The following is a 144,179-nucleotide window of genomic DNA, read 5'->3' as shown; positions in this document are numbered from 1 at the left end:
GCTGATGTGTCAGGAGGAGGAACAGTTTACGGAAAGTTCACATACTTCCTTGAACGACTCAGAGGTGCAAGAACGATATTGATTTGAACCATTCTAATGAATTCAGTTCACTTTTATATTCATATAAGACATGTTTCAGAGTAAACTCATGTATCTGAGTTCATCATGTCTTTTTAAAAATGTTTTTGCTTTAATAACACAGAAGATGGAAGTGCGTTACACTCAGCATGAACATGCAACGCTGCTATTAAATCTGCACGGATAATTCAAAAATCTAAAGTGTGCCTGTGCGCTCTCACACCCACCTCATAAAAAGGATGAGGAAGTCAATGGGGTACTTCATTCATAATGGGACTATAACGTAATTAAAATTGAAAAGGGAGGGGGGGGGGTTGGAGAGGAAGGTGGAGGGGGGGGGGGGGGGTTTGGATACACCTTTCCACTTGTAATGAGAGCATGCTCTGTGGAAGAGCTAAAACGCATATTATGGAACCATGAGATCTCTGCAGAGATAAAGATAGGAGCGGTGAGGGAGGGGGGAGGGAAAAAAGGGAAAAAAAAAACATCTGACAGTGAGTCTACACAATTAAATGCTTTAATTATAGTCCCCCTCCATTTCCTTTAGTCCTGATGGGTTTTATCTAATGAGATCTGGTCCCTGGCTTGTATCCGCTCCCAATGACGTGTCCGAAATGAATGAGAGCCACACTGCAAACAAAACATTTAATTAAGCAAATTGGCTTTTGAGAGAGAGCAAGAGAGAAAGACAGATAGAGAAGAGGGATTATTGCGAAGGCCATTTGCTGCTGTTTTTTGTTTTTTTTCCCTCCCCCCTTCATCTTAAAGGGCCAGACTTCTTTTTTTTTTTTTTTTAAATAGATTACTAACCTGCTCATATCACATACATTTTAATCTGTGGCTCCTAACTTACATTAATACAGCAAATGCTCATGAGATTGATTCGGAGCGCGTCACATTACGCCTATAATGGGATGTACGCCTGGTCCGGGATGATATCCATCTCCCATCAATCAAACTGGAATATTTACATGTCACAGACATCACAGGACAAGCACGCCGCTCCTCCGTGTTTTTCATGCAGCGCAGCCACCAAAAAGCTTTAATGTCAAACTTAATGCCAAAGTTGGGTTTGCAGTTGGGCGGTGTGTGTGTATGGGGGTGGGGGTGGATGGGTGTTGTTTTAAGCCGGAGGTGATATTATTTCTGCGGGCTGCTACTGTAGTAGAGGGAGAATTAATTTACTTGTGGCTGCCGGATTCAGGGAGAATGCTGTCCCCTTAATTGAATAAGCCTAGGTAATTAAATGGCACTTTTCCAATAGAACGTGTGAGGTAAATCTAATAGTTGGTTATTTAATATCACTTTGAAGTCTGCCCACTCGAGCACTATGACAGCGCAAGAGAATGTGAACTATTAGGCCAGGAAAGGAAAAAAAAGCCTGGGATCTCAGAAATTAATTAAATCGCATGCAATTTAGGGGAAACGTTTATCTTGATTTGTCATAACAGAATTAATTCAAGGCCTTCAATTCACTTGGGGCCAGATCTGTTACTCTGAATTAACCAAGTGTAATTTGGCTGATCCCCCCCCCCCCCACCCTAACCCAATCCTCCCTCCTCCTCCTGCTCCTCACCCCACTGCCATCACCATCACCACCACCCATCCCACACACACACCTCCCCATCCCCCTCCTCCCAAAACACATGCACGTACACAAACACAGATTCCACGCGCACCCCTCCCTCATCTCGGCAATCTACCCCCACTACACTCCTCTCTCTCTCTCTCTCTCTCTCTCTCTCTCTCTCTCTCTCTCTCTCTCTCTCTCTCTCTAATGCAGCTCTTGCCATTATGCAAAGCCCCGCTTCAGTATCAATATGGCCTAGTGCTTTTAAGGTGCTTTGGCTGCTGATGTAGAGAGGCATTTTTAATGGACTGTGTTGCAGAAATCATTGTTGTGGGGTAATTTTACCCTACTCAAAGGCCTCGCTGAACGAGGTCTGCATTTACCCAGACAGCCTAGCGGCGAGCCTCGCTATATTTCACCTGGCAGTCAACGCCGAAATGAAATCCAAGTCGATGCCTTTATAGACGACGGACAGCTCCGAATGTGTTATTTTAATCAGAGACGTCGGATTCACAAAGGGGAAGAAAACAGCCATCCTCCACTGCCAGTGTCTGGAAAGCATGAGAACTGATATTTTTTTGGTGTGGGGGGGGGAGCTGAAACCAGATGTGTCATCGCAATTAAAGAGTCCCTTGGCCTTAATTATACTGACCCGCAGTGTCTACTTCACCTCAGCGCTGTAGTTCACTGGCAGAAGAGGCCATTAGAGCCCAAGTTCAAACCGATATAGCAACTTAATTGAGCACCTAAAGGCTTTGGCTTCTTAAATCAAACACTATCAAGAGCCATGCCAGAGTTAAATAATTAACCTGGTATTAAACAGAAAAGGGCCATGACAAAAAAATATCCCATAGTCTCAACAGTGTTTCACGTAGAGGAAAACTCCTTTAAGAATAAACTCGACACGAAATTACGAGGCATTTTTAGAATTTGCGACAAAGTTCGAAGGCGGCTTTGAAATCAGGAGGAACGTCTTTGCAGGTGAAGCGCCCGGTTCGCTTTTTTTTTTTTGTCTTCACGAACACAGGAAGCCAAGGCCTATATGTTCATTTCCGCTATCATGTGTGTCCCAGTGAGAGCGGAGAATTGGCAGCGTCGTGACGACAGTCTCCAGTTAATTAGTTTCTGAAATTGAGTTTTGATGGAGCCTTTCCAAATGATGCCAAGACAAAATTTGCTTCTGCCTAGGCTGTCTTATTGAAAGCCATTTCTGTGTCCCTTTGCAAAGAGCTCTTCTCTCTCTCTCGCCTGTTTGTTTGTCAATATATCCCAACAACTGCTCGGGTTTACGGTCGGGATGGTGGAAGCATTTATTCCCTCACTGTCTCAGGATGAATTTGTTAAATACTTTACATAAAATTGTCCTCGAGAATTCTTACACTTTGTTTCTTTTTCTTATAATTAATTCTTCTTTTTAGCCCAAATAACTTCATCTGATCCACACACACCACTCTTAACAACTCCTCCCTTCCTTCCTCCCTCTCTATCCCTTTCTTTTTTCCACCCCTCTCTACCTCCCTCTCTCTCTCTCTCTCTCTCCCCCCCCCCTCCTTCTCTCCGGAGCATGTCAGATGCCGTGGTCTTATTTGATTGCTTAGGAAAAGTGCAGTGATAGAGCAAACACCCGGTGAGATATGATGACAAATGGGTCCAGATCCCAGTAAATTACTTTCTGCTCAAATCGAAATTTCATTCAGTTTGCTGCTCACCGAGATGAAGTAATCTAAATTGTGAACTCAGAAGGAAGATAGAAGGGAAGCTGGAGCAAGCATTTCATTATCAAGAGGCAGAGAGGGGAGAGAGAGAGAGAGAGAGAGAGAAGGTTAGGGACGAAAGAGATGAGCAGAAGCAAATCTAAAGTGTTGACACCATGATTGAAAAGGTTAACCCATGCACATTATATATCAACCCGAGTAGCTACGGGTTTCTAATGGAAACACGGCACTGACAGAGCATTCACAGGAGTCCTAATGGCAAAAGCACTACGTCTCCGCCTGGATGTACAATCAAATCCTCTTAGGTCGTGATTGCTTATGTTCCAGGTTATTATTAGGCTGCAAAAAATGGGCGGCAAAAAAAAGTAATATGCAGTTTCAGTGCTAGATGCCGACGGAGAGCAGAGGACTGGAGGATTAATTTTTTGGAGTTGATATTGTGATGATGTTCGATTTCTTCATGAAGTTGGATTTTTTTATTTTATTTCTTCGCCCATATGTTTAAAGTTAGAAATGGAGCTGAGGGACGAGTGAAGTTGGCGCTGAATATAGTTTTCATTCATTCAACATACTCAGCAGCCCTAAAGTGTGGATGCCACACTCCATTTCACAAGGTTAAATCTATGCAGACACATACAGTGGCTCCATAGTAACACTTTGCCCTCTTTTTTTTTCATTTTCTTTTTCAGATTATTTGGAAACAGCGGAGCTTGCAGTGCTTGCGGTCAGTCCATTCCAGCCAGTGAACTGGTGATGAGGGCACAGGGCAACGTGTACCATCTCAAGGTAAACTTTCAAGCTTGATGAGTTCAATAATGCAAGACAACACAATCAGTTATACCAAATTATGATTATGATGATTTATGAGGTCATTCAAAGCTGAAAAATGAGCTGCAACTAATATTATTTTTTGCATTGTCCGTCCATTTGTTGTTTGGTTTCTCCATTCATCTATTGTTTTGTCTAAATAATGTCAGAAAATAGTGAAAAATGCTCATCACAGTTTTCCATACTTGTTTTTGTCCAATCAACAGACCGAAATCTAAATATAGATCCACAAATCTTCACAATTTAAACACTGGAAGCAGCAAATGTTTGACATTTTTGTTCAAATGAACCAATTTTCAAAGTTTTTCCAGATTTATTTTCTGTCAGTGGACTTATTATTTCAGCTCTAGTTAAAGATGAACTAAATGTTTATAAGTAGCACAATAATTAAACTGGAGAGTGTGCAGAAACTTGGAGTAAAACAATGACCAAATAAATGAAACAATCATGTAGTTTTTGCAGTTCTTGAAATGATTCTAATCAGCAGCTGAAATGAAGTTGGAAAATAGTTTACTTGTTGTCAACTTTGTTGTACCACCTTTACCAAACACCTACACAGAGTGGTGAGGTTTTTTATGTGACATTATAGAATTTAGCGCTGCCTCGTGGTCTGCAGGCCTGGTTGTGATGGGTTCTCTCTTTGCCCCCCCTACAGTGTTTCACATGTTCCACCTGCCGGAACCGGCTCGTCCCCGGGGATCGGTTCCACTACATCAACGGCAGCCTGTTCTGCGAACACGACAGACCCACAGCACTCATCAACGGCCATTTGAGTTCACTGCAGACGAACCCACTACTGCCCGATCAGAAGGTAAGACCCCACAACCCTCCACCCTCCCTCCCCTGTGCACCAGTGAAATATGTGGCGGGCCTCTCTGGTGCTGGAGACCGCTCCACAGTTCTTTGTTGGTGTCATTTCAAAGTATTATTAAAAGGGGCGTCTGATAACTTCAAAGTAAAGGACAGACAGTAAAAGCCTGTCATCAGTCAGCGGGAGTCATTAGCAGGAGGAGAAAAACATCTGTAATTTTCACGCCAACATTTTTCACTCTGTTTATATTGATGTAGTTGATTCAACTTTACTGCAAGGCATGCAGCAGATATTAAATCTTTCAGAGCAGAGATGAATTTTATTTTCAGGCAGCCAATGGATTTTTCCATCATTCTTGTTGGAGGACATGCACTCAGAAAATCTGTATTAAACGTCAGCACAAAACATGTGAAAATGATTTTTTTCTCCTTTTTTGTGCGTGTGTACCACTGTCCTCACACTCGCTTCGTTACGAGCAGATACATATTTGACTCGTCTTGAATTTATTCGCCGTCCCGAGCGACTTGAAAAATGAAACGTGTCACCATTAATACAAAGTGTTTAAAACAGCATTTGACTACTCTATCAACAGGAGCGCGATCACCTGGGCTAAAGTTATTACTCCAAGGCCAAAAAAATATGTATCCGAGACCCGAGGTTGAACACAGACAGCGAGCTGCAGCAGCTAGTATATCATGAAAGCTGTCATCATGGCTTTCCCTGATTTGATCTTGATGCCTCCAGTGAAAGCAAAACAGAAGGCCTAATCATATAGGAAGGATAACTTCATTCTGCCCGCAGGAGATGTAATCATTTTTGCCTCACAACAAGGAGCTTTATTGATACCTTGTCTGCACACACAGTACTGAGAGATATGGGAGGTGTTTGGGAGTGTGTCAGAGTCTGACTGAAAGAGGAATTATATTGTTGGGAGCATGCATTTCACCTTGAGTGGTTTTGTGAGTAGAGGAGAGGTAGAACTCCATTAAGGCCCCCCTTCCTCCCTCCTCCTCTCCCTGCCTCCACGTCACAGGCCTTTTAAGGGCTTGTCACTTTTACAAATCAGCTCTTAGAGCTCTTAGAGCTCCTCACATTTAAATTGAAAGCCGTTGCATTATCTAGCTTAATTTTAAATGTCTGTTTAAGTCCTCGCTCCCAACACCCCTCCCACCCCTCCCCATGTCTCTTGTACCATGGCTGGCGTAGTAAATATGAGGCCTCATTGTTTATTTATGCGCTAACATCAATTGTAGTGAAAACTGCTGAATTATTGATGCTAAAATGCAATCTGAATATTGGCCCTGGTGCTTTAATTATAGCAGAGAGAGAATTATTAAATAAACAAGAGACACGTCGCTGAGTGGGAACAGTCTCAGGATGCTTTTGTTATCTCCCCGAGTGAAATAAGGAAGAATTATCCCGCCGCCGGAGCACTTTATCACACAGACGGTCACATTTCTTCTCACTAAAAGAGAATTCGGACGGCCTGAAAATAACACAGACTTACAGGAGGATAACAGCTCGTGGTGAGAAGTTCTCAAAATCAATATACCTCATGCGTCCTCAGCAGCACACAGAGTAAATCGAGGCACGCAGGCTGGTTAAGCAAAAAGGAGAAAATGAAGCAGTCACCGCTCACACAGAAACACGGGGGTTATCTGCTGACCATTGTTTTTGATGATGTGCGATTTGGCCGTGACATAATTGGCGTCGCCTGCGTTTTTTTTTCCTCGTAGGCGCAGGACATTTGATGCTCATTTATTAAGCTTTTCTTCCCCCAGCTTCTTCCTTAATCTCTTTGTTCAGAACAGACAAATTACCTCTCTCATACAGAGCTGCTTTGACCCGGGGGAGTGAGACCCTCCCAGCGTCAGTCACTTTAATTAGCCCCCAAGTAGGAGTTTGCAATTACTAATAGACTGAAGCCCTCCTAGTGATTTGAGGGATGAAGGGAAAAGTAAATCGGCCCTTTAGAATCACGAAGGAAAAAAAACAACAAGAAAAGATGAAAAAGTTGAATGCTGGTGGAACCCAGACAGATAATTGTCTTTACCCCCCCCCCCCCCCCCCCCTCCCTCCCTCCCACACCCCCCTTGCATTTTTCTGTTTCACAGGACTGAGCACCTCCTGCAGTTATGTCGGAGCACGGTTATAATTATACCAAAGAGAATCGCTTCATGAATGCACTTTTAAGTTAATGCAAAGTAAATGGGACACCAGATGGTTTTCAAAGCCTGGCTGATCAATAAATTAAAACGAGGGGCTTCACGACTGGAGCAGGCGGGGAGGGAAGGTTGATTTATCAGGATGGAAGATTTTGTGAACTCTCAATGACAGTTTTTTAATTCTTTTGTTTGTTTTTATCTGTCGCTGTTTTCCAGGTGTGTTAGACGGACGCCGTGCAGGAAAGCAGCAGGATGTGTGCCTTCATTTTAGCCCTTACCCATCGTCACCCGAGACAGTGTGGATCAGCAGCACCCCCGGCCTTTTTTAGCTGTGCTCCTAAGGCCCTTTTTTTCGCCCTACCGAAAGGAATCCTCCACCCATCTAACCAGTAACCTGACATTTATTTCTGCAAACACCCCTCCCCCCCACCCACAACCCCCCCGCCCCACGCTCAGCCTTCAAACCGTGGCTTTTTTTCCCCAAATACGGGCGGATACTTTTTTGCACTTAACGCACCTGAATCGGGAAGCTGAGGACTCCTTGACCTTGGAATAACTTTAAAAAAGAAAAAAAAAGAAGAAAAAAAAGGAGACCGAATCAGAATCCAAGGGGGACTCTTCAGGAAGAGAAAAATGAAATAACACACAGAGGATGTTGTGACTGAAGTGAGGGAAAGAGAAGAAGAAGAAGAAGAAAAAAGACTAATGAGGTTTAAGAGATGCAGGTTTTTCAACGCTTGCATATTTGTTTAAAGACATTTTGGGGAAAAACAAGGACCTTTTTTCATTTTTTTCCTCTCTTCCTTTTCTATCCTCATTTCCCAACAACATGGTGTTTCAACTTTATATATTTTAGGTGTTGTCAAAAGGGGAATGTGTTTTTTTTTCTTTCTTTCTTTCTTTGGTGGTATATAAATATATATATAAAAAAATGGGGTTTTAAAAAAAAAAATCTGTGGCTTTTTGTGAAAAACAAATCATGAACACACTCTTGGTGTTATTTGTAAAACTTACCATGTATGTACAGTATGCATGTAAATGTCGTTGTCCAGGCGTGGCTACAGTACATTCAACCCTCCGCACTCAGCTCCAGTCCCTCCTCCTCCTCTTCCTTGCCCCCTTTTTCAAACCTTGAACCCACGGCAAACTGAAGAAATCTGCTCATAGTCCGTAATGTAGAGATCATCACCAACATATAAATGCTGAATGAAAGAGAAATTTATTTGTGATATTTTCCGAGACATTTGCTCCAGTATGGTGTATTTAATTAATAAAAATATTGAAGATTTAAAAGCCTCTTTAGATTCATTATAAGCTTCTCCAATCTTCACTTAAAAGTTTGCTGAACTTGCTTTACTACTTGATTCAGTAATGAGCCTAATGAGAATCCACAACACTCAGAAATGCTTCTTCACAGCAAAGCGCTGTGATAACACTCCTTGTTTTTACCAGTGAAGCATTTCAGGGTGGTCTTTATGTCTGAATTACATAATTACTTCAAGATCCAATTAGCCAAGTGCCCACAAATTTATCTTTTTAATGCAAAGGCCCAGATATCAGCACATGACTTGTCTGCCTCACCATTGAAAATACTCCCATTGAAGATACTGCGAGCGCCGCCATTCAATTTCCAGCCCCAGCAATCATCAAGGCGCATGATGAGCCTCTAACAGAAAATGGATAAACATGTATCCTCTCTTTCTGTTCAAATGACCGTTTGCTATTCATCACTCTAATACCTGACAGAAATAGAGGAAAATGTCCCTTTGAAGATTCAATTACTGCAGAGAGAGGAGAGAGGTGTCTCTCTTTGGCAGGCACAAATTGAATGGGCTATTTGCAGAACAAATTGGTGTTTGAAGTCCTTGCAAGACCTAATAGGTCTGAAGGAGGAACCCAGTAATGGCTGATGCGTTTATCTATGGAGTCTGGGCCCCTCGTGAGCCCACCGCCAATGCCACTGAAACAATGCCGCTGTGCAGGAAGACCTCGAAAATCTGCTCCAGCGTAATATTTTTTAGATTATCTTTTGGCCATTATATGATTTTATTTGACAGTGATAGTGGAGAGAGAGAGGGAGAAAATGTGAGGAAAAAGTAGAGGAATGACATTCAGCAAATTGTCCGGCCAGCTGGGAATTGAACTGGTGACTTAAAGCTCAGAGCATCTGTGCCTGAGTGGTACTGTATGCACCCTGACCACTCTGCTGTCAACTCGCCCCTTTCTAAACTAAAATGGACTTTAAATGCTTTAAAAGTCTTGCATAGCTGTAGAAACTGAGCTTTTGTCAATGCATTCAATCCATCCCACAGTCAGGAAATACAACACATAGGCCTGTCAGGATAAATACTTCTGTTGGACGATATATTGTCTCAGAAATAATCGCGATAAACGATATTATTGTCATATGAAGATCATTTTATACCACTGAGATAATGATAATATAACAGCATAATAATGCAAGAGGACTGCCATTATGGTTGGGGACAGAGTTATTTACCTTCAATTCTTCTACAGTCTCCACTCAGGACGTACACAGTTAGGAATGGAGGACACTACTCACTTAGCCAATGGGACATGAATAGCCTCTTAGCTGCTAATGTGAAGTGTGGCAATACTGAGGTCAATAAAAATGATCAAGGTCATGTCCATGTATCATACGATAAGTCCATATATAGACATGATGATGTACGTAATTATGTTAGTGTACGATAAGTCGATAACGTAATTATTGTGACAGGCTTGTTAAATGTTTAAAGGAGCATTCCACCAATTTTACACATGAAGCTCAGTTGAGTCATTACAAAGAGTACTTCTCAGTCGGTAAAATGGTTGAATGATGTCATTTGTGGCTCTGAAGGGGGCTTTCTGAAGTGTGAGAAGATAATCCAGATGATGAGGCTCATCACACTTTGGACTTGAAGTTTTATTATGAATAAAAAAAGTGTGTTGCATATTAAATGTATTATTATTATTGCATTATTGGAAATGTAGGAGTTTGATCTAAACACCTTGATGATTCTATTTATTCTATCTCTTGTGTAACCTCCAACGTAATGAGAGTCCAGTGCTAAATCACACAATATGTCGACGATGGTGCGTTGTGAGCCTGTGGTTTCTACTGCTGCGGGTCTACAGCTCATGAAATCTAAATATATCCCGTCAAAAGATCATTTTTAAGCTTCCATCTACATATGATCCTTTGTACAGTAGATCATGGTTTATCTACTATAAGTGTAAAGCAGATCAATGATAAAATGCATCTATGAATGTAGCGAACACCCATACCAACATAAAGAAAAACAACACTTTTTCACATTTAACATAGAAGGTTGGAGGATAAATGCATATTTTTAAGCTAAATAAATATGAGCTGTATTAGTTATTTTCCTAATTAATCTTTTTTTCTTTTAAATGTCAGAAAATAGGGTAAAACTAAGTCCCAGCTGCTTCTTCAGATGTCCTGTGTTGTGCTAACAGTTCAAACCTTAAACATATTTAGTTGAATAGGATATGAATCAAAGAAAAGCAGCAAATCCTTTCATTTGAGAAGAGTTCTTGCTTACAAAATGACTAAAATGATGAATAGATATTTTCTCACACTCTCACACACATCTTCACATGTGGTGAGGAAACATCAGAAGTATCAAAGTGAACTTATAAACCTGCTCCTAGAGTGGAGTTTCACTGCAAAAGCAATAAAGTCAGACTGACAAAAAATAACACAATCTCGAGGGATAATTCACGTGACATTTAAATGGAGTTTTGGCTGGAGGTTCTATGAACCACTTAAAACTGGAATTTTGGGGGAACAGCTATGTAAACATCAACAAAATAGAGTCATGCATTAATACTTGGATGACTGCGAAATGTTTCAAACCCATCATCCTCATTTAGCTTAACCGTTGCATTCGATTTAAGGTCTTTTAGGATGATTTGAATTACGAAACGTGCTACAGTTGTCGTGTGAGTGATGTTTCTGAGGTGATAACCGCAGAGCCTGAGCCGTGCATCCCACTTTCACCTGCTTATTAAACGACTCTCAGGCCAAAGAAGCCTCTGAGTATCAGATTTAAAAAAAAAAAAAAAAAAGAATTATCCTTTAAGTTGATTTTGGGTTTGATTTTGCTTTAAAGTGACCCTCAGTAATCCACATCATAACAACACTATTTCGTGCTACACACCACGTTGGCCTTTTCCATTATGAAATCCGCTTGGTTCCATTAAGCTGTTTACTCACATACACACACACACACATTCTGACATAAACACACACACACACACACACACACACACACACACACACACACACACACACACACACACACACACACACACACACACACACACACACACACACACACACACACACACACACACACACACACACACACACACACACACACACACACACACACACACACACACACACACACACACACACACACACACGTCTTCCTTTTACAAATCAATTCATCAAATAAGTCAAATTGCTCAGTTCCAAACTGGCAGAAATGATACTTTTTTAAAAACCACTATTTACACATAATCCATATGTGAGAATTTGCTTTGATGTGGCGAACCAGAGCGAGGGCCTAATGGATCTCACCCACAACAATGGAGCACACTTAAATGGCATGTGTGCCTGAGGGAAATCACTTTGCTTCAACTCCAGCTCCTTCCTGCTCTCACTGGGGAGTCTGCTGATGCACCACAACTGGATTACTTATGATTAGTCACCTTGTATTTATTTATGATTAGTTTATGTCCTCATTCTGCTGCATGTTTTTGATTATCATCTATCGCAGTGTGATCGGGAGATTTTTTATGGCAGTTGGAGTGCTTGTTGTGTTCTGCATGACAGGCTGTGCAAAGCAAGGAATCTTATTTAGAAATGTTAGTTTCTGCCAAACTGGTTTTGCTGTTTAGAAATAGAAAAAGTCTGGAATTGTTTGTTGTGTTATGTAAAGAGTTTTTTTGTTTTGTCTAAAATGCTTCTTTCTTTAGTTATGATACACAGGCTTTAGTGCTTCTAAATTCATAAATTAAACCTTAAAGACCTCTATTTAAAAGTAATATTCACCCAGCCTTGTATCATGAGCTCAAGCTATTTGAAAAGCTGTTTACAGCCAGAAGCAAACCTCAAAGTCAAACAAAGTGGCACCACAGGTGCCCAGATTCTCTTATTTTTTATACTTGTAATATTGATTTCAATCACTAAAATTGAAATGAGTCGTGTGCTCATCGTTGTGGCTGTTGGAAGGTTTTTGTCTATTATTATTTTTGAGCATTTTTGCCTTTATTTGACAGAGGATGGCATAGAGGCCGACAGGAAACAGAGAGAGAGAGAGAGAGGAATACTGGTCGTATGTAGCATGCATGGTAACCACTCGACTACCAAGGTGCTCCTTATCTGCTGGAGGGTTAATAAGAAATCGGTGTAAGTCTACAATAGAACATACATGTCATGTTATACCATCTGTTGGTTGCATTATTCATTCATTTCCAAACAAGGCTGCATTAGTCCCCCCCAGGGGCCCCTGGGCACTGAAGACACATTTGGGAAGGTTACTTTGGAGAAGTAATAGGTTACATATTACAAGTTACCCTATTTAAAATCTAATAAGCAATGCAACTACTTCAGTTACTTAATCAAAGTAATGTAACTTATTACATTTGATTATTTTTTTATTTTCTACCAAATGTTCTCAACTATTAGGGTAAGTGTACAATTTTAAAAGAGTGGGGGTTCTAGTGGTGGGACATGACAATTCATAAAGAAAATACCAGTTATATAGTTGGTTTTTTCCTAGTTCTACAGTCTGTCCATGCCTCTCATCTGTTATTTCCTGAGCTGTTATGACAGCCAGTTGTAAGTGACAGAAGCACTGTGTCTGAATGCACTCAGAAACTTTACGGTACATTACTTCAACTGTTGACTCTTCCCTGACCTGGTGGGTTGGTCAAATGGTTTTGATTGGATGGATCGTGGTTCAATTAATCTAACTTGACCAATGGGTCTTTATGTAGGGGGAACTCTGTTTGATTTTATCAATAACCACCTCAGGAAAAAAGTGTGGGGGATGAAATCATGTTTCTGTGAAAGTGCTGTGATGTGCCTGGCCTTAGCTTTTTACAGAACATATTCAGATGTAACCTCCTTTGTAATCACCAACATTTTCCTCAGTAACTGTAATTTAATGACATATTTTTTCTCAGTAACTGTAATAGATTACAAGTAACTAGTTACTCCCCAACACTGACTGAGGCTCACGTAACTCAATACTTTGTTTCTGACATACTAGCTTTCCGACAATGACCATAATTATCAACACTGAATGAGTCAAGCCTTGTTTCACACATTTTTTTTCTCCCATCATTGAGGGGCCCTTCCTGCTCAAGGGCCCCTGGGCACTTGCCCAGATTGCCCCTATGGTAGATCCAGCCGTGTTTCCAAATAACTGATTGCAGATTAGTAATGTCAGATATTTTATAACATTGCTACACATCTGCTACAAATAAGATAAAACATCAAGGTAAAGCTAAAAGAGTTTATATTGTACACTTTTATAAAAGTACTAAAACTGCTGCTTTACAACATTAGTGAAGCAGTGACCGTCATCTCAACACAGCCTGTCATTTACTTCATTGCCAAATTGACGGAACTATTTAGTAAGAATGATTATTGCACACAATTTGTTTGTTCATTGCAAACAACAGGATACATTCTGACAGTTTTAATAGCATTTTTAAGGAATGTCTCCATGGTTGAGGGTTTGAGGTGTGAATACATACATTTTGATGAAAGTTTGAGTTATTTCTTTACTATTCATAAAAGTTTTGACAAGACAAAAACAGGCGGATGTAAAAGAAAAAAAGGGTCTGACTTTCAGTGATATGAATGTGAGTTCGGTTGCCATGGTAGCCAATTTGATAAACATGGTTTCAAGTTTTTTTTTTTTTTAAAATGTTATGTATAATGTTATGTCATTCCAACCTTAAAAAATAAAATATTTTCCGACAAAACATTCAAACTGCTCTGCTATAACTAACTATAAGTAACTTAGCTGTCTTCCTCTTCCTCTTGTACTGAAATACTAAAAACATAAATAATTACCACGCTGCAGCTTTATTTCATGTTATTTCATGTTTCCTACAATTAATCTAAAATAAATGCGTAGCCTATTTATACGAGCCGTTCCCTGTTGTTTTCAATGCATCTTCCCCCATACCATCATTCAACTTTCACTTCTTTATTTGTTCCTTCATTAGCTCAGCCATCCATCTGTTTTCTTGGCCGGTCTCGATCCGATTTTGCCAAAACCTATGAAAATTATGCATCTCACCATGGCGTTCCAGCATTGCTGTAATTACACTGATTAGGTCCAATGGGGCTTTGTCTGTTCCTTTGTTCATTTGTAGCTCATAAAGCATTTATCAGGTCTTGACAAAAACTTGGGCAAGTGATGTGTCTCATTACTACAGTTTGTTTTGTACTTACAGGTAAAAATCACAGTAATACAAATGAGTCAGATCAGTCAGATCAGTCAGATCCAGGAGAGAATTTGGCAAATGAGCAACCTTCTCTTTAATAATCCTTCACATATTACAATAAATGAGGTATCATCAGGCAGGTCTAAGTGTTGGTGCATGAGCTTAGTATTCAGTAGCCAGAATTCAAGCTTCTAGTGAAACCTGAAGCCCTTTAAATCACCATAACGGTGTGAAGTGTGGTTCATAATTGTCTTGTTTCAGCCCACCATGGAATCAGCAAACAACTTAAAATAGTGCCTGAGCCCTGGTGCTCAGTTACTTAGCAGGGTGTTCAATAACAGAGAGGGGGGGGGGACATGCAAATAATGTTAACGCCATTATTGGCAGTCATGTTTGGCCTAAAGTAGCAGTGCGCAGTAACTCTATCCTCTCCATTATGTATGCTGTGAACTGCGGTGCAAGGAGAATGGTTAAAGCTGTGCTTTTTTACTGTTAAAAGGCTTACCTTCTGAAGACAAGAGGCTCACTTTACACTCAGACGTCCTTCACAGTGGAAATGCACTCATAATGCAACTAGAGAAACAAAGCTCCTCCTGCCCCAGGACTCTTTATCTTCTTAAGGCCACATTTACTGAAAGTAGAAGTTGTTTACAAGCAGCGCTGTTATTTGAGAAAAGGAAGAAGAAAAAAAAAATCAATTTCACATAGACAACCTTATTTCAAATTTTTAAAAAGTCCAATTTCTGTAGCTTTTAAACAGAACTCCTCAATGATAATGACAAAGGAACAACTATTATAAGATTAGGATATTTGATCGGTTTACAAAACCTAAAAAGTAACCTCATCATCTTTTCTTCACAGAATAAATAAATACAATAAAGGAATGGGAGCCACTCGTTTCTCCATTGACATAAATGTTTATTTCATGAGAGATTATTACAAACATGACATCTGGGCCCAGACGGCTTTTATGGGACGTTATTGGGGGAAAAAAGAGGATAAATACAAAAGGAATGAGATAGTCAACATTCATGTTATGCTTACCCCTCTGCACACACACACACACACACACACTCAGAGACACACACACACACACACACTCCTCTCCTTTTACTGGTTTGACTTTTGAAAAGCATTCCTTGTTCCATTTTCCCCCATTCTCCTCAAGAATGTAGTAACAATAATAATGCATTAAGTGGGCTGAGTACTCTAAACACTCAGAGCTTCCTCTCACAGTAAGTGCAGAACCAGTTTGCCTGCTGTTGAAAGCATCTTACAGAGTCCTACAGAGAGTGGAGAGTTTACCCCTACACCCCCACTCCCCCACCCTCTCTTTCGCTCTCATACACACACACACACACACACACACAAGACTCCTACACACTGTCTGAGACTCTGAATGATGAAACGAATGAACACCATCGCTGTCAGACTCGTGGTCTCGTACTGTCCGGTGAATCAGAAGACCTCGACGTGTAGTATCAGGAGTTATTGCGCAGGCGTCCTGTGATTCCCCTCTGAGTTCCAGAGCACATCATGCTCCTGTCTGCTGGAGCCACCAGCGTGGTGCAGCTCTGAGCAGGGGGTTAAATCCCCCGTAAGAACACCAAAAGGTCACCAAATGCTGTTGTTTATCAGCCATCCTAAAATGAAGCGCTGAGCAGGTATCCTGTGGATTGATTTCAGCTCCTCTGTGCCTGCAGCTTTCCAAACACACCACAATCATTATCCTTGTATGCCTTTGTACACTAATACTGTGGAATGAATAAAGGTGCAAATTTTAAGGAAATTCCGTAATTGATTATTGGATGTTGCAACAGTCAATCTGAAACATAAAGTACACAATTTCTATTATAACAGCCTTATTAAACTACTGGCGTCGGCCATAATTGTCTCACAAAATCTAAGTAAAGTTGGTATTAGAGCAATAAATGAAATAAACATGATTTAAATTATAATGGCAACACAATAACTTAACTTATTCTGTACTTTGTTTTATTTTAATATAATTTGTTTTTTTAACGGTATGTTTTAATGTTTCTAATTTTTACTATAATTGGATTTTACATTTTATTTTTTTATTTGTATGTTTTTATGCTTCCAATTCTTACTGTTAAATGTTTTTCTATGTAAAGCACATTGAGTTGCCCCTGGGTATGACATGCTCTATATAAATAAAGCTACCTTGCCTTGTCTAAATGGCCCAAAGAGTCAAAAATATTAATAAATATAATATATAATGTGGCACAACTTCCAGGCTTCATTGGAGGGGCATGCTGGGCAGATTTAAAACTTAATATAGAGGTAGAACAATCAATTTGATATTTGATGAATTATTTAAGTCATTTTGAGGCAAATAGTTCTCTGGTTCCCGCTCCTCCAAAGTGAGGATTTACTACTTTTTTTTGAGTTTTACATCAATGTGAACATGAACATCTTTGGGTTTTGGATCGTTGGTCAGACAAAAAGAAAAGAAAAAAAATGATGACATCACCTACAACACAGCAGAAAAGTGAAAGTTTTCAATATTTTATGACATTTTATAGAATTTTAAAGCAGAAATACCAAATATTTGATAGTTCCAGCTTCTCAAATTTGAGAATTGTAGCTTTCTTTCCTTCTTGACTATAGTCAAAATGAGATGATGTCACTTTAGGCTCTCAGGTTTTGGGATGAGCATTTTTCACAGCTTTCTGATGTTTTAGAGACCAAACCATTATTTGATTAATCAAGAAGATAATCTGTTAATTAATTGATAACGAAAATAATCATTCAACAATTATTACAGCTGTAATAGATAGTCTAGATAGTCTGAGCCAACTTTTCTTGGATCAGCAAAAAGGGGCTGTAACCTTCAAATGCAAATAAGTGTTAACAAGTAAACATCATATAAGAAAACTTACATGACTATTGTTTGTTCACTGTAGCTATAGTCAAGCTGATCTCTGCTCAGGTGGAACACATGTCCCACAGATGCAACGTCACCAGTCCAGGGAACTATTCATTTCATCCATTCATTCATTTTTTAACAATTCACTTTGACCAGTAAATTGGATTTGCAACCACAAAAAAGGGGGAATGTTACTTAGAAAGTTTATGGGCTTTGTTGTAATTTACCACAATTGCAGTAGTGCTCTCCAGTGTTGGACACACTGAAGCCTGAGGTGATTGGTCCTGTTGAAGTTGGTGGTCTGGCATTAGCATGAACATCCTCTGACAGCCACCAGATAGCGACTCAGTAGGATTCACAGTGTTGCTTCTTTGTCGCACGAGTCACGCATCAATCACCGGCATCCATAAAACCAAGTGATGGGAAAATCTGCTCTCATCTAAATCTTTTCTAAATGAAAACATAAAACACATTATTTTTCAGTTATGGTTTCCGGTCCAGACGAGCTGCTCGACACCGCGAGCGGGAACGGGGAATTTCTCAGAGTCGTCAAAGTTGGAGCCATTAAAGAGCACTAAATCAAGTTGCCAGTTGTCTCAGTAAAGGTCTGTGTGATTTGGCATTATCTTTGCAATTACAAGGAAGGGAGTAGGATCTGAGTAAGATCTCTCTGTCTATGCCCTTTACACACACACACACACACACACACACACACACACACACACACACACACACACACACACACACACACACACACACACACACACACACACACACACACACACACACACACACACACACACACACACACACACACACACACACATATTAAGTGAGTGAGTGAGTGTGAAAGACAAGCACTCTTGGGAGGGAAAAGACACCTGGGGGATATCCTCTGTCTTTGATTTCATAGCTCTACACTGCCTAAGTCCTAAATTAACTTAAAATACCACAGTAATATGAAAATGACAGTGGGGGTGGTGGGGTGGGTTTGAGGATGGGGGCATTTTGTGTTCATTTAACTTGAGCTATATCCATTAATCACTGCTTTTTTTTTTTTTTGGCCTAAAGTGTTATTTCATTTTGCTGCAGTTGTCATCGCGTATTAAAGGAAGTACCTCACCGATATAAAGAACAACAGATTTCACACACACCCGAAGACAAACATGCAAAGCGCAAAAGAGCTGAGAGTGAAATTTCTATTCGTCCCCCAGACAATGACCTATACATGTAATTATGGGACCAGTTCAAGCAGCTTCAAATACACCCTGAAGAGTGTCCTGCACCGTCATTTCATCGCCTCAGAACTGATGTTTCTTTTTTTCAGGCATTACAACTCTCTGTTTCTTCATATGTCACAAAGATTCAGAATCTGTGACCTGAAACAGCCTGAGGAGAGCGACTTCACAGGCAGTTTCCTCGGGGACTAATGTGTTTTCAGAGCGGCGACCATCTTTTTCCCTGTTTAATGAGCTCAGTCATAAATAAATGCATGGCCTTAATTAGCCTGCGTGTGGCGGGAGCACTGGAATTAGCATGGAGCTGTGGAGATGGAGGCTTCATGCCCGAGTTCTTCTGGAGATGGTGATCCGGGCGTGGGGAGGTGGCCTTTGAGCAGATGCTCTCCTCACTCTCTGCTGGTTGAGGCTTCCATGACTCCCTTCTTTCATCTAAATCTATTAAGCCGCTTCTCACCGAGCTCTGCTTGGCCGGTGCAGAGGCTTATATCGGACATAAGGCCAAACTGCAATCTGTTTTCCAAGATGATTAGGTGAGAACAAAGAAATTAAGCTATTAAAAAGGGGGGAAATGGCACTTTTATGAAATTGGTAATATATGTTTGTAGTTGTAAAAAGTGAAAAAAAGTTGAAAAAATAATATAATTACCTAATCTGTATGTTAAAAGAAGTCTTAGGTTCAGTTTTGATCGACCGTGTTGAATGAGCAGGTAGCATCCAGAGTGGATGGTACAGATGGGATAGATTCCCATGTTTACGACTTCGGAACACTTACGTCATTATATATTATAGCACAGTATGGTTGAGTAGGTCATGTGGGGATTAAAAATATTGTGCATTAGCAATATAGCATCACATCTATTAAATTTGGGTTTAATTACCTAGAATAACCGAATTTGGTTGTCCATCCATTTGTTTTGTTTTCAAGCATTTAAACATTTTTGTCATTAGTATTAAGTACCAAGTCTGATATATTGCAGCACTCAGTGTCTTAGTCATAATTACAACTTGGATGTTGATGTGAATGTTATTTACAAGTCAGAATCTGTAGTAACTCTGATATGACATAAATGCACAGAACTCACAGACCACTGCGCATAGAGAATCTTCTCACGTGACTCTAATCAGCCAATCAAATCTGTGCATTTGGACATGAGGCGAGACTCAACAGTGAGAAAAGAGTTAATATGTGTTGAAATGTTTTGTTATAAAGTTATTAGATGTGAGATTAAGTTTATGGTTTAAGTTTAAATCGAGTTTAAAATAAAAAGGGATTTTATTTTTCAAAAACTGAGCACATAAGCACAATCAAATGCTTTCTGTAAATCACTTTATTTTAAAATGCCATCTTTATTTGATATAAGAAAATGTATTTATCTCATTCTTTTTTTATTCTTATTTTATTTATTTCATGATTTATTTCAGTCCCACATTTCAGTGTAAATACTAATACATGTTGTTTCCATATTCTAGAATTCTACTTTATTTATTTGACAGTCTACAATCTAGCCACTAGACACAGATGCTACTTCAAGCTACTGAATAATAACACTTGGACCTCAGTGAATATTTATTCATACTCAGTGAGTATGAATAAATATGGCGACTTCCGAGTAGTCAAATGGGAAAAAACAACATTTTTTTTGTTAGTCTGAAGTATAATAGGAATCTCTGACAACTGCTGTTCCTCCTACTTGACAAAAAAGTTGTCATCCAACCAGAAGCAAAGTAGCCACAAAGCTGCTATCAACAGCAGTTACACTAAAAATAACCATTAGTCATTCTGCTAATTAAAAATGAGCTACACACCATTTCTTTATTTCTAGCTTCACTTGTTAACACAATAAACTGCAAAAGTACACTCTTTATATAATATGGATAAGGTTAGCTGGGGTAAACTTAAAATAATGTGTGACTCAATAACAAGCAAAGCCTGATACAACCCATAATAACAATGGCAAAATTTATATGAGAATTAATTAGCTAAAAACTTTTTCTGGAGGATAGATTCAAGTTAGCTACACACTTGTTTAAGTATAGTTTACAAAAGCAAAGTTATACATGCTAACAGTTATACATGCTAACAGTGAAAGTAAAATCATAGCGCAAGAGGGACATATTCTACATTGACATGTCAACTGACAAAAAGACTCATATTTGTGTATCCACAAGCTAGCATGTTAGCTTCCCGGCTACTAGCCTTGAATGCTAATGATGCTAACCTTGCTGGTTGCTGCTTCTATGCTTTTATATTCATGATGTTTTCTGTTAGTTTTTTTAAAAATCTGTCTTTTTTGATGCTTTTTCCTTGTAGCACTTTGAGATTTGTTTCAATGTAGAGTGCCTTACAAATAAAATGCACTATTATTAGTAGTATTTTTATCATTATTGTGCCGTCATTTAAGCCTAACTGACAGACAAAACTAGCAAACATTTCTTCTTAAAGTGACAAGTATCTACTTGAGAGTGAGAGGCTAGTATAATTGATAATAATCATTGGGTTTCAGCTTACAATTACTATTCATTTACTTCAGTGTGAAAGTACTATAAATGATCAGGGTCGTCAGTTTTCTATTCAAAAGTCTTGAACCAAATAATTTAACATTCTGCTTTAAAAAGTTAATCACGTGGGACTTACAGCATAGAACGATTCTTGACTATAAAATATTGATTGAGGGATTGATTGATTTTCATCAACCAAAGTTCCAGAAGTGAGGTGAGTATCTGAGTTTGAGCAGATCAGGTGGGCAGCTGCAGTGAGAGACAGGGCCATTTACACTACGCAGGTGGTGACAGAAACATTACTAAAGTGGGCGAATGCCTGGTGGCGACATGGTGACTAATTCCCTTCTCAGATTGCATTCTAGGTTACAGTGCAGCTATGAGAAGGCTGGGGGCTCCTGTGGTCTGGCACTGGCCAAAACTTGAGCCCACACACACACACACACACACACACACACACACACACACACACACACACACACACACACACACACACACACACACACACACACACACACACACACACACACACACACACACACACACACACACACACACACACACACACACTGATGACTAACCAGCCTCACACTGATGAGAGCGTCCGTTGTCCAGAACGTTCTTGCTCTCGACCACTGAAACCAGCTTCACTTTGCCATCTCACCACACATCAACATTTGTCCAAAACAATTTTTGGAGAGTGGTCCTGGATCAGGATTGTTAAAATACATTAGGCACGGACATTAGTAATATTGCTGGGCCATATGTGTGGCAGACCACTGAGGTCACCTGGCACTGAAGGTCACCTTTTTCTGTTCAAATTATTAAGTGCTTCCCCTCTAATCAGATGAGATGTCCCACATACTGCCCATGCACATAGCAACCAGTTTATTTATAGGCTCCAAACTGAAATGACCAGTTGGTTTAATTTAATAGTGAGCAATAGGATTATACATGGAAACAAATTACCTAAGTGGGGGTACTCAGTACCAAAATCTTTTAACAATGATGGAAACCACGGACATGATGTCTCCCAGTATTATTTCATTATTGGGTTTAGCCTCTGCATCTGTCAGCTAGGCCTGGCTTCTGGATGGGCCCAGTTTGTGTCCAGACTGACGCACAGCTGCTAGCAGCTCACATAGACCCACACCCCGGCCATCCCACACAGCGGGGTCACGGAGGGGAAGGGCAGCATCCTATCCCACCAGCAACCCACACACATGTGCACACACACATGTACACACATTTACACACACACACACACACACACACACACACACACACACACACACACAGGCCTATTACTCAATTACAATTCAATTTCATACCCTACTGTGGTCAAAAGAAACAAGCCAGACATGAAGGTTTCACATGTTCTCTGCCCTGTGCATCAGGAGAGACCAACAATGACTTTATCTGCAAATCATGAGATCTGTTATTGTGCCTCCCGCATGCTCCTGCTAGTGAACAGACGTTGAACCTCTTGGAAAATGAGTAAGAGCAGACATTATTTAATCTGATGGAGTACAAGGGACCAACATCAGTATACAAGCAGTAAGCTTAAAGACGTAGTAGTAAACCATTTCTCCTCTAAAAGAGTTGTGCTGGTGACAAGATTTTTTATTTTTTTATTATCAAGGAATGCAATTAGACTTCAGCCTTAATATCTCAGAGGCTGTCACATTCTCAAACTACTCTGTTATGCTTGCCAACTGCAATCAGAAATAACTCTGTCCCTTCAACTTAATGAAAAACAAGTACTTGGCTATAAACTTGTAGTCATCCTCTATCCAATCACATTGTCTTGAGTAATTAAAATGATTAGCTTAATTAGCTTAATTAACTAAATTTGACTACAGGACATGGCCATATGGTGAAGAAAAACAAAGATGGGAGCTAATTAAAGTTAAAATAATGCAGGTTTTAATTAACTCAACCCTTAGGCATCAACATTTTCAAATTTATCCAAGCTGATAATTAAAAAGTCCTCTTGCCCAAGCAACATTTCTTCTCTGAGCTAATTAAATCTGGAAATAAATTAGCAACATGACGCTCCAAATATTAATTCCTGCTAGAAGATGACTTCACTTTCTAATGAAATTAATTAGCTGCACTGGACCCTCAATCAGATGCCAGGCACTGTCCGTGAGCATAGACCTCATGTAATCTAGCGCCGGGCTAAGGGCCCGAGGGCAGAAATTTACAATTGTAATGAACACTCTTTAACTGTGTGTCTCTCTTAATATACCAATGAACATGTAGATCTATTTATGCCAAGGGCTTCCTCATTTATAAAGGAGTGGTAAGACCAGCTAGTTAAAACTTTCTCTTTTTTTCAGGAAGAATGTGTAGAGCACATAACTACATACATAGCTGCCAAAAGCAATGCCAAGACCAGCTTCAGCAGCCTGTAAGGTTCCACAGGCTGTGCCTGTGTGTGTGCCAGCCTATTACAGAAGACCCTCATGAATTCACCCCCCTACACTCTCTTGGCAGCTTAAGGGGATGACACTGTGGTCGGGGGGAAAATGCAGTAACATGTATTCGTCTGCATTTTCAACTCTGTGCTGTCCCTTTCGCCTGTGCATATCATTTACAGTATATAGTGCGCTGGGGCAGTGTAGTAAAACAAACTTCATTATCAGGCATTATGGCTCTGTTCAAACAGCAGCCTGCATTTCTCTGAGAAGTCTGCTGTGTGTCACACCTTAAAACTAGTCAGCAAACACATGATTTTCTCTTATATATGTTTTTTTTTTATTTTGGAAGGTCTTAAGACTTTAAGCATTGAGCACAAAATAACCAGTTTACTGCATCAGTGGAAAAGCAGGTTACAACATATTCAAACAGATTTTAAGATTATGATTAGGAAGATAAGATCAAGATGAAATTTTAATGATCCCCAAAGGGAAAGTGCATAAAAATTCAATAATTGCAGCTAAATCCAAAAGTTTCAGTACGCAGAGCCACGACAAGAAGTCAGGTATACAATACTTATATCACAGCTACTGCAGTGACATAAATAGACAGGCATCATTTTAATACAAATAATGGTACCATTTTATAATAAGTCTACCCTTATATAGGCTATATGAATGGTTTATAATTGGCTTGTTAATTAGGTTGTGAACCCGTTCTAAATCATTAATAAGCTGTTATAGCTCAGTGGCAAAAAAGCTTAATAGTGACCAGTTGCTTGCCAAATAGTGATCCCAGATTTATTTGTATTGTTAAATCTCAGATTGGATTCTTAGCTTTGTCTTCATCAGGCAGCATCCTTGGTTTCCATTGTTTGTTGAGTGGATTCTCTTCATGTTTCTTTCAATCCATCCAATTATTAGCATTTATTTATGAGTTAATACATTATTTTAACACTAATAGGAGCGTTATTGTAAAGTGTGTAAAAGATATCAACAATTACTAATGACTTATTAACATTTATATACGTTGGTTTGTTATTTTGAGAGTGTGAACATGTGTGAATAAAAGGTTTTGCATGATGCTGTTGCATCTGTCTTTTTATTTCATGTCCAAAATGGTCCGTTAGTATTAGTAATATTATTATAAATATCTATAACTCATACATTAATGCTCATAATGAGATGGCAAGAAAACATTAAGATAGATGGGGGAAGAATCTGCTAACTGACAAAGTGATAAAATAGCAAGATCTGATAGCCTATTTAACCTAGATGGATAAACATGCAGTAGCATAGCCTACCTTCATTTTGCCAAATAGTGATCCTGTATTTATGTATGGTAAATAATTTATGAAGAAGTGTTTACAACCTAATTAATAACTTACAACCATTTATAAATCTTTTCTATGGGTATAGGTCTAAGGTCTTATTGTAGTGGTACCCTTATAATGAATAGATATGTGTCAAACACACAGGAGAAAGACAGACATTCAAGTGCCTCTTGAATGCATTTATCTTAACTGCTTGTGTCATTAATGGGATAATGTGCAGCCTCACAACAGTAAAGAAAGCTGCTCCACCTGCCATCCAAAGTGCACAACAATCTGCAATGTTGTGCACCCACTTCCTTGTTAGCACGCTGCTTTATATTCAATAATTAAGTCAGAACAAGCACTGGAGCTCAATGACACTGATCAATATGATGCACTTTCTATTATTCAGAGTCTGCTAAGCACATCAGCAGGCTGACACACAAACAAAAAAGATGCAGACTGTACTGTAGGTGGTTCTCCAGAGGCTGCGCTGCGGCCTCTCTCTCTCTCTCTCTCTCTTTCTCTCTCTCAGACGCTTGTTACAGCCTATTGGGGGGACGGCGGCATGAAGGGCAAACCTTCATTTCACTGTGGTGACAGAAGATGCTCGGGCCTTTTGTGTTGAGCTTGTTGTCTCAAGAAAGCCTGCAATGTCTTTAAAATTGAGATAATTGTGTTTACTGGGCTTTCAGTGGTTTTCAGTCTGTGCAGACAACAAACTACGAAGAGGAAAAATACAGCCGGCCTTTTGATTTTTATCAGTTTTTTTTTTTTTCAATAATTAATGCTCTCCTCTGGCAATTTTGATCGGATATGTAAATGGTTTCTCATCCTATTATGCAGGGCGTTGATGAATATGACAACATTCTATGAGATGACAGTCCAGCTCACACAGTTGTGGGTAAAAGAAAAAAAAAAAGTTACAATACACTAATGACCCCGGCCTTTAATGTCATCCCATCAGAGACATTAGAGAATTTGAAATTAAAGGTACAGTTGGCTCACATGACAAAGTGGAATACCCACATCAGTCAGGATTCAGCCGTGATGCGCCCGAGCTGAGCTTAAAGCTAGTTATAGCTCACATCAAAGGAACGTCATCATGCCCAACAGCTACCCTTGCCATTTGGATCCCACTGAATCCGATCCTTTAGTTACATTTTTCAAGCTATCTCTCCTCCAGCTTCCACGCTTAAACACCATTAAAATGGAAAATATAGTGTTTTCTGCATCAGCCCCGGCCTTCGTTATTTCACAGACTTGTCCTTGTTATCTTGATCGCAGTAAACAAGCGGCGTATACTCCACTCTGAATCCTCGGCTCTGGTGTTGGGAGTCGTCTGACAAAGTGGTCAAGAATGTAGACACAATTAGCGCTACAGAGAAAATGTCTAGATATCAACGAGGTGGTGCGATGACCTTTAAAACAAAGCGTTATAAACACCGGGATCATAGAAATGCAACCGGCTGCTGCCACATGGGCCGAACTCATTTATTTCAGGTGTTTTTCATATGTTACGCTTTGAAGAATAATAAATCTCGACGCTCTAATCACGTTCGCTGGAGGCTGGGATTCTTCTCTCAGATATTAATAAAACACAAAAACATATACAAGTATCTGAGATCGCGTCACGTTCAAAGATGAAGCAGCTGATGTTGATTGTTTGTTTGATGTGGAGCTACAGATTGAGAGCTTCTAGCCTAATTATCTTCCCGAGGATTATATAGAGATTTTTTTTCCCCCCTTCCTTTTTTAAAAATTTGATGCAGATTCTCTTTAAACTAGTTCAACAGAGCATGACTGCGATTAACTTTAAAGGGTCATTTAAAATAGCTTTCAGGAAGCGCGCGATGAAACCTGGGTTGAACATTTCTAAATGGTGTTCTCGGAGATGAAGACACCACACCAGGCTTGCTCAGCGACCCCAGAAATACACTTTATGCATTAATAACCTCTGACAGCGTACAGAAGTCATTTCTAGACCTCTCTCCACATGTACCTGCAGCAAAAACAAGCCCATCTATGAGCAATAATATATCAAGATTCCCCTCTTAAATGAGTCTTAACATGTCTCCGGCTGCACCTTTTGTGACCTACCTCAGACATGAAAGGTTAATTCATGACAGGGTTAAAAACTTATCTGGCCTTTCTGGTCACATAACATCCCAATTACTTTAACAATCTCACAGTGAAGGGAAGGAGGAGGGTGGTGGATGTGGTGGTGGTGTCGGAGGAGAGGGGGAAAGAAAAATACAATAGATAAAAGTCTGTCTCAGAGTAAAAGATAAATTCTTATCTTAATCTAATGACTCCACAGCCTTAATTTGTCAGACCTGGCTTGCCTGGAAGGTGGGGGAAAAAAAGAGAGTTTCTTGTACACAGTGTTAATAAGGGACATCGCTCAAGTCTCGGTGTCTGCTAGAAGAGGAGAAAGGATCATCCGCAGAACATTCAGTGGCAACGGCGAGATGTGCTTCATTCTGTGGATGTAGGTTTTTTTTTTTTTATACTTCTGCTAACAGGCGCTAATTAGCACCTTATCACCCTCCAAGTAGCTCCATACTGTGGAGACGCCAAGCTCAGAGTATTTATAACACAACTCCAGTGACTGAGGAGACAAACAGCTCAGCGTGGCCAACGGCCAGATCAAACATTTCGCTGCTGTTGCGAAATTTAAACTGCATTAATCGAGACAAAATGTGGGATTCATAAAGAAAATATTGCTCTTTTTAAGATCAATTTCACTGCTGCAAAAGGGCACTCTGGGTAGTGTAGTGTCATGTAAGTTGCAACACCAGAAATGATTAATCAGTTTACACTCACCCGCCACTTCACCTCCTCCATAAATTCTACTTTTTTGAAGCTTATACATTTTCACCTTTTTGTTGACATTGTTAAAAAGTGATAATTGTACTTTATGATTATTACTGAGGTCATACTAAGTGGTAGTGGTGTACTGAGGTGCATTATATTGAATGGTGTTCCTAATGTTCTGCCCCTCTTATGTATGTTAATGGAGTGGATAAAATATTAGGAACACCATTCAATATAATCAGGGTTGGGGAGGTTACTTTGGAAATGTAATAGGTTAAAGATTACTAGTTAGCCTATTTATAATGTAATAAGTAATGTAACTATTTCAATGACTTAAAGTAATGTAACTTATTACATTATTACAACAAATGTTTTCAGTTGTTAGGGTAAGTGTTCCCATTAAGCACCAAAATCTAAGTCCAGCTGTTTTTCATGGATACTGACATGATTTATAAGGGAGATCATTTCTTATTAAGCAAGATTTATCTCTCATTTGAAAATGTATTCATTAGTTCATGTAGATGTTGGAATATAAAATAAAGATATTTTATGAAAAAAGTTAAAAGTCTGACATGGGCTTAATTGGTACTATGACACCATTTAAGCCCATGTGTGCTCCAAATTCATGATTTATTTACTATAACACATTAATATATGTATTCAGTAACATGTTAAACATTAAAAAATGAAGGGAACAAACCCTGTGTGGAACATTATCTCATTAATTACATGAGCAGTTAAGATAATTCTTGTTTCTTCTTTATTTTTTAAAATTATTTATTAGCTCTTTTGCACTGCACTAAATTTCGTTGTACCCGTTACAAAGATATTCTGATTCTGAATGACTGTCTTTCTCCTGTGTGTTTGACACATATTTAGTCATTCATTGTTAGGGTACCACTTCACAATAAGACTAGCCTTAGAAAGGATTTATAAATGGTTGTAAGTGAGTTAGTAATTAGATTGTTAACACTTCTTATACCATTAACTAAAAGTTGTAAACTGGAACTATAACCCAAAATCTTAAAGGTCTGACTTTAAGATTTTAATAAACATAAAGTAGAATTATCATCCTTCTGACAATGTCAACAAAAACTCAAATGTATAATCTTCATAAATGTAGAATTTATAGCAGAGCTGGTTTTAATTAGATTACACAGGTGTACCTAATAAAGAGGTGAGTGAGTGTATGTATTCACACCATCTTAATATGTCTCGAAGATGTTTTTTTTTAGTCATATCACTCCAGTTAACATGTGTATTCATTTATTGCTTGGATGAATCCCTTTGGAGTCAAAGCATGAAACCTGGCAGTGTGGTTGACATGCTTTGCTAACGGAGCTACACAGCACCAGACTGACATAAACCAACACGGAAAAAGAAAAAGTCGAGGCAGCAGTTGCTTTGACGAGACAAAGAAATTAGAATGTGAGCATTGTGTGAGAGCAAATCTCAATAGATTAATTTGAAGTGTTCACTGAATTGTGATTCCTTTTAATTAATGATAGAATTAACTGCTTTGTTAATGCGTTCCTGGAGGAAATGAGCTGCTGGCAAATTCTGCAGCGAAACAAAAGGAGGACACATCTCTCTTGACATTTATACAACTCCAAGTTTGCCGGTGCCAGGGTGCAACAGCTCATGTTGGGTGAAATTTGTCTTGAAGGAATGTTTTTCCCGCTCAGTTGGGAGACAGGGACTCAAAAACTCAACTGTGTTTGAAATCAATGACGGCGACGCTGCTTTAACTAAGTGAGAACTGGTGTTTTCATGGTAGCTGAAGGTGAGATAAGATACAGGAGTGTTGATGGGATTTTAAACCTGCGTGCATGTTGGCTGCTGTAAATTATTATTATCGTCTGTTTGCTGTTGTGAAAAGGCAGCATGTCATCAGCTGAAATGCTTCCTGTTTATAGGATCATTGTAGTTTATTACAACATGGGTTTTATTTTTGTAGTTGTTGCTGTCATTTTAATAAGTAATAATAAGATTGTTCACAGCAAGGTAGCAGGTAGGAAATTATTATTATTATTTTGACAAGGGATTTAAAAAAAAAAAAAATGATGGTAAATACATCAGTTCTATGTTGCATGACAGACCAATATTCAATTACTCTTATTCTCTTATCCCAAATCCATCCAAACACTGCAATCACACACTCTATAATTAATAAAACGTCACATCTATCAACATCTTTGAGCAATACTATTTATTTGTTGCCTCTTATTTATTTAATTTTTTTTTTTTTTTTTTTTACACACAAATGCAGTAACTTTAAAGTGCTATTTTTGTTATATTTATTGTGGTCCATCTCATTTTTAACTTTCTTTGAAGCATATGTTGGAATTGATTTGAATGTCTGGAACTGTATATGCCAACATGCTGATGACTTACTGTGATAAATCTTTATGTATATCTTGAGTTCAGTTTTTAGGCAGTGCACTGAATTTTGTTGTGCATCTTTACACAATGACCAATAAAAGTGATCTTGAATCTAAAACAAAGTGAAAGGAGCAGCTGAACTTACAATGCAAGAACATTTAATGGACACAAATAGAGTTAATAATTCCAGTTACATATTATAACTGAGTATTTTTTTATCCATTTAATGCAGATTTTAGTTTCAAAAGTATAACTAGTAAACAGTTTTGTAATAAGATCGCAATTGAACGATGGTTTAAAATGACGTGATATAACAGCTTTGGTAGCTTTCATACGCAAAGGGTGGACCAGGAGAGGGTCAGTGATAGTATGTGCTTTTATTTTGAAGTGATTGCGACTCAGCTGGATGTGTGACTAGTTTAGGGATTTAATAATGCTCTGTTGCAATGTTGTCACAGTTGCCTTGCAACCACGCACAGTTTGAGCGGGAGGAAGGTACGGCAACCTAGCTGCCCGAGCTGTTTCCGAGCTGCGCTTTGAATACAGAGCAAAATCTGGACACATTTTACAAAACGTATTAAGTGTTTGTTTAACTGTTTATTTTACGAGGGCATTTAAAAACCCTCCGTCATTCCGATTCCAAGGGCAATTTTTCATTTTTTACGAGCACTTTGCCCTAAGCCCCCGTTAATTCCCGATCCTGGAGCATAGCCACGCAAAATCTGGGAACGTGGCAAAATTGCAAGAAAGAAGTCAAAAAAGGGGCCAGAAACACAAACAGTGAAACTATCATCAGGCTGTAAACATGCCCCAATATTAGCCAAACTCACTTTGGATTGGACTAACTTGAATTGGCGGTTGCGAGAAAGAGTCATAAATACACTTTAACACTTACCACCTGGACCTTTGAGAGAGATGAGTGTTTCCACTTTTATAGATAAGAATTCTTTGAATGGCTGTTTCCAAGCACCAGAGTTGTTTGTGTAAGAAAAGGTCATGGTACGTGTTTAACTACCATACATGCTGAAATGGCAAAGACAGGTCAGTGAAATGAACAGTCTGCTGTGTTGTAAAGAACTCGACAACTAGAAAATCATTACAGCATTTTTTGCTTGATTCCGCAAGGATGTAAAGGAGGGTTTCTTTTCTTTTCTACTGAACGACTGGAGAGTAAGGACTGCTTCACTGCTCCTCTGTGCCCCCCCGACAACACCATCGATGTATTTTCGAGTGGAATCCGCGTTTCAGAACATTTTCATTTTTGACAGTGTACTTTGTGATGATTTTGTGGTCGGGTAAGACGTGGAGACAGAAAATCATTGAGATTTCAGGAACAGTGATATTGGAAGTGGAATTGAGTGAGTATTACAGGCTCCATCCCTGCAGCGGCTTTTAACACATACTAAATTACTCTGCGTCCACGCCCATACTCGATATAAATCCATCAAAGGCGAGAGAGGAGAAAAATATCAAATCCGTGTGAAAAGTGAACACTGCGCTGTAGCTGTTCATCCAGTCCTTCTGAGCATTTAATGAACTATTTGATGTATCCTTTAGTAGAAGACTTTTGGAAGAGGTGTTTATCCAAAAACAGCAGCGTGTTCCTCAATCTTGTGTCACTGGGTGTAATTTGAAAGCACACTGTGCTCTCTTAAAAGGGCAAGTGACCCACATAGCTCAAAATTAAACCGACTTTTAACCCTTTCCAATGGATTCATAGGTGCATATGAGTGTTGGCGTAGGATTTAAGCACCCATGGCTCCTGTTGAGGCCAAGATTTCAAGATGGTTCACCCACGAGGCGAGCAGGTGCACACGTTCACACAAATGTCACCTTGTGTGAGTAGCGCCACCCCCACCGACCCTCCAAAAAAAACACACAACAGCTGCATATTCTATTCAAGAGCGGGGCAACGGGGCATCCATACGGAGCCTAATATCACAGAGCAGGCGATTCCCTGCACCAGGCCTGTCGAGCATGATGTACGTAGCGGACCGGTATCTCCCCCACCAGAGCTCAGATTGTTTTGATATTTTTATTAACATGTCCTCAATCATAAATCAACCCCGGGGGAAGTGAGGCCGATCCCTCCTCTCGGCGCGGCATCAGATTACAGGTAGAAGACAAAGTTATCGGACACCTTGCCACGTGTCTTGCGTTTAAGCTACAACACGACTTCCCGTGTTCGCATATGGAGGACTTAAATTCAGTTTTACATTCAAACATTAGAATGGAGCGGAATACAATATACATAATATTATGTAAATGGGCTTTTCCCCTCCATATATAGTGGCTGCATGGGATTCAAAAGCAGCCTTCTATCCTTCATCTGTTTTTATCAAAAGCTGGAGACAAAAGCAGTCGGACAGGCAGTAAGCACTTCTTGCAATGTCAGGATTTGATGTCATATCGCTTTAAATAACCTCGGAGGACATCATTTTGTGTTATTGTGCATCTTGTGATGTTATCTTCTGGTAAAGGAGGTGTATTAATGCATTGTTTAAGCACAATGCTGTGTCCATTTGCATCACAATAACACTCCATACTCCTCCCTCCTCTTTTTTTTTTTTTTTGACTTCTCAACAAGCCAAATCGCTCAGTGTCCCAGACTCGGGCCGAGCCGTTCTGCAGCCGCACACATTTTCATGTCATACTAACTTGCCAGTGTGCGCAAAACTGTCAGACTTTCTTAAAGGCTCTGGATGCTATGTGTAATTCCTTTAACACAAGGCCGTGCAGATAGCCTTAACATTGTTGTAATGGCGTGCTCATGCCACCCTGCATCCTGCAAGCCTGCACAGGGCAGCTGGTAATTTGTTTAATTTATTCGAGTCGACCCGTGGTGGATGAGACCGCGCCGCCACGCTCGTGTTGTGTTGACGGCTGGAATACACGAGCGGACACTCAGCAGCCTTCGTCCTTCAGAGGTGATCTCAGGGTCATACGTGATTCTATCAGAAGCCAGAAAAACATCATTCATGACTTCCTATCTGCAGCCAGACACTCTGCTTTCATGAGGGGGAAACACACAGAGGAAATAAGTGTCCTGATCATGATTAGGAAAAGCTATAGCGGCTAATCATGTTATCTGATGTCTTATCTTCCACTTTTCAACACGACCTCATTGAAGGAAGCATTTTTCGTCACCATCAGGACAGAGATTGCCTTTGTTTGTTTAGTATGTAAACACCATCTGTATTTTCTTTAATCCTCCTCAACAGGTAGCCAACTCTAAAGCGGATCCCCTGTCACTCACAACCTAGGACATTTGGCACTCTGACACGCTGATTCAAAATCTGTGTGTTGGTGCTTCAAAGCAAATATCTTGTTCACATGTGGTATGAAGCGCGGTGGGTGTGTTCAACTGGATCTCAGTCAGTGCAGAGCAGGAGCTTTATCTCCCCTGATGGATCTGGCCATTCATTATGAGGTGGACTGTCTAATGAGCTCTGATTTCACAAAGGCCTTGGCTGGAATTCAATCTATCAGGAGTGTGGTTCATTAGTAAGTTTGTGTTGGAGTTTTTTGAGCATGCTCAATGCAAATTTCATTTCAAATCGGAATGATTTACAGTTTTAAATCTGACATTATATACATTTTACATCTAAAAATAATTAGCAATTTGTAGGTAGACCGTTTTTGACTATAATCTATGATGTACCAGTGTTATAATTTAGTTATTGTGGTGATCTACGAAAAGCTGGGCTGAAACTAACCATATTACTTAATCATTTTGAGTTTTTCAAAGTACAACCCAAACATATTTAATTTACAATGACAGAAATCAGAGAGAAGCAGTAAACCCTTACAAAGAAGAAAGTACAACCGGCTAACATTTGGTTTTTTTGCTTATAAATGACTTAAAGCTGCACTAAATCAATATTTTTAGAGTAATAATAGATCAAATGACTAGGTGCAATGTTAAACTCATAGAGAACCGTCATGGTTCTTCAGTTCCTCACAGCTCTACGGAGCATTTTAGCATCTTTTAGCTGATGGTTTTGGTTTTACAGTACCTACCTTTACTGTCTTAGTTCACTCTAATCGCTCTCATCAACTTTCCAGATACAGAAAGCAGCTGTTTTCAGAGGAAAAAAGCTCTTAGATAAACCCACTTGCCTAACACCAAAACAGCAGACAAAGTTAGCAACTAGCTGGTGATTCAGCAAAAGAGCCAAATTATTCTCTCGGTAGTTTGGTGGAGACCAAAACAGAGCTAAAAGGAGGGTGAATATTGGATTTCCATTCATTAGGTGGCTAGACACACACACTCAGGGACATCTGTGATTGTGTTGCTATTTGATAATACATTTGCCATAACAGCTTTAAAGGTTATAAAAGGTCAATGTTCTGTTTGTTGTGCTGCCCCCTGGTGGCCAAAAAAGAATCCAGCTTTAAATACTGAATCTTATATTGATAAAGTAACTAATTAATGAACTCATCTTTTCCTTAAGCCATACATGATTACCTTCTATTGTCTGCCTATTAAATCAGACTTAGCTTATTAGATGACAGTACACATATATGGTTTCTATCAATGAGTTAAATGAGACTAAATCAATGTTAGAGGATCTCATGTTGCAAGTCCCAGCTTGCTTGTGGCAAATTTGGTGAAACGGGCCCCTGAATATAATGACATAATGTGTTGATTGCAGTGGTGTGCTCATCATAGGGGCAGTTGTAGCTCAGGTGGTGGAGTAGGTGGATCATTAATCATAGGATTGGTGGTCCACGTTTTAAAGTGTCCTTGAGCAAGACGCTGCACTCCAAATTGCTCCCAACATGTGTGATGAATGTTACGGAGAAAAACATCTGCCAAATAAATGAAATGCAGAGAACATTGTGATCGCATCTTACAGTGAACAGACCTGGAAAAAGTGGCTGTCAGACAGGAAGCTGAGGACAGAGGACACGCTGCTTGCCAGGATTCAAAGAAGCATTTGTCTTGCAGGATGGTCTTGTAACCTTTCGGTCTGCTATTTGCAGCGATGCCCTGTCGGTGGGTATAGATGTTAGAGAGCCCACTGGAGGGGTGCCCTCCCCACGTGCCCACCTGCCTCTCTTACTGCAGTCTGCTGTACCATGTGGAGCCCCAGATGTAGCAGGCAGAATAATCCACACTCATACACTCATGAAAGTGTCCATCTGGCCCCACGCGCACACATTAAGCCATGGAACCATACAGGCAGGGGGACACTGGGAAGCCTCTGCAGTCCTGTTGTTGTGGTATTTACCAGATACAGGAGTGTGAGATATACCGCTGTACTTATTCTTCTTCTTCCTCTTCTTTTCTGTCCGCTCATAGAAAGGCCTTAGCTGAGGTGGTGAACAGCTGAGAGTCACTTGGCTGTGACCGAGAGGTGAAACGGTGAGGGAGTGAGAGGGATAAGCCTGCAGAGCTCACTGCTAGCAGAGCAGAGCAGAGTGAGGAAGATCTTTTTACATTAACTGTGCCTGAGGCACATGCAGATAACAGCAAAGCTCCTGGCTGGCAGGACAGACACCAACATTATAGCCCTGTATCACAGCCAGTGTTTATCCAATCAAAATAAAAGAATAATATCACATGTATGTGATATTACATGAGTGCAGATAGAATTGAAAATCATTCAAAGTGACCACCAGATAGAGGCCAGCCTCAGATTTTATTTTATCATTCAACATAATTACTTAATATACAAGACACTTCCTATGGAGTACATTTATGGAGGAGCATTTATTTACAGGACATGTTTAATGCAGGGGGTTTTCAGAGTCTGAGACTGTGGGCCTCCCCTCAGACAAAGCTTGGAAAAGGGTGCCCCATCCGACCCCACCTGACCCTCTTTGTTTACTTGCTTAGTTTCTCTCAATTCCTGGATGCCTATGGGATCATGATTGTTATTTAATCTCATAGACATTCAAAAATTGAGCCAAGATAGCCTGAAATTGCTTTTTGACATAACTTCAGACTATATCAAATACACAAATGGTCTGTCTGAAGACATTTAATAGTTTTGACTCTGGGAAAGTGTAAAAAACCCCCCCAGTAAAATTCCCCTAAAACTGCTGTATCTCTGAACAATCTCTTTAACCAAATCACACGCATTCAGGCTATTCTATGCGATCTCCTTTTGATCACTAGTGTAATAACTAATGTGATATTTTTTCACTTCCATTCACTGAGTTTCCCCTGAAACTGTTTGGGGCCCCCCCTGGGGAGACCCGCCTCCCACTTTGAAAACCTCTCATCTAATGTTTTCTATGGTTCTGGTGGAGCTTAGTCAGACAAAAAAAAAAAAACTTTATCAGTTTGGGCTTATAGACTACAATTCATTTTCATACAACCATTCATACGATGCATTTACTGAGTAAGGACGGTGTATATCTCTGTCACTGCTCCATCAATCTTGACCATTCTTTTTAAGTGAAAGTACAATACTACATTGCTGGAGCCATACTGTTGCCCTGGATACATTACTTCATTACTGTGATGGTTTTATTTTGACCATCCTGCTGCTGGAGGTTATAGAGCACCAAATGTGTATTCATCTATGACTGAAAATAGTACCCAAGAAAAAACCCATTTCTTCCAACTTAAGTAACTTTCACTGAAAACTATGGTGTCCAGCAGTTTTATGAAATGATTTAACCCAACATAAAAAAGGATACATTTATGCCCCTTTTAAAAAAAAAAGATGTACGTCTTGAGTAGGAAACAATGGACTTAAGGCAGAGAGCCACCAACAGATTAGGAAAGTAAGTAGTTACTGAAAGATGAACAAATTGTTGGTTTTAGTCATTTCATGGTATAATAATGCCAACCTTGTCCTTAAACCAAATGCTCTGATTCTGAGCTTTAACTACACCGTATGTAGCAGCAAATAACGTAATAACGACCAATAATGTAATCATTTTGCCCATTTTTTATGTAATAAAGCCGATAACGTAATAATTTGTCAATATGGCAAAAAAAAAAAAGGCTGTTTTTTTTTACCTAGCCAATAAAATAATAACCAGCCAATAATGTAATAACTTATTACATTATTGGCAAGAATTTACGTTTTCGGCATTATTACATTTAAAACAGACAAAATGATTATGTTATCAGCCGTTATTATGTTATTGGCTGCTACGCCTTAAACCATACTTTAGTTGCCAGTCAATCAGTGAATAGTCTTATGGCTACGTCCAATAGGAACGCTCTGTCTGATAAACTGAATAAATGTGTAATGCATTGCATCTCCCCCAAAAAATACAGTAGAAGCTAATTTAAAGCTATTGCATATGAACATAATGTGTAGACAATATGACTGTAATATGACAAGAGGGCTACTTGTTAGCTCCTCTTTTATCTGTATGATAACGGTTTATGTTTTAAGAACTAGTGTCTCTGTGGGAAGATTTACTCTCATTTCTGAAGCAGCAGAGGCACAGACGTCGCTCTCGCCCCCGTCCTCGTCACCACTTCACAGGCTATTCAATTAGCAGAAGAGGCATGGGAGATGCATCCATAATGGAGCTGATGAGATGCACAAGGACAGGTGACACTAATCAGTGCGGCGCCCCATTGTCTCTGTGTGGGCATCATTAAGGAAAGAGAGTGATTTCAGGCGCTTTTTTTTTTCCTCCTCTCAGTGCCTGAACACACTCATGCAAGCTGCGTGCGTTCTCTTCCTTATCATCAATTTGCAACATGTGAGAATATATCCACTGAATAAAGTGAGAGTGCAAGAGTTTGACATAGAGAAAAACAAGAATGTTTGACACCTTGAAAATAGGTTTTAAAGTGTAAGATCTCATAAACGCCACGCTGATAAACTGATGTGATATCTTAAATGGCTGTTAGACACATTGTAATACCCCAAGGATTTACTCTCACCCTCTATTCTGTAAACTCCTTCTGTTAGAGGTTTAGAAAAAGCTGAGGCATCCACTCTTCACCACATCCACTTTCCTCTCCTCCACTTGACTCGGTGAGGCTGCTGATGAAGCATGACCCGCCGCTGTTGAAGCGGCCGCGGACTGATCCCAGGGGCCCCGGCTCGTTCTGTCCTCTTGGAAACCTCTGGCCTGGACAGTGAAGGAGCTCTGCTCAGCCTGCCGGTAACGGTTGCTGAGGTAACTGGACAGACACCTGAGAAAACACCAGCCAAATACAAACATTAAGGACACACAGGGACGCAAGGTCTGACTGCTTCATCCCACATATTTCTGTCACACAGAGTCCAATTAGTTACATTCACACTTCGGCTCATCCCAAATAACTTTGTTAATATAATAACATAATCCTAATCCCATTATTGAGTCCCTCTCCTCCCATTAACTGGGAGTATGTGAGAACCTCCTGAGGAATCCAGGGTGATGCTTGGCCTCTTGACAACATGTGAACATACAGTCCAGTGAGACCTTGTCTCTCCAAATTTGTATGTAGTGGAGTCACAAAATATTCATGAATTGTTGCAGTGTTAATATTGGAAAAGTAAATTAAACCTATCTAACCCTAACCTTAATAATACTTATCTCATGCTTTTATCCACCATTGACTTTTTCAGTATTTTACCAACAACACATCCTTTACTACTGTTAAAGCTACAGGTATGTTTGGCCATTAATGGGCAGCATGAAGAGCTGTCCACACAAAATTGACATATTGTCACATTACATATAAATTCATATGGAAAGCACATTAGAGAACAGTTGCCTATTTAGACTAGCCAATAATCACTAACCTTTTAGCTCTGTTTTTGGTCTCCATTAACTCCTAAGAGAAAAATCTACTGCATTAGACACTAAATGCTCCATTATGTCCACCAGCTAATCACTAAGTTTGCGTGTCTGCCATTTGTTGCTGGGCAGGTAATTTACAGTAGGTTTATAGAGTTTTTTTGCTGCCTGCTGCGTCTGGAAAAGACGCAAATGAGAGCAGTGAGATCAAAAGAATAAAATTGTGGGTTGTACAACCACAGCAATGATCTAAAAGACACTGAGAGAAAACTGTAAAGTCTTGTGATAATCCTCTTTGGTTTCATCACTGTGAGCGACTCCTTTCACATTACACAGTCATTTCATCCATCCAATACTGGTTAAAGAGCGGCTTTAACAGCTTTGAATTGCCTAAACATAAACCATCAAATGTTAATCATGCTTTAGTTTCTGGAAGCAGATTTGACAGGAAATCTTATTAAATAGGTTGACACTGAACATCTGAACAACAGATACATTCAATGTAAATGTTTCCTCATGTTGATAAAAGCCTAATCCATAGGACATTACATTTCTCACAGAACACATTTGCTATTCAAATGAGTCGTATATGAATGTAGTTCTAAGGAGGCAAAGCTGTTAAAGTATACAGTATACTGCCAAGAGGCTGCAAGTATCTCTAATAATTTCTACAGAGTCATGCTGTGGGCAATGTTTAAGTGGTAATGAGCAAATGTGTATAGATTCTCTTCTAAAATATCACAAAGTTTTGCACTCAAAATATAAATCAATATTCAAATCATAAAATCTGTCACAAGCATTCAAACCTAACAAATGTAGTTTCAGCTTATTTTCTCACACAGAAAGCATGTGTTAGTGTGTGGAGAGGGCTAAATGCTTCGTGTTGGTGCATACTAACTATCCTTGCGAAGAGTTGCTAGTTGACCTGAAGTTCATGTGACTGATGTGGGAGCTAATCATGATAGCTCGTCTCAGAGGTGGTTGGATGCCCTTATACTGTATCATTTCCTATCATCAGCAGCTACTTAATATCAAGACATACACCTTTCAGTACTTCCTGGCAACCTGACGAGGCACCCGAGGAATCAAGGCCATTCTTCCCCCACTTGTACTTTCCCCAACTTTAACTGGCTGTGTAAAGCTGGTTTATCAGCACCGTAATATATTTTAACTCAACAGTTTAACAATTTTAGGAACTGTTTGGCACAAAGTAATACACTGGACGGCAAAGAGAAAGTCACTCACCCAGCAAATTGACTGGATGCATAACCTCAGTCCACATCGTAATTGGCTGCCGAAGCAGATCAATACCTCAGATCAGAATTGAAGCATTCTGCTTGTTTACAACATCTATCACTTGTTCTTATCAAGTGCGATCAGAGCAATTTTCCCTCCCTTAATATAGGTTTGATGGTACAAAGAAAAGCTCAATTCTCAGAGAGCTGGGAAACACATTTCTTTTGCTTCATGGTAACTAAACTGTCAACAGATAAGAGAATCCATAGTATCAACTCGTGGGTAATTCATCCTACAATTGTGCTGTTGTGTTTTCCTTTTTCGGAGCAGCTTGGAAATATGGTTTGAGGCCTTTGCTCAAATGTCACAAAAAAAAAATGTCTCGTCCAAATGCCTGCACAAAGAAAAATGTAAAGCAGAATGTAAAATATGTATACTGTGCTTTCTGTGTCCCAAAATTCTTCAAACTTACGTGTGTATTACTGTAGCTGCTACAAGCACATTTGTATCCTTGTGTACACTTATATCTGCAAAAGGGCGATGAGCTACTCGTCCTCCGGCAGCTCTGCAAACTGCTGTAGACAGTAGCGTGAGGTGAGAGAGCAGTGTAGGCCACTTTGTATCATGTCAGCGCTAGCGGTTAGACGCGATCTCCACAGTGTCCCTTGTCACCAATCACATCCTTTTAAACCACCCAGGGAGCTCGACACCACCCCCCTCTCACACACACACGCGCACGCACACACACACACACCGAACAAAAACACACACACACTGCCTTATCTGTCAATGCTGCTTAAATAATGTAATTAATGACTTAATTAACATTTCCATAATCTATTTTAATAAATCTAACACGGCATAATGAGAGTTTCTAACCTCCAGGCAATGGCATATAAAAATTCAAAGTGCAGAGCTGCATGGTCAGGGCACTGTCTCAGTGCCGCTGCTCTCGCCGTGACAGTAAACGAAGGAGAGGGTGCATATTGTGTGACAGCCTTCTGAGAGGCAGTTCAAGCCTGACAAATGTCATGTGACTTTGTGAATGTGTCCAATAACAGACCTGCAGCAGGACGAGGAGGGCAGAAAGGATTATTTTGCAGGTTCAAAGTGTTAAAATGAAGCCAAAGCGCCACTGATTTGGCCGATTGTGAAGAAAAACAAGTCATTTGGTTAACTAAAATAATTCATGCGAGGCTCTTTTTTTAAAATTAGATTTTGTCTTACAGCACTTGAACCCAGAGGTGCTATTTTGTCTTATACTTTACATTGTCAAAGAATGAAATGTCAGAATAATTCTCGTCTTTCTAATGAAAAAGAAAGTAACCTAAGCATAAACATGTAGGACTAATTATCATTAAAGACATAAATGGTGAGAAAAAAATTAAGATATTTTTCTAAGTAAAAATAGCAAAAGCACAATGTGAAAATCCACCAGCAGAATTCAGAATTCTTACAAGTAGTAGAGTGACTTTTTATCTTATGCGCACAAGATAATATCTTGTGCAACAACATGAAAAATATTTTCAATGGTTTAAGAGGCTCTCTTGTTAGTTTTGTAGTTTTGCATTGACAACATTCTCCAGCTGGCGGGTCGGCAGTGGTGGCCAAGTCAATGCCCATCTCCTCCAAGCTTCCAGCTGGTGTCCTCCCTCTTATGCCAGATCCAACAGTAGGCTCTTTCCACCGCTTCCACCAACCTTCGAGCAGCTGTTTTTCGCTCATGACCCCTCACTCCTACTTTTGACTATAGGTTCTTTTCAGATTGGGCTGGGAATCTATGACATCCCACCTCCTCTGTAAACAGCCATGTAGTCCACCCTTTTTCCATAAAATCTTGGACCAGTTGTTGGTACTTAATCTTCTTTCTCTCTGCCACTTCTTGACAGCCCTCCTCCCATGGACCTGTTAGATCCACCATGATCATTTTCTTTCCTCTAGGAGACTGGATGATGACATCTGGTACTGTTCTGGGACCCAGAGTTTTCTACCCAGGTTGACCCTCATCATGGTTCCTGGGCCATGTCTTCCAATGCAAGGTTTTCCAATGATGTCTGGTCTTAAGAGAGCATTCTGGTGGATTTCCTTGTATTGTTGCTTGTTGGTTTGCACTTCTGGATTAGCAGGCACCATGATTTCAGCTTGAATGTTGTGGCATTTAATCAGTTTCAAGCCTGTGCACATAAAAACCAGGCATGTGCATGTGATACGAGCACAAAGAACAGTAATTGGAGCTGAAAACCATTTTTATGAAAGTGTTCTGTGTACACAAATGTAGTCCTGAGAGCATAGGGCTGTGAAAAAGCGCAAGGTCAACCTTTCTTACTTGCTTGCGACTGCTCAACAATCACTTGGTCTTCAAGTTGACTTTTGAGACTTTGGATGCAGGGATGGAATAGGGAGTCATCACCATTGATTGGTCACTTGAGTACTGACCGTGACCTTTGATCAGTGACACGGTCGAAGACAGGCAGTTGCCTGAGAGAACAAGGGAAACAAAAGTCTTCAAGCTGCTTAAACCCACTTTCAGATTTTGCCAATGAAAACAAATAAAAAAGGCGATCTTACTGATATTTTTGCAACCATACCACATTATACCAAGTATAAATCAAAACCTACATACTACTAGATTTCCAAGGAGAATCCAGAGAGTCAATAAACACAGATGGGAAAGATAATACCCCCTGTTATGACACCTTTCTCAATGAGAGGCCACTTTGTTGTGAACCTGGCAGATTAAAATCATAGTTTAATATCTCAAAAGCAACTGGTGATCAGGAACTGCATGTGCTTTGGGATATGGTAATGGTCCATAGCAACTTGAATCAAATTATGGGGAATGGACCCATATGCATTAGTGCAGTCGAGCCAGACAGCTACGAGGCTGCCTTTTGTCTACTTGGCATCCTGGTTGAGTTGGCTGAGAACTCTTGTGTACTCCTTTTCTGAATAGATTTGTCAACATATCGATTCTGGGTCAAGTATGTGCCCATCCTTCTGGCAAGTATAAAAAAGAAGATTTTTCTCTCCACACTGAGCAAAGAGATGGTTCAAAACAGGCTGATCTTTGTGGATCCCTGTTCTTTGGAGGTGAGACACCCTACTGCTCTTTGCATAGGTCGCCTGAACAGTGTCCTTAGACTAAATCCTTAGACTAAATCCTCCACAAAAGCCTTCAGAGGAGATTGGGGCGTTTTGCTACTGCTGTGATCTCCTGGTCCTCTCACAGGATGGAGATTCTGTGCTGAGGGGTATTGTTGGTTTATCAGCAGTGCAAAGGTTGTTTCCTCCTAGGGCGATGTCTCTTGATGGATTGCTAAAGGTTTCCTTGACAAACTCTTCCACTTCCTTTGAGATTGTGAGAGTCCCAGACTTGTTTCCCCAAGCAGTGATTTGGTGAACCAACCTTGACCATTTCTTGGCGTCATCCTGAGTCACTAGATTCTTTCCTTTACTGGCTTGGGTGGGCTTTATGTGGGGCAGTGAAGGTGATCCGCATGGGTTCTTGGGTAGATGCAGGCACAGAAATCTCTAGGACTGTGGTGTGCCTCCTTCTCCGCGCAGTGACCATGAATCACTCCTTGTCCACACTTGGACCTGCTCTGATGTACCTTGAGCGGTCTTGCAGATCTTTCGACAATGACATTTGATTTCACATACCTACACAGTCAACGTTGCTTATTTTAACCTACTCTTTGTCCATGCCCTTGTCCTGGCCATTACTCTTGTGTCCATCCTGGCGAGTCTCTCATCCTCCCCCCTTCTCAGGAGACTCTGGGGGCATTGCTCATTTATTGTTTCTGTAGCTTGCTTGGTGCCTTCTTGCGAGTTCTACACTAGGGGTGGCTGGCCCCGTTGCCCACACCAGTCTTTCTGGGAGGTGAGCTATATTTCCATTGTACCAATCTCGATCTTCCGCAGCTGCCATCTAGACTTTTCTGGAAGTCACTGGTTTCCCAGGGAGTTCAGGTTTGCATTACAAATAATGCATTATATCCTACAGATTAATCTATTGTTTTGTATGTTAAATCAAAGTCATTCATAAATTTAGCTATTAATAAAATAAATAAAACATTTTCCCTTTCAAATATAGTAGGGCAGAAGCATAAAGTAACATGAATTGGAAATCCCCAAGCAAATGCAAATACTTCTCATTTGTACAGTTTTTGAGTGCATGAAATACATTAATTTCTGTCACTGAACAGGACAGAAGAGCAAAATGCAGGCACTGATCATTACTCCTCCTTTTCATTAAAGGATACTTTATCAAGGAAAGACTAATATGTCCAATTTAATCCTTCACATGAACTCCTATAATGACCAATTTTTAAAAATATGACATTAATTGCAATATAGCAAACTAAACTTGCATCTGAATCGCTGTAGCCATGGCAACTGACAACAGATAACAGAGAAACAGACTCACTCACTGGGAGGGCAGCAAAGTGCTTTAACCCCCCCACCATTAGACTGGCATGACTACATGTTACCATTGCACTGAGAGCCAGTATAAATCATCACAATAAAAGGTCATTTAGAACTGTTTACTTGTTTTAAAGCCTAGTTTCAAAGATTACCAGGATGTGTGGTCTGTGAGAGACATGGGGGTTGCTCCTTACAAGGACTTCCTCCCTGAGGGTGAAAAGTGACTGAGATGGACCCTGACAGGGGGCAGCAGGAGGCTGGCACATCCCAGGCAGCACAAGCACCATGGGGCATGGGTCTGTGAGGCCCACCAATGCTTTGAAGGGCACCCACCTATTGTACCAGTAATAATGTTAGTACTATCTGACAGCTAACCTGTGTGATGCAGTTGGGTACCTACCTCCAGTATCATAAGTTCTATGGTAGGCATAAAGCTGAATAGTATGTATATAATTATTGTTTATATAGCTGTATACAGACTTTGACGCTTCAATAAATATGTAATGATAGGTTATTTTGAGTGATCCATGCACATTAAAGTGTTAGTATTTTAACAGTATAGCTGTCAGCATGACAGCATACTTGAACCTCTTTCAACTCAAACAATAAGCAAATACCTACAGCTAACATATGCCAAGTATGTAGCTCGTCTGAAGCTGCTGAGTGTGTTGTAAACAAACCAATTTCCTGTCATGAAATTACAGCTCATTACAAGCGCGGATATGGGCTTAAACAACATAATGATGCAGAAGCACATTACCAGTGCAACCATATTTATTAATTACCAGTTCACTAGCCACATTCCTTGCAAAGGCGGTTAATAGGGGGAAAAAAAGTTACGAGCCTTGTTGAGTTAATTACAAACAGCCTCTCTTATTTTAGTTAAGACAAATACTGGGGGAAGCACAGATGTAGAACACAAAGTTTTAATTTTGCTACTGGCACGAAAAGCAGTTTAGGGTGATTGGAGAGTTACATCATTTCTACTACTAGCATCATATTTTACAATTAATTCCAAGAAGCAGGAGAGCTTGTTTAAATCCCAGCATTCAGTTGATTAAAATCAGTTAGTAAAATAAAATTTAAAATATGGTTTTGTTTTTACCATTAGGAACATACAGTCAATTTATTACAGACTATCATTTTAATATTATTTCTTATTAATCCAGGAAGTTGTTTTTTTTTTTTCCAAATTTGCAGCTTGCGTGATATAGTGCATTAACAGGTTACATAACCTGAATTTGTAATCTGATTACAGTATCAGCCATATGTTGCTTTCTAATCACAGAGATATTGTTTATGCCAGGAATCTGATGCATTATTTACAAGTTAGATGCTAATAAAAACAGACTGTTCATTTACTAATGGTTTACAGTACCGCAGGCATCGTTCCAATTAGCAATATCAAAATGGGAAAGAAGACTAAGTGAAAACAAGAGGGGGGGGGGGGGGGGACAACAACATGTTTTCAGAGATGATTATTTGGATGACACGGGTGCTCAGAGTCTTGTTTTGAAACTCACATAAAAATGAAATGTTACTTGAAAATATTGTTTGCATTTGGCAGATAAAAACACATCTGACCAGAATAGGAAGACGCATCATTATACTATTCATTAATATTCTGACTGTGTTCATTGTGGAAGATCAGACCAAAGGGGCAGGCTCGTAAAAAGTACAAACACACAAGTTAATAAATACAGAGTGAAAAATGATATACTCACTTGATCAGGAGGATCTCTGTTAGCAGACCAAAAGAGGCTGCTGCCACTTTAAAGGTGCTGGGAGGAGGAGGGTTGGTGAATGCGGTCATCATGCAGTGAACAACGTAAGGCACCAGTCCCAGCAAAGTTAATGCAATGAGCAAAACAAGCCACGTCTGCCACTGGAAGCTCACCGACAGCCATGGAGAACTCCTCTGGAGCTGGTACTGGACGAGACAAACAAACAAGCAAGTCTTAGTCCTCATGACTTCACACAGTCACACTAGTCTAGTCTAATAAAATCCTAGATGCATAAGAAATATCAAAAGCTACAAACACATTAGAGGGTTTTAGCAACATTAGCAGCATGGCTTTGCGAATGACGGCTGATCGGTCAACCACTTTGGTCCACGAATACGAACTATGTGATGGATTCCCAAGTTTTGTACAGACATTCATTGTCCCCATATGATGAAGATTGAAGACTACTGATTTTGGTGAGATTGATCTCTACGATTTCATCTATGCCACCATGAGGCTCACATTTTTGAATTCAAGTGATCTTTCCCAACAATTATTAGATTGTCATGCACTTTTCTAAAGACATTTATTCCCCTTTTAGAACAAATTGTAATGACTTCAGTGGTCCCCTAACTTTTTTTCTAGAACCATCAGCTCAATATTTACTTTGTTTGTAGTGCTAATTATAAAATGTTAGCATGCTAACATGGTAAGATATGTTGACCATGGTAAAAAATACTTGCCAAACATCTGCATGTTAAGACTGTTTATGTTAGCATGCTGATATTAGTGTTCAGTGCCACTGTGCCAAAGTACAGCCTCACATACTGCTAGCATGGCTGTAGACTTGGCCTGATAATTAAACTGATTAACCTTTTCTGTTCACCTCATTCATTAACCCTGACATACTTTTCATGTTTCTAGTCAGGAAAGGGAGTTATTTTGTTTAGTTTTGGCCCAAGCAATCAGTTGCAAGTGGTAAATTATTGACGTGGAAGCTTCAGTGGCGGTTGCTAGAACCAGTTTTCAATGACAAAGAAAAATGCAGATTTTTGTTATTTCTGTACGTTGGTTTCAACAACCTGAGCAATGCTTGTTGCCATTTTTCTGATGCTACTTTTCATGTATATAGGTATAAGTAGCTAGCTATTCATGAAAATGACTTAATCATTCATAATCCTGCCTACAGAGCTCTGATTAGTCAACTGTTGCTCTAAACGGCTGAAATAGCTGTTGATTGGCACAACACCAGAACTCTTTGAATCAATGAACAAATCTGAGATGTGGGCGAAGATTCAGAGGTCTGGAACAAGACTACTGTTGTTGAAATCTAAACCAACTGTGAAAAGAGTCGGTTTCATTAATGTCTGGCAGATTGCAGACATAGCACAGTGTGTTTAGTTTCGTTTTAAACCAGTATAATAGACCACATGTATGATGATTTGTCTAGATTCTAGTTGTAATAAACACTTCCTACATATCTGAGATAAGAGTTTTCACCTTAAAGCCTCACATTATAAGATAATGTCTGCTTACGCTGTCTTTGGTGACATGCTGATGTTTGATACCAACTAGTGAACTGGCCAAATTGTGGTTGCAATTGGGTTTTAAAATGTGTAGTGTGTTCTCAGCTTCAAACAGTCGATAGCCACTGGATTACAGAGCCAAAGAGTATAAAACTGTACAAGATTCTTTATCCAAATACAAATCCTAGTAACTGCTATGTCACCACATAATGAAGAGTAAACTGTTCTGTGCATGTAGTCTTTTTTTCTTCCTGTGGTTTGGCACACTTAAACAATTAAAAACACATAAAAGAACGCACTAGGAACATATAAATACATAGACAGTCACATATATAAAAACACTGGAGCATGCATGCAGTCATCAAGCCAGCATGCAAACACTGCCTTAAATCCTGGCCAAATATTGCCTTACTCTGGAGACAAACCAAACCACTTGAACAGCGTTTGATTAGTGTCTGGAATTCATCTGCAAATGCACACTTGCCTTGTCCTCTTTCATGGCTGCTATTCATTAATTAGATTCTTTGTGCAACTGAGCTATCCTCAATGTTTAAGGTTACATCAGGCCCCAGTAAGTGGCTGCCTGATAACAGAATGCATCCATCTTCATTACTCAGCCCTTTCTGTCCAGGCTTGCTCCTCCACAAGTGAGCTATGTCAGTAGGTTCTAAGGAACTGATACATTTCATTGCATTCAGATCGTGAACTTTTGCCTCCTTTGATTTTAGTTGCTCTGATTAAATTACTGGTTTGTGTTTTCCACTCTTTAGTGGTGATTTTTCCTTCTCAAGGTAGGTAACAGTGATGCAGCCAAATGGAAACCAAACACATTCTTTTTGGTTTTTAGATTACCAACTCTCTTTATGAATCCACAGTAAAGAATTGTTGGATAAACAGCCAAGTAATTCATAAATCTCGTGTTAACGTTTGTCTTGACTCCTTTCTGCGAAGACGCATTCCATCCTGTCATAGTGGATCAATTTAAAAAAAGAGCCATTGTAGTCAGCTGTGCCAAGCAAAGCAAGTCTGCAACAAGGTTCTTTTGAAATGAATGCAGTCTATTACACAAAAACATTTCGAACATTTTGCCTGATGTTTAACATAAAGTTAAAGATCATATCAAATTTATTAATTTTAAGTCATTATTTATGTCTCAATTTATGTAAATTTAGCTAATAACTAATCATTTAGAATGGTACAATTTGAAATTAGATTTTTATCAAATTACTAATTTAATTCATTTAATTTAGAAATCTTTTTGTATTTGGTTTCATGATGAAAACCAGCCTGTGTTTCTGCTTTTGCGAAAGGCTATTAGAGAAAGCGAGAGAGAGATAGAAAGAGAGAGAGAGAGAAAGAGAAAGGAGGCTTATTCCATCATTTTTTGCCAAAGAAAGTCCAAGCATTCAGATAAATGTCTTCACAAACCAAAACACGTGTTTTCAATCTTTGAGGAAATATGAATAGACTCAACTCCCAAGGTAACAACAGAGTGAATGTGTTGCCATAAAGTGAAGGCTTTCTTTTGTTATTTCGGAATGGGACCTGATAACACAACCAATTACAACGGAACTAAATGTGGTGACCAGTCCTTTAGGTTCGGGTGACTGAAAGCAATTGAACACATTTTGGTGGCAATCTTGAAAAGGCACATTTAATTGAAGCTGTTTACATCACATCCATCAAGTGGGACCTCAGCTTTTAGTCATATCAAGGCCAAGCCAGTTTGAATCAGGTTAAAAGCAACTCAATATGTTTATTGTATTCCCTCTGCCAAATTAATTATCTGTGAATACGCTGAGTAACCATAAGGAGACAGACCATCACATCTGTCCTGTCTCCACATGACTCTGTCTGGAATGTAAGCATGTTTTATAACATTTTGGAGAGATAGAAAAAGCCTAGTGGTTCAGATAATGAGACACAATGGTCCATTTATTCCTTGAAGGAGACTATGATTAAACACACCATATATGAGGATATGTATCACGGACCTGGCAGACATACCTGCCCTTTTTTTGGTTAGGAACACTGTCTGTTTAGAAATTACATTTGCTCTGTGTCTAATTCAAATAACATGTGTTAATCCAAACACTACACTGAGAAGAAAGCTGTAGCTTAAAAAGTCAACATGCCATGCATTAACCGCTGGTTAAAAATCACAGTGTGTTAATTACATCCTGATGTTTTATGACTGTGACCTTTAAACACTATACCAATCAATCAATACAGGAGGGAGGCAGCCTATTGGGAATATTTAGATCCACAGATTCTGAAAGTAGGGCACTATTTATCTAAGCACAATCATTATTAATAGCTGGACAGTCAACCCAAATACATTTTCTGCATATTTTCCACCTTACCCCTTCTCCCTCCAGAAGTACGTTCGCTACCACATACACCAGCGGTTCTCAACCTTTTTTAGGTACTGGACCCCCCAGTAGGGCAAACCTACATTGCTTCATTGTAATACAGCTGCATAAAACAGCATATGTATGCACAATCAACATGAACATGAAGCAATCCTCTTTATAGTGCCTCTTTTTGCTCTTTGTCTTGGCTTACCTGTGGACCAGTCTGTTTAACCGTTGTCCAATACAGATGGACATTTCTTTAGTTTTAGCTATTTTATCATAATGGTAATACTACACTGAATAAGTGTTCTTCTTCTTTGTTTGTTTGTTTGTTAGTAGCTACAATTCAAGTGCTGTATGCTGAACCGTGCAAGTTTTCCATAACCCGTATCTGCAAATGTTTTACAATTAAAGCCTTAAGAAAGGTTTTCTGTCCACTGAAATGCTAGAGGGCTTTCAATGTCAAATGCATATAGGAAGTGTTGAGTTTGTAATAACAATGTAATGCTGTAAAACTTTAACAAATAAGGGTGAATCAAAACAAGACTCCTTAGTAAAATATGACCAATTATACTTAAATAAAGGCCTGCCTCTAATGCAAGCCTGCTTCAAATGAAAGCCTATCTTCTGCAACTCAGGTAAATAAAGGCCCTGATCACGATTTGAATACATTATTTCACAGACCCCTTGCAATTACATCAGGGACCACTGAGGGTCCGTGAATCAATGGTTGAGAAACAGTGATATACACGTTGTCCAGCAAGGCGATAATTAATTAACTAGAGCTCTCACATTAGTACAACAAAGGGGACAAGGGGAAAAATGCAATATTATCCTCATGAAAGGCATGGTCAGACATGTTTGGCTCACTTTAACATTTCCTCTGATATCACATCAAACACCAACGATATTAACATAAAAGTTTGATTGTAATGTTCTCAGATGCTCAGGATGAAACAAATTGCTGCAGGAAAAGATGTGGCATACTCAATCAGATAACAACTGTACATCTTTCATTTTCATCCTTTTTTAAAAAACTTTTGCCATGTCTTGTCAAGCTTTGTATTCAAGCACGGTATGTGTGTAGCAGTTCAGATTCCACATACTGTACAACAATAATGGAAAAAATACATTTTTGATTTCAGACCCATAGAAGCAAGCTCTTCATTTTATGTGGCCTCACTTTGCTAGGTGAAACTACAGCTGCTGTAATAACTGTTAACTGTGTAAAATTGTTAGAAATATAATGTGCAGCTGATCTTTTAATGTGTCCAGCTGACTTGATTTGAAGATAAAAAATCTATAAACAATTTGATAGAAAATGATACAATGATACCAAAAATGAAATTGGCAATGGTGCTAAATCCATCTTGCAATAAGCATTATGACAATTTACAGTATTTTTGTTTATGAATGGAGTCACTAATGTCTAGACTGTTCATTTGGTTTTTGGGGTTATGAAACAAGACATGGCAGAGTTAGTTAAAAAAAAGAAAAGAAAACTGCGCCCATGTAGTAACATTTTTTAATTCGATGACGATGAAAGATGCTACAATGTGTAAACATAGTATGAAAAAGTCATGGCAAAAGGTTGCAATACATCTACACTTGCGGTCCCACCTATGAAACCATCATGCCTCCATTGCTCCACAGAGGGGCCCCACAGCTAAAGGGGGTAAATCTTCCAGGCTTACTTAAACACATCTATTCATGAAGGCGGCACTTACCGAGGACTAGAAATACAAACAAGACTGCTAGATAGAAGGAGTGCACTGAAGCATCACCACATCATTTTAGTTCTTATTTTGGTGTTAAACTTTAGAAGAAGAAGCTGAATGGTTGTTGTGAGAAATAAAAACGCAATGTGTCAAGTTATCCTGACTGTAGTGTCATTATTCTTATTCATAGGCTATTATTATGTTCCACTACCACTATTTGGCTTAATATCAAAGTGGTTTGACATTTTTGGCCCTACAGACACACACATTGTTTAAACCACTCCTTCTGTATAATATATAATATAAACTTCTCAGTGATAAACCGAGGAAACAAAGTCCTGAGCTGAGGAATCATACACATTTTGCACTAATATATGACAAATATTAGCACTCATCGCATATTTACCAACTACATTTAAAAAAAGACCATAATTCCTAATTAAACCTGCTTCAATAGAGATCTGACCTTGGTTTCTTGAGCTGCCTCTGTACTTAGTGACCTTTTACTAGCAGTTATCGTTGTATTGACAAACTTTAGTTAGATCCCTAATTTCAGGTGCAACACAAATTAACTGTGTAATGTGGAAATGCCAACCAGCTCCTGAGTCTCCCGAGTACATGCTGCTTGTTTGCTAACAACAGGAATGAAGTTCTACCTAACAGGACCAGGCAAGAAAGTCTATTAACTTATTGAGATTAAAAGCCTGATGCCTGTCCCTCCCACCCGCCCCTCTGTGGCCCCTTCCTCCGGCCGGCATCACACCTCTAAAGGAGAAAGGTGATTGATGAGAGCCATCAGGCAGCTTGGAATCTCTCCTCTCATTAGACTCCTTATGCATCTAAGTGCTTTCAAAACACTGGGAAAGAAGTGCAGGGGGAAGGAGGAGAGGAGGTGTCCGTCCTCCGACTTTTTAAAAGATAAGTACTTGCACTAAAATATTTACCTTGTACATTAATCTCTGGGAAATTAATTTGCCATTATACTTTCCCTGAGAAAAAAAGAGACTTTTTAAAAAATAGAGAAGTGTGGTTTCCACTCCCTACTCTTCATGCTCAGTGAGCTTTCCCTTTTGACTCGCTCATTGGACTGGTTTGAAATTAATGTCCCTGAGGGAGCGGTGTTTGGACAGTCAGGGTGGATCCTGTCATCGACCACTGAGACTCTGTTGAGGAGAGTTAGCTGGAGTGGAGAAAAAGAAGGGAAAGAATGTCATATCCCTAACGCAGATGTGTTCAATCACATTAATGCAAGTGTAGCACATTATTATGCACTAATTGCCAATGGATAGTAACATTACTATAATTTGCTACTGAATAGATGACTGCCTTTCTGTTCAGATAAATAACCTCATTGTACCTATAACAATAACCAATAAGATAAATGGTCTGAATCATTGCCCGCTGCAGAAACAATATAGTTTAGTCAACTGAAATGTTTGAGGAACCATGGACTGAGGAGGAACTATTAACCAACAAAACTACAGTGTAAATATCACATATTAAAAAAAAAAAGACAAGGAAATCGTGCCTCTATTTGGTTCTCACATGAGAATTGACAGTTTGCTAATGTGTAAAGAATTACTTGAACTGCAAAAGTTAGCATATCTAGCTAACAATAGCGGACTATCTACAGTAGTAACCCAAACCTGTGTTACTACGAAGGCCAAACGGGGTCAGCTCTATATTCCCACAACCCTATGTTCCCACGTTTCTAAGAAATTATTTAAATTTAGGCCCTATGTTCCCACAGTTCTATGTTCGAACAGCCCTATGTTCCCACATTTCTAACTATCTCTTCAAAATTAGGCCCTGTGTTCCCACAGCCCAAAGTTCCCACATTTTCAAAATTAGGGGTTACAGGGTTAGGGTTAGGGTTATATTTTACAACTGCATCCATAACATTCACCCTCCAAAATTTCCCCCACACTCGTCCGGGTCTATGGCACGTGAATCTTTATGGCCCAAGTGGGAAACAAACCCCAGTCTCCAGCATGATAGTCGGGCATCAGCAGATTGGATAGAACTTCAACATTTAAATGTTTTAAATTTGTGAAATTTGAAAATTCAGCTTCGTGCCGTATCAGATGGATTGGTCAACCCAATGAGGAGAAAAGCCTGGTCTACCTGATCTTGCGAGCACAAAAAGTCGGCCCAATCAGGACAGCGTTGTGCCCGCCCCAGTGCTTAATTTGTAAATTATTGCCCATGAGGGACTTTCACTCGTAGCCTTACAGAGGTACCAGGACACCCCACATGTCTGTGGCTGTGGGAAAATAGGGGTCTAAACTTTAATAATCTCTTAGAAATGTGGGAACATAGAACTGTGGGAACATAAGGCCTACATTTGAATAATATCTTAGAAACGTGGGAACATAGAGCTGTGGGAACATAGGGCCTAAATTTAAATAATTTCTTAGAAACGTGGGAACATAGGGCCTAAATCTGAATAATTTCTTAGAAATGTGGGAACATAGGGCCTAAATTTAAATAATTTCTTAGAAACGTGGGAACATAGGGCTGTGGGAACATAGAGCTGGGGGAACATAGGGCCTAAATTTAAATAATTTCTTAGAAACATGGGATCATAGAGCTGTGGAAACATAGGGCTGTGGGAACATAGAGCTGTGGGAACTTAGACATGCTCCCGGCCAAACGTTAGCATATCATTAGCTAACTACACCACTCTGTGGCGTTACATCTTGTTTAATACTGCAACAAAAACAGCCAAGCCTGTTACCCAAGATATTTCTTGAGCATTAAAGTCTGCCAAACCTCAAAATCGTTTCTCCTTGAGTGTTAAAATTTAAATGTATTGATTGAAAGTACGATTAAAGCATAAAGATAGCCTTATGTTGCTAGTCCAGAAATGTAAGCTAAGTAACCAAACCCAGTTAAGTTACAACTACATAACAGTCTGATTTTACATCATACTTATAATACTAGGGGTACTAGCTCATGGAACTTCTTGTTTTTTGTTTTTATTTCCATATTTTCAACATGTATCATTACCTAGCAACTTTTCTTGGCTGGGATATGTAGCTTCAGTTTTTAGCATATCACATATTTATCCCTCTATTAAATATTTAATAGGCTTTTTACAGGGCACTTTTTAAAAAACAAGTCAACTGAAGACCAACTAATGTAGCTAATGTTAGCTTAATTAGCTAGCTACAATGGCTAAAATTAGCAAGAGTTTTTATTTCAGTAATGAAAACTGACAGGTTTCGAACTAGAATTGCTAAGCCTGCTTTTGTTTACCCTACTGCTGTTTGACCCCATTGTTTAAAAAAAAAGACAGTGGTGAATTTGCCAGTGTTATCATTGTAAACTGTGCGCGTGCGGTGCGAGAGGGCTTAGCTCACATTTGTGCCTTTGTCCGTCTGTGTGTGCGAAGAAGTGTGAGAGTGTGAGACGACGCACGTGCGCATGTGAGTGAGGAAGACAGAGAATGCATTGTGTGAAACAGTTTGTGTGTCAGAGAGCGAGAGGGAGAGTTTGTCTGCGAAGGGTGGGGTTTTGGTCATCTGCCATCGGATAAGATATCCTGACAAGGCAATCAGAGAGAAACAAATTCTGCAGCCACACGGGTTCAACTCTCTCGTTCTTCACCCTGATGAGCTTTTGAAAAATGGAGTGCAGTTGAAATTGGTTTTGTATGAGAGCCTTCAGATCTGTCTCTTGTCAGGATTATTGCCACCTGTCTTCATTGGCTGCAAAGGTCTGTTAATTAATCTGCCTCTCCTTTTCAGTGGCCGGAGAGGACTGGGGGTGCAGAGGAATGCTGCCTTTCACTTTTCAGCACTGGTGCATCACATTGAAAGGTTAAATGTACTATTTCAAACAAATACATATTAATTTAGGATAAGATGTTAACATGTCTAATTAGTATTATTAAAATACTACATCATGTCCTTCCTTTCTAATTTCATGAGTGAAGCTTTTTAATTGGATATTCAGTTTAATTTAAGTCCAGGGAAATTTTGTTTGAGGGACAGCGATATGTCTTGTGATCAATGAAGCTGCAAATAGAGCTCTCCATAGATTCTCCCCTGAGTGATTGTGAGTGTTTTTAACTGTGAAACTGCTTAGAAACACGATTAAAAAAAAAGAAAAAAGAAGAGGCTCTTTTGACAATAAAAATGCATACAAGTAATGCAATGTGTTCTGCTGTATAGGGAAGGTGGTCCTTGATAAAAACATGTCAGGCGATATCAGTTAATGTAAGTGGAGGCTTGCAGTTAAGAGCACCAGCGTGTGATCCAGCATTGATTAATTGGACATGGATAGATTAATATGCCACTGGATACCCATGCCAAGCTTATCAGAGTAAAAGTATTATTACACAACCGTCAGCTGTGATGCTGTGAACGAGCAGTAGGAACACACAGAGTAGAGATGGATTTACTAAGCCAGGATACTGCAAGACAGGAGGTGGGGGTTGGGGGTTGGGGGTAGGGGGAGAAACAACAAAATGGACTTCTTTCTTTTGTTGCATGAAGCCCAGTCACAATCCCACAGGCACTTGCCATTGGCCCCGGCCCTGCAAAGTGTCAAATTGATCAAGTGTTAGCAGGGATTGTCTGCTGCCGAGTGTCTGCACCTGTGCATTCCTCTAAGCGTGGAGATCCCAGCAGCTCTTGAAGGGAAGTTTGAACTTGGCCTGCTGTTTGCAGCTCAGGCGTACCCAGACTTGCCTGGCTGAGAGCAGCTTGTATTGTACACACTCCTGTCACTCTCTGCTGTTCCTTTGGAATGTAAACCACCAGTGTCACAGCGGCGTGATATACTGGGGCTGCATGTTTTGCAGTGCAGGTGCAGTTCGGGAGGGGGGGAGGTGCAACACAGCCAAGTTACGGCGTGCAAACCGTTCAACATCACAACGGTTGCTAGGACTTCAATGCATGCACGATAAAGTTTATTTTTTTCCTTTACAAGTCTGAACAAAGGAAATCATCAGATAATGTTCATTACATATTTCCCTTCTGAACGCCTGCCACAGTACCCTTAATTAACAGCACTTTTACATATGTTTGATTAAAGTAAAAACGGGCTGTTGTTTCTCCAAGGACATCTTTTCATGTGAAGAATACTTTTTTCATTTAGCAGATGCTTATATGCACAAGAGTGTTGTTGCCGCCCACAGGTATAATCAACCAGAAAATTAATAATCATTCTGCAGGACTACAATAAATCATTACGTTTTGGACAATTAATAATGGAGGCGAAGCTTGGGATGTCTGATTACAATAGTTACGATGCATATCATCAAGATTTAAATTTTACATTTCACAGTGGAATTTCAGACACCAGTGCGCATTACTGATGTTTAAATTTGGCATTAGGGCGGGCCACAGCGGTTGAGGGATGGTGTGTATCTCCATCTACAAATCTAACCAAACTGCTACTGCAAAAATTACGGTGCAGAACTTTTTTCAGCCATAAATTTACTTTTTATACAGAATAACAGCTTTAATGCAGATGATTTAGATGACCTTCTGCTTCTGTTTAAATATTTATGCTGTTAACAGGATGAGAAGGTGCTTTTGTGGAGGACAAAAGGTGTTTTTCTTTCTTTCCGTTTTGTATTGATTTTTACATTTTACAAAACAAAACACCATTCTCCGCCCACAGCCCACACTCCACGCCCCCTGCTGTCACTCAGTTGATGTTAAACTTGTTCTACTTTATAGAAAAATGTACAACGTAGTATGCATTTATATCAAAGAGTACACAATAAAAAGAAAGTAGTTCAACAAGGCACTTAGTAATGCCAAATGAAACTGAGAAATGGAAAGCATTTAAGTTTTAATACAGGGTCAAACAGGGAGCAGCACAACCAGGCCTGAGATGTCAGAAACTACATCCAAGAGGGAGGAAACGTGATCATTTCCACTATTTATTCTTGTACTTGTGACAGTTTGTCAAAGAATGTGACAAAAGGTATTTTTCAATTGTGGCCTGTCTTAATAAAGGTTAATAAGGTATTATTTCTTGTGGCCATTCTTTTTTATCTTCTCTCAAAGCCAATTTAATAATGTTTGCTCATCTACTAATGTGGATGATTTAAATAGAGTATTGAGAACAAAGGAGAGAAAAATCAATTATGTCTCCTCATCAAGGTTATTTCTGTAGAGCATGTCAGTAAGGCTATACCTCTGACACATACGACCTTTTGGACATATAAAAACAGTGTTAAGCTACTTAGCTACTTAAGTTACTAGGTGGGCAGCAGGAAACACTGGTGCACTCCTGGAGAAGAATAGCTACCATCAAGCTCACATAAGGTTGACTAGTGTTATTTTTGTGCTGTAAAGTTTGTATTCCTCTTGGAAAGTGGAAGCTAGTTAGCAAATGCTAATATTGGCCAAAAAGATGGACTACTTCCTGTGTGGATATTACAATATGATACGATATGATATGATACAATACGGTACGATCCGATATGATATACTACAATACGATACGGTGCAGTACGATATGATACAGTACGATACGATATGATATGATATAATACAATACGATACGGTGCAGTACGATACGATATGATATGATATAATACAATACGATACGGTGCAGTACGATACAACATGATATGATATAATACAATACGATACGATACGATACGATACAGTGCGATACGATATACTTTATTGTTCCAGGAGGGGAAATTTGTCTTGGACTCAAGGGCTGGACTATATTTAGTGCCTTCCCACACAGATATTGCACCAATCAATATACTAGTAGTAATCGGTATCCAAAGTTTGGCCATATCACTGAAGAAAAATACAAAATGTTTTTTTTGGTAATCACAAGTTTGGTCAAATAAGCATATCAAATTAAAACAAATATAAATAATGAACTGATTATAGTAAAAATTGATTTTAATAATGACCTCAGGAAGAGTACCAGTTTCCAAAGTAGCAACTCATGGGAATTCAACAATCAACAACAAACAATACCATTTCAGGTTTACTTTGAAAGAAAAGCTGCTAACATTGAGAGAGCCTTGTTTCTCTTCTTCTTTGACAGAATAATCACATGAGTTATGAAAAAAGGCTTATTTTTCCTGACTAACTGCACCCGTCAATGAACCATACATGCAAAAACTTGACTTCTAAGTAAAACAGTGTCCTCACATCACAGGTGTGCAGATGTGTAACCAACACTGGCTCCTCTCAGTTTTGACATCAAGCTTTCAAGAGTCAAAGAAGAAACACCAAAGAGTACGAGGGTCCAATACCTGAGTGGGGTAGTCAGCTCACTGAGTGGACATAAACTTCCTCTGAGGAGGGGGATACACCTGACATGTGATGGGAAAGGAGGGGGGGCGTAAAAGAAAAAGGATTAGTTAAACTCACTCAACCTTGGCTGACTCACAGTTTGTAGAACCACAAAGTAATCTCGAGCACATTCACTTCGGAGGCAGCTTGATGATCCCAGGCCAGTGATTTATTCATCTTAGGCACGTTGCGAGGCTGTAAGAATTTGTCAAGTTAGAATCCTAATTAAAACTGTTAATCACAGATTCCTGTTTGTTCAGCACTCGAGTGAAATGAAAAATGTGATCAAATTATTCATTGCTCCCTTTCCGACAGGTAAGTCAGCATAGCCCGGAGCGTCAATGTGCCGCACAACTGTACAAAGTTTTTTTTTTTTTTTTTTAAAGGCTTATAAAGACTTTAATCCCTGACTTTTTAATTTATTTGATATACATAGAAATGAGAAGTTGACATCAACAATTTAACCACCTGATCAGTTTGAGTTTATCCATTTATGTAGATCAGCATAAGTTGAGACATCTAGAAAATGGGCTCCAGGCGGTGTAAAGTATGCAGCAGACCGGATCAAAGTGCGTGCTCAGAACTCACAGAAAATGTGCTGCTCCTATTGAGAGTGAAGCCTGCAGCTACATTACACTAAGGTTAAGTGATTGAGGAAAATGTTCTCATCCCTAATACTTCATACACCTTATGAGTCTGTGCTTTTTTTAACCTGTTCAGTTTGCCTCAGTCATTGTGTCAAGCCCATGTCTCAAAATGTATGTCATCATGATACTGACGACAGATTAAATAACAAGTGCTGTACTTCTGATCAAAACAACACAGTAGCTTGGATGAAAAGCCCTGTCTCCTTTTAGTATTAGTGTACTTCTAGGGAGAGGAACCAGGGAGTCTAGAAGAAGAGGCGAGCAACATTAATGGCTGTATCACCGCCTGCTGTGAGGACCCTATCAAAAGCAATGTGGACACCAGCAAGCAGTCAATCTGAAGACCGCTAGTGGGTCTCTTTGATGTACAGTAGCCGTCTTAAAATGGATAATATTGCATCAGACACTGAGGCATTCTTCTAAGTGAATGTGCATGCAAGACATTGATTATTGAGAAGTAAGAGCACGCTGGGTGAAAAGTCTTCTGAAGTGCTCGAATTATGTCAGAATTTTGTTCCAAACTTAAATAAATATTTGAGTTGTGATTCCCAAAATATATGTGTTGCTCATGTGTGTATCTGTCACACATGGGTTACAGCAAAGAGCTGTCAATCAGTATGATTTACTGTCCTGTAAACTCCAGTAGGATCCAAATGATGGGTCCACAGGGGAAGCTTGAGCCAGGCCTCACAGGATGAGGTGGTAAAAGACCGACCAATAAATCTGCCAGCTGATATTGGCTTATCACAAATACACATGGTTGGATACATGTAAAGTACATTTAGACCCTTTTCAAGATCAAGCAGTTCTTTAATAAACCAAATTTAAAGGATGCACATCAAAAATATTAGCTTATGTCATGCTTTTATGTTGAAAAACATATATATATATATATATATATATATATATTGGATGACATATCCTTAACTTCTTTTAAAACACTCAAATATTGATATGGGTATCAACCTCAAAAATTCAGTAAGAGAAGGAAAAAATGAATAATAAATAGAATTTTTAAAGGGACATGTTTTTTTTTAAGTTGTGTGCGCCAACATTACATAAGGAAGCAGGATCTGACATGGTACTGCACAGCAGAAGGTGGTGAATGACTTCAGCAGGCATGGTGAGCCATTATGTTGCAGGATGGACAAACTCCAGCCTCTCAACACATAAAGTGCACACTTTTACTAACAGGAAAAGGAACACTTCTCGCTATAGTGGTAGTGGTATGATTTAACAAGAAAGGAGAAGGGATTTAAAATGTCACATTCATTAAGAATAATGCACTGTGCTTTACTCATTTTAGGAAGGATATGAGAACACCACTGGGTTGTAAATATTAATCATTATGGATATGATCAGGCTGGTCTAGATTAGTCCATGAGACAATAAAGATGATTAAATCTGTAAAGCTCTCATTATTTACTACTACAGTAAATGAGGTGTTTAGACTGTAATTCAGATGTGAGGGCTTCCCCTGCTGATTGTCAGGATGCTCAAACACACGTTTCATGTGCTGTAATTCAAATGAGCTAAAAAAACAGTGTGCACAGATTCGTGCCCAATAGTGACAGTTGCACATTGCATTGAGTTGCAGCCTTCAATCTTGCTGTGATGCTACTCAATCCTATAATCTAATATACATATAGTACATGTCCAATATTTACAGCGGTGATAGGTTAAAATGATACATACTCATGTAAAGAGCAGTAGCCTTATGTCAGCTTCAAATAGTAACAGTAATACAGAACAAAGAAGTGTGTGGAGAGAAAGAGTAGGGATGGGTATCATTCAATACTCCTTATTGGTTCAGTTCTTTTTTATTACTAAAGAATTGCGTTTCAAGAAATACCTTATTTTAAAAAAAGAATAAATTCAGAACAGGATTAGAATTGATTTGGATTTTAAATATAACTAAAATATTGTTTCTAGTGCAGCAACAGTAATGCAAAGTTGCCATATAAACTCAATAATATTTCACTGGAAACTAATCTAAACTCTGAATAACATGAATAATATTCCTAACTAAAAAACAAAGTGAAGTTTAGAAAGACGACCTGCCTGTAGCTGCTAATGAGAGGAGGGGCTGGTTTGGAGGGGTGCTGCCGCCTTGGCTAGTAGCTAAGTTTACAAGAATTTGCCAAACTAAGATAAACAGCCAGGCTTCATACTGACAACTTTCATATAAGCTTATTCATACCAATTCGCTATTAGCCAAAATAGTGTGCTGTGCTTGTGCTTGTGGCTGTTAGACTGCAGATAAAGTAGATGAAAATCTCACTTTTTCTGCATGTTTATACCTGTTGAAAAGTGTTGACTTTTTACTCATAAGGGTTTATATATCACAGTTATGAGCTGAGTTGTCATCAACTTAAGTAAAATGTTGTCTTTCAGTATACCTGGCTCAGTGTGTGTCTGTGTGTAGGAGCTTAGCCCCGCCCTCTGTGAAACATCAACACAGACAGCAGAGGAGAGGCTGCAGCACCATAATAAATTACACCAAAACAGGTTTTGAGGGGCGTCCCTAATAAAGAATAGAGAATAACCATTTCAAATAAATCAAATGAACAGCCTTTGGGCAAATGCAATTACTGAATTTATTTCTTTAAGTAGTTGGGTTTTTGTTTGTGGCTGACAATACAATGTTGATTACGCTGTAAAACAAGAGTCTCATAATGTGTGTGGACAATAAGCAATTTATTTAATCTCTCAACTAGTGATTACCCGTTTTGTTGGATTGGACAGCTGACAACATTCAATCTCCAACATGCCTCAAAATCACCACATCAAGATCCAAACAAACGGGCCTATCAACCCACTGGAAGCTCTCCAGGGACTCCACTTTGGGGAAACTCCTGGTTAGTGGATAATAGTGAAGAATGTGTGTGTGTGGGGGGGGGATACTGTAGATTAATTGGCCTACTTCCTCCAAAGTGACATCCTGTCCCAGTCACCAATGAAACAAGGCAACTGTAAAAGTGTACGAGATAGGGCATGTCCAAAGAAACCAAACACTCACAGTAAGGGAGATGAGGGGCCTGGTGCTGCACACTAAGTGCCTGTGATAAGATATAAAGCATTACATCATGTCATGGTACATAAACATGCAGGTTACTGTCTGTAATTCAACAGCAGTTTTTGATCACTCCCAGCCATTGCAGTGAAATGTAAAACTATATAAAAAGGGGCTAGATTGACGTAACTAGGGTAAGTCTATCTAGGCCAAATCCTACAAGATAGAAGTCCTGGAGAGCACCGGGTAGTGAAACTAAATACAGTAATATCATGCTTATTGATGATACTTATGCAGGGGCCGTACATTAACTTTATCTAAAAAAGATGCTTCTTTGGTTCTCTTAAATGCTTTTTGACTCTAGCACTACAGGGGTTCGGATCTTAAGAATCAAAAAAGTATTGAGAAGAGAAATACACCGGAGCATTGGAGCGTATTTCTCTTACAACCCCTTAAATTTTAGCAGCTAATAGTGGAAGACAACAAACATGCAACAGTATAGTTGCAGCTAGAATTTCTTCTCATGGCTTCATTGGGGACAAAACCTATAAAACAGCCTATTTATTGTTATCTGAGTCAAAATACTGGGCTTTGAGTTAAAATAATGATGATTGAATAAAGAAAATAATACAGAAAGGTGATACAGTCTGTGTAGTCCAGTTCTCTAATTTTCAATGAGAAATTGTATCATATTTATAGATAAGCCTATAGATACAGTATTTGGCCTTAGCACTGTAAACAACATTAAAAAAAGGGACATTTTACAGTTGTGTGTGGTTAATCAAACAGTTGCTTAGTATCCATTTATTTTCTAAAACTTACATGACATGGCTAATGTTACCCATAGCTGTTATAGAGAATGTGTTTTTCAATGGTTAACCTCAGCAGTGGGGAAAGTACGCAGGAGTCCAGGATGTTTTACACTGAAAATGTTTATTGAAGCTCGGCCAGGAGACTCAAAGTATTATCAATACACCGTCTGATACATGATGCCCCCATGATTCTGAGGACACTGTCCTCTGTGGATAGTCTTTTAGCCTTCAAAGATAGTACCACGAATACTCTATGCCCATAAATGGTCATACTCAATGCCTCTACAGTAATGGAATTAGCCTATTGGTTCATTATTCTACAAACAAGGAAACAAAGTTACCCTTCTGTGTGGTTAGGGAGTCACACAGTCATGTCCTCTGACCTTGGCTGCCACAGAAATGCTGTGCTACCGTTATCAAAGTGACTCCTGCTTTCCCCAAAACACCGCAGACAGCTGCCTTCACCGTCTCCAGGAGAGAGACAGTATGTCTCTCTGCCAAGATGATAGTGTGATCCTCTGTGACCTCAAGGCCCATGCTTGACCCTAAATAAGGACAATTCCCTAACAATAGCCACCCAGCAGCATGAGGGTTAAAGAAAACAACAAAAACACAAAAAAACAGGCCAGTGCAGATGATTGCAGTCAATTTTTGGTATTTTTTTTTTCAATATATATGAATATGGCTACTAGATACTAAGGGCTGGTGACATCCATTTTTCAGATGAACTTATGGAGCTCATATTGCTCTATTCAAAGTTTGGTTACCATCTTTTTATATGTAATAATACACATAACACTGGATTAGTATGGAGAGGAATAACCTCATGTGCATTTGAAAAAGATTTACCTTATTGCTTATTTATTTTCATTCCTCCTGAGGGTTTACTCATTAGATTACTTTTTAACGTATTCAGTACATTAACAGCAAAAAGCAATAAGTAAACAAATCAGAGACTCCTGGAAATGATCAGGTAGATTAGTCTAATATTGCTTCCTTAGCTTTATTTAATGCACGTTACTGTGATAATGTGATATCAGCGATGCATTTCACCTTAATGAGCTGAGACAATGGTAAATTAGCAGCTAGTGAATTGATACATTTCTGTTCTATTCACTGATTTTCCCTATGGGAATCTGCTGCTGCTGAATGGCAAAATGGAAGTGGTTGTTTTCAATTTCTGAATATGCCTTAACTGAATTTAGATTTAAAGCAAAGTAAACTAGCCAATATTGTTATATTATAGCAAGGTAAATTCACTTTCGCCCCATCATCAATGGTTCTATATGTCAATAGATTATCACCATGTCAACCAAAGAGAGATTTTGGTAACACTTCATTTTAAAGGTGTGTGTTTCCTACTAATTTCCAGGAGAAAATGATGGAATTTGGTATACATTGGAGGGAAATTGATGTTCTGAGGCTATTTATTGAGTTGGTATAATTGTGTTGAGTTTAAAAGCTGTTAAGAGTTCTAGAGGAATTTTCTGAAGTAACTGCTCCACTTAAATCCATTAAATATTCATTCATAATGCATTTATCATTGGAAACATTATTCTCCATATTTATTGAATTGCATGCTTGCCTGTAGACAAATTGCAAACTTTTACATGTTATTTTTACTGTCTATGTTACCTAAACTTAGAGCCAAATGATATTGTTCTTTCTAGGAAAGCTTGCTTACTAGTAAAGTAGCATGGGAATTTACAGACCTCTAAAATATAGCATTACCATGATTTTAAATACAATTGTTAATCATCCACCACATTGATGTTGCTGACGTCCAGGTTGGGAATCGCTGCTGACAATTTCATATAGCATCATCTGTCTAATGCAGGGGCGATTTTAGACCTTTTTTAGGGCTGCTTAAGTACCCCTAAAGTTGATCTCAGCAAGCCTAAAAATAAATAAATGATCATTGTATTTTACCCCCCTGAAAATTCTAATGGTTTTATTAACAGCTTTAATGTACTTTGGATAGTTCTGTCATTAATATTGTCTTTCCCTCAGGGTTCATTAACTATCTTAGGGTCCTCTCTGTAAAAATCTGTGATTGTTTATTCTGAACCATTATTATTATTATACACTATAGTGGAACACTCTAGTGTGTATTAATATGTCTTCTTGTAATTGACGTTATCAAGTGAAATGAGTAGTTTAGCAGGGGGTTTGAAAATTTGCAGGGCATTGTATGTCAAATTCTAATTAGGAGCTGAGCCCCCCCTAAAGGTCTGATCCTAGAATCACCCCTGGTCTAATGGTCCTGAGCAGTCAATAACATTTCGAAATAGACTATGAGCCTGGCGATATAAGTGCAACTCAAGCTGGTGTGTGAACAATGCAATCTAATTGTCAAATTCATTTTTAAAAGGGAAGGTGTGATTCAAAAAAGGTTTGCATTTACAAATTAGTCGGAGCAGCTGTCACTCAAGTCCTCTTTATCTGTGACAAATATCCTAGACCTCGGTTCAGCTTAAGGTGTTCATTCTACCGTGTGACAGCCCCTGTAGGTGAGTGGTCCCTACTCTAAAAGCCCATCCAGACACAGATGCGTAGCACTGGTGACCTTTAATTTCATTCAGACTGTGTACAAATGACTTCGGCATAGCCCACTTAGGGAAAAAAGCTTGTGAAAGAAAGTCTTTGCAAGATTGTAGCTACTCTGGGTTTCGGCACACTGGCATTATCTACTCCCTGGCTTTAATGACTTCCTGCCGAGAGGAGCCACGGTGAGAGCCTTGGCAGTCAGACTAAGAATAGCATTAGACACAAGGTTATCTGGGCATTACACTCACTGTAACATGCAATTAACTCTACTCCTCCATTTTCATTACACAATTATTCATTAATGTCAATTTAATTTTATGCATTGTTCTACATGACCAAAGCCTGATTACGGGGCCCTTGCACTCCAATATCCCAAGTTAACTGGTGCCAGCCTCACTCGCAGGCCGACTAATTGCAATTTAGCCCTAGACAGCACCTCCCTCTTTAGGCCCTCCTTAATGGAGCAACTGATTCACAGACAGGTAACGATTGGAAAGACAAAGTGCTTCTCTCTCTGAATGGAAAACAAATGCACTGCTGCTAAGCTGTTTTCTTTGTGATAGCACTAAGGTCTGCCCTTGTGTATTCAGAGGGACAAGAGGTAATATGTTTCCTTAAATCCTATTTGTCTTCCAATTCTATCTCCATATAGAAACAAGAAGAACCTATTAAATCACACAGGAATGTCTATACAGCAGGAGCAATGGAATTTAGTTTATGGACAGATAACAATTTGCATTTGCAGCGTCAGGATTGAGGTAAGTTTTACATTATGAGCTGGCCAAAAATATTCTAAAATGGTCTAAAGATATTGGAAAGAATAAACTTTCAACTGATCCATTTATTCTCTGTTTGGGCTGTTGTATTCAGTTCAGTGATCCCCACTGCTATAGCCTTCCTACTTCCTCTAAAAGTTTGGGCTTCATCAGCTTCAGGTAACAATCATTTTTGCAAAATATGTCCGAAGAATGAAAGGAATAACAGGGAATTTACAAGGAATGAAAACTGATCCTTAGTTCACTGTTTCTCTCCCATACAGATATATTTTCGTGCCTCTTGCCCCTATTGCTTAGCCGCATGGAGCAAGCCAAATTCGATCTTTTTTTAATACACAGTGCTAAGAGAGCTAAAGTTATGTTTGCTGCTACACAGTACTGCTGTAGCGGTAGGAAGCTGCTGTAGATGTCGACGTTGCAGATTTCTGCCATGCCAAATGTGGCTAAGTTTAACTACACCGTATTGCGTCTGTGTACCAGTTTTGGTGCAGTGTTGTTGGTAGTCTGATTAGGGAGGCTAACCAGACTAGCCGCCTATTCATTGGCACATGCCCGCTTGTATACTTGTGAGGCTGCGGGTCGCTGTTAATCAAGCATTTGGTTATCCAGCAAGTTGCCTTGGAAGTAAATCCTTGTGAAGTTTGCTATAAAAGCTAATCTGAGGCCCTAAATTACGTGTTTCCATTTGGTACGTTTATTTTAGAGGCTTTAGGAGGCTTGTGTTGCTTACCCCGATAAATACAGTTTTTCCCAAGTTGTGTTTCCTAAATTTCAACAATGGAGGTGGTATTTACAGAGTTCCACACTCAGAGTTCAAATATACCATAACTTTTCATTAAATCTACAAATTACCCGTAGCCCATAAAGTAGTTTTCTTGTTGCCAATTTTTGCCCACCAAGCTACGGGTCACCAGACTATGCTCGGAAAGAACCTTTCAATTGGAAACTTGCTGATCCTGCTCAAGGAGACATAACCTTGGCTATTGTTGAACCAGTCATTGTGGTCTTGTTTAACCATGGTTTTAGCCCCTTACTTAGGAAAGATCCAAACTTGACCTGTACAAAGTTGGTGGACGGCAGTGCTACCCATTGACTGTTCAAAACAATAACTGTATCTCAACACCACCATGGATAAAATTGGACTCCGTAGTTGTTTCATTACCCTAGGTCAAATGTTTAAATATTGAAAAGCTGTCAACTGATCATCATCTTGTGGTGAGGTTTACGGGACAGCAGGGACGTCAGTTGGAAAGGCCAGCAACCCTAACATCTAATGAGACATTGATGGGAAGGCCTGGTGGATGACTTTGCCTGGAAGAGCCACACCTCAGAGCAAACATTTTCTTTTATGTGGTTAGGGGATTCAGACAGAGTCAACTGGACCTTGTTTAAACACAAGGAATACTGGCCAGCTTGTGGTCGGTGCTTGTTGTGGCAGCAATCCTAAAACTTGCTAGTGGACACTGGTAGCAAGGAGGTTAAAGAACAAGGCCTTCTGTGTCTGGTTAGACTGGATGACTCTAGTGTGAGCACAGTGTGTGGGAATGACTGGAAGTAAAATGCCAATAAAAAATAAGATGAGAAATTGAAGATATGTCAGACTTAGTCCAAGATATAGCTTTAATGGTCTCAGATGTATCTTCTTGCTATTTTGTTATCATTTGTAATTTGAAATGTTTACCATCTTTACATGCAAATTAGGGGTATAAAGATGAACTGATATGCATGGAAAAAATATGGCTACACTGATACACAACCACAGATGAAGATCAAAGTCTACATGAAATTTGATTTAAAAAAAAAAAAAAATCTAATTGGAAAAGGTGGTGAGTGGCTAGTGCTACTTAACTACCTAACTGGTCTGTACTGTCCTTGTCAGCTCCTACTTTTACTTAAGACATATGCCGTTTTACTCTCAGGGACTTGTGCCCGAACAGTGTTTTTGAAAATACCACATTGAAAAGGATGACTCATACAGTGACGAAAACCATATCCAGTCAGCAGCATGTTAGTGAAAGACTTCTCTTTCTCATGGCCAAAAAGTTATCCAGAGTATCACTGTTCATATTTAACACCGTTGGTATGGCAGAGGATAGCCTGTTTAGTGTTTCTTCCGTTTAATTTCTGATTGAGTCTTTATTTATTTGATTTACAAATATCAAATTCTTCTCACAGCTGAATCAAATTGTATCTAATTGGTTTGGAATCGTCTTGTTGTATGTGTTTTCCACATAGTTTTTGTATAGGATCATGGACTGTCTGTCTACACGTGTGTTGAATCATCTGAGATGGAGCAATACAGATCCCTAGTCAGTGTGCTTAATGTTGGATAAACTTCAGCCTGCTGGTTGCGCTTGATGAAAAGCTGGGTAATCACTGAAGTCATTAGGATTCACCATCTAGGGATCATGAATGCCTTAACCAAATATCAACGAAATCCATGCAATGTTTTCAAGATAACTCACTCTAGACTAGACCAACATCAATGTCCCCAGAGCCATACTCGTAGCGTGGCTAAAAAAAAACTATGACCTTTCAGTTCCATCCATCTGATGGTAATTAGGTGCTGCAATACCAGTGTTTATGAAGGTATTAACACAACAACTGTTTTGGCTTTTCCTCCCATCTTGCCTCTGTCCTCCATAGCATCTTTAGAGCAGCTAGCAGTAGGGTTTCTATGTGATAGCTAAAACCATATTTAAGGGCGGCAAATTGTTTCACACTCCTCTGTCAGGAAATGTGCCTCATGGAATAATGGTAAAAAATTATAAGCCACACGAGACCATTTTTTCATACACCTGACATGGAACACATGATTAAAGAGTGCAAATTTGAGGGTCACCCCAGGCCAATTGGACCTGTCTTTCATGCACTGATTCACATCAAAGACTCTCAGGCAAGACTCCTCAAGGCATACAGTATATGATCAAAGCACTCTGCTCTTTGTAAATTCTATTTTATGCTTGTTGTTCATATTATGTTTCAGAGTAATCATACAAATCTCATGCATAATTGGGAGGGTAAAAGACATTTTAATTTCTCCTGAACCATGTTTCACGCACAAAACAAGAAACTGTAATGTAAGATAATGATTAATGTACTTCTTTGTTGATTGACCATTGAAAAGACTACTCTTTTATTCTTCTATTCCGCAGACTTTGTAAGCAGAAGGGCAGCAATTATTGTTTCTTTTCAGACTGGGAGTAATCAAGGCCTTCAAAAGAAAATTAGATAATAAGCATATAAAATATGAAGGGAAAGAAACAGCCAACTAGAGTCTTCAGTGGGAATAAAAGAAGATGTGATTAGTATGGCCAAAGGTTTACAACATTTTGTTTGAATATAATAGATGTAATTATTTTCATTTTTGAATTGAATTCACTTCATAACAATATATCAGAATGAGGTGAAGTATATCTGGATTAAAAGGTGTGCTTTTTCTATCTCCCATGTCTTTTCATTGCAGTGAATGTGGATCATAATGCAGTCGCTTGTTGTTGTTGTTACTTTTATAACGGTCAAAAATATTTGAAATAGCATGGTAATTAGATAAATGCTTTTTGCTCTTACATCTACATACAAATTTGGACCGCTAGAGGAAAAAATACTGCAAAATCATTCAACATGTATGATGTGTGTAGTGGCTTTCAATGCCCTCGAGAGCCTCTGAAGTAATCAACAAGAGTGCTCTCCATGACGTTTGACATATTTGCTGCTCCATAGTACTTCTCACTATACTGAATTCCTCTAATAGTAACACGTGTGGCAGCCTTTAAATTAATGTAACCACTTCAGATAATGTCAGTGTTTGGAAAAGAGCCACACAATATGTGCTACACTAGTTTTTAGCATATTTCCCCTCCTCAAGCACAAATACACTTCTATATAACACTAAATCAAGTACTATAGTGGAAGATGGGTCACTAGAGAGTTAACTTCAGGATACTATGTTAATATAGCTTTGTGTAATGATATGAATTACACTCATCAGAATCAGGATTCTAAAAAAAGAAAATGAATCATTATATTCAGAGCTAATTTACATAATTATTCACATCCATATGTGTATATATATTATTTTTTTTATTATTAGCTGCACAGCCACACTAGATTCCAGCAAGGGAACTAATAATCTGATATTCTGTATAAATTTCATCCCTTATAAAATGTTCATGTATAACTTCCTCTTTGCTTTAAATGACTTAATTCTGAGTCTCAGCTCTGTCTCTCAGTGCTTCTATTGCCACTATTTACAAAGCATGTTCACTGCTAACAATATCATTTATTAAACTGTTACATTTATAGAGCTGGTGTAGGTTTATATTTTTCTTACAGTCAAGAAATCCCCCGAAAAGACCAAAATCAAAAACACTAGTCCGCCTTTTAATACTTTCTGACTTCCCTTCTCTGTCTGTGGCACTCAGGCCCATTGCTTCCCACTGAAGAAATGTATACTATATAAACAAATACATTATTTATATTTGTATATCTATGCTTACTTTTTTTTTTTTTTTGCAGATTTTCAACCCAAATTAATCCATAGTTGGTGAGATAGTATTTACAGGAGCAGGATAGTTTATTTAGAACTGACTCAAAATAAACTATGTTGCTTATTACAGCTGTCAGGATTTTAAAAAAAAATCAAGTTTGACCAAATTTGAACTACACATAATTAGTTGGAATGAATTCAAACACCACCCACATAGCCCCCCATATCCTTAACTACTAGGTATAATTAATGCTCTGTTGACTTACAATGCTTATACTGCCTGATTTGACTGACAAGCTATTGTTACTGTAAGGCAATTGCATTTTACAAAGTCAGCAAACAGCTCTAACTTCATCCATCAAATAATCTTTCTCACATTACTTTTCAGATGGTTTTGGACATTTTTTATTGTTTGACGTTAGCAAAGGCAACAATAGTCTGGTTAACTGGTGGCTAACTTGTTAGTGAATCTATCCATTTTTGGTTCACAAATATAAATCACATATCCCTTGCCTTGTCCTTTAACCTTATAGCCAACCACAGTAATAAACCTTTTACAATGGGCCTGTATTTTGACTTGGCATAGAGGGCAAAGCACAGGTGTTACTCATAACATTAACGATGACTCTAACGAGCCAGCGCGCACGATACGAGGACCCTGAAACCGAAGCAGCTAAATGGAATTCAGCCGTCATTCATTTTATTATTTACACCTGTGCTTTTCCTACTGTGACCTGTCGAGATGTCAGTAGGCATGAGTGCTTCTAATGAAATCATAGTTTTCCAGACGTAAATAGAAATTACAAAGGTTTAGGTCCAACAACAGACAAACCGTAAACATATAATTGCCTCCTGAATGAAAACTGACTCTAAAACAACATTTCATGTTTCTCTCATGTTTTTCTCTGTTAAGTCTTTTATGTTAATAGTATGCTGTTTTTCACAAGAAAATGAACTAGGGAAACAACTGAATGTAAAACTGTCTGTGGTGGCTAAGCTGATGCAGCACAATCTACAAAGTAGTGCTAATTTAGAAGACAAAGGCTTTCATCATGACTGCAAATGTTTAATTTAGATTAGTGATAAAGGGGGGAAAAATGTTATCAATCTGTCTGCTCTCTATTCTGTTTGTGCTGTTGATGGCTGCGCTGCCATCATCCAGGCTGATTGGTGGGGATTGATTAACAGCTCTGTGCATCCCCCAACTTCTAATTTCTCTTTGTCTTTTAATTAAAACCCGGTTCACTTCACCTCTGGCTGTATTGCGCAGCAGTATAACTAAAATGAATGAGCTGCTGCCTTGGGGGGTTAGAACACTTCTCATAAGATTATAATTGTCAAGATGAAACTCTCTCCTAAACAAGCTTCAGTGAAAGCTTTAAACATGAATTTGATACAATATTTTCATTATTGTATCACTAACCCTTATTATTAAATCATAAACGCCACTCTAAAGGTCTTGGAGAATGAGAAATCTTTTACCTCCCTCCCTTTTTGGGAGGATAAAAAAAAAATAAAAAATCTAAATCACCTCTCAAATTCTGAAATAGTGTTTCCCCACCGATTGTTCACACATATTTGCGCCCAATAATGCACTAAAAGTGGATTTCCTCTCCTGGTTTCTTCTGTAGATTCTAGGATTGTATGTATTGTTCTCAGCTGTAATGTTGTATCCTCATATCAGCATCATTGTATCATTGTATCCTGTTGACCAAGAACAACCAGCAAGCCCCCCCACCCCCTTACTCATCCACTCCAAATCTGAACCTTTGTGCTGAAACTAGCTGGCAAACCAGAGACACTTTGATGGAGTAGTGTTAAGAGAGTGGACCCATTAGACGAAACATGCTGCTTCAAATAATATCTGACAGACAAAAAACCACGTAGTAGGTCGCCTAACTTTTCATTTTGAAAAGTTTTGTAATTGGTAGATATTTTCTGTTATGATCAGTTGAGACACACAAAATGCAGATTTGTCATATGTAAGTCAGGCTGTCCACTAACTGTATGAATGTGATGCAGCTTAGACTTCATAGAAATTAATTGCACCTAGTCTTGTCACAATAACTGCTTTTGCTCGACGATATATTGTCTCAGAAATAATCGCGATAAACGATATTATTGTCATTTGACGATCATTTTATACCACTGAGATAATAATATAATAGTATAATAATGCAAGAGGGGTGGGGGTTGGGATTGGAGAGTGGGTGCTATGCTTCTGTTAAAACACAGGCTGCCATTATGTTATTTACCTTTAATTCTATATTGCTTAGCCAATGTGACATGAATAGCCTCTTAGCTGCTGATGTGAAATGTGGCAATATTGAGGTAAAAAAAAATGATCATGGTCATGTCCATGTATCATATGATAAGTCCATATATAGACATGATGATGATGATAATTACATTATTGTCCGATAAGTTGACAATTATTGTGACAGGCCTAATTGCACCTCAGTCACTTTTGTCACTGAGCTATACTTCAAACATTGGTCCATCATAAATGCCACAGAAACAGGGTTAGCTGCTAATAGAGATGTATGTATTTGATAAGGGAGACTGTCTTTTACAATTACAATTTACAATTCCATTTAGCGGACGCTTTTATCCAAAGCGACGTACATCTGAGAGCTGATACTTTTGAGATACCGATCGGTTCCTCGTTACCTCCATCAGAGGCCTCGCGTCCCACAAAAGAGCACTGTAATTGAGTCAGGGTAGGGTTTACCCACCCTTTTCTTTTTCCCTCTACAGTCCTGACCACAACATGTTTTTATGTCAACCAGAAAATCAACTAAGAGTTTTTTTTCTTTTCTTTTTTTTTCTCAATATGACATTTTATAAATACAAGGTTATTGTAGTTCACAGTGGAGTAATTTTCTTCTAATCAAGACGGTGGAATAATTACAAAAGGAGGAAAATATGCAGCTTTCAAGCCACAATCTTAACACAAAGCAGCTGATATGCTGCATATCAGTGTGTATGTAGAATTAAAGAACATATGGGAAAACATCAGCGTGAACACAGGAGGCCTCGGATGTTAATGGGAGACTGAACTCTAGCTGTACTCCCTCCTCCAGTTGGAGTGTTGAGATGGGTCCTCTGATTGTCCACAGAGAGTTGTTTACATTTCTTCAAAAGCTCCATTTAGTTTCCCCTGACAAGGCAGAATAAGTGACTTGGCCATGATGGATGGAGGCACCTGTCCTAATGGTGGCTCAAACTGTGCCCACTAGTGCACGATACATTGATAAATTGACAACAGTTGGGACATGCTCTGCTAGCGGGGAGAATGAGGCTACTAGGACATCCGACTGCTCACCATGTTTCCATGTCAGCGTTACGGAACCTCACAATGCCCAAGTCCCCAAACAGCTGCAAAGGAGGAATGAGTGCTCAGAGGGGTATTTGACGATTAATGTTTAATCTCTGTCATTGCCAAAGAATAGAGATGCTACTATAAAGGGCTTACATTGTCTGAAAATCTGCCACTGGGTAGGAAAAAAAACAGGAATTTAAAACATTTTAGAATTTTTAATAAGTAAGATCAGATTACACTAGTTCTTATAATGCTGTGTAATCAGAGCAGAAATCCAAGGGTAGGTATGTATATATTTTATCTACACTATGTTTTTTCCTTAACAGCAGCTTATTTCATTTTTTCTTTTATGTCTTAAAAGTTATGTTTTGTTGTTAAACCAAATCTAGGCTTTAAAGCTGCACTCAACAATATTTGTTTAATATTAACAATGGAACAAACTATGTGTTATGTGAAAAGTCTTGCTGGTTTTAATGAACCAATAGAGAATTATCATCAAACTTTGCAGTTCCCCACAGCTCTATAGAGTGTTTTATAGTTTTTTTTTTTAGCTCATTATATTAGTTTTATATCCCAAAACAGTTTTAGTTCTCACATGAATCACCTTATCAGCTGCAACTGGCTGCTGTTTACAGCAAGAGAGCTCTGATAAACCCACTGTACACTTCATGACCAGTCCCATATAGCAGAAAGACTAAATTAGATACTTAATAGTGAACATAGTTGAGAATTTATAAAGACAGATTTTTTTTTCAGGAGTTGGTGGAGACCAAAACAGAGAATATATGACTTATATTTTTCAGGTGACCAGAAACCAAACTTTGAAAGAATGATTATGTTCACCCCAACAACCTTATAAGAGAATAGTATGTATGTGTTATCAATGTTGTGTTTATAGTGGGTTCTGTTGCCTCCAAATGGCAAAAAAACCCAACCACTTCAAATTTTCTGATCTAGCGTCCCTATTAGCAGGAAGACACTGTTGGCCCATGAAAAACAAACAAACCCCCCCCCAAAAAAAACAACCAAGGAAAATTGATAATTATGTTTACTGATCTGCGAGTGAACCTTTGTTGTGGTCAGAAACTTTACAACAACTAGCCATGATGCTTGTTCTGCTGCCCCCAGGTGGCCAAAAAAAACAAACAAAAAGAATAATAAAATAAAATCAAGAATTACTGCTTTATTTGCTGCATTTGAACAAAAAAACACTTGTGTCATTTTGTGGTTTATTCTGGATTCAGGCCTCCTCATAACTTCAGATATTATGCTTGGAATAAATGAAAGTTCTTGTGCCACAGAGAAATTAAATTCCACTAATAATGATTCCGCAAACTGTTTTATAAGCACCAGACAGTTATGTAATCTGTATTTCTAAATATCTCTCATACAACTTGCTCAGTTTGTAATGAGCATCAGTTGAGCTTACTTCAAATGAGACTCAAAGTTTCCTCTGGCATCTTCTGTGCCAGTGGTGTTCAGGCCATTGGGAATACCGGGACAAATCCTGGTGGGCCGCTGCATTTACCGGCCCTCTGGGTGCGCCTGAGAACATTCTGCCTGCGTGCTGGCCAATCACAACCAAGTTATACACTGTACACATGTAATCAACCCTCACTGACCTGACCCATCCCAGCAGATAAGTTCTGGACTCAATTTCTTTCCCAGCACACCCCTGATCCCTGCTGTCTGTTTTGCTTTAGTGTGATACAGACTCCATAACAATCAGCTCTGCCCTAATTATTTTTGGCACTAAGAACTTGTTCTGAAGGAGAAAAGACCAATTTGAGGCCTTTTAAAATGCCTTAACCTTCTTTTAAAGAGCCAATTAGCCAGCATATCTACCCATGAAGCCCAGCATTACACCATTTCTGTCACTTCTTGGGAGAGAAACCTATTTTGCACAATTAATGAGGATGCTTTGCAGCTTACATTTCAAAATCCGGGCTCTGTTGTTGCCAGTGTGAGTTTGTCTTTCAAAGTCTCCTGCACTTACTCTCTACCACGACCTAACAACAACAAAGACCTAGTTTTAAAATGTGTTTAATTAAATTAGAACACGCACATACATGCATGCCCTCTGATATGTCTCTAATACTATATCCGTTCTACAGCCGTGACCAGTGGGAGGTCGTGTTGCACTGAGAAGAGGTGGGAAATTGAGAAAGGTCAATCACCCGTCACCCCTCTTATTGACAGAGTAACTTCTGCAAATTGTAAATGAAGGTATTTGGAGAGTCAGTCCCTGCAATTATCTCACATCTGCAATAGTTTACTTGGGTTACTCTGGTGATTAGTCAGACTCCTCAGGCCTTACTGAGATCAAATCCAGATGTGGTTGTTTGTTCACAGCTATGATAGTAAGAAAAAAAAAAAAATCATGTATCTGAATTGTTAACAACAGATCCAAACACTGACCAAACTCTGGAAAACATCTTCACTATTAGGGATAATTCCACACAACCAACTGTTGACTGGAACAGATTTGTATAAAGGTAATACAGCTTTAATATCTGACATCCTATAGGCTATGATTCTAATACTGTATCACAGTAACAGCACATTCAGAGGCTAAAGCCGGTCTACACCATGAGTGACTCATGTTAGTTAGTCATCTGTCTTGTGGACAAAAATGTCGTAATGCTCGCATATCAATTGAAGCTGCTGTCTACTGGCTCTGTGCAGGCATGTGTTCAACTTCGTCACACGTGCGTCACAGCGAACCTGCTGTGACTTGGATCACTGCAGTTCATACACTGTTTGAAACACACTGCAAAGCTTTCTTGTCATTTTAATACTGGTTTGGTAGGTCGGTCAACCTATATCATCGGATGATATTGACCCATTACAGATATATCAGAATCGGTGAATATGTTGTCCAACTGAACTGCTTCTGAAAATGTCAAATGGTGTAACTATAAAAGAATGATAAATATGAAATATTTGATCCACCTACAGGGTATTTAAGTGTATTTATACAAATAATTCCTTCATTAAAAAAAAAGTAAATTGTTCCTGATTGACATGATTCCCCAGATTAAATGTCATATTTTGAACAATTATATTACTTTAACCTTTATTTAATATAAAAAGTTATAATGTAAAATCATTTTATAAAGAATTTAGCATTTCTAAGTAAGTTTAATGATTTGGTACAATGTTTTTATGGTTACACCACTTAGACATTTTTGCCATAGTCCTCTAATATATTCTCTGAAAATGGATTAAAAACAGAAATGTTATGCTGGTTCAACAAAATAACAAGGTACTAAGGTATTCATACGTGTATTTTCAAACAGCACTAAACAGCAGACTAAAGACATTGATATTCAAACCTAAGTCTCCTCTCTTTCTCCAATGCTCAACACTGAACATTTTATTGATCGATTGAGCACCACCTCAACTCCATGGAAACTGATTTCACATACAGTATGTGATATAACTCGTATATCCTTGCAACAGAGTGATGAGTTCACACACAGCATATGTCTGTGGATGAACTGAAAGAAATGTTGTTCTCAGCAGGTCTGAGACAGATGTGACTCAAAACCAAAAAGGTGTTCATTAGCTTTACAGTTTGTTGTGTTGCTGTAAACGTGGGAAATGGTCACACTTTTTTTTAACGCCCCCATCGATGCATGTGTGCGGTGTCAAAAAACACACACGGTCATATCATGTGTGCTTGACATTGAGCTGACACTCTCAGTCAGACACAAGAAACTTTGACCTTTGGTTGTTAAACTGTCATTACTCCTCCTCAATCACACATCTGTCTCGCTGCATTCACTGACACGCAGTTCACAGACAGAGCATTGAAAAGGATGATTCAAAAAGTCAAATGGATATAAGAAGAAGCTAAAAGATCATTTTAAATGTGTGACTAAATTATCTCAGGTCAAGGTTTTTGCACCTATCACGTGATGATACCTGAGCCAGTTCCATTTGCTGGTGAAGACCATGTAATGTGGTTGAAAGCTCAGATGACAATAGTCCTTGGACCTTGAGCTGAGATATACATTTGGTCACATGTTCTGCTGCCAAGGTTTTTTTTCTTTTCAGCTTTCCATTTTCCATTTAAAGTTTTCAGTTTCATTTAATGTGCTTTAAAACGTTCCATATAAAGTCATATTTACTTAAAATAAAAGTAATAAAAATAGCACACAATGTTCAGTGTTTTTACATCAAAATCTCTGTAAAATATATCTGTGATATTTTTTGATGATTCATGCTGAATTCTCAGTCTTGAAATATAAATGTTCCCACTCAAATGTGATTTGGGGCCTCGCTCAGGTACCTGACTGTTAGTAGAGCAATATTTGGATATCAACTGGTAAAAACTGTGTTTACCTTTCCAAAGAATGTTGTTGAGGTCTAATTTATTCATTACTCCTCTCTCCTCCTCCTCCTGCTGCTAATGAAACTGTGTGTGGATGGAAGCAGGCAGTCCACTACTGCACTGTGCCTCTCCACAGCTCTGTGCTGCACTGTATTTACTAGGCCACACCCGCTTTTAAAAAGTCCAGTCAAATCTGGAGAGTTTGATTTTAATACCTTTTGTAACTTACACTCCTCACAGATATTCAGTTTGTCTTTCCGCATTATGGAAGCTAAATATGTAACTGCTGTTTTACTGTGACTTTAATAAGGTCAGAAGACACTTAGTATTGCTCAACGGTGGATATTTGTATGTAAAAATGTATAAATTAATTTTGCCCCTACAAGCATTCATTGACTTTGCCACAAAATTGCAGCATTTTAAGTTCTGGTGTGACCGGCCCTCGAAGCCAAACCCCTTATTTCACTTTAGAGGGTTTGGCTAATATTTGGTATACATTAAAGCATTATAAGTACAGTGTCATTTTTGAATGACACTGTATTCTATTTTATTCTATTTGTAAGCAGTATATGGTATCAGTTAGCCTTAAGATAGCTGCAGAGAGTCATATGAAGGGGAAATGTATGGACATGTGTCTGGCTATGTGTGTGTGTGTGTGTGTGCGTGCGTGTGTGCGTGTGTGAAAGAGAAAGACAGAATGCGTGTTGATGCTATTTGAGGAGGGGTAGAGTATGTAATGTCAATGTCACAGGATTCACCCGCTCGGAGCCTAAAATCATTTATAGGCCTATGAGCAGGTTGCCTTGAATCTGTTTGACTTTTGTCACGTCTGTGATGTTGTCATCAGCTGTGATGTTGTCATCAGCTTAGCCCAGACGTTGGGAACTATTATACAGTTCGAAAATATGCGGCAAGCTTCAAAGTAGCGCTAATTCACCCTGCGAGCTTATCACCATCACCACCTTTCACTTGTGTAAAGCTACACGACCTACATGAGTTTTCACTGTCTAATTCTTTAAGCTTCGGCGTTTAAACAGACGGAATTTAACTTTCAAAACAAACAAAAAAGGACGCCCCCAAAAAAAAGAAAAAGAAAAAGAAAGAAACAGCATATGCATGAGTGAGGTGTCCCAGCTTGCCAACACAACACTGAATCAATCAAACCAAAAGTAGAGGCGATCGCCTATCTCGCTGATAGCTGCAGGGCAAAAGTTACGCAGCGCGGGGGCCAGACAAAAACAACACCTAAAGGCTGATGTATTTTCTTGTTTGGAAGTAATATGAGTTCACACAAACCTTCTTGTGATTTAAATCAAGGTCATTAACTGTGATGTGTTGGAGGATGCAGAAATTGGGACATTAATCCTGAGGAAATAGTTATCTGCCTGAAGAGGTGTGATCAGAATGTAAAGAGACTAGATAGTAGTGGATGAAAAATGTGACAACAAGTCTATGTCACCAGACATTATCTTCCGCAACTTTTGCACATAACTCCTGAACTATTCACAGTGTCATTGAGGGAGGAAAATGTAGGAGCGTACCTCTTATTCCCACGAGCCTCATTTTCTCTGCTATTTATTGTGCGTTGCTGAAATTCTCCCTCTGTGCCGTTACCTACATTTCAAGAACACATTAACAACGGGCTTCACTTGCGTTTTAGGTAAGAGTAATGGTGGCATCACAGGAGCGCTGTGTTGTCAGGCGTATTTGGCATTGTTTGTTTTCAAAGGGCGAGACCTGAGGGCCATCTTCCCTCCTTTCCTCTCACATTTTGCCCTTTAATTACCTCATTTGTTGAGAAAAGTGGGCTTTTATTTCAATCTCTCTGTTTTATCTTCATCACATCATAAGAAACCTTTTTGTTTCCTGATCTGCTTCCATTACACAGTCATTTGCGGTTGATGCTCGCTGTTATCTTGATATATTTAGTGTAATGTGCATCAGTGCATCAACACTCATCTCTTACTCACCGCTCAGCTGCTCTCAGATTCTTATTCTTTCTGCTCTTTATTGTTTTTTATTCAGTAAATATTCCCAGTTGCATTCATCATGCCAACAATCAAACTCAACACTTCCTCTCACTGACGTTTAACATTAAAAGAGGCTCGAAAATGCTACAATTCCTGGTAGGCTTTCCATGTGAAACATATGTAGGAAGTGATGAGTTGTATTGACAGCAGAGTCGAAGCAATTGCAAATAATTACTGAATTAAAACTGTATTTCTGTCAAAAGGAGAAACTCCTTTGAGTATTGAGTATGACATATCCCTGGTGTTTAGGCTTTGTTATATCATCATTTAAAGGGGCTTTTTCTGGCTTTCTCTTTTATACATACTGTTAAGATATTGCTAAACATGGTTAAAGCACAGAAATGGTTAATGTATGAATTGCTCCCTGCAAGTCAAAAGCTGACTTAGATGCTTCATTTGCAACATTTTGTTCTACCCTGCTGACGAACTGATGCCTACTCATCGCACAGCCGATCTGCCCCCTGCCTTTGGAACTCTCTCCCACCACACATTTGCACTTCGGACTGTTTCCACCTTTAAATCCCGCCTGAAAACGCACCTATTCAGAGTGGCATACTCTATCTCACATTAACTATGCAATCAAGTTCTTGTTTATTTGTTGCACTGATGCACTTTATAGTCACATTCATATTTCTTTCTTTATCTTTGCACTAAACGTTACCTGATTTTTATTGTTTGATGTACTGTTGTCGTGTTTTATGTGCCTTGTAAGGTGTCCTTGAGTGCTTTGAAAGGCGCCTTTAAATATAATGCATTATTATTATTATTATTATTATTATTTCAGTAAAAGGCTTTTTCCGTAGGTGAGGTTGCTAAGGTTGTTGCTAGGGTTGATTCATGTGTTGTTCGAATTGTCCACTCGCATATGTCGGATCGGATTTTGGCTCAAACATGTACGGATGTATTTGAGAGGTTTCCATTTCATTATTTGCTAAATGTAACATCTGGATCTGCCGAAAGTCTCCAGAGAGTCTCTCAAGAGTTGGCCAATCATAACAGAGGGGGGCCTTAAAGAGACAGGAGCTCAAACAGTCTGTTTCAGACAGAGGCTGAACTGAGGGGCTGCTTAAAAAGTCAATATAAGATAGAGACTTTTTTAAAACTGCAAATGATGCAAAGATATTCCAGTAGAGCCCCAGATAAAGAATATAGAGCTGTAAATGTGAAAAGGCTCAATGCTGTTAGACATTTCATCCTAGGACTGCTATTATGTAACTATATTTTTGATACTTTTTCAAATGAGAAACTAAAATTTTAAGTATGTGGTGAATTTATTAGATTTGCTATTTCCTGAGATGGCAGGACCTCTAGGCTGGGTTAGACCTTCACATTTCCTCCCCCCAGTTAGACTTTGGTGAGGGTGCAACACCGACTTCGACCGCACACACTGACTGACATTTACCAGCAGTTACAATACAGATGTTCAATGTCTCAATGAAAAATGAAGAAGATTGGGCTATAACAATGAAATAAGAAGTGGATGTGGCAAAGAAAATGATTAAATATATTTACTAGAATGAAAGTGAGGGAGTCCTTGACAGCAGTGGTCCTGTTTGTCCCCTGCCCAGAACCACAACAGACCACTCTGACATATCTTGTTACAATGGGTAAGGGACAATTTATTCTCAGGGGTTTAGCCAACAGTCAATTCTGCATTATTTAAAGATAAGATCAAAACTAGATCAGGGCTCTCAATAACCAATCCCTGACAAACACTTCTTCTCACCTCGCTTACATTAAGCTGCCCTTAAAATTTTATGGTTTCATGAGTTGAAAGAAACCTCTTCTGTATTTCTCTCTGTTATAAGCAGATTTAGATATTCTGTGCATGTATTAATTAAACCAGTGCATCTGCAGCTTGTGGCAAAGGTAAATCCCTTTGTTGGGAATTGGCAGGTGTATAAAATATCGGAAAGGTCGAAAGCTTCTTGTATATTGCGTTTCTTTCCGTGTGCTTACATCTTACTTCACACTTCATGATCTTTTATGTTCCCTTCCGTTGGATTCTGCGCTGTGGGTAAGAAAAGCACATCAGATCTGTGTGTAAAAAAAAAAAAAAAGAGGGATTTCTCTCGACATCAAAATTAAATTGTGACCAAAGGAGATTAGTTAAGTTAAACCCAATCTAATTTCAGCTTTGCTCTCCAATTTGCATATTGTGGGGCTTGGAGATAGGATGATTCACCTTTTTACACGTTCGCAGATGGGATCATCAAGGATCAACCGATGCATCAATGTATTTAGATTTTTCTTTTTTTCCGGCATTAAGTAGCTTTTGATAAGGTCTTAATTTCCTTACTACATCATTATTAGCTTTTGATACCAACGTGCCATCTGGCAAATTTTAAAGAACAAGCAGATAAGAATTCATAATGAATATGGTTGACTCTATGACAGATTGTAATAAAAGAGAGGGGCTGTGACAATTATCGCAGAGACAGAGCGTGAGGGCATTTGACAATGTGGCAGGCCTGCACTTGCTAATTGCAAAGCTGCTCGTACATTTTCACTATCTAACCGATCATCACAATTCCTTTATGTGCACTGACATATTTTTTTTAAAATGTTTCCACTCCTAAAAATCCCACTCTTAACGCATAAGTCAGATTGTGTATTCAAATGGGTTTTTATTTAGCCGTTAAATTGAGTTCAGTGATATATAACAGAAGACCTATAACACTTTCCCACCTACACATGGTGAGAATGAATCCAAATCGTTCTATTTCGCAGCCGTGTCAACTCCTCCCCAGCACCACCTGTCATCAGGATATTTTGCAGCAATATCAGAGGAAACACTTTGGAGATTGTACAAGCTGTGTGCTTTCATCAGTGTCCCTTAATTAAATCTACCTTTCCCCAGGCTCTCCCATGATCTCTGCAAATAAAATACAGAGTAAACACACCTAATTAAAGAAGTTAAAACACAACCCGAGCAGGTTCTGCCTCAATGTCAGCGGCTGGCATATCTGCAGAGGCTCTGCACTGCACTGTAATTCCTCCCCGACTCACAGGCAACGCAGGCTAAAATCATGTGTCATTAGTAAATTACACAGGTGCCAGAATGAGTTTATCATCTTGAGTATGAAAAGCCTCATAATAACCTAAGGAGGTGCTTCTAAAAGGGTCCTATCTTTTAAGCTAAATGAACACGCCACACTGATATGAGATTATCCAGCTTTGGAACAGACACTGTTGCCCCGAGGCCTGCAGCCAGTTTATGATGCACTATTTTCCCCTAATCTTTTTCAACCTCAACAAGCACAAGTACGGAGCGAAAGGAAGAAGAGAAGAGAGAAAAATGTGTTGTATAGGTACAAAAATGTACGGGGGGGGGGGTGTATTTTAATACCCTGCTATTTCCAGAAAAAAAAATTTCTTGAAGACGAGTTGACAGTGGTGGTTTACAGCTGTGTAGTGATATGGAGGTTTAGTGTTTTAATCAAGCTGCTACATTATAGCAACATTCATATTCTAAAAGGTGATTTTGTGATTCATATCCTGTAATATAACTGTAAATAACTATAATATTATAACATCTTCCATTTTTTCTGATCTCTCTGAAGAACCTATTCTTATATCTAGTATTTGTACATTATTACCAGTAAATCTAATGATTTCTGATGATGATCCCATGTCTACAAACTATTTAGTCAGAAAAAACTAAACAAATATGAAATTTTGAGGTGTCAAAAAGTTACAATTATTTACTATTTTTCCTTTCTGTGAATGATTTCTATTTAAAATGATAAGCGTTTATGAGCAGCACAGGAAACGAACAGTGACCGACTAATGGACAGTATATCACTGGTGGTAGAGTACTGCTTTTATAGCTGGGCTACACTATAAAACACATACGGGCTAATTAATACATTTAACCTGATATATAGTTCCTCCACAGCATATTTGAGAGGCCTTATGTACGTTTTTAAAATCGATAAACAGACACTACTATGGATGCTAAAAAGGAAAATGTCCTTTACATTATATAGTTGGTTTAACATAAACCATAAAACCTACAAATAATTAAATAAATGAGCTACACTTTCCCTTTTTTTTTCACTTTCAGAAAAAGTTCTAACATTTTTTGACTTGTTTAAAAATGTTCTTTATTGAATGGCATTTACAAAGCGTATCTGTGCTACTGTGTTACAGCCAACATTCACTGGATTGAACTGCTCAGCTATGGGACCCCTCCAATATGGTCTTTTGCCCGCTGGGTATACTGTATCTTACTAAACTAATGCCTTAAAACCTACCTAACAGTTGAATCAATAAAACTCAAACACTATAAGCTTCAAACAAGGAAACAAGCGCGGATTATTTACTGGACTGATTTAAAAGTGTTGTGATTATGGTGATTATCCACTGTCTGGTTCTTGTCATCTTTTTCTATGACACAATGTAGACAGCTGCATCTACTCTTGCCAATAACCACATCAGACTTCTTTTTGCAGTTGTCAGAGGATTTGAATGTGTCGGCCAGATGCAGATTTTTCATCTCTTAGATATACCGTAAAAGGGAGTGCATACATATCTTTGTACTTTTAAGTTAACGAATGTATGTGATGTGAATTTACTGTGAGCTGCATATATAGATGAGTAGATTAACAAAGTGACTGATTCTACGTGAGACTGTGTTTTAAGAAAACATGTTGGCTTAGCAGTCTATAATTTACTCTACAGCCCTATAGGCCTACACGCATATTTTGCTGAGCGATGGTCCAGGAGCTCAGACATTGTCAAACAAAGAGATTGCCACATTAATCAAGATTAAAGTAGAAAGGGTGGAACAGGTGACTGTGAGAGTACCCAGGACAAGGTCCATTGTCTAAATCTGAACTCATAATACCACTGCAAAATCACTGTCTTACTGTAAATGTTGAACCAAATAGTTGGTGGGCTGAGGTTTTTACACTTGGCTAAGAATAAAGAATTTTTTAGAATAAGCCTCTGTGTCACAGCAGCTGCTTCTTCTACTGACAAAACATTCATGTCAAGCTGCCACTCACAGCGACCGGACTCCATTCCACTAAAAAAGACCAAAAAGTACAGAATAAAGAGAGGAGGTGTAGAGGGTGTACTTGACCACAGCACCACTGTAAAAACACCACAGAGTACACTGTGGATCAGAAAAGACTAATTCAATCAAAAAGCAAAAGAAGCACAAAGTTCATTCTGCTGAAATGACAGAATTCAGTTAAAACTTGGGCAATAACTTAACAAAAACACAACTGAAGTGCTGAACTTTAGTGCAATATTTCAATACTTGTACTACTTGAGTATTTTTCGATTCTGTGCTATTTTCTCAACATTGCATTTTTTTTTTTTTTTTTACTTCAGTACAATTATTTGACATCTAAAGTCACCGTAAAGTACACACTACACTTTTCAGCTCATAAAATATGACTCATTGTTGAGGAATAAACTACCTAACAATATAAAGCAGTTATAATTATATCCACCTTATCAACTGTACCATTAAAATGCTGCTACATATTAAGAAAGCAATAATAATAATCTAATAATATTTATAGTAATAGAACTCTTTGGAAGGGGTCATTCATTAGAATAATTGCTTTTGTATATTTTGCCAATAACATTATGCACTTTTAATTAAGAGTCATTTTCAAAGAACTTTACATATCAGTGAATATTTTTACATTGTGGTATTGTTGCTCTCACTGAAGTAAAGCATATTAATATTCCTCCAATGTTGCTAATGTGAAACATAGATTTGTAACATACACAAAAGTGATTAATGATCAACTGCTGTGTATTATACAAGTCAGGAAAATGTTATAAAAATGTATTTTAATTGCAATTCATGTGTAAAAAGTTGTCTCCAACCTAAAGAAAAACGAATAATTTGACTGTGTACTGTAGCCTGTAAACGTGTTTGTCAGTCTGTTGCACTTCCACTTGTAAGACCTCCACTATGTGGCTGTCGGATGCGAATCTCTCCAGGAGTTATAGGAGTTAATGAGAGCAGCTTGACAATGTGTGTTACCTGGAGCCCGAGGGCCTGTCGGGGAGTGAGTAAACCATTAGCCATAGCCCCGGGGCAAACGGCTCCTAAAAAGTGAAGAGTTCTGCAACACCATTTTATGACTAAGTCTCAATGTAAAGGTTGATACTGTGCTGGTATTTACTGGAGACGAGGACAAGCTGCTTTGTCCCGCCGCTGCCATCGCAGATATCTAATGCTGTGTATTGTCAGAAACCTGAAGCCCAGACTGGTCAAAACACAGCATAGATATAACACTGACATACAGTAATCCCTGCAGCCGACACACATGATCCAGCTTTTTTAGAAAGGCAGCGAGAGTTGATACAGACAAGAGTAATGGGGTCTCTCACCTGTAACATGATTCTGTCTTTAGAAGGAGGCCTGAGGATGGGTGGGTGTGCCCGCCCCCGCCCCCTCCCCCCCCAGTCCTCCCAGTTGGACACCACTATTCTGCAGCTCATTGTCTTTGTGTGATGGGTCAAGAAGATAAATCCTCTCAGCTCTCTGGTTTCGCAAACACCCTCAGAAAAATGATAGCCCTGGGAGCATATTTTTGGCATCATATAAATAAGAAATGAAGAAAAAAAAAGAGAGAAATTATAATCCTGAAAGAATTATCTGCTTTGCGAGCCTTGTAGGGATCCACAATCACAGTCATGTGACACACTTTTAGATACCGAACCATGTCTATAACACAGTCCTGTTCTTTAACCCCTTCCTGTTTACCATTTATAACAATTGATACAATTAATACATTATAACAGTATAATGTAGTTGTAAACAGATATAAACACAGTTAATGAACACTTGATAAGTATAATAGACATGTAATCATATATAATCATATACCTTCAATAGTTAAACATCTTTATTTTAAACCTGCTATACTTGTGTACGATTAATAAATGCTGTGTAATACACTGTAAAAGTGTTATCTTTTAAAATGTTTAATTGTCAACCAATATATTATATATTATACATAAATGTTATTGTAAGAAGTTTACATCCATAGTCTTTCAATTCTGTTTTAATATAACCAACTCACAAATTGCATGGGATTTGTATATGTGTAAAATCTGTTAACACAGTTGTTTTATGAACTATAAAATTGTAGTCATCTACTTTAAGGCTCACTTTAATTTATATTATATATATATATGTATGTGGATATATAACCAATTTAAACTCTAACCTTTAATTCATCTCTCCACTTTTAGAAGAGCAAAGTACTTTGCTGATCAGTCCATCTCTGGCATCTATGAATTACTTTCCAGCAAAGTGCATTTAAACAGTAAAGTCAGTGTGTATTTTCTGCTGAGTAGAACTGTATAATGCAGTAGAATATGTATTACCCAGAGAAGGGGGACCTAAAGTAAAGTGTAAATTATTTATCCTTTAATAACACTGATAAATTATTACAAACATTATTTGTCAGGAGCGTGTGATTGGACATTACATTTTATAGTGTTAATGTAAATCTTAACTCTGCGTGTTATGACGGATTTATCATGTTACTACATTCACAAAGTAATATGCATTAATGTTGTATAAACATATATGTTAACCATTTATCATCCAATGTCTACGCTTGAATAACATTAATAATTCTCAGAAATGTCATTATCTTAGTAGACATTTCTTAGCAATAGCAGGGATGAGCTTTGGAGAATTAAACATTTTTCCAAACTTAGATAAGGAGTGGTTAGTAATATAATATCTACAGTACTGTATAAAATGAATTATGGTTACCATACAAAACATATTTACTGGGATAAAGAATATAATAGAAGTTCTAAAAAAGGGGAAAGAAAGACTCTCACTGCTTTTTCTTGTTGTAATCTGATTATAGTAAAAATCAAACCTGCTTTTTTCTCAGCAATATTCATTCAACGCATTCACAGTCTATCATTACCTCTTTCTAGCACTCTACATTGTTAGTGAGGGAGTCTGTCATTCCTGCTCCAGATTCAAACTGCCTTTACCTACATGAAGGACTCACAGGTGCAGGTATGTAGTCCAGCTTTACTGTGTGTCATTTTATCTTCTTGACAGCTGTTTACTGTTTATTCTGTTACAACAGTATCCAAAGTGCATTGAGTTACTGCTAATGCAAACTGAATATACACTTATACCACTGCTTTACTTTAAAAATGTTAAACTAGTGAAACACAGGGTGGCTTATGGAGCAGTCATAGGAGACACAACGTATTTATCATTGATTTTAGCTACTTTAATTAAGTCTCAAACAGGTCTAACTGTTAAAAAAAAAAAAAAAAAAAAACTTCTGTTGCCCTACATTCCAATCCATTCCACATTAATAGAGCCATTTTTATAGTAACATAGCAGAAGTTTGATATAGGTGGAAGGTTGAGTTAAACTTTCCAAATCTTAAATCTACAAAAGGCTAAGAACAGCAGTGGATCACCACACTTGAGGTCTTTTGAGTATATTACGATTATTCTAAAACACATGAAACAATTCCAAACATGGAGATGATTTATCACATTAGTGGCGAGCGGTAGAGACCAGCACAAAGGGAGATTGTATGAAGATTACAGTGATGAAATAGTCAAATTTATTATCTTGACAGCTGGATATTCCAATTTCTTTGCCGCTGAGCCATGTAGATTTTCCAGAGTGCAAACACGTTTAAGTACTTCTTCAGAGTCAATTAAATCAGATACTAGTTAAATTTCCATTTTTATTAACCTACAGGTTCACATTTTTGTAATTTTAATCACTATTGGAAAGACTATTAGAACAGCTTTCCTATGAAGACAGAACCAAGGGTCATTTAGAGAGCGGCAGAATTAATCACACAATGTCACTTCAAATCTACCTTTCAATTCACTTTAAAGCTCGCTCTATGATTTACATGTGCATGGAGAATTATCAGCGGTTAGTTAAAGGAGAGATTAGGAGTGGTGATGGGCTGCACCTACCTAAAGCTCCAGGAAACTTGAGCATCACACCTGAGCCAAAGTAAGATTATTAAAACGAAGGTTGTACAGTATTTCAGAGGGGCTTAGAGCAGGACCATTAAACAGCCAAAGTTCATCAGCTGTCAATACTATGCTACAAATCATTCTCCATTTCCCCATCCGTACCTGTGGAGTTTCCTTCCCCCTCCTCCGCTGTGTGGGAGCCAGCCTCTGGAGTGTGGACAGTAAATAATACACCAAGAGAACATTAACCTTTAGTTGTGGTGTTAAGATTGAACCTCAATTAACAAGAGTAAATAATCCTTGTGATTACTTTTGGCTGGCCTTTATCTCGTACATAACCTAATTAAATGGACCATCCAGACATAAAACCACAACTAATCAAGAGCTTTGCTGAGGCATTGCAATACTGCCGTGTGAGATTTTAAAGCACACCCACGCGTGTGTGACCATTCATGCGTCCTCCTAAACACACATACACAAGCACACACACACACAGACACATTGTATATATTGTATACGAGTTTTAGTTTTGGAATACTTTCTAACGGTTCAGTTAATTACATGTACAAGGCTTTTATATTTTACACCCACAAGATGTTTTTATTTAATGAGATAAAAATAAATACAAGTGGAATAAAACCTACTTGTTTATAACTAAATTAACTGAAACCAATAATTTGATAGCTGATTTAAAAATGCACACAATGTCCATCTCTGAAGGTTGTTTCATTAATTTTCTAACCATCAACAAGACCTCAGGGTATCAGTGAGTTCTCTATAAAAAAAATGACTTTGGCCTTTAAAACAAAAAGAAAAATCAAATCAGGAAATACTGAAAATTTGTATTGTAAATCAATAAGACTGCAGTCTATTTGTAGCCGCCATCCTCTGCCACTTGGAATGTAGATATTAAGTGTTTCACAAGTTTCAAGGTTTTGATAATTAATAAAACCATTTTGGTCATGTTTGAAGCAAAAATGGCAAAAAGGATCTAGTTCAAGTTCCTAAAATGTGAATAATTTACAGTTTAAAAAAAACACCTCTATTACAGTTGAATATCTTTGGGTTTGAAGATGTAACCTGGGAACTTCTATAGTACAGATGTAAAGGTAGTTTGTCATTATTGCTGACATTTTATAGATCAAATGATTCATTACTTAACCAAGAATGAAAATCACTGTTACTTACAGCTGTTATGTTTACACTGAGGTGAGGTTCAAAACAAAGTTTGGGTTTTTTACGACTGCACCGTTCAATCAAATGGAAATATTCTACATTTATTATTGTAAAAAAAAAGAAAAAAAAGAAAAAAAAAAAGGTCATTTAATGACCTAAATCAGCTGTGCCCTGCAGTTTTTAGCAAATATTACTCAAACATGAGTAAAGAGCGTGTTTGTTTGGGACTATTTTCAACACATTTGGTGCTTTAGTGAGTATTTACAGCAGCAGCTCAACATTAACTACAGTACTCAGTTCTAATAAAGAAACATATCAGTGCAACACTGTGGCTCATGTTCTTCCTGGTTTTTAGACAACAATAGAAGTCTACTGCACAGAGGAATGAGATATGTCAGGCTTTAGATACAAAGACAATTATTATTATTAGTATGGATCAATTCAAATGTGGTCTTTTAGAATATTCAGAAATATAGTTTACTGTCAAGTTTATCCTTTAAATTCCTTACAGTCAGTTTATATGTTTGTACAGAAGAGGTTTATAATGACTAACCAAGTGGCAGCTCACTGAGGTTTAAGAAAATAACCTTTTTATTTTATTTATTTTCTAGTAGATATGTTTTTTGTGCTCTTTTTATCATTATAATAATTACTAATAATTTAATGAATATAAAATAGATAGACACACAATTCTTTCCCCTCCAACTTCCTTCCCTTCACTTGTTATCACATTATTTTTGCTTTTCTTTTCTGCTTACAATAAGATGACATGAGACAATATGGTGGTGACCTCATTATAATGATTAAAACACTGCACATAACACCTCTTTAATAACTAGCAGCAAATGTAATTATTGAAAACTATTTAAATATGACGGTGTTGCTGCTTTAGAACAATTCTGACCTTTCGCATATGAAGCTTTTCATTCATTAACACCGTCCTCATAGCAGACCTCGCTACTGTGGATCACTATTTTCATTATGAGGCCCCCCATAGCCATTCTACGCGGAATCTTTGGTTCCAAAGTGAGCTGTAAATTTTGAAAGAATGTGACACCCCTGCCCGAGGGTTACAACAGAATGCTAACGAGGCCACCGCCACATTTCCATCACCGTACAGTCGGTCGCGTCATACATCAGCTCCGCGCCGAACATCTCCAGCAACGCATGAAGTCGGAGACGATTCCAGACGCAACACTTTATTAGTATCCCTCCCATACCGGCGGTGTAATGAATGAGGCCATTTAAACAGGATTTACGATATCTTTAAAACTTGATTGCTTAGAATTTGAGAATTATTCATAAGACTAAAGCATCATTTGTCATATGGCGAGTGCTGTTTTGGTGGGAACAAATGGTTTTGTTGTAGTTTTTCATATGAACTCCTTTTCATCCACTCTTTAAATAAGCCATTTGTATGCATATACAGGATGTCCGTGCAAAGGCTGTAATTAAAGGAAATGACTCTCAGGTGACAACTCACGATCAAGTTTTCTTCATAATGCATTGTAGCCTGCACCGAGCTGAAGTAACAGATATGGATGCAAATGATTGAGAAAACATACACGTATTGTATTACGCTGCAACTTTGTGCTGAAACAAAGAGTTCACTGTTCATACACTGGCACAACTGTGACTCTGAGGTGTTAAAGGATATCTAATACATGTCAGAGTTTTTTGAGTTTGCTTTACAGTAACCTCCACTGAACCTTTTTCTCTTATTGAACAATACATGTAAGAAATTAAATTATCTCCCCCCTCCAGTTATATTTCCTTATTTCAACCATGAGAGAGGAAGAGGCATCCTTGCCTTGTTACAAAGATTATTGTGCTCACTTCCTGAGGCAGTGTGACCATGCTTTGTGCACGATGCCCAGATCATCTCTCAATTACACAAGGATCCTGAGGCAGAGGGTGGGGACCAGAGTGAAGGACCAGTTATGTCCACACACACGCACTCACACACACGCACGCACTGCTATAGCTCGAAGGCATGGCTTACTATAGCCACAGCCAAGAATGAGGCCTCTCAGGATAGATTTACACACAAATAAAACCAGTCTTATCTTGGCCCACATGTGAACGAGAACTGATTACACGGTCTACATTTCAATGCTCAGATTAGTCAATTTCCTATGCCCTATTTAAACCAATTCCAACCTGCAAACACAATGAAACCAAATCTGATATTATTGCACTAAAACCTCATATAAGTTCATTTCTGAAGGGTTGAAGATGTGCAGTGTTTCAAGTGTTTTCACATTAGTGGCAGTAAGTTATCAAACCAAAGCGAAACTGTTTTAAAGTTACTTCCATGATGGGAATTTAATGTATATACAATACAATAGAATACAATATCTTCCCTGTTCATTACTTCCCATCTTTTCTTCAATAATTAACCTTTAAGCCAGAGAGTGATGAAGCTATTTTGCCACTTTCCTGTCATCATCATTTCACACCCATACTTTAAAAGTATTAGGTTTACAGTGTTTGCATTTAGCTGACACTCTTTTTCATTCAGTTCTTAGGTCATCGAAATTTGAAACTGAATTAAAATGAGCCTGGCTCAGAGCCGCAACTAACTATTATTTTCTTTTATCAGTTATTCTGCTGATTAGACCATAGAAAACAGGTTTCCCCAGAAACCAAGACCCACAAATCCTCAGCGTACAAGTTATATAAAACAGAGAAAAGCAGCAAATTATCATAATTTAGAAGCTGGGACAAGACAGTGGTTTCAATTTTTGCTTGACAATTGCCTGAAATGATTCATAGATGATCAAATTAGAGGCCAATTACATTTTTGACTAATCCATTCAGCTCTATATAGGAGTAAATGATACATGGGTTTATTATATATAATTCTTACATTTTTATAAACACTAAAACATACTGAAGAAGAAAAGTGTTTGAAAACTGAATAAGTGTTATCCCATGACTCCTTGATTATTAGGTATTAAAGCACATATTGACACAGGCCACACATTTTCCCATCTAAAGCAGAAGACATATTTATTTCATAGAGGTGTATTTTTAACTGGCCAGCTTCAGAAAAGTAACAAACAGGACTCTATCTACCTTTAAGAATGCTGAGGTCATTTCCTCTGTACTTTTTTTTTTTTAGGATTTGGGGGATTTTAGCAACCAGGGTGGATTCCTGTTAAAACTGTACACATACTGATTCCAGTATTTTTAGATGCTGTATGAAGTATTTCAGTATTTCTCCTCCTGAATTTTATTCCTGGCAGTGTATTCCTTAATAATGCCCAGGGAAGTTTCCTGGAAAGGACTATGTGACCTAACTACAGGGAAAATAAAGAGTTCGGAGAGTTGTCAGACTTATTTAGCTACTACAGTTGTCAGCTTGCATTGAGTTTATTAGAGGTTGTTCATTTTTTAGAGGAATTTAGAGGAAAAAGTGCTGATTTCAAGTAATACTATACAATCAAATTAATGTAGAAAAGCCAACAGCCACATCGAAAAAATCCTTAATAATTCAACCATTTTCAATCCTGGTTGCAGACGTGATAACCACGCTGACATCTAGGTTAATGCTACCAATCTATGATGAAACTTATCTTATATGGTTTCACATTGCTGTATTTGTAAAACCTGTAAACATGGAAATTAGAAATGAAAATGACTCCATTACTACATTATGAGTGTTACTGCTAGTAAACCCTGAATGCAACACAGGCCTCATGTATTGGAGACAGCATTTAAATAAATACAGGCTTTCCAATGTTCCTGCATGCGGTGCTCTCCTGTCCTGCTTTAGACGTCTCATTCCTTGAAGCACTCTGCTAAGGAGGGTAGAAAATCTGAATTACAACTAAGCTACTTAACCACAATGAATTAAGGCCTAACATTTGAAAATTTGATACTGAAATTACTGTCATTATGGTGCATTATGTCTGAGCATAATGATTGCTGTGGCGCTGTTTGAAGACAAAGGCACAGACTCTTGGGAGGGGGGAGAGAGTATAGTCAGAGGAAAAGTTGATTTTATGGCTGTTAATGATATGTGAACTTCAACCTTTAATGTTAGCCGCAGTCATTTTCTGCCATTTCACAACTCTTCTTTTGTTAGCTACCTAAATAGTAATGCATCTGCCAGTGATTTCTCAGTGGACCCAGAGTGAGCCATAGCCACAGAGAACTACTTGTCAGACTGAAAAGTTGCTCTTTTTTTTTTTTTTTTTTTAAAGGAGTGTGTTTGCTTTGTATCACATCTGCTCCGATCAGGAACAAATAAGAGGAAAAAAAACAGACTGTGTGGGCTTTCCAGGAGGTTTTAATCGTTTCTCGCTAAGTGATAGAGGACTGATGGAGAACAGTAAATATTTTGCAACCCTGCATCTTTTAGCAAAAGTAAAAATACTTAAGAGACACTGTACATATGCGAGGCTTTCTTTGGCCTCTGTTGTGTTTTTGTGGGTACGAAGTTTGCAAAAAACCGTCTAGCGTGTTGACAAAGAGATGAATTGCATACCGAGAGCGTGGACCACACAGCAACTGTGACCACGTATTCCTCTCAGATGTACTATCAAACTACCAAACACACACACATGGAAAAAGGAGACCGACTTTGCCTCCAGTCTTAAGGATGTTTCCAAGGCTGCAAACAGTGTGGGGGCCAACTGGACCTGTTATTAATTCTCCATCAGTTTCAGTTTGGATGCCTGAAAGCCAATTAAAGAACTTAATTGAATCAGCCTCAGGACCCACCCAAACAGGAACTCAATGAATTGTGTATGGGGATGGATGGAAAGGAAAGAGACGGAGGGCATGGAGGTTAAATAAAAAGAGTGAAATTACCAAGAGTCCAAGTCTTTGCTGGGAATAATGGCTACAGACTGACCCCTGCTACGATGTAAATTAAATCTTGTTTGCGACCTTATCCGACCAAACCAGATGCTGCAGGTTTTGTTTTTAGTGTTTTTTTTTTGGTTTGGTGACCTTGTGACTCTCTTCACTCTGAGAAGGTTTCAGTCAGAGTTTAGTGAGGAATTTACACCAAATAGTTTACTTTAGTTTATTTCAGTCATTTAACTGTAATACACATGTATAAATAAAGTAAATAATCATATATCCTTGTCTTTCATCTCCATTAGAAATAGTGACAAACCAAAAGGGACAAATTAAAGTAAAAATCATCAATAGTCATTCAATAGATCCTAATGTACATAACACAAAACATTTATTACGTGAATAACAGTTAATGTTAGCTACATCCTCCTCTTCCGTATAACGTGGGTCAAACTAAATCTTCTTGTATCAGTGTAAGTAATATCTACAGTCTAATGTTCTCCAGCAACACCAGCTCTCATATATCAGTCAACCACTGCCATGGCCCAACACCCAATCTTTAAAAAGAACCTTTATGAGTAACTTGACACCGCCTGAAAATGTTGTTTTCACTGACCTTCATGGTTCAACTTCTCCCCTTTCTGCAGTGATGTACAGGTGTACTCCAGGCTCCACTGACATAACTGTTGGGTGTGCTTACAGGTGCAACCCAGAACAATTCAGAGCACACCCATCATATATAGCGGGTGCAGGCAGAGGTGAAACAGACTTGCAACTGTCAACAAAAGATGTTAGTGAAACGCTGCTTTTCAGCCTGCTGTTAAGTTACTCATTAAATGCTGGTTCCACAAATATATCCAGACAGTTTTAAATATGCACAATGGCTCATCATTATATTTATTACATTATAATTACATATAATTTCCTCTCATAAAAAGTCAACAGAATTTGAATCGCAGTCCATGATTTAATAAATATAATATTTCAAATTGAAATACTGTCTGTGTTGATGGTTGACTTTGTGCTGTCATGGGTCCTTTGTTATCCTGACATGATCCACTGCCAGACAACATGCATAGTCTACTCACACGCACACACACACACACATACACACACTACCTCAAGGCCATGTTTCATTGTCCTGGGAAAGCCATGAGGAGGAATTCCTTTCATGTGTCATCTCCTGTCACAGTACTGTCCTGACAGAGGCTTAGTGACATACGAGAGGCCTCAGCAGAATGTCCTGCTTTTAGTCAAATGAAGAGTCTGGCAGCTGCTGCATTCATCAAAATCAAAGGATAATCTGCTTTCCATATAAAATCAAGCGATGATTAACATTTTTTTTTTTTTATATTAAAGAGGGGGGATGGGAGTGTAAATGCGAGCACCTTTAAGGAGACACTTGAGAGACACGGGGCGGGGAAGGTTCGGAAACGGTGCGGAGTGGTGTCAGGAGATTTTAAGTTGGAAGACGTGATGTATAAACTAAGCTTCTAGGTTAGAGTGCTGCTCTGTCTAGACTGTCTTCTATATTATGTCTGTGATTGTAGACCACTTACTGAAATCACACAAAAACTAACTTGTTTATTTCAGTTAAATTTTAATTCTAATTCTGATATATCTATCTGTGTGGTAGAATAAAACACAAACCAGGACACTGTAGATGTAGAGGGGCTTGTCAGGCTCCACGTGTCTTCATAATGAATATAAAGTCTGTTCAAAACAAACAGTACGACTGTGCCATATGTTATTACTTTGTTCTACCGTCACGATAATGGCTCAGTACATTGGTCTGATAAAGTGTATTTTAATCTAACTTGCATGTTTATTATTATATGTCGACCTTCCACACTCTTTACTCTGATGCACCAATGCTTGAACTCACATTGTGTCACTTCACATGGTGCATAAACACTAGCAACAGTAATTAATTGACTCAGTTGTTAGTGACAAATAAGTTGTCAGTGCAATGTATGTTTTAAGATGCTTTCAAGCAACATACATGCCTGCTGCATAATTCATTTCCATGTTGTATTTATTCTATGGTTTGGTTGACAGAAGCAGCAAGAAAACACAATTTATGATAGCGTAGCTACATAAAACACATAGTTTATGTTGGATAATATGTTTCAATAAACCAGTGCACAAAATTACTGCATTTTTGAGGCTGAAAACGAATATTGATATAGAGATTTATTATTGTAATTAAGTATCATATTGATATACAATATGTTTGCTTTTATAATCAATACAATCAAGATTCACAGGAAAAGTCACCTCTGATTTTGCAATGTAGCCATAAAAATATGACACACAATTAAACCTATTACCAGCCAGCTGCTGTAAAATTAAGGTAACACAACATGACTTAAATTAAATCCCCTATCAAGACAGAAAACACATTTCTTTTGAAAACAGTTCTCTATTATAAATATAAATCCTACATTAATCAAGTCAGGAACCCCTCCTGATACAAAGAATTACTTTTTTTTTTTTTTTTTTTTTTAAATTAAGAGTGCATTAGAAAAACAGCATGACCCCAGCCCTGTGTTGGATATGGGCTAATCAGGGCCACAACTCCCCACCAATGTCTTCAACACCGGACCCCAATCAAAGGGAGCAGAGGCCATCAGGCGTCTCTGAACCTCCTTTTCTTTATAATTACACCCTCCTGGATTGACCAAGCACCAGCTAGCCCTCTGCTATTTGCAGTAATTAGTCCAGAATGTGAGCTGTCAACATGCAAAAATCGTGCCAGTAGGCCCACACATTGCCACAACCACCCCCACTGTGCTCGACAACAAGCACCTAGCCTCGGCCACTGGAATGCATTAACTTTCTCCTCTCTCTTTTTTTTCCCTCGGCGACTCATGTCAAATCCAGGTCCCTCAGAACAAAATCTTAATAATTAACTGGCAAATTTTAACATGATTGCTTGTGACACACCTACTCTGGTAATTATTGCTTTGAGGCCATGTGCTAATGAAATTAATGCATTCATTGCCCCAACAAATTAGCATAACTCATACAAATGGCCCACATTTGAGACCTCGTTGCAAACCGGGAAAACAACATACGAGAAAAAGCAGCATCAACGACAAAATAAAGCAACTAAATGAAACGTCTGGCACGTTGAACTGGAGACTGTTTTATGAGCACTGCTTTGCTCAAAGTCTTAATAGCAAAAAGCCTCTTAATGTTAACCAAGGGTGATTGCAGTAATGCATTACAGAGTGATAGCAGCACAAGACCAAATGATTATCACTATCATCATTACAGTCATTGCTGCTCTACATATGCATCTCTCTGTGGACAAATATTAAATGGCCGTGCCACTGCAGACATTAAAATGTTATTATACCGATGCATTAACTTACTGTAGCAGAGTTCATATCAATATATAGTAGGAGCTTCCCAACAATCTGTCTCTAAATGGCACAGCTGCCACTCGCAGCATTCACGAGTCCTGCCACTAACCCCTGTTCATGGCTGCTTGGTCTCTCAGTGGGATGTCTCTTAGACATTTACTGCTCGCCATTAATAATTGATGACAATGCCATCGGTACAGTGGACGGAGACAAGTGCAACAGTCAGTTGGAGATGCTGCAGAAGTGCAAGAGATGTCCCATCATAGGTAACAGAGGAGGAGAGATTTTTGTAACACCTAAAAAATGTGTTTGCCTGCAGCTAAATACTGTCAAGGAAACTGAGAAAAAAAACAAAAAAAACTGAAAATGACTCCCATTTAAACACAGAGTTACATTATCACAGTCAGGTGAGAGTGTGCAGGTGGTATTTTCACGTATTCTGTGGATATATCACCCAGGGATCTCACTTAGTACAGCAAATACAGCACAATCATTAAAGATTATATGTAGCCCAATGCTGAATATTTGTTACAGTGAAATAGTGCTTTGCTAGAAAAAGTGTCCCCTACATTAGTATTCTCCAGTGAATGTTTGGTACTGACTGAAGATGACAAGTTGCTACCATGGAGACAATGTTGTTTATGGACATAACGTAACATAACACTTGATTAGAATAGGAGTATAGGTACAGCTGTTGCCATTTTAGTGTGATTTCAGTTCATGACAGTTAATTGTAACATTTTGGTTGCTTAAAAAGTCTTGTTCAAAGTGTGTTATCCTAAAAGACCCTCTAAGAAGTCAGCTAAGCAGTGTATTTATAGTTAACCCTAGACTGTAAATGCACAGCGCGAACAAAGCTATTAGCTTACACTGGCGTCTGGGTCAACTCCACCCTCTCGTCCAAAGATGGTCACTTTTAGCTCCAAAAAAACAAGATGGCGACGGTCAAAATGCTAAATTAGATGCTTCAAAATGGGAGTCCACAAACCAGTGGGTGACATCATGGTGGCTATGTCTCTCATTTCTTTTAAAGTTTATGGTCTGACAGCAGCTGCTTATGGCTGGCCAGCTCCGACTACCAGTTCTACATTGTTGTTCATTCTACACTGAGTGATGGACAGTCAGTGTCCCCTGACCCACCAAGTCACACACTACATAGCCACGAGGCCATGACCCCCTACAGTCCTTTGTTGCAATTTTAAAATATGCTAGGTATGAGGAAGCTCTGTGTAGCTACTCTTTGAAAAGGGTTAATGCTGCTAATGCTATATGTGGTTGTTGAATAGGGGAGGAAAATATCATGTATCAAAGTACATAGGATATATGTTTGACGTGCTCCAGTCAGTAGAACACCAAGAAAGTTGACTCCATGTCAGACGCTGTTTCCATAGCTACGTCCAAAACCAGCCAACATCACATTCTGGACCAATCGCTCTTTGACCCCAGTACGGAGACAAACACAAATTCCTGGATGAATAACAACAATCATTGGAGACTTTCCCCACAGACTAAATGTTTCATTTAACTTTCATCAGTGTGTGAATCTCTGTGTGTGAGCATGATTTCATGTTTAAAATATCCTAAAATCCCGAAAGGTCATTGTCAGAGTTACTGTGACATTTTCTTCCATGTACGGGATCCCTCCCATACATACACACAGCGACAGAAAGCGAGGATCACATTTTCAACCCGGCGCTGTAGAGCAAACAATGAATAAAACACTGGGTAGCCAGCTTGTGACGCTTTGACCCACGGTGCAACCATGAATACATACAACACATCAACAGCATACTTCCTAATCTGAGATGGTTAGTAATGTGGCCACCTTATCCAGCATGCAACCCCATCTGTGATGACACATCGGCTCCACCATTTCATCCGAATAAACTCACAAACACAAGACACAATGTGTTGACGGGAAATTTGCATTAGGGATGTACCGCAGGAAAGTGTGATTAATTTCTGCTCATGAAATGAATACAGATTTTGTCATTACATGGCTTGTATCCTTTGCCAAATATTGTAATGTTTCTCCATTTCCGCAGCGAGTGTTCTGCTGCAATAATAAGGAATAAAAGACAGCTTACAGCTCATAAGAAACACAACTGCTGGCAAATCAGCTAAATCACAGAGCAAAACAAAGACCTGATTGCTCATTAGTATTATGGATCTGCTCTGTTTAAATCTGTTTTGTGGGATGCAGGCACTGTTTAATAACTTAAACTGGGTTTGTTTAAATGCTCGGTACCTACATTTCACACAGTCAGATTAAAAGAATGAGACATCATCAAATATCCCATTGAAGTTTTATAATACCTCAACCCCTTAAATAAAAAAACTAAACAAAAACAAGAATACACTTACCTTGGCTTTGCACAAGATGCATCGCAGCCTGTCTTCGCTGCCACTTCCCTATAAAGAAACAATATTCAAATGTGATTTAGTGACCTTGCATCAAAACAACAGCTCTGACACTGGATTTACTGTAGAATGACAAATCATTTGTTTGTGTTTTGATCACTAAAATAATTGTTTGTTTGAGAAAATGTGTGTTTTTTTAAAGGAGGTATGTTCAACCCCAAGGTTCATTATGCATAGTAATGCTAATTTAATTACAGCGCTACAAAAACTAATAATTAATAGTTAGGCACACATGAATAGATGTTATTTTTTATTTTAATGCATGCACTTCTGTTCTGTAGATGTCACAAGAAACAAACAAATAAAGAATAACATGTTGGCAATAATCTTCAAGCTGGTGTTAACTGACTGAAGATGCTAATAACAAGAAAAGCACTTTGTACAAACACAACTGCCAAATCCACTGCTAATATGCGTGGCATGTAGCAGCACATTTTGATAGATGTTAATGGCATATAATTATAGAACACTGCTATTAGGCAATGTGATTTTATAAAGAGGACCATTGCCCCTGGCACTGTGGCCTGATTGCTGTGAGTGTTGGGCTAATGAATGTAAACCAAGTCTGTTTGCAATGATGAGAATTATCAACCCATGAGAGAGAGACAGATAGAGGAGGGAGGGAGGGAGGGAGGGAGGGAGGGAGGGAGGTGGGGGGCAAGCAGGCGAGGAGGGAGAGCTTAACTTCCTATTCACACCACTCGCAATTAAAGAGAGATATAGGCACTCACAGTCGAGGGTATGCACACTAATGTAAACACACACACACACACATAAACAGTATGTCACACGTAATATTGAAAACACATCAGCGTATAAACTCATCTTCTGCTCGTCTCGTTATGTTTTTACATCCGTACACACTTTGGCCAGCACTACCACTCTCGCTTGCTAACAATGCTGAATTTAGCTTAGCTCGTCGTTAGCATTTTCAAAGCTCCTCCGCGTCTGACTCGCCACCCTCTGCCCTTTTTTTTTCGCTCTCTAACTGCTATGTGGTTTATTTCAGATGGATGGGATTACAAATTCTGAGGAGCAATTTTTTGCAGAATACCATTCCCATTAACTTCAATAGAGTGAAACCAGATGGAGTCTGTATAAAAATGAAAAACATATTTATCTGTTGGGATAGCGGAGGGGAAAGTGATTGCGATGGCTTAGCGTAGGCTTTTGGAAAGTAATGGTATACACTGCCGTCCTTGCTCTGTATTTTCTCAAGCCCACTGATTTAACACAAAAAAAAAAAGCCAGTCGCTGGGTTGGGCAATGAGACACACCAGGCCACGCTAGGCTGGTGTGGTACAAACCATACAGTCCTCCCATGCCCTTGTACTTTGTGCTGTGAGGGGTTTCACCCCTCTAGGAATGCACTCCCTATAATGAGGGTCAGAGGTCAAAGTGCTGCCGCGCCTGGAGGCCGGGATCTCCCAGGCACACTCAGTCACTGACTCTGTCCCTATATTTAAATCCTGCCTCAGGACATGTTTTTCAAAGGGCATCTCCTAACTAGTTCCTGGTTACTAATTAGTTTTGTGCCATGCTATTTGTCTTTGGGAACCTGAATGTGGATGGAAGGGAGGGAGTGAGGGTTAGGGGGTGATGGGGGGGTGTGCACAAATGAGTCAGTCTAAAAAAAGATAGCGTATGGTTTGCCTCAGTGCAGATGATAATCATTCAGATAGTCCTCTGCTGCAAACACGCTGAAGTATGTATCAACAGTTGTGGAAATGAATGCCAGCGCTGTTTTGTTGTGTTTGAATTCAGCCTGCCCGCTGTTTAGTGACAACATCTGTGTGATACTGTTGTGGGTGAAATTAAATAAGGACGTGGAATTTGCCCTTTTTTTTTTCTTTTTTTCTCTCCCCCCCCCACAGCCCCCTGTTCAAGCTGCTTTTAGGAGCGGTAACGGTGCATGCTATCACTCCCAGCTGGCTGGCTCTCTCGCAAGTCAAATCATTATTGGATTACATTTTGTGGCTTCATAAAATGCGGTTAAGAGGCACTTTAGACATATGTGCATGACCTGCTTTCCAGAGATGGCTATCAGAGCAAAAGTGACAGGTCAATTGCTGATTTCTGTTCCGTAAAAAGGGAAAGGGGCTCCCTACCCTGAGCACTCTAAAAGGTCGCATGCTCTCTCTCTGTCTCTCTGTCTGCCTCTCTCTCACACACACACACACAAAAAGTAAAGTAGTCTCGTAGCGTCGGCACACACTCCCGACAGAGCAGCTCTCTGGTTCTCTCTGTGTGTGTTTGTGTGTGTGTGTGTGTGCCTGCGCGTGCCTGCCTCATGAGCCTGTGCGTGTGTGTCTGTATATAATTGTATAGTGGGAAGACACACACTTAATGGAAGTGGCTCTTCACTCTGACAGCTGGGTGGTGCAGATGAAAGGTCTGCTGTAGCATGCTGTCTACCACTTGTGGAGTATTCAAAGAGACCCAAAAGCTAGCAGGAGTGGACAGTACAGCAGCACACCATACAATAGCAGACTGACATATTATATTTAATTAATACACAATGATTGTATGCAATAATAACTCATATATAGAGTATGTACAGTTCAGATTCTGATACAAAATTATATCTATGTCATCATTTAGAGTCTTTTTGCCTCAAACTAATGAGTACAGCTGGTGCATGTGAGACAATGACACTAATTGAATACATTCTCAAATCATCTGAATGCTCTATGGCTCTCTAGTTCAAGAGGCACTCACTGCATTTCCATGAAGTTTGAGGGCAGACTTTTAAAAGAATGATCAAAAATGATTAAGTAGAAGTAGTCAAGCTTCAATAATGCCAGATCCTACACTTCCCATAATGCACCCTGTCTCTTTCTTACACCCTCCCTGCCTTTACTAAAGCTCAGTTTTAAGCCACAGAAGACATTAAACAGCTGTTTGTCCCTGGAGGAGTAAACTGATCTTTATGAGTAAAATCCATTAACTTCCCTTCTTTAAGTAGTTGACTATTAGCAGTTGGAGGCACATACTTAAAGCTGCATTAATCAGTTTTCACGTATCCGTAATGAGCTAAAAGGGTTGGCAAACTACCGAGCAGACGCAGGACAACATTAGCGTTCATTAGGACTTGTGTTTTCTCCTGATGAATGTCCAGTATTTGGTCTCCACCAGCTCCTGAGGGAACTATCTGGCTCTTTAGCTTTGTTCACTACGTTCACCAGATAGTCACTAACATTGTCATTCTGCTAATATGTGATGGGCAAGTTGTGTACAATGGGTTTTAAGAACAACAGGTAATGAGGTATAAGACACTAAAAAGGTCTAGAGAGCTGAGGGGAACTGCTGGGTTCGGTGATAATTCTCTGTGTGTTTGTCACATAGTCATTGGATCCTTTGTTCATGCACAAAATGGATTATTGCAGCTTTAACTTACAGTATATTGTATGCTATGGTGCAGTTCATTATAAAACACCATAGCAATATGAAGTTAATGCTAGGATTCCCTTTAAGGCAGTTAACAGTGATTAAGTTGTGTGAAAATTGAGTGGATCAGTATCAACAGTCGATGGACATGTGCTAGAAATACATTTTCATAGTATGTGACAGAGAAATCCATCGGATACAAGTGGGGGTTTATATAATATGTGAAAAAAAAAGTTACATTTACATTTTCACATCAGCACACATCTTTACTTTTTATTTTCTGGGAAAATACTTGGGTGCACTGAGGTAATTATACATTTTTACAATCCTGGCAGCAGTGGCGGCAGTTTTCTGGAATTAATGGTGGAAGAGTAATTAGCATGAGCAGCAATAAGCACCGTGGCTGAAGAGAAAGAGAAATGTATGCCACCTACAGAAACTTACATTTCATTAACTGAACGGTCTGTAAAATGATCTTTTGGGAGGCGCCTCACCACAGCAATGTCCGCTGTATCAATACGACCACTGGTTCAAGGAGTGCAACAGATGTTTATGAGCTATTCTGCAGTTGGTGACAGGTGTCAGGTGCGTGATAGCTTGTTGGATTTCTGCCAGTCCATTATGAGGCACTTCTCACTGTTTCAGCCTCTGTGTTTCAACTGTATAACAATGACGCATTATCATTGTTAGCAACCCTCATTAAAACTAATTGGTATTGCTATTTGAAAGGTAGCTCATTACCTTGAGGCAAACAACAGCGTTTTGTCTCAATAAGGAATGCTAACATTGCAAACACATTTATTCACTGTTCAACACAGACATTTCCCCCCCCCCATCATATTTTGACAAATGGTTGATGAGGAAAACCAGCAAGATTGAAATTCAAAATATCAAGGTTCCCTGCATGGAAAGTCCTTCTTACCCTCTGGATCCATGTGGATAGACACACGTGATGGGCAAGTAAATTCTTGCAGTCGCAGAAATTCCTCAGTGGGTCACTGGCTGGAAGTTCAACATCCCTGCATATAAAGCACTCTGACACCTCTGTAGAAGAAGAGAAGGAGATAGAGGTTACCAATGGCACTCTATCTTTTCTGATTAGACTGATTTCACATTGCAATCCCAAAGTCAATTTAAGATTTATTGCTGCTTGGACAATTGTTAATTGACGGAGCATTTATCATAGTTGTTAACGATCCTTAGTAAATTGTGACATTTAATTCGGATGAAATGTTTTGGCAAACATTCTCACTTCAACTGCGACTCATTTCCTACTACAGCATTCAACACACACTGTTCAGCTCCCCAGAGCATTAGACCTTTATTTTGTTCCCAGTGGGAGTGTGGCAAAAATAATCTGGGCTTTTAAAACTGATTGTAGCAGGCTGACAAGACCTGACAAGACAATAAACACAGCTGTGCTGAGGTGAGAGTGACAAAAATAAATACAATTCTTTTTTTTGTTTAATTATCATTCTTGGCCACTAAAATCTTGTTAATTTTTTTTGTTTCTTTTCTCCTCTGAACAATTCCGTTATTTGATTTGTGTCCAAAAATAAGAACTGGGTATTGATCTCATTTGTCATTTTCTTACTTGAGGCTGAAACTATCTATTTTTGTCCAATTATTAATAAACTCAAAGACAAAGAAGAATAGAAAAAAAGTTTTATTGTGCAGGATTCATAAACTTAAAACTGAACTGAGTCTGCATTTAGAAACTATTTGAAGATGAGATTGACAGGTTTATCAAAAAGCCAGTGGATTATGTTTATGTATTTTACTTATAAACTGGACCAATACATTAAATACATCTAATTTTACTCAATAGGCCCAGTGACTTTAAAATAATTGATAATAACTGCTATCATAAATGGATAAATGTATCTAAATCTAGAGCATTTTCTCCATTTAGGTAATATTAAGTGTAATGACAAAAAAGCTGTTAAACTTATTTCCAAACACACTGTCAACGACACATGAGAAACCTCTTAATGAATGTCCTGGTCAGATCCAGATTACTTTATTGTCCATTAAATTTACATAAAATGGAAATTCATCTTTGGCAAATGGCATATGAGACAATGCACACACCATACATAACAATACACAATAATGAAACACTAAGGTAAGATTGAATCTTAAAGTGACTAAGTAGTAAATGGCTGTAATAAAAGTGATAAGTGGATTGTTCGTCATAACCATCTCAACAATGCATAATACACAACAGTACACAGCAATAAATTAATAAGTGTACATTAAAATAGGTGGGGGTGTTGATTGCAGAATGCCCTAGACAGAGGCCTAACAAAAGAGGGGGCTTAGAGGAAAGGGTTAAAAGAGAGTGTGTTTGAGGGTGTGGATGGATGGTCAAGCGGATAGAATAAAGACTTTCCGTAATTGTTCTTTCTGCCCATTCATTCTGCCGTTTGATGGCAACAACTGAAATGCTGAGTGGAGAGAATGGGTGGGGTCATTGTAGATCTGGATTGCCTTTTTGGTTGTAGATTGAGAAAATAAGTCCTGGAGTTGGGGTCCTAGTTATTTGTCTCCAATGATCTTGCAGGCCTGATTGACAACCTGTGTCAGTTGGTTCTTTTGTTTCACTGAGAGGTTTCCATGCCATGAGATGATGATACATGTTAGATCACTCTCAGTTAGTGATTTGTAGACCATGGACAGGGTGTGCTGGCTGGTGTTAAAGCTCCTCTGTTTCCTGAGATGAGCGAGGCACTGTCTTGTTTTCTTGTGGATGCAGTTGAACTTGTCCTGAAGGGTGAGTTTATCGTCTATTACTGTTCCAAGACATTTGAAGGTCTAAGAAGCTGTCGTCAAACCAGGAGGCAATGTAATGGAACAAGGCGCTTTTCATATCCAGGGCCAAATCATCCACATACTCGATAAGGGAGCGGCCACTACACTTCCTTTGTGTGTATTGAGAACAGCAGGTGTGATGGTACACATCCCAGAGGGACACCTGTATTCAGGACAAGGAAGTCAGAATGGGTGTTGTTGGAGACACTTTGGGGTCGTTCTCTCAGGAACATCCTGACCCAATGGACCAGAATGCTGCTGATGTTCAGGTCACACAGGCACTTAAAGAGAAGGTGGGGCTGGACTGCATTGAAAGCAGAGGAAAAGTGGTCACTTTCTTCCAGGCCTGGGGGACCAGGCAAAATGGAGAAATATTTGGAATATTTGGGTCAAAATAAGCCCCAGTTTGTTCCTTTAGAACCTTCCTCTTGAGTCCAGCTGGGCCAGGAGCCTTGCAGGGGTTAACCCTGTGAAACACAGGGATCTTAGGGCATGGGGTCATTCCAGGGCAGACAGCCTCAAACTAATCACTAAAGTCCCGTTTAACAAATCTGAAATAATATGAGTTGAGATTGTTTGAGAGAGTCAGGGAGTCATCACAATGAGGGGCCGGTCTCTGCTGCCTACCCATCATATTGTTCAATCCCTTCCAGGCATCTCTTGCAATACCAGTTTGTCAGTTTCTCCTCAACCTTGTCTAGTCTGTCTGTGCTTTTTTTGATCATGCTTCCTATCTCATTGTTTCGCTCTCTTTTTTGAGTCACCCCGCATTGTTCTTCTTCTGTGTAGGTGATGTTTCAGTTATTTGGTAAACCATGGTTTATTATTAGGGTTAGGGTATTGTAGATTCCGATTTCCTTTGTTTAATTAGAGTCTACACAAAGGTTTACATAGCTGGTAATGGTGTCATTTAGTAGGTCATAATTGTTTAGGCAGTCCTGGTCATTAAGAAATAAGTCTCACTCAGTAGCTCAAAGCAGCCCCTTAGCGTTTCCACTGAGTCATTTGTCCAGACCTGACTCTGCTACAGTTGATTTAGCCCCGATTTAGTAATTGACGGTATTTTAGTAACAGGTGGATCACCCCAAAATTAGCTCTTCCTAAATATATATATAGATTATGACAGTTTATTTTGACAAACTAACACATATGTATGACCTCTACAGTTTGGATGTCAAAGGTTTGACTAGTAATAAAACCCAGTCTGCATTTCCTAACATATGGTTATAGATCTAAACTTGCATTTCATTACTTCTTGCATTGTAATCAAATGAAAACACATGATTTAAGAACATTTGTGAAATAGGCGACCAGAAAACTAGTGAGAGATCAAGCCTGGACAAATGTTTTTTTTGGTTGGTCTGTTGCTGGAACGCTGCTCAGAATGCCAACATGAGGATTTAATGTAGATAAGTTAAAGTGAAATTCATTTAATTTAGCAGAGGCTTGAGGATTCGCCTTCCCTGATATCAACACAGAAACAGTCAGTGTGGTTTAGGTGAAAAGACATCGAGGTATCAATTAAAACTGGAATCAATTTAGTGAGAAAAGAAATCTGTTTTCAATTATAGCCTTTTCTCCAAGGGCATTTCAATGACCACATTTTCAACATGTAACAGTTTCTACGGGATCTAGTGGTCATATTTCTTGGATAAAGCAGTTAAAAAGCAAAATCCTGTGAGATGCCACCACTAATGACAGCTTGTTTACTTCCACCCTCACCCAAACTTGTCTATAGGGTGTTAATAATCTGAGTCACTAAATCTGAGAGAGGCATGAGGCAGGATTCACTAAGACTCATAGACAGACACATTATTTCACAATTACATGAATCAAGTGTCAATTTCAAATCTAATTATAAAAATGTGTTTAACATATATAAATATCAAGATTAGGAGTGGATATAAAAAGTGAGCAGAGTACATCATGCACTAGCTGCCAGACATGTGGTCCTGGCTCAAGACTGGGGTTAGCCACAAGTTTCATTCACCGTTTTATGCCTCGTTGTGCTGGGAGCAGCATCTCTGATTTAACAGCAACAATATCTTCGTCAGAGATGATTCCCAAACAGGGGCTTTGAAGCTAAATATTGGACAGTAGCTGGGAGCCAGATTTGCTGGTTTCATCCCATAAAAATACTGGGAGACAGCAGTGAGGGCTAGCTGTCATCTGCATGGGGGATAAACTGCTGCCTCAGAAGCTCCTGTCTCTTTTGGGCCTCTCATTGAACCGGATTGCTGCAGGTGGAAATCTATCTTCAGATGAAAAATCTTTTAATCAAAGGGTGGGCTTTTTAATGTAACCCATCGGATTCTGTGTAAGCAGTTTTTATTACTGACCAGGCATATAACTCTACTGGCATTAATATCTCTCAGGCAAGCTGTGAAATAGAGAAACCAGATAAACTTTTTTTTTTTCTTCCCCTCAACACTCATTTTTGGTGAAGTCTGTGGTGTCTGGCTGCCACTTGTTTTACCTCCCAGTTCCTGACACCAACCACCTGGCCCACATGGAAAATCTAATGGAAAATGATTCCAGTGAAGCCTTACTCCAAATGCCACCATGTGCCAGAATTCATATGTTCGCTTCCTCTGTCTCACAATATATGTGGCTAATTTGGTTTTCACTCATTGTCAGAATAACTTTGTGTGTGTAGAAGGCTTTGCAGGAAATAATGGAGCCATGCAGACACATATAGAGTGTGACAGTCTAGCTAACAGGCAGTCTTGCGTGTTTCAACAGCCTGACCGAAAATATTTCCAAAGTTACCGTGATGGCAGGTTCACCAATTATACCCACAAGTCATTTTTAACATTTCATTGCCCTGAATCTGTACTGCTTTTACGATCATTATGGTTAGCCCTGAGGCAATTCTGGGAATAACGGATGCACTGCTGCTGAGAAAATAACTCGGTGAAAAAACACCAACATTACAACAGAGATGTAAACATGCGGCGTGTCAATCGTAGCCGAGCTGACACGTCTGCCTGATCTGTGACTCCCATAATTAACTGTCAGCGGTGTCAGTGCTCGGCAGCGTTTCACATGAAGGTGAGTGCTAGACTAACTGGCTGAAGTCACCCCTCTCTACTCGTTTTAACAGCTAACAAAACTTCCTCTGTGCGGCGGCGACGGCAGCAGCTCCGGGCTGTGTTGTTTCCATACAGGGTGATGATGTACTAAAACAAAGTTTGTCAGTTGGAGACGCTGATCTCCTGCTATCACGGAGGAGAATGTACCAACACGAACTCCGTCAAGAGCTCTGTTTACACTACTTGACTGTCTGGTTTTGGTGGTGGGCTGCCGCCAGTGATGTTTTAATTCACTGCTGCACTGTGTCACGGAGATGAATAATAATTTTTTTTAAATGATAAAGGAATACAGGCCATAATCTCAGTCGAACTGAGCCGTGTTATTCGATGAAGGAGATACACTACAGTACACTATACAGTAAACAAATGAGGAAAATGCCAGATTGAGATAATTTAATTGTCCGTTGCATTGCTAACGACCTCATTAACAAAAGAGTGATGGGAAATCAGCATGGTCTGGGCAAGGAACCGCCTGTGTGACAGCCATCTGGCTACAATGGGGGGTGGGGTTGGTTGGGGGTTGGGGGACTGGTAAGCTAACACCACAGTCTTCCTGACTTCTAAGCACAGGCCTAGAGCACCTCTAGATGGAAGAGGGAATTAGTGTTTCACCGACCAACGTGAATTCACTTTTTATTTTCCTAGTTATATGAACTGCAATAAGAGCCAAATCACAAAGTTATATGATAGAGTGCAATAAAAAAAGTAGAAACGGCATCTTTTCCATGATTCAAAACTGTCTACAAGCTTTAAAATCTGTGTCTAATCTGTGAGTTTCTGTTTATCTACAGCATATCTTGATATTTTAATTGGTATGATAAGATTAAAGAAAAACAGTTAAGAGATAATGGCTTAAATATAGATTAATTTCATGTATGCCGAGTATTTTCCATATTTAGGGCCAGGTTAATGCTTTAAATGACACACATATAGTGCACCTATGCTGGACCTGGGCCTGTATACATGAACCATTTCAGAGTAAGAAATCAGTCCTATAACTGGCCTAATTCACAGAGCCTATTAAAAGATTTTTGGCAAATAAACCTCCCCAAAAAACCAAAAACATTTTTTTTTGTGATCCAGAAGAGAGCACATGCTCTCAAAACCTTAAAACTACAAGGAAGTTTAGCAAAAAATGATAATCTGGGTCTTAACATCACATATTGCAATGGACAGATTCAAACATTTCCACAGTCTGCATTCAAGTAGTTGTGAGTTAATTGAGCCAAGTTTCTTACTATTTTTTAATGTTACCATAATGCCCAAATAAGTCCACCCTGACAAACCCTCCATTTCCAACACCCGTTTTTGATAAATTACTTTTTTTAAAAGATAAAAACTATTTTAGTCTATTAGTGTTGTGAAATCCTGTGGGAAATAATTCCAAGAGATACAGTTAGTCCAAAGAGCAGAGAGTCCTCATCTCTGAAGCCTTTCCTCCCACGAAAGTTCTACAGCAGAATAGGAATTCCACATTTGTGTCGCTTGTCTGTCAGTCTCATACTAACGCTGTCTCCTGACACGCTCTTGGAAGTGGTCAGAATGATTTACTCGGACAGTTTGCATTTTCTTTTGGTCTTTTTGAGGTGCTCGTCATCTGTGGAAATCTTGGCAACTTGACAGATGATTCAGGCCTTGTTCTGCTTCTGCTTTGCACCCATTTTTAACTAATTTCCCGCTTTTTAAAACTTAATTTCCATTTTTTCTTTAAAGTTATTATTAATGCCAATAGAGCCTACTTAAACAAATGACTTATCTGTAAATACCATTATGAGATATAAGTTGTTTATTCATTTCATTTTTCATTTTATTTGACCTGGGACAGTGCTCAATAAAACATGAACCTTGTATAAAACAAGGAGAGATACATTGCACCGGGTTTTAGCAAGTTGCTATCTTCCACCCGTAGTCCCTGGGCAGGTTGATGGAACATATTTCATTTAAAATAAATTACAGATTTCACAGTTGATTTCAAGTGGTTTTAAGGCTGTTTTACATGCCTGAGACAAACTTGTCAGATGTGGGAGAATCATTGCATTTAAATACGTGTGTGATGCTTCAATAGTAAGAGAGTTTCTTATGTGTCTGAAGTTTATGAGGTTAAATTTCAGTGTGTTGCTCAGCTTTTTAACATGATTTTTAAAACTAAGAGTTTGATCAAGGGTAACCCCTAAAATATTTGAATTCATCCACATTTTTGATTTTTTGCCCATTTACTAAGATTACAGGACAATCCCTGAGTTTGCACCTGTTTGTAAAGAACATGGTTACAGAGTTATCAAACTTGATATCCTACTTTTGCAAATACTGTATAACCTAGATAAGCTATATCTATTAATAAGTGCTAATACTCATAAAGGTGGTGTATAAAGAAGTTGCTATTTCCTGTTTTTCATATTCAACCAATTCCGAATATTTCAAACAGCTCTCTCTCTCTTTCCCAGGAGTACTCCCGCTGAAAGTAAGTGTAGGAGGCTTCACAGATAAGTCCAGTCTTCTTTGGTGGGAGTGTTTCTGGTTTGAAGTTTAGCTTTTCAGGGAGTGATTCTGACATGCTTGATAAATACAGGGTCAGGACTCAGTATGGTCACATCTGGGTTACAGAGAAAACGGACGTTTCCACATTGAAAAATAAAAGCATTTCTACCATGAAGGTGTGGACAAATCAGCCCCAAAGTGTAATATATGTTCCTCTAACTCTTAAGGACAAAAAACTTACCTATGTATAAACTTTTGCAGGATTGTGCTGAAGACAGTGGTTGGTAGTCACTGCTCATATTTCACTCTTCTTTATGGCTGAGAGACGACTTCTTGCATCCACTTTTAAGTGCTTCCAGATACCAGCAGTTGCCTCCACTTCCTGTCAACATTCCTCTGTTTTCTTGTGCTGAGGTTCTATGAACATGTAGAGAGAGATTACCGTGTCAAAACAGAGTTTTAGCATATATCTTCACTTTCCACAGCTCTCACTCTCAGCTGATCGCTCTGTTTTTGTTTCTGAGGAAGTTGTAATAGCGGGCAGCCAATCACAGCTGTGCATTGGGGCACGTCAAGACAGGAAACCAAATGACGGAGAGACAGAGAGGGAGAAAAACAAAAGCCTTCCAGTGGATGTGGTGCATTTTTTGTAAGTACTTCTAAAAATAGTTGTTAGCAGTGAGAAACAGATTGTAAAACTGTGCAACGGTTGATTCTTTTTCATTTCCATTTCATGCCATCACTTTGTTGAGTATTAGGTTGGTTTCATTATGAAGGAGGAGCATGTAATGGAAAACGCTGCGTTCCTACAAACAACACTGTGTTGCAATAAGCCAAACTTGTATGCTCACTTGTGGGAAATGACTAACAGATTTTGGAATTTCCCCACACACATCATTGCATTTTGACATTTGAATACAAAAATGAGTTTCTCAGACTGTGCAATACAGAAAGAAGTCAGTAGGTATGGATTTATATCACAATATAATGTCACTCTTTGTTAAGTTTAAAGATTCTTTTAAGTTTTAAACTGTCTAGTTATAAATTCAGTCTCTGAAAATGATGAAACTGTCTTAGCTGCAAACAGAAAATGTATTTAAATAAATAAATAATATTAAAATATCACTTATCAGTATAAATTCTGGACTGCTTATACCTTGGATAAGTTATGGTCATCAATTCAAATACCCATTTTTGGCCTTGTGTGTCAGCACCACACCCTTGTCATCAACAGCAGGATCTGTGATTTCTCAATAAATAGGCAACAAGCATATAGTAATGTAATAGTGTGTATGTCTCTCTCAGTGGTTGTTTGCTTGTTCCAGCAGGTTTAGATTGTAGGAGCATAAAAATAAAATTAGTATTAATAATAGTTTTTAACTCAATTGCACATTTAAAAAAAACAAAGTTACAATGTGCTTTACAGTACAACTAAGAATAAAAGGCAAATACTTCCAAAACATAATGTGACATAAACACAAAAGATATACAATGTAGTAAGACAAAATAATAAATAACAAATTACTTTTACTTTAGTCTGTTCATCTTTTTTAACCTTTCCAAAACTAAAAAACTACAAGAGCAAAATTGTAAGTAATGGGTAACCTCTTTCAGACATGCACCACGTTAAGAAAATATGATGGCAATTTAACATGTCACGACGGCAATCTTACCCGATCAGACCTGTGTCTGGTTACACACAAAATTATTGTAATGACTCTATCGATTAATCATCACCTCTTATACACATAGAAAATATTAAGTTAGTTGAGGCAAATATAAGTTGTTGAGGATATTTTTTACTTTCAGTGCAATATAATAATATATATAATAATAAAATAATAATTGGACAAACACTGTGTCTCTATATTTTCACTTTTTATTCAAGTCAACTTCATGGAATAAATGAATAAATATTTACATCCACTGGATTTGTTTTTGGTGTGTATGCAAGAGCTTTCCCCTCATAGCCATTTCTAGCTAACACTAGCTAACTGCGGCTAATAAAACCTGCTAACGGACAAAATCTACAACCATTGGCTAGAAACGAAAAGACATGCTTTTAATGGCACCATTTAAAAAATAAGGTTTTAAATGTTGTGAATTTTGATTGGTAAATATGGTTTTTGACACTAAAACAGTATTGTGTTTGGCTAACTGAACCAATGCTTTTGAGATGTAGTGTATTCCTAAACAGCTGTCATAAATTCAATGTCATTGGTTAAAATTCAGTAGAGTTGTCATATAACTGAAAATATACTCAATGGGAGAATGTTCTATTTATCAGTCTTTATATTGTCTACAGCCCTATTTAGAACTACTGACAAAACCATAGTAAAACCACACAATAACACTCTTTACACACATCCAAAATCTGAAGACTTCCAGACTTTCTCTAACAATGCCCTCAATCCGTCCCCCCACCCCTTCAAATAAAGAAAAAAGAAAACCTTGGAGAAGTTGTGGAGATGGGATAGGTCTACACTCTGCCTAATTAAATGGCACGTCTCCTACTATTCATGAAGAGCACTTATTAAAACAAGCATTCACATCCAATCCACTAGATAAATGACTTTACACCAAGTGCCATGAAGCCCATTAAATTGCTTCTTTAGAGATGGATCAGGTCCAAACACACAATCAAAGGATTTGACTGGGATTATCTCAGATTAGAAACACTCAGGGACAAATGAGGAGATGACAGGATATCATACATTGAAAGGATAAATTAGCAGTCACATACCAGACCAAATTTGTGATGGGTGTTAGGGAATAAAGAGCTGGGGAAAGATTGAGTGCTAAAAAGCAAGGAACAGCGCTTCAGTTTTTAGTAAGCCCAATGATACATGGCCAATGTAAACTGCAGTAAAAGCTTTTCCCTCTCCCTCTAAAACCTCCTGCCATGTAAATAAAGTCCACATCAGGGAAAGAAGGGACCAAAGAGAAATGGACACAAAGTAACTTGCAAGAGATTCATAAATTACTTTATGACCTCATGGTGTCACTTTCAGATACATATTTTGTTCTAGAAACTTTCTCACCCATACTATTCCTGTTTTCCAGTCGATTTTTGATTTGAACAAGTGGAACTAAACCAATAAAATACTGCCCTTGTATCACAGAGTATTCTTGAATTTCATATATTATAGTATAACCGTGTGGCTGACTAGTTCTTGTGTATTTGGATATTCATAAAAAAAAAGAAAGGACATTAAGACCTTTTTTCTAGTCATTCAACTATTTTGAGCTTTTTTTGGGGTTAAAAACCTAATGTGAACATGGGATAGTGAGCAGAAGTTGAGCAATCATCAGTTATAGAATGTATATGAGCCACATAGAGAAATATGATTGATCACTGTGGGTAGCTTGGCCTCCGGCATCTCCTTTAAAAGTCGTAGCTCGACAGAATTTGCAATAAACTGAACTAGTTTTAACCAAACATATGAGAATTCTGAGCTTAAATTCAAAATCAAATGTAAAAAGGTTCCTGCTTTCTTGCACGGTAGATATTTTAGTTCCCCTCTAATTTGAATATTTAAAAGTAAAGTACAGCAGGCCTAGTGCTGATAAAACACTTTTCAGGAGGATAAATAATGTAGGCAGTGGTTAATGTTAGCATGTACTTCTTTGCATATTTTAAAACCAATGAGGAGCTCCGTTCTATCGCATTAAAGTAAGGCTTTGGCTTTCTCATAGACAGCAATAAAAGGTATTTAAGCGGGTTTGGGCATTAAAGAAATGTGACCTTTGAACTCAACATAATCTTCTCTGTCTTATGTTCACTTGTCAGGCTCTTTTCTCTTTGTGCTATGACTAGGTGGCATGGACAGAGAAAAGCAATACCATACCTGCACTGCCTGCCGAAAGTTAAAAAGCTCAATTCATCTGCCCTTTGATCCGTTTCATCATCTTTAATGATGAATGATGTGACTTACAGGTTGTCTTTGTGTGAGATTTCCTTTCAGTTTTCAGTTGACTCAAATTTCAAAAGTTCACCGACTATCACTGTTAAAAAGTGAGGTTCTATATTGGGATATTGTATGAATTAGAAACCAGGAGATGCTGTTTGATGTTGCTGATACATAATTATGCATATTACTTTTGAAAGAACAGATTATATCCTGTTCTTTACATTTACTAGAAATCATGAAGTTAAAAGTCTTATACTTATCCAAACAGAATAATCTCTTTTTTACATTAACATACGAGTTCTGCACATTTTTAGGTAAGTAAAAATACATATAACATCATTTTCATTGTGCAAAGGGATATAACAATTTTTGGACAGTATCCAAGCTTAGACATTGTTACACACAACATGTTTCCCCTTTTCAATAAGCCCAGATAGCATTTGTTACCAACCCAACACAAATATGTGAAATGACCACAACCTCTTTACACTGCATTACAGGGTGATGTTAAAAGGTTGTACTAATTTCACATATTTCTGTGATATCAAGCTGTATCAACCTCTGATTTATGCTGGAATGGAATGACCCAAATACAATGTTAGATTTGTATTCAACTCGGAAAATTGAAGCTAGCTAGCTAGGCTAACTAGCTTGATAGCTTAGTGGACCTATGAACTTGCTAGCTAGGTTAACTAGCTTCCATTCTGAAAAAAGAAGGCTAGTTAGTCTAAGCTTGTAGTGATTCACACTATACACTACTTAACATTCATTTTATTTAAACACATGCTGAGTCATTGGCAGCTCCTGCACACTTTGTGTTGTGTTCATTTGACATTATAGAAAGGAGGAGGTCTAGCTAGTGTTAGCTCTGTCGTTAATGAGTCATCTTATATGACGAAACTGTCAATACTCACTAATGGGTAGTCCTAAAACCTCAGCTGGAGTAAATTACCCAATTCGAATCACCACACAAAGTAATGCAAGGAATGCTCAAATTAAAGACAGGACTAATCAATGTTAAACCATGTCAGCCTCCATATGTGGCCAATGGAAACATAGTAATATTATAAACTATTTTTAATGTCTGCACGGATATTGCACTAATCATATTAAAATAACAATGCTGTCAGTCTGAACCAAAAATGAACCTCCCTTGAAAAAAGTAGGAGATGCAATCACTGCTGAAGAATAATAAAACTCTAATTCTTCTTCGTGCTAATTACAATTTTGATCATGAATACAAAAGTTAAAACAAACAATAATAATGTACATACTGCTTTATAGCAAAACCTCTGGACACCCATCATCCGCACTCTTTCTCTCACACACACACACACATGCACACACACGTATACTGTACTTCCCTGTGGAGTACTGAATGCCTTTGATCATTCCACTTGATCACAGCTTTAAGATGTCAGCTGCGTTTGAGATAGGGAGAATTTGTCATTGGCTGCTGCCAACTTTCTCTCTGTCATCCAATTTTACTGCCTTGATTTACAGCAGAAGCTGACAATTTCACTGTGAATGAGGGCGTTTCACAGACATAACGCACATAACTCCATATAACACCTCCTCATAAACAATAAAGCGCTCAAGTTATTTTGTTCTTGTCTCATCCTCCTATTAACAAGGCTTTATTAACAAGCTCTGCAGGGGAGCAAACTCTGATCTTTTGCATTACTCACTGAAGCTCTGCTGGCTGCATAAAAATAAAAACACTTACTGTCACCAAGTTCTGTAGCAAGGTCAGATGTTCAAGGTTGAAACACAGTCGAAACATTCAGACTTGGCCATGTATAGCTTCTGGAGGTAGAGCATTTTCACTCCATTAGAGAAGGGACAAGCATAATTATGAAAATGAGATAAGGGAGAATCAAAATGACCTGATTGAGAAAAAAAAGAGAAAAAGTCCTCCAGAGCAGAACTTAGTTTGATTGATTCGGAGCAGATGAGCCCAGGGCTCCACTGTTGGCAGTCCAGGGTTCACGCTGTAATGATAGCTTTATAATTAAGATTAAAGACCACAGAGCAGACAAGACACTCGAGTGGTGTTGGGGGCTTCTCTGATGACACTGGGAATAATTGGAGAGAAGTATCTACAATCCCCTATACCTCCCCAAAGAGTAGGAGACTGTGGGTACCACTATATGCAAACACTTGATGTGACTGACAATTGGAATGAGCTTGATACATCCAGATTACAGACTGTGACAACTTGCAATCATCGTGTAGCTTCAGGATCTTAAAAAAAAAGGACAAACCTGATTTATGTATTACTGTAGTGTATAATTTTAAAAAATTGAAGCAAAAGGCATGTGTTAAACAGCAAATTATGTGTGATTATGATGATTCACTCTTTACACGGGGCAGATTGGAGAGCCATCTGGGCAGCAGTTATGATTGAGACAGACTGACTTCTGTTACTAATGAGTTGGACAGCATGAAAAGAACAACCACATTCTAAACAACTCCCTTTCTTTCATGAATTTCAGGGGGAAAAAACAGCAAGACTTCTGTCGTGGATGATATTCAAAAACGTTTTACAGGGGAAAATCAGTAGAGTAAGAGAAATCTCTCCGTGTGGACATCCTTTGTTCAATAACATTTTCAGTCAGTTGTCTGCTTTTCAGGGTTTCACGGCAGCCTGTCAAGGTTCGTGTTCAAAGTGGCCATCAATTCTCACCTTCGCTGACATCCCCTATCTGATGAGGGTGAAGTCAAGTCGCTTAGATGACTAATAATCATATCAAAGGTGCCTTGTCATGCAGCAGATTTAAATAAGAGGGTTTGGGGGAGCATTTGCATGCATCTGTATGCCTGGGCTAAGAGGCTAATGTCATAAAGTACAGCGCAGACATGATTTAATGTAATCTGTCATGTCATATGCTAATCTTCAGTGCTCTCAGTAACATACAGCATGTTAGCAGGGAGAGATTTGAAGGAGCACTAAGTCAGAGGTGTAGGACTGAACAGTCTGAGACGACCAACAGCATGTGATTGTGTCAAACTAATTGTGCCGGTGCTGTCTGGTAAATATACTGTACATTTTCTGTTCCTGTGGTTAGTAGCAGTAGTGTGATTTTTCTTGCTTGTATAAAGGAATAACCCAACTAAATGTAGCAGTTACTACTAATTTGCAAGGCCTTACAGAACTGTATATACTATTATTGTGCAACACTCTCTACATTACATCAAATAAAGCAGCAGATTTATTTCAAAGCGTACTAAGAGGAGTTCAAGTTGTCACCCACTACCACTGAGAAGTCTTTCAGCTCTTGATGATAGTGAAGAGGCTGCGTTTAGGCCCTGTTTTATGGAGGGAATACTGCTGCAGAAATCAAAAAGGAGAAGACTTGTGTTGGAAAAACATTTTGTAGCTATTATCATCACATAGTTTCTTGACAGAGTTTTACCTCCAATTTAAAATGTCAGTTTAGGTAATACATATTTTGTAGCGGTAACTCCAGCTTGACTCCACTACTGGATAAGAACGAATTTGGCAATTACATTGTTTTTGCCATTTAACTATTAGCTCCAGATATAAATAATAACAACAAAATATACCAACTATACAGATGTTAGCTGTAACTTAGCTATCAACATAGACGTCAACAGCTCAGGAACACCAAGGGCCAGATGCATAAACAATATGTACAGATATTTGATATGAGACAGATATGGTAGCTACAAACTAATCATTAATTAAGTTTCTGAGATATCACTGCTGATAATGGTTTACATGTGATGAATTAATGATATGGACACAATGAAGAGCCGGACAGCCGTGTGTAATGGTTGCGCATAATGACTGTTCTGGCTGTTGGAGAACTAGCACAAACACAATCTGTGAAACTCACTTCTTCTTTCCTGCTTTGTTCAGTGACAGGTGTACAGACAGGATGGTACAGACTTCACAATGACTGAGATGTATTAAACAGGACCATGCACATTCTCAGTTTGACAAAATCGGATGCAAATAATGTGTATATATTCTTGTCTTTGTGTGTAGACACAGTTTTAGTCATGAATCTACACAGCTTAATGCATGTAGTCATGTGTCTTTCTGTAATTTTCCTCCAGACTCCTCTCTTTTTATCTTGTCCTTTTGAGTTCATGAATTGGAGTAATACAACTTAAATTCAAGGTTTGCTCTAAAAAAAAAACAGTGATTTTTAGTGAAATTTCTTTCTGAACACACCTGAACAGGAGTCAGGGTTTCCTGCAATCTCTAAACCCAACTATGACTTACAAAAATGTCTTTATAAAACTGGTATGAGGCACGCTGCGCAGTTCACAAGAAACTAATTGGATGAATGAATTGTGAGGTTCTCGTACACTGCAAACTTAACAGTTCCTTCTTGTAAGGTTTCTTTGAATGTGTAGACATTCACTTTGAGTGAAAATCATTTTAAACCAATCTGCTCCTTAGAAATCTAAGTTTTTTGGGTGGATTTGTGCCTTTAAAAAACAGTTGAATATGCATAACGGTGGTTAGAGCTGTTATTCTTTATATAATTGTGTCATATTTAATGCTTTTTGATGTAATTTAAGGGAGAATCTACAGTATTGACTTTACAAGCTATGGCTTTATGGCAAGTGTGAACTGATATGGCTATTTTCCTACAAATTGAAGCTGAATAATAAACTAATACAATAATGTTGCATTTGCCTGTTCATCAGTTCTTTAATGTGACCTTTTCTTGATGGGGGTTAATATCCTCTTTTCAGTAGCGCATTTTCACACAATGTTGTCATTGGCTTGTAGTACACATGGTGGGAGAGAGGAGCTAAATTTGGTCAGAAGTGGCACTGCTGCTAAAATACCAAAGAATGAAAAATAAATTCATTGGAGGAAAATGTCAGGTACGAAGCTGTGAGAGGGACTTTGGAGGTCTGACAAGACACAATTACAGACCACCCCCCCGCTGAGGTCTGGGATGTGGTATTTTCATGTTGGTAGTCTCTCAAGTAAACCCACAGCAGCGTGGCACACCTTCTTTGATCCGTGTGGAGGGGGCGTCTGATGCGTCCCTCTTTTTCGCTGCTGATATAGTGTGGAATGAATGTCAGGACAAAGTCAGCAAAGGGCCCGCCCCTCCCAAACACACTCCCAAAGCACACAAGCATTAAAATGTGTAAACCTGAATAACAGCGAGCCTTCTGTCTGTAGCTGATGATCTTGGTAAGGGTGGACGGACTCTCTGAATAACTGCACTTCAGCTTGCATTGCAACACATTCGACTAAGAAGCCAGGATACGATAAACTGTAAAAGTATTATTTAAAAAAAATCATATTCCATACAGCTTCAGTCTCAAAATATACTCTATAGCCTTACATACAGTGCAATATGTACTGCATTTCCTGATATGTACTCTCAACTAATAATCCTTCCAATTATTCATAGCCTGAAGACAGCCTGATAAATTGCCTGTGGTAATTAAAATGATTAAGTGAGAAGTGCAAAATGGTAATTTATCCTTGTATGACAGAGTTAAGTAAACCTGGTTATAAAACTGGCCTAATTAGCTGTCATAAAATAGAGCAGAATGGTAAACCAGTGAACAGGTAGTAATAGAGAATGAAGTAATGCATTTTTAGACTTGCTAGAAGGCCTCTTTGCTCATTTGCACCTGTATTAAAAGCTGTCTCCCCTTATTTATATAATTTGATAAATTCTGTATAAATCTGACGGTCCTCTCCTCAGTGAAGTGTAGCCTCTCCTGTCCTGTCCTGTCTTTGATATGAAGTTAACATCCAGCCAACCAACCAACTTCATGTTGCAGCCAATGCACGGCCTGCACAGACATGCACAATAACCTTTCCCAACATCGCCTATCTCAGCACCAGTCTGTCACATGCTCGATAGCATTGCATGTGACACTACACTCGGGGGCAGATTTCTCCCAAATATGATTTAAGATGATTGAAAGCTTTTTGATTTAGAAGTGTATTCTCTTAAGCTAAGTGCTCTCAGAGACCATCAAGGAAATTTAATTGCCTCACTTAGAGAAAAAAGCAGGTTTTTCTGACCCAAATGATATCAGATCTTAACATCTCAATAGAAACACATGGAATTGGATGGTCAACTGGGCGCCTAATGTCATTGGGAAATGCAATTTTCTGATGGCATTTCCTAAGTCTGTCTCACCGAAAGCACAAGATTGATCAAAATCTTAATGAGCCATTTTCAGAAGTGGACTTTGGCTTTAGCTTTATGGAAGATTATGGAGCCAAACAACCATGAACGTTGACCTTATAAAAAGGGAAGTTTCTACATTTGAAAAAAACAGTCGGTATGACGTAACTATCCAGTCAGTGCACTAGTATGACGGATTACAAAATCGGGTTATAGAAAAATAACTAGAATATACAAACCTGCTGGTACTGTACACATAAACACACATACAACCAAACAAATGTACAGTATGTGAGTCATTTTTGTAAATAAAAGACCAATGTGTAGGATCCATTTCTGCCAAGTCCGTTCCGTTAGATGCCACTGCACCTTTAAGACGCTGATGTGAATTGATTTGTCTTTTACATCCATCAAGCTTTATTACATCTATGTGAACAGACCCCACAAATTTCCCACATGCTACCCAACAGTATGTGAAGTCCAGACTGGCCAGCAGCCGGCAAATAGACAGTCATGGACGCGGGTAATGCCAAGCTGAGGCGGATCATCCCTGTCTCTTAAAACAAGGTGAAGATATTTTCTAGGAGTTGAGAGTCCAGCACATCATTGGAAAAAGAAGACCTCACAATCCAGGAAAAAAAATCTGAGGAAACTAAAAAGATTCTTGTGTAAACAAGTAGAAGAAAAGCTCAAGCGGAGGAATATTATTGTGCCGATGTTGGGTCAAGGGCAAAGCTCCTACGTGGCGCTGTCTCTTGCCATCAGGCCATACATTCAGGTTGTTGATATTCAACTAAAAGCAAAGAGTGTCGTTCATTCCAGCAAACCACTCAACACTTTCACAGTCATTAAACTATCTTCGGCTTGGCTTGGCTCCAGAAAACAAGCAATAATACCAAAATGGCAAAGATAGCTATTGCTGACATTTATTGTTGACCATTTTCATTTATTATTTTCAGCCTAACACTCACTATAATTCTAAGATATTGAAAGGTTAAATTGGGCCTCTACATTTTCCACTGACTTTAATGTAAACTACGATATTGGTTATTTGTGATGTTAGTAGTTGAGCAATTTAGACACATTCTTTTGTGTGTGAAGTTATGTAAAACATAAATGCAAGTCCAAATATGACAAGCATGCAAGACATAACAAAAGCTTAATGTTGTCCCTGGCACATGCACACCATGTGAGAGGCTGTTATTGCTAATTGTACAGCCACTAGTAAAGGTGAGGTGAGGTGAGGAAGAAGCAGGCTTTTAGCTAGATATTTAGAGAATTTGTAGGAGTGCTTTTCCACTCTGCGTCGAGTCGAGCAGCTTTCTATTTCACTCCTGGCATTGAGTGAACGCTGTTATACAGTAAGAGGACGATGAGAATGGCTAATGCAGACTCTCGTTTTGGTGACTGTGATGTGATTAGGGTCAAAGGTAAGAAGCAGCTGCTCAGTTTTGGCTCTAAACTATCGCACACTGGCAGAAATCTTCATGCAGCACTGACTCCACCCCTGCAAACATACTGTGTGATCCAGGAAGCACTACCTCATTGTCAGCCCACAACAGCAACACTTTTAAAAACCTCCAACCCAATTCTGCTGGAAAGTATAGTGTAGGTATACAATTTCAGAAATGTCTGTAGAAAGCTACTGTCATGGCTCTTCCTTTACTGTTATTATTTCCTGTTTAAAAGCTTACTGAGAGATCACAGAAACAGTTGTGGTGTGATAACCCTGTTGCAAATAGGTGGTTGATAAGCTGCCCACGTTATACACAGTGTTTGTGGAGGACTAGTTCGAACAAGAAACTGACCGACCTACTAATGAACTGAAGAACAGTAATGCGATCACTTATCTAAAAAACAGACAATGAGTCTCTGAAGTGAACAATGATTAATACAAATCAGAAAAGTGACTTCGCCAATCTCAGTGTATGTTGTCAGTGCTTTGATGTCACTAAACTGACAGCAGCTCTCATTAATGCAGACAAACAAGGTTGTTCTGCTGGTGCCACTATGTACCAATGAAGAGGCTACGAATAATGAAATCACAGAATTACCACAGTGACCTCCTTCATAAGCATAATAGAGATGGTAATATCTACACCTGTGTTCTAATGTTATTTTCACTATGTTTTATTTCTGCTAAGGAAAAAAAAGAAGAACTGAATAACATTTTAATCATAATGGTGTATCGCCATGTTTCGTTTTTAAATATTATAAAATCTAAAGCGTTAAAGGTGGAGTGTGGGACTTCTGTCGCCACCTTTTGGCTGTGAGAGTAATTACAAAAACACTGTCGACGTGCTTACATCATGGGGACAGCTGCTGCTGCTGGATAAATTAAAAAACAGCGACCGTCACACAATCCCCGCGAAATGACTTGTTTGAATTTGATCCATTTAGTTCAATAATTTGGAACATCTTGGAATGACATTTGCGAAGTCTAGACAAGTCCTACGATTCAATTATTTTATCCTCATTCAAGTCAGCAGAAAGCTAACCATATGTTAGTAACTCAGCTGGTGCATGCTCTACACATTGAGTATGTGCACTATGTATTCATCCAGCCAGCAGGGGAGTGTCAAACCCACCACCAGATTAAAAATGGTGATAGGCTTAATCACTGTTGTGTGAACTCATTTGGCAAGGGCTTGAATAACATATCATTTTTTAAAGAGTTCCAAAGCTGACATAAAGGCTATCACAGATGACATACATGGATTGATAGACCAATGGGTGGACGCACAGCTAGACAGTAGAGTTGTATTTATATCATGAGACACAATTCTGTGTCTTACATTTTACATCTATATATTAATGAATCATTATCCTAATTACTTTGCATTATGATGGCACACAACAGCATTACCTTTATTTCAAAACTTATTTGCTGTTGTAAACTGGTTGTATATAAACATAATTTAAAGGACACAAGGTCGTGAGATAATATTAATTTGTTAGATCTTGTCATATTGTAGATACTGTTTAGGCTATCTTATTTCTGTCTTCGGTTGTATTAGGCTATTGTTAGCAATGTTGTAAATCTAGCAGCAGGAATTAATTGCAACATTGGATTTTATATGAAATTGTTTTCTATTAGCCTTGCATCTATACATGATGCAGTGCGTTTAATTACTCATCTCCAACTGTCTGGCTATTTTACCTGTAAGGTTAAAGTAGACGCATTGCGATATAAAATGATGTACACAGTGAAAAATTATATAAATCCTAATACATATAATTATATTCACTATATACTGTTATGAGATACTGTAGAAAGATTACTTTCCATTACTTCACTGATAAGGACAGGTTTTGAGGATTGATTAAAGAGGAGTTTTGCAATACTCATGGTTTTCTCATACATTTGCATAATTCTTGGAATTTCTGAAACCACAGTGTGTTTTAAGTATATCCTGCGCAACACATTATTTTGATTTTTACATTATGATGTTTGCAGACATCTCTGTAGATGAAGATAAGCAGGAAAGTGCAATCTAGTCAGGCTGATCACAGACTGTCCTTGAGGCTTTGAAACAAGATCCATTTAGATTGTATAGCAGAGTAAAAGGAATGTGGTCTATAATATCTTTGTAGATAATGATCAAATGAAGAGGTCTTAGGAAAATAGCTTGAACCCCAATGCTGATTAGGATCCAATTATAGGGTGAGAAAAAATCTAAAATTAATTTTAGGATGGTCTATTTCAGACATCATCCCACTTACTGTTACTGCTCGACTTCTGAGGAGATATGTTGTTTATTCAACTGATTAATTAATGACAGATTAAAGTTTTTATAATTAAAAGTAACAAATTCAGAACGAAATTTGAGTAAACACACAATCATATAATATGTATGTCCTATGTATGATTTGATTCCATTGTACATTGTTCTTCCAGTATGTGTTTTCCTATTGCTTATTTTAGTGTTTTGTATACTTAAGAATACTTACATCTTTTTTTTATTTTATTTAATAAAACCTATTTAAGACCAGAGTCCAAAAAAAGCCCAAACATCTTTGTCCACAGAACTGTTGAAATTTCCCATTAAGTCAGTTCATGAGTTACATTTCCAAACTTAAAATTAAATAAAATATAAAACTTATGGAGTATACATGCAGAACAATGTGTTCAATATTAAATAAATAATAAAGACACCATAAAATAATAATGAAAAAAAAAAGAAAAGTAATATTACCATGAAATTGTGAAATATTCCCATCAATCTTCAAAGTTCGGTATATATTATTAATACAGTAATTATTTCAAGACATTTTTTTAAAAGTCTGTTTTTATCTCACAAGGAATTAGTGATTTGTTTCAAACAGTCACTTTTTATTACAAAGTATTGATTTGTCATTTGCGACAATGTTGGTAACGCTTGTTACATGATTCGCTGCCGCCTTGTTTAAACAAAAGAAACAGCCAATCACAAAAATGCCCTGTTAAAAAAAACAAAAACTTATGTTATACATTTGGTGTGTTTTTATTTATATGATTATTTATTTCATGTCTTATTTTATTTATGAAATATTGGGAGTCTTTGGGTTTCCGTATCAACATGCTGCCACAGTCAAACTAAAGCTAATTCTCCTCATGCCTCACGCTTGCTATGTTGTCTAACCTTGTGACAGCATCCAGCTGGCAAGCAGATTGAAATATAATCTATTGAATGACAGAATTAACGATTGTATCAGTACTTTATATGCACTGTCAGTCTAGACTGTTACAAACTGACAGCCTCATCAACGTTTCTCAACGGCAGGTTCTGAAGAGCATCTCCAACAGTACAAACATGCTTGTTTTGAGATTATTTCACCGTACACAGTATGGTATTTTATTAAATATTACCGATTCACCTTTAACTGAGAGATTCATGCAGCTATTGCAAGTGACATAGCCTAAGATGACTGAACGTTCCTAACATCAACAGAAAAATTCTACAATAACAGATTCCACATGGATAATACCAAATTGAGGTGTAACAAATAGGACAGAGCTAACACCAGCATGTTCCTTTAGAGTCATCACAGGACTGTAAGGCCTACTATGGTGTTTGTTTGCCATGTAGTAATGAACTCGCTTGATTCACTAAAACCGAGCTGCCGCCGTCACACTGTGACAGCAGAGCTTGCAGCTGCCTGAGAAACAAGATAAACTATTAGCAGATGAAAAAGAGCTATCGGCTCCATCTCACTTGAATCAGGAACTTGTTTGCCTCCGCACTACCTTCAGGAAATACACAGGGCCTCGGCTGGTACCGTGAAATGACGCCCAGACACCGAGCACAATTAAGCCCTGTGTGGCTTGGGCAGCCATTATGTATGAAATCAAATTACCTTCATTAACCTGCCAAGTTGGCTGAAGGTGCCACTACCCACTGGTTTCTTTCTCCGCCCTCACAGAGGAAGATGAATGACAAACCAAAAGAGGTGTAGCATGCTGATATCCCTGTGGAGTTCTAATACAACATCCCCTCCCAAAATTTTCTAATGCATTCATACTCATGGAAACCATTTCTGCTTCCTCCACCATGTGTTTTAATGTTGCAAAATGAAATGCATGGGTTGAAAACAATATCGCATGGTATGAGATAATTAGCTCTCCAGGCTTGACAAATGGGCCAATACCTATGTGCATACATGCTTTTGAGTACTGCATATGTTGCCTTCATAAATAGGCATTGTGCTGCATCCCCTCTTGTAATACATATATTTATTGCCATAACTCCTAATGCCTGAACAATCGCTGTACAGAAAAAAATACAACTAAATTGCAACATACTGACAAATAAGGTACAGTGAATAAAGATATGGGATCATAAAGGAAGATTATGGCTGTATCGCAGTCATAGTAATACAAGAAGGCTTTTTTTTCACAGCTTCTAAAAAGTACACTGACTTTCTACCACTGACCTCATTTTCCACCATGGAAGGATGTCAAACAGTGTTGAATTTACAGGGTCTTAAAGGGAAAAAAAATCTCTCCCGCAAATGGTTATTTCTCATAGGGAAACACGAATCAAGTTAACAACAAAATGCAATCCTGTCTGGATGCGCGCATAATCATTTGGCCTTATGTAAAACTGCCGGCTGAGGCACCGGGGGGACTGATATTTGTGGTGACTGGCTATCAGAGCCAGCATCAGAGGTAAGTGATTCTATTTAGATAGATAATAAATATGCGGTCATGGGGAACCTATATCCAAAACCCACATAATGACTTTCTGCTGTGGCTGGAGGAGGAGGTTGCCAATCAGTCTTTACAATATTTACAGCAATTTGCTTCCCCTTCATCCTTCTCAGTGCTAATTCAATTCCTCCTTCATTATGAACACCATATTTTTAATGAAAGAGGCCTTTTCCAGTCTAAATGTCTCCCCAATTCTTGTATTTATCAATCACACAGAGGCTTTTAGGCTGGAGGCACACCGGTATCACATGGTGAAATTAGTCTTGAATTCCACTTAGCCGCTGCACTGACTGATTGGGGAATTAGCCTAAATGCTATTTTGAGTGATGGTCATGGAAAAGTCGTGAGACAACTATATAACAAAAGCATTTCATGTCCTAAAACTTGCTGAATGCATGCTATATTACGTCTGTTTCAATTGTAGAGTTCACGATTCTCATTGTATCTGGACTTGCATGCTTATTTATGCAAATTCCCTCAAAAATTTCGGAGTGCTTGATAACTAATACATTATGTATGAAAGCCGATGATGCCTTGTCTGAACTGAGTTATTGCTACCAACACATTCTGTAGTCATGCCACCTGGAGCTGGGCGATGTATCAATATAATACAATATCCGCAAATGAGGCTGGATATTATCTGGGATTTTGGCTGTGATAATACTGTGATGTAGCCCAAATGTTGTCTTCTCCTGGTCATAAAGGCTGAATTATAGTTAATGGAACAATCTGTCTCATTAGGGCCCTTCTAGCTGAGTGAAATGAAACATGAATCCCTCTACCTGCTTGTTCATCATATCCACACTCCTAATGATCATCTCTAAAACATTTTCTATCTTTTGAAAAGTACCAATAGCTATTTCTCAAACATCACCACATTATTGATATCAAGGTTGTACTTTATGATTTTGGCAGCTCTCTGTAGCCTTAGTGCCACCACAGGTGTAACTGTTACTTCTTTTTCTGTGTGATAAAAATGTAATCCAGCAGGCATAAATGCAGAATATCTGCCCAGGAACCACTTATGGTTCTGTCGAGGTTTTTGGTAAGAACTGCAGCTCTTTTAAAAATAAAAATAAAAATCACAGTTTTAAATATGCGACAAATGTTATAATATGAACATTGCAATGTTTCGTCAAGTCAGATTTAGTTGTGTAACTCAATATCTTCAACAATATCTCTGTGGGTTTTTCAGGTCCACAATATCAACATCTTCTGAAGGAAAGCAAAGAAAATTTCAGGGGAAGCTGGATACAAAGTCAAAGAACAGGTGTTCAAACTGAAGCATACATGCAGTTTAAAAGCAGCTTGAGTGGAAAATTCACAGCAATCCAAGGCTGCATGACACAATTTCATGACTTTACACAGGTAAGAGGAAAGAAAGAGCTTTTAAGGAACACTTTGATGTTTAGGGAAATGCACTTATTCGCTTTGCTTCAGAGTGTTAGAAGAGAAAATAATTTCCATTCTTATGTCTATGCTAAATATGAAGCTACCGCCAACAGCTGGTTAGCTTAGCTTAGCATAAAGACTGGAAACACCAAGCCTGACTGTTCAAAGATAACAACGTCCACCTTCCAGTGGCTCACTAATGAACACATTATATTTCGTTAGCTTAGTCTGTACAAAAACCAAGTGTATAAAACAACATGTTATTGCTTTATGGGGGGTCATGTGCCGGCAGCAGTCACTTCCTGCAGTGTGATTATGGGGCTTTTTTCCTATCTTTATTCAAGAGCATGGTCTTTCAATTTGAGACCATGATTTATTGATTTCACATTCAGACTTTGTAATTCCTTCCTTTAAACCCTGCCCTCACACTCATATAGTCCCTGCTTGCACTTATATTTGCTCTGCTTCTGCTCAAACTGTATGTTTGCGCTCAGATATATTGTTGCTCGCACTTATTTCTTGATCCAGCACTGCTTCTGTACGCTCTTACCCTGTCAAAATCCCCCAACCAAGTCAGCCATTGTAGTGTTGACCAATGAAATAATCTCTGCCTCCTTGTGGGTCACTCTTTAACCAGGTTCGTCCATTCCTGCTCTTCAGGTCTTTGCTTGCTGTCTTTACGACTTTTGGAATAAAAGGACAGTTAATGTATATACCAGCATCTATACATGTTCTTTTACTATAATAGCTACATATAATAGTAGCTGTATAGCATACCAGCCTCTTGTCGGCGTGCTAGAGGAGAAAACGACGTCACCTTCATGACTCAGGAGCGGGAGTCTAACCGATCGCTAAAGTCAAAGACCTCAAGTAAGTTAGTGTAGTAAGATGCTATTACTACCTTCAAATTGAATTGGTTAAGTCATATTTGCAGCACAATAATAGGTCCATGGTAATGCTAGCTTTCAAGTGTTGTATATTATTGAAACAGTGTTGGTAGGCAACTTACAAGAAATGGAACGCCACTGTATTGTAGTGTTCAGGAATTGGGTAAAGTACCAAGAGTAAAAGTAACTAACACTAGCTATTAAAATACAAACTAATTTGAGGTCCTTGACTTTGGCGATTGGCTAAACAGGAGTGTGCTATACGGCTACTATTGTATGTAGCTATAAGTACGGGCACTGGTATGCAAACATTAACTGTCCTTTTATTTAAAAAGTCATAAAGAAAGCAAGGAAGTACATTTATAAAACCCCGGAGGGCGGGAGGAGATAATCCAGTTCAGGACGCTCTAAGAAGTAAAGCAAACGCCCCGACAAGGAGGCAGGGGTCATGTCATTGGTCAACACTACACCTGTTCTTCCATTGGTTTGGGGATTGTGACAGGGTTGTTACACAAAAAAAAATAATCAGAGAGCAGATGTTTGTCGAGCGCACAGAAGCAGCCTGAGTGCGAGGAAGCTGGAGCAGGAAATCTGAGTGCAAGAAGAAAGCATTACAAAATCGAAACATGAAATCAATAAATCACACACTCAAATTGAAAGACCACAATCTTGAATAAAGATAGGAAAAAAAGCTCAGTGTGTGATCATCACCATGAGATTGTCAGGCAAACAGCGGATACTCCTGTCACTGCTACAACAAATAGTCCAGGATAGGGTCGCTCCAGAGGTCAAAGGAAAATTTCCCTGAGCCGTTTTGATGAATGGAAGGAAAATATGTTGGAGGGATCCTCCCTCCTCAGACAGAGTGTATTAGCAGCTATGGTGGAAAAATGGAATTAACAAAGAACAGTAGAAATAAACAAAATACATCAATGGAGTTATAATTTAAATGTGGTAGTGATATAATAAATTCAATATCTAATCTTCTTGGCCTCCTGAACCTTGGCGGCTGCCTGCTACCTGAGTCCAAACTAAACATGGACAAGCAGCATTTAGTTACTTTGCACCAGACAGACTCACATAATTTTTAAGACTTGCCCTAATTGTGGCAGTTTAGGGATCTTCACGTTCTCCATCATCATTCATCTTGCAATTACATCTTTACTTAGCTAGTATTTATCTGTAATTTCCATAGCGCATTCATTTGCACTGTTATATCTTACCCTATTTTTCCTTTTTAATGTTTTAAAGCAGTGTGTAAAGCTCTTTGAATCTCCTTTGTTCAAGTGTGTGTGTGTGTGTGCGTGTGTGTGTGTGAGAAGAAATAAAATACTTAAAAACAGCACTTTTACGGTCTCACCACGTCTCATTTCACTTCTTCAATTAACATCCTCAGGATTTGGGCAGACATGCAGCATTACGGTAACTGAAGGAATCCTGGGTAGTATGTCATTGATTGACTCTAATAGGTTACGGTAAATCACATTTTTTTTCCCCTCATCAATTACTCTCATTTATTTAGTGGACCATAACTCTATTTGTGAATGAAAATCTTATTCAAAAGACAAGAAAAATTAGCTTGTGGGTTGCTGGATTGTTGGAAAATGAAGAAAATGAGGTGTCTAACCCAAAGTGACACTTACAAATTACCTGTTAATTTCAACTGGGTTGAGGGATGACAGCACTGAATTACACTGACAGGAGGGTAACCGGGTAATGAAAGCCAAGTCTGCAGTGGCTAAATAAGTAACCTGCACTTAGAGAGAAAGTGGGTTTATTCCATGTGAGTACTTCCCGTATTTCCAGCGCGGATCGTTTAATAACGGGCTCATCTGAACTGTAGTCCGTCCGCGACCACCTGAGAGGTTGCGCCGCCCTACAATCTACTTTTGCTCCAATTAAGCGGAGGCTGGATGATGAATAGTTACAATCAGCCTTGTTTTAGAGGCCTGTGCTCAGGAGGATACTAACCATGCGGGGAGAGTGCGAGAGAACGTCCAGGTGTCAGAGTGCAAGGTGAGGCGCCGAGACTTACAATGGTGTCACCTTGCATCCGTCGCTGCTAATGCCTGCTAAAAAGTCCCTCCCTGTGCTGAGACAATGAGGCACAAAAACTAGTGTCTCTCAACCCCTCCCACTCGGCTCCCCCATGCCCCGAGCAAACATTAGGGAAGAGAAAACAGTGCCAAGTGGAAACGGGTGACATTTGAATTGAATACCTCAATAATGGATGCCATCTCCCTGTAACCTCCATTTAGCTGGCAGAGCCGTATAGTGGCGTAAAATCAAGACAGGATCCCTCAGGTCAATGGAAACAGAGGACGTTGCTTAATGATGCCTGTGCTGCTCTGAAAGCATCATGAGAGATGCAAGAGGAAAGATAAAAGCCCTTGTAACTGTTAACAGTGATGAGAATGTGCATTTCCTCATAGCTTTCCTGAAATCTGGATTTAAACATGAACATAACCCCCACTAGTTTGGTGCTGTCATGTCAGTAGTTTCCTACGCAGGGTGACTATGTGAGAGACAGGAACAAAGACAGAGAGAAGGTCAATTAGGACTGTGTGCTCATTTACCTTAAAAAGGTCACCCATGTCTTCACAGCAATCTTACTATTGTCGGATACTGGCTGGAAACTCCTTAACAATCTCTACTGTGGCCGTGCACAGCACTAGACTCCACCCTGACCTCTTTAGAAAGGCCGGCCCCAGCTTCTCCCTCACTCTCGTCTGACCGGAGAAAACTAATGAGTGCGAGGCTGTGGGTAAAACCTAATGGGGCTCAGTAGTTTTTTTGCTTGGGGCTGACTGCTGAAAATGAACATTTAACCGCAGCTCTAGTAATTGAAAAAATGACAAGCGGTGCATACAGGCCGATGCCCCCCACACAAACACGCCGCGGCCAAATTATTCTGATTATTTGCCACCTCCGGATTACAAGCGCCTCTCCACACTTATAGCACCAACCAGTAACGGCATCAGAATGCACAGGAAGAAGCAGAGATGTGGAAGTAACATCAATTAAAATGAGAACGTTAGCCTCTAGTTATGCTGGCCGTGGAGTAAGTGCAGAGAGGCAAGGTCTTGATGTTGCATAGAGTTAACTGCTTGGAAGCAGGCTGCACAGTAATAATAAGCTCATTTATGAGGAACCTTCACAGGAATAAAGCATCAACACATGTCTCTCTTAGGGAAGAAAAAAAGAAAGTCATGTTACTGGGAGTTTCTGAACTTAACTTTGCTCACAGCTCCACCTGCTTGTCATTTATTGACACTGACACATCTTTTGAAAGTCGGACTAGAGTTGAGGTGCATGTTTGATGTAACTCTTGAACCCCATTACACATGCTGTGTGTTGTATGTGAGCTATCCTGCCACAGAATAATGGGAATTACAGTAGAAAGAAGAATATTGGCAAGACTTTAGCGTTACCTTGTAGATTTATAAGTCGCTTTGATGCGTTTCATTTCTGTAATGTTGTATTTAACAAATGAATTCAACACAGAAACAGAAACTATGCTATTCCACAACACCTACATGTTCACTGAGGACTCTATATAAATCTGAGCTGTTTAAATGTCTAATTTTCTAACATTATTGCCTATTTTTCTGATCTTGAGTGTTTTATTTATGTCATAGCACTGAAGTGGTCCACCTCATATGGAAATACATGATTTACAATAATACAATATATAAATGAAAACCTCCAGCACACATTTAAGTTACAAAGAGAAACAAATCACTGCAAATCCACACAGTGTGTTGTTCCTTAACCGAAAAAGAAAGTAAGTCATGTTTGACTCAATATGAACAACACATTTGTTTTCTCAGTGTTTTCCAGATACAGTGATAATGCAAGTGTTTTTTCATTAGTTTTTGCGTCTTCACACAAAAAGCAATGTTTTTTACTTCTACTGGATAACCTTTCTCTCTCTGTCTCTGAACATGATATAAAAGGACAATATAAAACAAAATTGATTTCATTTTCTATTTCGTTTAACTCAAATAACCGACAGAGCCTATCCTGTTCATCACTACCGACATGACATCTGGTTCCCAAATCTAATGGTATGATACACAGAGACCTTTCCCTCCTGCAAACATTCAACTTCACACTATTTTCTGTACTAAACTTAGATTAAACAATATGTTCTCAGTTTTGGCTGATTTCAAATCCCATTTATTAAACAACAGAAAAGGCCAAATCTTTAATCAACAAATATTAACTTTTCTTTCAAAATATACTCTTCATTGGACTATGTTTTCACTCCATATCTCCTGTCTCAGCTACAGTTGGAGCAAATGCAGCAAAAGCACCTCCCATATATATAATATACTACCAGAGATTTATTTATTTGTCACATTATGAGAGCTTTAAATTGTTGTGTTATGTGTCATGGACCCAAAAATATCACCTCAGTACCTCCGGAGGTAGTGGTGATTTCAAATATACCAAATAAGACTGATTAAAGCTAAATTATTATCTCAGACATTAACCAGATTGAACACGAGCACTGGGACCGCGATCCATCATAATAGTTCAGCATTATCTTAAATGTCCAATGGCTATTCCATTTATGAATGTTATGCTTGATGGATGATGGCAATTAACAAAATTTAATCTCCAAAGAGTTCTCAGAAATCTCCGCCCACACTTAAACGCGCGCTGGTAGAAAAAGGTAATGCCTTGTTTGGTGTGCCATGCTCGAGTAGATTTACCTTATCGTTTGAATGATGTGGTCATAGTTAAAAAGGAATTACAGAGGGGTTTTTAAACGTTCTCGGAAATGGATTTGATTGCTAAGATATCAGTCATTTCAAGGGTTTTTTAAAAGATGTTTATGCAGACCTGGGTTTGCAATTACCAGCAGTTAATGGGGTAGTCTCACATTTTACACCTCATTCCAATGAAAATAGCTATTCTGCCGTCTCAGACAAAAGCTCCTTGTTTTTCTTACTGCCAGAATGAAACTCCAGCATGCAGGTGGCCTCTATGTCCAGTCTTTCACCACCTTTACAGCCACAACTCTTCATCTACCCTTAACTATGTAGTTAAATATCTGCTATCTCTAGTGCTTAAGTCAAATGACTTGACTAAACAGTTAATAATGGTTCAGGCCAGGGTCACATCTAACCATATCTTGAGTGAAAGATAAGATGAATGTCATTATGAGAAGCATGGGCAGGTATACTGTTGATCATAGAGAAACAACCAATGTGCAATTGAGCTTATAGCAGTACAGTATTTGTTTGCAATTGGTCCCTAATTTAAATCCACATTTAATAACCTCTGTAATGATGCAACTACTGGTTTATCCAAGGCTAGCTCAAGTACACTGTAATAAACACTTATTGCTAGTATTTGAATAGCAATCATGACCTTTAGCTGTAGCATGAGTGACTACAGTTACTGAGAACAAAGCTGCTTTCAACAAAATGATTTTGTTTTCTGTCTCCAAATAAACTATTATCTAAACTGTCACCCCGACAGAGTGCTCCATTTCTACCAAATTTGCTTTCTTCTTTTTCTGTTTACTCCATTAAAAAAAGCAAATATTAAAAACCCAAGCCTACAATTCAAACCGTTTTGCAGCCCACACCCCTGATCAGGCTTTTAAATTAAATAAATTAAAATGTAATAGCACACGGCAGAAAGATAAAGCATCCACTGTTTCTCAACAGTTGAAACTTTGCAGCATGTGGAGCACAGGTTACAACCCGCTAAGTGGTGTCAAAGCAGGTATTTTGCCTTTGACAGCTGATGGAAACACCCATTGTGAGGTGCCACATGCCTCAAAGTTTCAACACACATGCAGAAGATCATACAGAGATCAGTGTTAGTTTATATTGAAAACTATTGATCAAGCTATTGCTAGCTAGCTATGTTAAATATTAAGTTTATTGTTATTTTGCGTGGATCGCATTTAATTCATTGCACAGATACATTTTTTTCATCAGATTTTGTCTACTTTAAGTTGATCACATTTTCATCATATACACATATACATACAGTATGTACACTTTCTGAATGATGGTGATTAGAGTGTCTATTAGATTTCATGTACAAGTAATGGTCTAGAGCAATAAAGATTTGGTGAACACTCTTCAAAACACCCCTACTATTAGTGAAGGTAAAATATTTGTTCTATAAAATCTTAATATTTACTTTGTTTCTTTTTTTATTCTTTTATATTCTGGTTCCCTTGAGTTCAAAAAGATTTACATACTGTAAATCGTACGTACTGTTGGTGAATTGAAGTTCAAATGTTTAAGTATTTAGAAAATAGCACTTTTGGTCAATCCCTTTGTTTCTTTGGCGTGGCTCTATAGACGGCAATGTTGGTTGATGGGTTGGTCCACCACCTTGGTCCAGACTAAAACATCCCAACAACTGAGGGATGAATTACCATGACATTTTGTAAAGACATTCATGGTCTCCAGAGGATGAATCCTACTAAGTTTGAGGCTTTCGTGCTCTCTGCAATTTTCATTTTGGATCAATCTGTGCGCTAAAAGCCAAAAACACTGGAAACCACTTCCCTCACTCAAATAGACGCAAAACAAGGGCTAATTGAACTCAGTTACCAAACTTTAAGGGTGTGTTTGTGCCGTCATATCATTGGTGGATAGGGCCTTGCACACCATGTTTTTGCATCTTTACTGGACACCATTTGTACTCTTGTAATTTGACTGTTTAGCCTCTTTACGTCGTTTGTATTGTAGATATTGGGCTTACAGTGATTTCATGTTACCCTCTTGCTCATAAATTTCAATGAGACATTTATCTAGTTAAAATAATTAAAGTTTAAATTAAATTAACATAACTACATTTTTGTCTTAATTGTAAATTTCATGCAAAGATCTCTTTCTTCATTATTTATTCAACAATTTATTCAACAATATAATGAATAGTAATTTGCAATTATGAACACATCTTTAAATGCTTTGTTACCTTGACAACAGCATCACAGGTCATACACAAGAGTGTTGTTTGGAGTAGTTGTACAAGGGGTTAAAATACAAATACGAGTAAACCTTAACTATTTCACCCAATTATCACCCAGAGCTGAAAAATTTGACTAATTGTGTTTTAAATAATACATTTATTGCAGAATTACAGTTTGTAATAGTCATTTGTAAACAATATAAAAAGGGAGAATTTATCGAGTTAAAAATGTTTTGCAGATGCATTTTTAATGACTAACCCTGACATTACTTCCAGTATTGACCTTCTTTCCCAAGCACTCCTACTCCACTGTAGCCTTTTCCCTTGGCCTCTTTGGGGTCTTCATTACCACAGCGTCAAGATGCTGCTGCCCTGACTGTCTGCTGTAATGAGGGAGAGACTCCATGTATGGTCACCAGTGCAGTGCAGAATCACTGCTGCTAAAAAATTTGCAATCTTTTTTAAAGGAATTCTTCCAACTAGAATGACCAAGGTAATGAGGGGTCAAGTGATTTGGTATGGGCCCAAAACACACTTGATAATGATTTATTCAAGCCATTTTTGAAACCTCAACGTGTTCTGCCTTCTGTCATTGCCTTAAAGTAGTACAGTCCTCATTCATAACTGTCAAGAACCTACTCATCTGTGCCGCCAGCTTATTTGGTTGAAAATCACACATAAAATGTGTTTTCCACTGCAGAGAGCAAATAAGAGGGGAACTAATCTTATTTCCTTGACACTTTCCTATCATGATTTTTTTTTGGAAGGGAGACAGTGGAGGATAATCCTTGTATGGATGGGAGCCCATCCCATGTCTGCAAAGCCTGGTGAAAGCAGAAGTATGTTGATTTTCAGACGTACCCTCCGGCCTCTGCAGCCGTTGAGGTAGAGGTTGAGGTTGGTGGCGGGTTGGAAAGGTAAAGAAGAAGTAGAAGACACTAACAAGATCATGCAATATTAATGAGGTGTTAATGCAGTGCAAATCGGCTATTGCTGTATACAGTATGTGCAGGAAAATAATATTGTACATGAGGATGAGAACATAATTTGTAAAGATGAGTGATTAGTGATTAAATAGAGAAAAGGATGTGAATGTATGGTATATTAACTGAAAACATGTCTTTTTGGATCCCATAGGTATATAATTCTGTAGCTGGACTTATAATAACTGGGACTTATGAGAAAACGTCTGAAGCTGCTGTCCAATGAAATACGCTTTATATTTACATGTAATTGGTTATTTTAACCTTGGACTCTGCAAAAAAGAACATAAACAACCTCTAAATACTATTTTGTATTCAATTTTGATCTAAGGTGAGTAAGGATGATTAATATAATAATGACTATGTATTTGCTGTATATCAGGATTATTTTGAACTCTTTGAATCTTCCTGTGTATGTATTTGAATTGCTTGGGGTAGTGGATGCCTTTTTACATGATGTGGGCTGCCCATTTCGCTTTTTTGTCTCCTAGCTTCCTGTTGTTATTGCTGGCCTCTTTTCTGATGTTTTCACATACCGTAGCTACTTTATATTTCCCAGCTGGCAACACATGTCCACCTTTAAGAGGAGGTCATGGTCTGACAGATGTTAGATTAAAAAGACGACCTTTGGTTCAAAGTTACTATACGTTGTAGCAGTAGATAAATGTTTCTATCATGAAAACTTTCAAGAGCACTGACGGTTAACCAACCTGGAAGCCGATTTATAAAAATAACATTTCTCCTATTGGTAGTTTATTAACTGTGACCAGTTACTAATTATTGATTATTATGATTATTAAGTACAATAACTAGCTGATTCCAGTGCTATGTGAGAGAAGTGATCTAACCAGTCAATATAATACCTCTTACAGGATGAGGTTATGGTTTAGAGAAACAGCAGGAAAAGTTTAGGCAGGGAAGTGTAACAGTGTCACTTGCAACTTTTCTAGTTGGTATAATGGTTGGGACACATCCACAACATTAGCTGACCTCATCAACAGACCCATTTCTAAAGGCTTGCCAAAGTAGGTCAGCAATAAACCTAACCTTGGTTTTCATTTGAAATGTTGGTATCACCACAAATTCAAAATTAAAAAAATCATCAGAATTGTTTATAAAATGAATTCTACAACCTGCATTATAAACACAATTAATAATTGCAGGGAAGATGTTTCAAAACGACGCACTGCAACACTGCCGCACGAAAGTGAGAGTCCCGGTGGGAGAAATGAGACCATCTGCCCCTCTGCAGGTGACTGTCCCAGGATAGAGGATAGTGTTAAGCTGAGACAGCGAAAGAGAGGAGCAGGGTAAACTGTCCTGCTATAAAGCTGCTGTAGCAGGAAAAGGACTGTCATCAGCCAACTATGAGCCACCTTACAGCTGCTGTGTCTCTGTTGTTCCACTGTTGTTTCTAGAGTGTTGCACTGATACATTCCACTTATGACTGAGTGGGCTTTATCACAGAGCCACTGCTGTCAGTGTTGACTGACATCACCCATGGACTCTCACCAGGGGTGACACTGTGACCATGTTTTTTCACTGGCTTAGAAAGGCTAAAAGTGCCACATGCTGAGAATATTGCATCAAAAGGAGCAGCACTTTCAATACCCAAGGTTAACAATAACACAGCAAGACGAGGGGTTAGTTGGTGAACTGTCATGAATTATGCTTTTGTCTTTGGTATCAACAGATTTCACACTTGGTGCAAATGGTGCTATGAGGTCTACAGCAGTGATGCACCAACAAAATACATTAACTGCTGGTATAAAAACATACCAGGATTGTATAATCCTTTTAGAACAATATAATTCCACTTTGCACAAGCCTAAAAAGAAACAATGTCTCACTATAGTTATCTGTAGTTACTTACTTGGTTAGTAAGAGTTTGAACTGATGTGTATTTACTGCCACGTATCACCTTACATATACGGCTATGATCTCATTCATTTCTACAGAGGTCTAGAGATTTTACAGTGAAAAACAAAAAGTGGTATCAGTTCAGCGCTCCTATTGGCTACAACCCTGAGGTCAGTAATCTTGCTGTTTTAAGAGTTCAATTTTGTCAAAAAAGCCAGGCAAACATTGCAGTTAAGTTGCTGGAAGAATGGGTGCCTGAAAAAAAACATTTTCAAAACCGATTTCAAGAAGCCATGTCAGCCTCACCCCTGTGCACTTGGCTTCACAATATACTGCTCCAACTCCAAATGCTCATTATGCAAATACGTAGCCTTAGGTAATGCAAAACCAAACAGCCAAAGCAAATTAGAAGATACAATTCTGTGGAGTAAAGATGGCACAATTAGCATCTTATTTTATAACGATGTTACTGTATTCTGGATCAAAGGAATGAGGGCTGTGAGATAACCTTGTTTTGCTTTAATGTTTAGACATGCTGGTTGGACATATAATATATCATTTGCCCTGTGGTAAAAAACCTTACCTAGCATCAGTTTATTGGCAAATGCGTCTGATAAGAAGACCTATGGCAATTTGACATGCTTCTATTGTAGCCAGAGAAGAGTTAATCAACAACATAAACTGGGACAAACCTGGGCCACTTCTTCATACTAAAGAATGTAAATATCTGTCTGAGTGGCTGGGTAAATACATTAAAGGGAACAACAATTAGAATTAATTGGGCCAGGATTAACTTATGAAAGATAATTAAAGTTACCCTGTGGACTTTTTATCGTAAACAAACATCCTTTTGTTTGCATTCAGCGTTGCTTACCAAATGGTTTGTGTGTATTCTGTAGGCCTTACACAAAAGCTGAAAAATGGGAAAAATGTGATGTGCAAACATCTGTTTAAATTCAAATTCCATTGTTTTATCATTTCATTGTTGGATCCAAACTACAGATGGAAAAATTGTGAATAAAAGCAAGTGTTTGCTGACTTTGTATAATACCTTCTTCCAGTAACCTTCGTTTGTTGGTCAAATGAGGCAGCAGAGGCACTGTCAGTCAACGTGTCGCTACAATTTGCTTTAATTCTACAATTAAATTTAGCATTACAGTTATGTGGGATGCATTTCCATAAAATGTGTCTGAATTTGATCAAAATTGATTTAATAAAAACATTGACAGTATACTCTTTTTGTGCATGTTTGTATGTGGGATCCAGTGTTACCCATACATAGGCTCTACAAACAAACCCATCCAGATACATGACATTTTCTGAATGTTATTTCATAAAGTACACAGACAAGTAGACCTTCAGCCCCCTAACCAACCCGTCACTTCTCAAGACAATGTGTGCCAGACATGCAAGACACACTGATTCATTTGCTACAACAAATTCAAAGAGAGACTGAAAGTGTCACATTTTTTTGGAGGTACGTTAACTTTTTTCCTACCTCGATAATAAAAACACCACGCAGGTTGTATATTGGATGCCTAAAAAAGACTAACACTTTCACCAGCCATGAAGCTCATTGAATCCTATTTTCAGCCAAAAAGAAGGTGCCAAAAATGAAGACAGCCAAAGAGCACCACAGGTATAGGACGCGGCTGGCTGAGCATTTGGGGTGTGATTTACCAAACTTAAGGTAAACTTGATTCAAATGGTAACTATTTCTGTAAATGTGCAATTACAAAGATGTACAAGCTGCATTATTAATTCTTTAATCCAAAAGTGGATCATAGAAACACTTACTGATCCCACAGAATAGTAGACGAGATGCTGGAGATCCTGGCAGGAGTAATTGAGGAGCCTTTCATGGAGGATATGAAGTCATATCAAGCCATTAGGCTGGAAATGGATGAAACCATGAATGTTTCAAAAGCTGACAGCTCAACATGCATATCAGGTATGAATGTAGGAGCTGTTGAAAGGTGAATTTAAAAAAAATCACAGCCAATAAATCACACAGCACGTATGCCAATGAGAAGCACTTTATTTCAGATACCTGGACAAATAGGGGCGAGTGTTTAACCAGTTCCTTCACACGTTACCCTGGAGGATGGCAAAGCTCTCACGGTTGTTCCTGCTGCAAAGGACATCATCCAGAAAAAGGAGCTCCCAAAAGACAGACTATCCTGGGATGATTGGCACAGCAGTAACAATAATAA

General features: G+C 38.6%; 2 protein-coding genes across 2 annotated transcripts in view; one reads left to right on the top strand and one right to left on the bottom strand.

Annotated features, from left to right (window-relative positions):
* lmo4b (LIM domain only 4b) overlaps nucleotides 1–8,418 on the top strand; it is an 11,512-nt gene extending 3,094 nt beyond the window's left edge. Inside the window, exons 3-5 of the mRNA XM_062424166.1 lie at nucleotides 4,053–4,149; nucleotides 4,847–5,002; nucleotides 7,384–8,418. Of these exons, the coding sequence (XP_062280150.1) occupies nucleotides 4,053–4,149; nucleotides 4,847–5,002; nucleotides 7,384–7,392 (262 nt within the window). The 3' untranslated portion in view covers nucleotides 7,393–8,418. The remainder of the gene's footprint in view (nucleotides 1–4,052; nucleotides 4,150–4,846; nucleotides 5,003–7,383) is intronic.
* A 28,923-nt stretch (nucleotides 8,419–37,341) lies between these two features.
* LOC133984737 (uncharacterized) lies at nucleotides 37,342–114,116 on the bottom strand. The gene is made up of 5 exons (XM_062424199.1): nucleotides 113,900–114,116; nucleotides 106,200–106,321; nucleotides 101,834–101,881; nucleotides 46,315–46,520; nucleotides 37,342–38,339 (listed from the first exon to the last, which is right to left on the bottom strand). The coding sequence occupies exons 1-5, from the start codon at nucleotides 113,955–113,957 to the stop codon at nucleotides 38,117–38,119; spliced, it is 657 nt and encodes a 218-aa protein (XP_062280183.1). The 5' UTR covers nucleotides 113,958–114,116; the 3' UTR covers nucleotides 37,342–38,116.
* Nucleotides 114,117–144,179: the final 30,063 nt, after the last annotated feature.

This window comes from Scomber scombrus, chromosome 8, assembly GCF_963691925.1.
Source record: "Scomber scombrus chromosome 8, fScoSco1.1, whole genome shotgun sequence".
NCBI lineage: Eukaryota > Metazoa > Chordata > Actinopteri > Scombriformes > Scombridae > Scomber > Scomber scombrus.
Note: the sequence above shows the minus strand (reverse complement) of the source record. Positions and strands in the feature narration are given on the sequence as shown.

Bases quoted from the DNA above. Each gene is read 5' to 3' on its own strand.
- LOC133984737 (XM_062424199.1), bottom strand. From the start codon at position 113,957: ATGAGCAGTGACTACCAACCACTGTCTTCAGCACAATCCTGCAAAAGT. The intron at 106,322-113,899 runs GTAAGTTTTTTG...CTTCTTCTACAG, and splicing joins CTGCAAAAGTTTATACATAG to AGGTGTCAGAGTGCTTTATA. The intron at 46,521-101,833 runs GTAAGTGTATTC...TGTCTCGTCCAG, and splicing joins GCATCTTGTGCAAAGCCAAG to TACCAGCTCCAGAGGAGTTC.